The 104,702-nt window shown below is 45.4% G+C and overlaps 2 protein-coding genes across 3 annotated transcripts; one reads left to right on the top strand and one right to left on the bottom strand.

Moving 5' to 3' along the window:
- Positions 1–10,048: 10,048 nt before the first annotated feature.
- Positions 10,049–18,168, top strand: LOC147119996 (frizzled-5-like). The gene has a single exon (XM_085985475.1). It carries the CDS (start codon positions 10,991–10,993, stop codon positions 12,746–12,748), a length of 1,758 nt encoding a protein of 585 aa, XP_085841601.1. The 5' UTR covers positions 10,049–10,990; the 3' UTR covers positions 12,749–18,168.
- Positions 18,169–34,176: 16,008 nt separating this feature from the next.
- On the bottom strand, positions 34,177–94,426 carry ccnyl1 (cyclin Y-like 1). 2 transcript variants are annotated; one of them, XM_085985473.1, is made up of 10 exons: positions 94,341–94,426; positions 85,399–85,473; positions 82,606–82,640; positions 74,772–74,872; positions 73,241–73,276; positions 55,368–55,419; positions 54,224–54,343; positions 50,655–50,821; positions 47,750–47,912; positions 34,177–45,549 (listed from the first exon to the last, which is right to left on the bottom strand). In XM_085985473.1, the coding sequence occupies exons 1-10, from the start codon at positions 94,354–94,356 to the stop codon at positions 45,433–45,435; spliced, it is 882 nt and encodes a 293-aa protein (XP_085841599.1). In that variant the 5' UTR covers positions 94,357–94,426; the 3' UTR covers positions 34,177–45,432. The 2 variants fall into 2 exon arrangements, with proteins under 2 accessions (XP_085841599.1, XP_085841600.1); XM_085985474.1 differs by lacking the exon at positions 94,341–94,426 and adding an exon at positions 84,801–84,889 and having other exon boundaries at positions 85,399–85,475.
- Positions 94,427–104,702: the final 10,276 nt, after the last annotated feature.

Raw genomic sequence — 104,702 nt, 5'->3', positions numbered from 1 at the left:
TGAGGAGGTCAAAACAATAACCATCCAAGGATTTATGTACTTGTGGGCACTAAATGAAATTAGAGACTAAACGACTCAGTGTTGATGGTTATCAGGAGGGAGTCAATGCAGACAGGGGAGATCAAACAAATCCTATCTTCAAAACAAATGGTGACGAAACAAACCTGGGTAACTATAGGCCCTGGAACGCTGATTATGCTTGTCAAACATTGATGGTTGCCATAAAAGCTGTAGCAAATTTGGATTTTATATATTGTGGCATAGAGTACAAAGGTAAAGAGGTAATGATAAAGGTGTTAGCCGTGGCTAAGTGGGTAGCACTGTTGCTTCTGAGTCAGAAGGTTGTGGGTTCAAGTCCCACTCCAGAGACTTGAGCACAAAATCTAGGCTGACGCGCCTAACGCAGCACTGAGGGTGTGCTGCAATGTTGGAGATGCTGCTTTTCGGATGAGACATTAAACTGAGGCCCTGTCATGTGGACATAAAAGATACCATGGCACTATTTCGAAGAAGAGCAGAGGAGTTCCACCAATGTCCTGGTCAATATTTATCCCTCAACCAACATCACTAAAACAGATGATCTGGTCATTATCATGTTGCTGTTTGTGAGACCTTGCTGTGCACAAATTGGCTGCTGCATTTCCTGCATTACAACAGTGACCACACTTCAAATAGTACTTCATTAGCTGTGAAAAGCTTTGGGACATCCTGAGGTTGTGAAAGGTGCTGTATAAATGCAAGTCTTTCTTTCTGTGCTGTAAATTTCAATAGTTCTGTGAATAAAGGAGGAGAAATAGCACAATAAGCAGCTGTCAACTTCATTTCAGAGGAGGTGATCCTACCAGAGAAACCTCCTGACTTTCTGAGGAATTGACACCTGATTTTGACAATGGAAATCCCATGAGATGGAGGTGAATTTCCATGGGGCTCCTCCCACTTCGTCGCTGTACCTTTAACAAAAAGCTCCCATTTACACACGCAAACAGGCTTCCAGCGGAGGGTAAGACGCCCAGAGGAAATTCGTCCCCATGGTGTTACTAGACTTCCAAAAAGCTTTCGATAAAGTTCCACTTGAAAGGCTGCTACACAAAGTTATGGTGATGTGCGTAAGAAATGTGTTGGAAGAGCAGCAGCAGATAGTTAGGAGGGTGATGCCCACATGGGGCGCTGTATTATTGAGTGGATTGCTAAGGGATCAGAGCTGGGACACCCTCTGTTTCTAATCTACCGAAACAATCTGGATTCAGAAAGGCGATGCAAATTGGCTAGATTCGCAGATGATACTAAACTGGGGCCGAGTTAAGACTGACAAGGCAGCCAAGAAACTACAGGAGGATTTAGCTAACATTTGCAACAACCATGGCAGACGAAGTTCATTCAGTACAGACGAGAGGAAGAAAGAAAGGCAGGCACGGTTAATGGCTAGTGTGGAACCGGCTAGGGGAGAAGCTGAAAAGATCAGAGAGCGACAGTAGACTCGACACTTACCATGTCTAGTCATAGCAGTCAGCAAAGCAAACAAGATGCTGAGCTTGTATGGCCAGATCAGTGGAGTAGCAGTCTGAGGCAGCCATGCTGAATCCAGTGCTCAATGAGCATTCGTTGAGAAACAAGAGACATGTCCAATCTCTGGAGGGGCTGCAAAAAAGGCCACAAGGCTGATCCCTAGGGGGGGGATTTTAACCTAACTTGGCAAGCGGGAAGCCCAATGGGATCGGGTCGAGCACCAGTTTTATATTCCGCCTGATGTTACTGTCCATTAGAAAAAAGAAAGACTTGCCTTTCTATAGCACCTTTCACAACCTCAGGACGTTCCAAAGTGCTTTACAGCCAATGAAGTACTTTTGAAGTGTAATCACTGTTGTAATGTAGGAAACACGGCAGGCAGTTTACGCACACCACAAATAGCACCGAGATAATGACCAGATAATTTGTTTTAGTGATGTTTAGTGGGATAAATATTGGCCAAGATACCAGGGAGAACTCCCCTGCTCTTCTTCGATGGAGTTCAATGGAGAGTAAAATCTGGTGGGGGGTGAAACCGACGTTACACCCGAACTCGTCAGTTTCCCGACCGGCGGATTAGGTTAAAATTGGTCCCCAGTTTCAGAGACCTGACCTATGTTGATAGGCTAGGAAAAACTCTTAAGCCTTTAAAAGAGACAAATGAGAGAGGAATTTATAGAGGAGGACCAGATACTAAATGGAATACTAAAGGCTAATTCTAAGCACTACTTTTGAAGTTAAACCTCAATTGCAGGAAGAGGTACAAACTGGTAACAGCAACTTCAGGACCAAGGTCAGGAAGCTCTCCTTCACAGAGAGCGAGCACTATCTGGCGTGGTCTTCAGGGGCAGGGTGAGGGAATGGCAGGTCTCTGTGGAAGGATGGGCTGGAGGGGCCGAATCAACTGTACTCATCTGTGCGACTATTCCATGAAAGGGTTAACCCGGCCATCCGCGCTGTGCCGCGATTCCACAGTGTAGGGTGAAAGGGTTAAACGTGCTCTTACTTTAGCAGAGACAAACAGTGCGGGACTCTTGCGCTGTTTCTGCTGCCAGATTGTGCCGGTATCCACTTATTGTTTCATATCCGTTTCCCTCTGAAAGCGAATTATTTTAGGGGATGAATCATAGTTCCTGAAGCCATGGAAACGCTTTTGAGAAACACCCTGACCTCTTCAGGGCTGAGTAAACACAGATTTGTTATATTACCAAAGACATCTATTTACTGAACATTTCCTAAATGTACAGAGGCTTCAGTGCAGTAAAGACAAGCCTCTCTCGGTCTTTTATCGTGCTCCCTGCTTTTCTCTGTGTGTCTCTTTCTCTCTTTGTGTTACTGTCTCTCAGGGAAACTCAGGCATCTGCTTTGTCAGAACGGCGATGAAAATTGGCTTGATTCACAGATGTTACTAAACTGGGGGCGAGGCAAGAGTGCTCCCACTAATTCATGGCCCAACACTTACAGGACAGCTTTAGCACTAGTTGGTGTTTCTGGCACACTGGGCACTAAGTGCAACCTCCGGTTACGCCAGCGCGCGCATTCCCTGAGTGCTCAACATTTATTTTTTGAAAACAAAACCAGAGTTTAAATCACCCCTCCACCGTGAGAAACATCTCACTTTCTTTTACAAGAACTGGTAGCTGTTCTACAAGCTGTTGGAGCAATTGGAGTACGTTGGAAGCACTCCTACCTCCGATGTGAGATGGTTGTGGGTTCAAGTCTCACTCCAGCACAATACGTAGGCTAACACTCCCAGTGCAGTACTGAGGGTAGTGCTGCACTGTCGGAGGTGCCGTCTTTGAGATGAGGCGTTGAACCGAAGTCCCGACTGCCCTCTCAGGTAGGTGTAAAAGATACCCTGGCAATATTTTGAAAACGAGCAGGGGAGTTCTCCCCATGTTTTGGCCAATATTTAACCCTGAACCAACACCTAAAAGCAGATTATGTGGTCAGTAGCACATTGCTATTTATGGGACCTTGCTGTGCGCAAATTGGCTGTCGCATTTCCTACAGTGACTACACTTCAAAATGTACTTAATTGGCTGTAAAGCGCTTTGGGACGTCCTGAGGCAGAGAAAGGCGCTATATAAATGCAAGTCTTTCTCGGGGAGGGGAAAAAAATCAGCCATGGTACCCACTCCTGATCACTAACCCATGACTCCTCCCTCCCACCCCGCTTGATAACGTAGGTGTGTGGCATTGGGTGCAGATGGGATGGACTGTGATGCCCCATGTTGTCAAATAGCCTGCTAGTGCTCACTTTCGAGACCCATGCATGAAGAATGGTCACTTGGTCAGGGAATCGGAAGGCAGCCGGCACTCGTGTTACCGTTCCACAGCATAAAACGCCATCTTTGGGAAGTGAAGGACCAAAGGGGAGGAAATATGGGGGGGGGGGGGGGTGCGGCGGAATATAGCTTCAGAGAGCAGAACCACTGAAGGGGAATAGTTCGGCCTACAGACGTTTGTGGCAATCTACCAAATTTGATGAATACATAATCTGGCTAACTACCAATCCGAAAATGTACATTGTACCTTACTTACAAGTATGTGCCAGCATCAAATACATCAACAGGAGGGCAAGTCTCATGCATATATTATACATCTGTTAAAGTCACATTGCTGGGAACATGCCTGTTATAACCACAATTTTCATTTACATAGCACCTTTCACATAGAAGGGAAGAGCTTTGGATCATAACAACAACAACAACTTATATTTATACAGTGCCTTTAATGTAGTAAAACATCTCAAGGCGCTTCACAGGAGCATTATCAGACAAAATTTGACACTGAGCCACACAAGGAGATATTAGGACAGGCTTGGTCAAAGAGGTAGGTTTTAAGGAGCATCTTAAAGGAGGAAAGAGAGGTAGAGAGGCGGAGAGGTTTAGGGAGGGAATCCCAGAGTTTAGGGCCGAAGTAGCTGAAAGCACAGCCACCAATGGTGAGGTGAAGGAAATCAGGGATGCATAAAAGCCCAGAGTTGCAACAATGCAGAGATCTCGGAGGGTTGTGGGCAATATTCCTATTAGACACGTGGCCGCGCAGCGGTCTGGAGGTCCCGCGCAGGCCGCTTGCTGGCTTTACAATGGAAAAACTGCTCATGCGCGGAAATTTGAATGGGTCGCGCAGCCTGTTAAAGGGCCCACGCACCCAAAACAAAATTAGAGGGAACATTGGTTGCAGGGCTGGAGGAGGTTGCAGAAAAATGGGGGGGGGGCGGTGGTGTGGGTGGGAGGTGTGTGGCAAAGCCATGGACAGATTTGAACACAAGGATGAGAATTTTAAATTTGAGGTGTTACCGGACCGGGAGCCAATGTTCTTCTTCTTAGGCAGTCCCTCGGAACCGAGGATGACTTGCTTCCACATTAAAAATGAGTTCTCAGGTGACTGATGAGTCCAATGCGGGACCTACAGTCTCTGTCACAGGTGGGGCAGACGGTGGTTGAAGGGGCGGGTGGGTGGTGTGCTTGGGTTGATGTGCGCATCTTGCGTTGCCTGTGCTTGGCTTCCGCTTGCTCCCGGCGAAGAGACTCGAGGTGTTCGGCGCCTTCCCGGATGCTTCTCCTCCACTTTGTGTGGTCTTGGGCCAGGGATTCCCAGGTGTAGGTCAGTGAGCACAGGAGTGATGGGTGAATGGGACTTGGTGCGAGTTAGGATATGGGCAGCAATGTTTTGGATGTGCTCAAGTTTACGGAGGTCGGGAGGTCGGCCGGGAGAGCATTGGAATCATCAGGTTTAGAGGTAACAAAGGCATGGATGAGGGTTTCAGCAGCGGATGAGCTGAGGCAAGGGTGGAGACGGGCGATGTTACGAAGGTGGAAATCGGCTGTCTGGTCGAGAGTCTATGGAGTTGGAAGCTCAGCTCAGGGTCAAATAGGACACCAAGGCTGCAAACAGTCTGGTTCAACTTGAGACAGGGGCCAGGGAGAGGGATAGAATCGATGGCTAGAGAACGGAGTTTATAGCAGGGTCGAAGATGATGGCTTTGGTCTTCCCAATATTTAACTGGATGAAGTTGAGAATCCAAATGCCTTGAAGTATAAAATTAACCAGAAAGTTTGATTTTCCATGGGAGCATTCCCTCAAAACCCTCTAGAAATACTTCAGTGGACAAGGAGGCAGCTTTTCAAGGGATTGTTCTAAAGTTGTTGCCGGACTGATCCCCTGGTGAGGTTCGAATCTCCTGTTTACTATTAGGCATTAAGAAAAAACAGTAATCTGCTGTCCTTACGCAATCTGGCCTGTATGTGACTCCAGACCCACAGTAATGTAATTGACTCGAAACTGCCCTCTGAAATGGCCTAGCAAGCCACTCAGTTGTTAGGGATGGGCAATAAATGCTGGCCTTGCCCACATCCCATAAATAAATTTAAAAAATCAGAACTTCCAGGCCAGTAAGGGGCCTCAGACCCCCTCAAAAATATTTCTTGTGGCTTTAACATTTTGTACCCCGCTTTAGGCTTTCTTGTACTTAAAGCGAAGGACTGTCATGTTTAGTCACCAGCCATGTCCCACTGTCCTTTCAGTGTGACTACCTGCTTTCATATGTCATAACCCGGCACTAAGCTCATGGTCTACAGGGCAGCAGTGATACCTGCCCTGCTGTATGCCTCAGAGACATGGAACATGTACAGCAGGCACCTCAAAGCACTGGAGAGGTACCACCAACGCTGCCTCCGCAAGATCCTGCAAATCCATTGGCAGGATAGGCGCACCAACGTCAGTGTTCTCGCTCAGGTCAACGTCCCCAGCATCGAAGCTTTGACCACGCTCAATCAGCTCCGATGGATGGATCACATTGTCCGCATGCCCAATATGAGACTCCCAAAACAAGCGCTCTACTCGGAGCTCCGGCACGGCAAGAGAGCCCCAGGTGGACAGAGGAAACGCTTCAAGGACACCCTCAAAGCCTCCTTGAAAAAGTGCAACATCCCCACTGACACCTGGGAATCCCTGGCCCAAGACCGCACAAAGTGGAGGAGAAGCATCCGGGAAGGCGCCGAACACCTTGAGTCTCTTCGCCAGGAGCAAGCGGAAGCCAAGCACAAGCAGCGCAAGGAGCGCACGTCAACCCAAGCACCCCACCCACCCGCCCCTTCAACCACCGTCTGCGCCACTTGTGACAGAGACTGTAGGTCCCGCATTGGACTAATCAGCCATCTGCGAACTCATTTTTAATGTGGAAGCAAGTCATCCTCAGTTCCGAGGGACTGCCTAAGAAGAAGAAGAAGAAGATATGTCATAGGCTTTTATTTGCTTGTGCTGTTTGCTTTTTTTGTGGCTGTGCCTGCTTTTTCAAAGCTGTTGATCAGCTCCTGCTAGTTTTCTAGCTTGACGTGTCAGTTAATGAATTTTTATATATATATATATTCTGCAATGTAGTAAAACATCCCAAGGTGCTTCACAGGAGCGATATCAAACAAAATTTGACAACAAGCCACATAAGGAGATATTAGGGCAGATGACCACAGGCTTGGTCAAAGTGGTAGGTTTTAAGGAGCGTCTTAAAGGAGGAGCGAGAGGTAGAGAGGCAGAGAAGTTTAGGGAGGAAATTCCAGAACTTAGGGCCTAGGCAGCTGAAGGCACGGCCGCCAATGGTGGAGTAATTAAAATCAGGGTTGCTCAAGAGCCCAGATTTGGACGAGCGCAGAGATCTCAGTGGGTTATAGGGCTGGAGGAGATTACAGAGACAAGAAAAGAAAGATTTGCATTTTTGGTGCATTTCAGGATGTCCTAAAGCGCTTTACAGCCAATGTAGGAAATGCGGCAGCCAATTTGCGCACAGCAAGATCCCACAAACAGCAGTGTGCTTCGCTGGCAAGGCCAGCATTTATTGCCCATCCCTAGTTGCCCTTGAGAAGGTGGTGGTGAGCCACCTTCTTGAACCGCTGTAGTCCGTGTGGTGAAGGTACTCCCACAGTGCTGTTAGGAGGGAGTTCCAGGATTTTGACCCAGCGACGATGAAGGCTCTTGTAGATAGTACACACTGCAGCCACGGTACGCCGGTGGTGGAGGGAGTGAATGTTTAAGGTAGTGGATGAGATGCCAATCAAGCGGGCTGCTTTGATTTGGATGGTGTCGAGCTTCTTGAGTGTTGTTGCAGCTGCACTCATCCAGGCAAGTGGAGAATATTCCATCAGACTCCTGACTTGTGCCTTGTAGATGGTGGAAAGGCTTTGGGGAGTCAGGAGGTGAGACACTCGCCGCAGAATACCCAGCCTCTGACCTGCTCTTGTTGTCACAGTATTTATGTGGCTGGTCCCGTTAAGGTTCTGGTTAATGGGGACCCCAGGATGTTGATGGTGGGGGATTCGGTGATGGTAATGCCATTGAATGTCAAGGGGCAGTGGTTAGACACTCGCTTTTTGGAGATAGTCATTGCCTGGCACTTGTGTGGTGCGAATGTTACCTGCCACTTAGCAGCCCAAGCCTGAATGTAATTGTGCTCCAGAACTAGCTGCGCCTCTAGCCAAGCTGTTCCAGTACAGCTTGAGCAAGCCCTGGGTTGATATGGCCAGTTCATGAGGCATTTGAAGTCTTTTGCAGTTGGCTGCAAATGGAATGCAAGGACTCACAGAGACTGCTCAGAAGACCCACTGACAAAATGGAAGTCAGACACATTCGCATTGTGCAATGTTAAAGCAATTTAAGAATGCTGTGGGGCCGTTACATTGTGTCGAGCGGTTACATGGATAATCTATGTGCTTTGCTTAAATACAGAACCAGAGAGAACATGTCTAAAAATACAGAGTGAATATTGACACCACTGTGGCTACCAATGAGTTGGAGGCGGGGGCAGGACTTGTGGGTTTAATTTACAGAGTCTCCGAACTCATGACCAAAACTGCAGCAAAGTCTCCCGATAAAAGCAGGATTATTTCTCCAGCAAAATGCAGTGAGTGGAGGATAGTTACATAATACAAATTATTTGTGTAAAATCAACTCCAGTCAATTACAGCAGTGTGGTCTCCAGGCGTGATTGACGCGGGAATTACCCAATCATCTGCATTCTGGCTGGGAATAGTGGTCTATAGTCATTATCTGCAGGCTTAAAAATAACTAGTTGTACAGGGCAGTGTGTAAAAACATTTGACTTCTGCAACTTGCAGCCTCTAGTGTTAACGGGTCTCGATAATACACATATAGACATGATAGGTGGCGTCTTCTTGTTCTAGAGAGGAGATTTGTACACAAGTGTAATCAGGAAGGGCAGGAGTCTGAGAATCGGAGGGGTAAGGAGGGAGAGTGACATCAGTTCTCTAATAGCTTCCTTCCCCTTACCAATCTATGCAATCAGTCACTTAGCTCTTCCACCTACTCTGACATTATTCTTCGAATTCTGGTTTAAATAAGGTAGAATCTCCCTCTAAAACCAATACAATGGCTCATTAAAGAGATTCTATTAAAATAATTGTACAGTCCCTGAAAGAGGATCTAAACAGCAGTGCTACTTAAAATCCAGTTGTTTGGTCACATGTCCTGATGTCGCATTCTTTGGCTCGGTGTCAATTTTTGTTTGATAACGCTCCTGTGAAGCACCTTGGGACGTTTTACTACGCTAAAGGCGCTATATAAATGCAGGTTGTTGTTTGCATGAGTTAAAGGGCCTTTCTTCCTCCTTCTAATTCTTTCCTATCGTGCTCCTGCTACCCCACTAGGGGCCTTTTAATCTGAACAGGGTAAACCGATTGCAGGAGTAGTGGACCCCCGAGTTCACCTTTGGTCTGGGATTCCCAGACTTGCTAAATCTGAACCGACACAGGAAGCCAGGATAAGAGGTGGGATTTATGCTTTGATACTGAGGTTTGCTTTGCAGCTGATGAAAATTCATTGGGCCCCATAATAACTTTTAACAACCAGTTGCCTCGCAAGGTTAGTGAAGGGAAAAGACACAGACTTCTATTTAAAAACCAGACTACTGATGTCCGGTTTAGAGTTTCAAAGTTTCCAGACAACGGACTTAAAACCTGTACGAGTGCCAATCCGAACAGTGACAGATACGATGCTTCCCCCCACTGCATTCAGTACGCTTTGGAGTTATTTAGTATGCGGCAAATTAAAGTATAATGTTCCTTTAAAACGTGTTTAATAAGGACATCGTGCAATCGAGGAGGAACGGAGGCTGCTATTGGTGCTCTATAACTTTAAAACTAACTTCAGTTTCACTCAACATAAAATGTGAGTAATATCTCTTTAAAATAGTAAAACAAACTATTGATACTTTCACACAGTCACCGCCCTTTCACAGTGCCTTTTACTGATTGGTTAGTAAAATAATGAGCGGTTCTTTGGTTTGGACATTTGATTGAACCACAAGGAGATGGGCGGGAACAACGAGGCAGCACTGGGTGAGTGATTGGCCCGCACTAAATGGGCGGAGCTTATGAATCATTTCTTGAGGCACGAGTTGTGAATGGGCAGAACGTCCTCGCCGCGGCTCATGATTGGTGGAGAAAGACAATGGAAGGCGGGGTTATCGCAGGGCGCGCCCTATGATTGGGTTACACGGACGGGGAGATTGACAGGTGGGCGGAGCTCGACCTTCGCTACATTGTGTTTTAAAAAAAGTAACAATCTGATCGCGGAGCCGCAAGTGGAGCGGAGCGCAAGGTCCCAGGAGAGGAAGGAGTTGTATCCCGGGTAAAACGGCAACCAGAGACTAAAGAACAGTGGGCACAGATAGAGGAAGAGGAGCGGGAAGAGAGGAAAAAGAAAACACGAGAGAAAAGAGCAAAGGAGACAAACGCACGCCGCTGTTTGGAAAGGGGAGATGCAGAGCTTACCTGGGCTCCGATTTATATTTTGATAGCGTGCGACCGGCGTTTGTGTATGTTGGGAGAAAGACTCGGGGATCGGGACGGCAGTAAAGACCCTCGTGCTTATCTGGAGACAACATTAGAAGAAAAACTGGAAGATCTCAAAAAGTTTACACCTGAACGAGCTGCGAATGCCCCGATTTCTTCTGTTGTGTCGGCGATTCCACCTAAGTGACCAGAGAGAGCGAGAGAGAGACCCGGGGGCTGAAGGATCCGGGCCATCAAGGAACACTACAGCAACCAAACACTTAGAATATAAAACATTTTTTAATAGCTGAAATTAATTCGATCGTATCAGTTAAAAGGAAAAAAACAGATTAGCACTCGTAAGGTGGAGAAATTGACGAGAAACGAAAGAGGAGGAAGAGTGTCAGATACATTGAGACTAATTTTAAGTGTTTAATTGCTTGTTTTTAAACATTTGCCTCGTTTAATTTCGAGATCGGCCGCTTTGGATGCTGTCTCTGAAAGAGACTTGAAATCGACATTTCACCTGGGTTGTTCATTTCTTCCCAAATCCGGCCAGTTATGTTTGAGGCGGCGATCAGGTGCGGCTGTGTTTAACCTTGTCTGAAAAGAAATGTGGCTGTAAAAATCCAGGGCAAAAGTTCGAGGACAAGTATAAGGAGTCGGTTTGATCCTCTTTGCAATAATTGGAGGTCATGGCTCGCCTTCTCCAAGGGGTTTCAGTGCGTTGCTTACTCCTGCTCAAGATCTCTTTGAGCCTTGTGGGACTCGCAGGCGTTGCCCTTTGCGCCTCCAAGGCGATGGTTTGCCAGGAGATTACGGTCCCCATGTGCAAAGGGATCGGCTACAACCTCACCTACATGCCCAATCAGTTCAACCACGACAACCAGGATGAAGCGGGGCTGGAGGTCCACCAGTTCTGGCCCCTGGTGGAGATTCAGTGCTCCCCGGACCTCCGGTTCTATTTGTGCAGCGTCTACACACCCATCTGCCTGGTGGACTACAAGAAACCCCTGCCGCCTTGCAGATCCGTCTGCGAAAGAGCCAAGTCCGGCTGTTCCCCTCTGATGAGACAATATGGCTTTGCTTGGCCAGAGAGGATGAACTGCGACAAACTACCCGTGCTCGGAGATCCCGATAACCTGTGCATGGATTATAATCGGACCGAAGTGACGACCGTATCGCCTCCGTTCTTGAAGCCCACCATTGCACCCAAGGGCCCCAACAAGAACTTAAGACCTTCATGGCCGCATCCTGGAAACCAACCTGCTCAATCGATGGATTGCCATGGAACATGTAGATGTAAAGAGCCACTGATCCTGATCTCCAAAGAGAGTCATCCATTGTACAACAAGATCAAGACTGGCCAGGTGCCCAACTGTGCCATCCCATGCTACGAACCCTACTTTGACCAGGACGAGAGGACTTTTGCAACCTTCTGGATAGGCTTGTGGTCCATCCTGTGCTTCATCTCCACTTTTACAACCGTGTCCACCTTCTTGATCGACATGGAGAGGTTCAAGTACCCAGAGCGTCCGATCATCTTCCTGTCGGCCTGTTACCTCTTCGTGTCCATTGGCTACATTGTCAGGCTGATTGCTGGCCACGCCAACGTGGCTTGCAACAAGGACTACAACCACATCCACTACGAGACCACGGGCCCTGCCCTCTGCACGGTGGTCTTCCTGCTGATCTACTTCTTCGGAATGGCCAGCTCCATCTGGTGGGTCATCTTGTCTTTTACCTGGTTCCTTGCGGCGGGCATGAAGTGGGGCAACGAGGCCATAGCCGGCTATTCCCAATATTTCCACATGGCGGCCTGGCTGATCCCCAGCGTCAAGTCCATAGCTGTCTTGGCTCTGAGCTCCGTGGATGGGGACCCGGTGGCCGGGATCTGCTACGTAGGGAACCAGAACCTGGACAACCTCCGAGGATTCGTCCTGGCCCCTTTGGTGGTCTACCTGTTCACGGGGACGATGTTTCTCCTGGCTGGATTCGTGTCCCTGTTCAGGATACGAAGCGTCATCAAGCAAGGGGGGACCAAGACAGACAAACTGGAGAAGCTGATGATCAGAATTGGGATCTTCACGGTGCTCTACACCGTCCCCGCCACCATCGTGGTGGCCTGTTTCATCTATGAGCAGCACTCCAGGGACAGTTGGGAGAGAGCTCTCAGCTGCCCCTGCCCCGGGGGCCAAGACTACCCCAGGCCCGAATACGCCGTCTTCATGCTGAAGTACTTCATGTGCCTGGTGGTGGGGATCACCTCTGGAGTCTGGATCTGGTCCGGGAAGACCTTGGAATCCTGGAAACGGTTCACCAGTAGATGTTGCCAGGGGAGGAAGCTGACCAATGCATCCATGTACAGCGAGGCCAGCACCGCCCTGACGGCCAGGACAGGAGTTGGCAGCTCTGCTTCCTACCACAAACAAGTGCCACTGTCACACGTGTAAAACTCTCTGGTCAGAGGGTTCACACACACATATATATATATATATTGTAGATAGATAGATATATATATATAGGAAAAATACACTGAGGTCATGTTACCTCTTATCTCGAGTCTTTTACACTGTCAGCTTGTGGTTCTTAAGCATTTTACGATGTGTTGTTTGCGGTAAGTACATCTTAGCAGAATCAATCGTCGGTATTCCGCTCGTATTTTGACAAAGAGCTTTGTGGTCTTGTGGGGTGTTTTTTGTTGTTGTTTGTGACAACTACAGGAAGTTTGTGAATTGTCCGCTTAAAGGGGATGTCCCCAGCGGCCTTGATCTCAGTTGCTGGAAGATGATTACTACAAATTCCCGCTCCGGTTATATTTTTGCGATGCTGCTGGGTTCCACACTTGGGGCAATTGGGACAGTGGAGAGGCGGAATTCTCCATCAGTCACTCAGTCCGGGGCGGGAGGAGGAGATTTTAACCGAAGGAAAGTGACCGGATCGGGTGCAGTGCCCGCCCGATCCTGCTCGCCATTGAAGGGTAATATTGGGCCAGGTGTAAAACCGGCGCCCCGCCTGATTCTCGCCCGCCGAGCAAGGTTAAAATAAGGCACAAACACTTCCAGCAGCTGTTGGTTGATTCGCTATCGAGCTCACTTTAAAAGCATCGCTACACTGGTCCTGGGCACCACACTCCCTCTTAATGAGATTTGTAGCTGGTGACACCGATTTGCAGCCAATCCCCCATCACAAGTGCTTCAGTGCTGCTGAGAAGCGTTAGCTGGAGCTTTATTGATGTTCGAACTGAATGATAACCCCCCCCCCCCCGCCAGAATGACCCCTGTGTGCAGCACAGAGTCCCCGGGCTATTCCTGATCTTAGCTGAGCTAAGCGCAACTTGGCCTCATCGCTCCCGGGGTAAGGGGGCGGGGGAACAAATCAGCTGCTCCTGGTCCAGAGGGAGACCCTGCCAGAAAGTGCAAGATGTGTAAACGATGGGAATTGGCCCCGACCTGTGGTCCTCCCTCCCATGCAGTCAAGACACCCCACAGCAGCACTCGCTATCCGGCCTCACACGCAAGGAGGAATCCGCCAGCGATGGGGTGCCCTCAAAGCCCGTGAAGTTGCGGTGGGGCCCGAGCGAGGAGAGAGAAAAGTCAAACGGGGACAGCAGAAAGGAAAAGGAACAAGAGCGCGGGTACTGTTCGGGTGTGTCTGAGCGGCTCACCTTTAAGGCAGGTGAAAGTCTCAAATGCTGCTGATAACCAGTGCAAATTCCACGACCCGAGTCCAAGCACGGGCTGGGTTTTACTCAATGTGCTCACGACTTGTTAAAAAGGGGTCACCGAACTCTGGCTATCTGCGCGAAGAGCAAAAAAAAACCCCGCTCCATTTCAAACAAGTGGACTGAACATTCAGCACAACAACTAGAGAAAGGACACACACAGCAATGGGTATTTTTTTTGCTGCACCTCTCTCTATTGGGAAGGTTTTTTTTTGTGTGTGCAGGTGACCACATTTTCTAAAGCCCGGGGAGCTGTTATAAAACAACGCGAGAAAAGGCACAAAAATAATACTACAGAGCATCTCATAACCCTGCCGCTCTGAGTTACTGCCTCTCTCTCTCTGTACTTTGCGGTGTCCGGGATTGTCTAGCACCATATTCTCTTGTTAATTCAAATGTTAACTCAAAAGTGTTGTTCGATTACGCGCCGGTTAGCTGGAATCATTTGCTCCTATGTTCTGCTACGGTTGCCTGCCACTAGCAGTTGAACAAGGGCTTCTTTCTGGCTGCCCGCCCAGGGACGAGGCTACGTTCGCACCTTCCCCTGTACTGCAGCTCCCATTGTACCCAAAGTTCAACCCCTGATGCAGCCTGTTAAAATAAATTGGTAGCCACTTTTATTTTTGCCATTAATAAATCAAACTACTAAATAGTTCCTTGCAGTTGCAGAAAGCTCCCTACAGCCCTTAAATCATTGTTCAGACAGGAACCTTACTGGACTTTTCTACTTATTCTTTTAAAATAAATGTTGGTCCGGATTTAGGGAGAACAGTCAGGTGGGACTGTCACCCAGTCGGTATCAGGATTTAGTGTGAGTGATGAGTGAACCCAGGCTGTGCGCATCTGCAGAGTATTCGACTGTGAAGGCATCACATTTAGTCTGGGTGATCTGTGAACCCAGACCGTGGGAGTCTTCAGACTATTTGACTGTGAAGGCATCACAGTTGGTGTCAGGATTTAGCCTGGGTGATGTGTGAACCCAGGCAGTGGGTGTCTTCAGACTATTCGTCTGTGAAGGCACCACCGTTGAGCTTAATCCAGGCTTGATATATACTTGTGCCGTCTATCTGGGTAATAGTTGGACCCAGAGTGGGAGAACCTAGGGTCAGGTGATCCTAACCTGATGGAACGTTGGGTTGTTTACAGTAGGAACTGTAGCAGACAGAGAGAGAGAGGCTGTGGCTGCCATTGGCTGCACCCCTCTAGTGCCCTAAGGGAGCTTGTTTGTATTGGAAGCCGCATTGCTGGGTTTAATGAAATTTCTTGGCCCCATCCTGAATTGCTGGAAACGGACCAGGGAGCAGGGAAGAGCAGCCACCCTAACCCTCCTCCAGTGGGTGGTGTGGTACTGAGCCCTCCACACCACAAAGGGCCCAGGTTCTATCCTTTCTGTTAGTTGGCCTCAGAGTACCTGGGTGAGGGGAGGTGAAATATCAGCCAGGGTTCCCACTCCTCATTGATAGCTATTGACCCCCTGGTGGAAAGAGTTCAAGCATAGGTATATATCAGGCAAGAATCGGACTGGGCTCTCCAATGTGATTCCCCTCACAGTTGAATAGTTTGCAGATGCCCAGTGAGCATCTTTCACTACATTCTCACGGTTGTGGGGGAGGGGGGGGGAGGAAAGTGACGCCTGAAAGCAACTCCACAACAACCCATCGCCTCTGTGCTTGCTGACCTATATTGCCTCTCCATCCAGCAACGCCTCGAATTTAAAATTCTCATCCTCGTGTTCAAATGCCTCCCTCCACGGCCTCGCCCCTCCTTATCTCTGTAACCTCCTCCAGTCCTACAAGCCTCTGAGCATTCTGCGCGCCTCCAATTCTGGCCTCTTGTTTTTCTTTGATTTCCTTCGCTCCACCATTGGTGGCCGTGCCTGGGCCCTGAGCTCTGGAATTCCCTTCCCTAAACATTTCCGCCTCCCCTTTTTAAGACGCTCCTTAAAACTTACCTTTTTGACCACCTGTCCTAATATCTCTTTATGTGGCTTGGTTACCGATTTGTGTCTGATTACGCTCCTGTGAAGCTCCTTGGGATGTTAAAGGTGCTATATAAATGCAAGTTGTTGCATAATGTCTGAGTGCAGACCTTGGTCAGCCTAGGTCTCTCTTGCCCAGTTTTAAGGGTTAATGCAGCGATTTAGTTTATGCAGCGATTTAATTTAGTTTCCCTCTGTGCCATCACCCCCGTCCCCACCCGCCACAATAAAAAATGTGGCGTGGTTAGAGACACAAACACAGGGAGCCCTGAAATTAAACTGCGGCACACTGTTGTACGAAATGTACCTAATGTTATTTTAGCAGAGACAATAACCCTTTAAATTAGATTACGGTCTCCACCAAAACAGCAGGCAACAAATTTCAGTCAATCCATTAAATATTTGCACTCCAGTGTGTAATGTCAAGGTCCCTGTGTGTGTGTGTGTGTGTCTCTATCTCACTGCCCTGTAAATATTAGAATCTTACAGCACAGAAGGAGGCCAATCGGCCAAAAATGCCTGTGAAAGAGCTCTCCAACTAATCCCACACTTCCTGCTCTTTCCCCAGAGCTCTGCAAATTTTTCCCCTTCAAGTATACAGGTTGAGCTTCCCGAATCTGGCAACCTCAGGACTGAGGCTGTGCCGGTTTTCGTGTTTTTCCGGACTTCGGAACGTGTTTCTGATGTCCGAAGTCCGGAAATATCGCAACCTGGGCTCGGGCGTTTCCGGACCTTGGACATCAGAAACACGTACCGAGTCCATAAATGTCTGGGCCCAGGTTGCGGTTTGACAGGGTGTCCAGATTCTGGAACATTTTACGGATTCCGGACGACCCTGCCACCAATTGTCCTGGAGCCCGGATTCCGGAACTCCAGATTTTGGACACTCAACCTGTATATCCAATTCCAATATTTATCCCTCAACCAACATCACTAAAACAGATTATCTGCTCATTATCACATTGCTGTTTGTCGGAGCTTGCTGTGCACAAATTGGCTGCCGCTTTTCCTACATTACAACAGTGACCGCAGTTCAAATAAAGTACATTCATTGGCTGTAAAGCACTTTGGGATGTCTTGAGGTCGTGAAAGGTGCTATAGAAATGCAAGTCTTTCTTCTTTCTTTAGATGTTAAGAAGGGTTTTGATAGAGTGAATAGAGAATCTCTATCTATTTCCTTTTGAAAGTTATTATTGAATCTGCTTCCGCCACCCTTTCAGGCAGTGCATTCCAGATCTCGTTTTATTAGTTTGATCCCGTCAGTCTTCCTGGCCTCAGTGTCCATGATTGGCAGCTTGTTGAATGGTATTGGGTCCTGATTAGGTGCAGTGGGTCAATCAGATGACTGGGCCTCTCAGCGGACTTGCTGCACTTACCTTGCCTGAGCCTGGTAAAGGGACAACTCCAATTCACTTGCAATTTGTTCCTCTTTTTAAAACAACATGCATAGTTCTCATTGGCCACTGCGCCTTTCATTTATTTGGTTTTGAACTTTAACCTGATCTTTAGACAACGACGCTCCTGGGAAAATTGGGTTGTTTGTTTGGTGTTGAGGGACCTGCCAAGTTTACCGTCAGTTAGTCCCAGCATGTACTCGAGCCCTACAGGTTATTAATAATGCACAGAAGGGGGTGGGGCATGGTTGCAGACCGCCAATGATCGCGTCAGATGTGGTTTCACGACCTCAGTCCCACACGCACTGAGTTCCCAATCTCGGGCATCCTGTTGTTCAGCGGTCGCGCACTTTCCTATGGGATGCACTTGCAGCTGGTTTCACAGCTCCATTGGTAAAGGAACTATTAGGAAAGACGGAAAAGGCTGGGGCTCATTTCTACAGAGAAGAGAAGGCTGAGAGGTGACCTGATAAAGGTTTCAAAATTATGAGGGGGTTCGATAAGGTGGATGTAGAGAAGATGTCTCCACTAGTAGGGGCCATAAATATAAGATAGTCACTAATAAATCCAATAGGGAATTCAGGAGAAACTTCTGATGCACAACTTACATAGTCACTGTCTTAAGCTTTGTAAATAAATCATAAAGAAAGAAAGACTTGCATTTCTATAGTGGCTTTCACGAGTTCAGGACCTCCCACAGCGCTTTACAGCAAATGAAGTATTGTCACTGTTGTAATGTAGGAAATGCAGCAGCCAATTTGCGCACAGCAAGCTCCCACAAACAGCAATGTGGTAATGACCAGATAATGTGCTTGTGATGTTGGTTGAGGAATAAATATCGTCCAGCACACCGGGGGGAACTCCCCTGCTCTTCTTCAAAATAGCCACGGGATCTTTTACATCCACCTGCAGACGGGGCTTCAGTTTAACGTCTCATCATAAAGACGGCACCTCCGACAGTACAGCACTCCCTCAGTGCAGCGCTCCCTCAGTACTGCACTAGTGTGTCAGCCTAGATATTTGTGCTCAAGTCTCTAGAGTGGGTACTTGAACCCACAACCTTCTGACTCAGAGGCGGGAGTGCTGCCCACTGAGCCACAGCTGACACCTTTTATGTTATATTTGTTTTATGATTCACTTTGTAAATCAAAATAAAACAAGACAGCGAATTATATTTAAATTAAACATAAGGTAGGGGGTGCAGGGTTGATCTATGAAAAAGTAGAGGGTGAAAAAGATGTTAGTGAATATTGATTGGAGTTCCTTGTTTCAATAGATATTTGGTGGGTGGGGGGGCTTTCTCCTGATCATTCATTGTAACTTCTGGCAGAAGATTCATGGGAAGCCCGGAGTGTTTGCGTCATTTCTCCAAGCTTCTGCAGTTCCTTCATTGAGGTTGGAGCAGACGATCAGAAGAAACGGGTAGACGTAGAGAAGATGTTTCCATTTGCGGGTGAGACCAGAACTAGGGGCCATAAATATAAGATAGTCACTAAAAAATCCAATAGGGAATTCAGGAGAAACTTCTTTAGCCAGCGAGTGGTGAGAATGTGGAACTCGCTACCACATGGAGTGGTTGAGGCGAACAGCAGAGATAGATTTAAGGGGAAGCTAGATAAGTGCATGAGGGAGAAAGGACAGAAGGATATGCTGATAGGGTGAGATGAAGTAGGGTGGGAGGAGGCTCCTGTGGAGCATAAACACCAGCAGAGACCAGTTAGGATGAATGGCCTGTTTCTGTGCTGTAAATACTATGTAAAATCCTCTCCTGACAGAAATACAACCCCCTTGTCTCAGTACGAACAATGATGAACTGATTCAGCTGCTACTGTATACTGCATGTGCACTTTGATTTCTGAACCAGATGTGGGGCATTAATTGCATACAATAGTGTTGTGATTATGTTACTGGTCTAGTAATTCAGTGGCCTGGGCTAATAGCACAGTGATCGTCGGTTCACATCTCACTGTGGCAGTTTGAGAATTTGAATTCAGTTTAAAGCTGGTACCAGTAAAAGTGACCATGAAGTTGTTGTACTTTTTAAAAATTCATTTACAGGATCTGCGCATCTCTGGCAAGGCCAGAATCTATTGCCTATCCCTAATTACCCTTGAGAATGTGGTGGTGAGCCGCCTTACAACTGAGAGGCAGTTAAGAGTCAATCACATTGCGGTGGGTCTGGAGTCACATATAGGCCAGACCAGGTAAGGACGGCAGATTTTCTTCTCTAATGGACATTAGTGAACCAAATGGGTTTTTATGACAATCTGGTAGACTCATGGTCACTTTTACTGATACTAGCCAAATTTATTTAATTAACTGAATTTAAATTCTCCAGCTGCCATATCTCCAGATCATTAGTCCAGGCCTCTGGATTACTAGTCCAGTAACATAACCACCATGCTACCGTACCCCTGTTGTAAAAAATCTAACTGGTTCACTAATATTTGGTTATGGAAGGAAACCTACCATCCTTACCCTGTCTGGCCTATGTGACTCCAGTCGCACACCAATGTGGTTGATTTTTAACCGCCCTCTGAAACTGTTCAACAAAAATGCCCACCACCACCTATAATGCCAGCCTTGCCAGCGACGCTCACAACCCGAGAATGAGTTTTTAAAAATTGGTAATTTTACAATTCGTGGGCCAATTGATCAAGGAGTCCATGCAATATTGGATCCAAATTCCTGTGAATGGCCAAAAAGTCCCAGGAAATCCCATTCTGTACTAACGCTTATTTTCCAGTAAAGGTATCAAGTCTCCCAAGAGTCAAATTGCACAGAAACATCCAGTGCAGTGGTGAAGTTTTGCCCCTAGATGTCCCCAGTGTGTTTTGTAAATGTGGTAAGATTGAGTGTTTGCCGACTGTACTAGTGACACCTTGTGGCAGAACATCGATGTACACCCAGACTGTGTTACGTGTACTACTGTCCCAGCTACATACTACTGTCCCAGCTACATATGAAAAGGAGGGTGAGAAAAGACCATTAGACCCATCAAGCCATACCATTCAACGCTCCCCTGACCGCGCCATTCAAGGAAAATCAACACCACCCCTCCCCCCCCCCCTCCCCCAACACCCCCCAGAAAAACAGCTGCAGCCAATTTTCAGGAAAAACTCTGAGAAATTGCTCGCCGACTCCCTAGGACAATCAAGCGAACACTTCACTCCAGTGCAGTACTGAGGGAGTGCTGCACTGTCGGAGGTGCCGTCTTTCAGGTGAGATGTGAGGCCCCATCTGCCCTCTCGGGTGGACGTAAAAGATCCCACAGCACTATTTCAAAGAAAAGGGGCGTTCTCCCCAGTGTCCTGGGGCCAATATTTATCCCTCAATCAACATCACTAAAAAACAGATTATCTGATTTTCACATTGCTGTTTGTGGGAGCTTGCTGTGCGCAAATTGGCTGCTGCATTTCCTACATTAAACAGTGACTACACCTCAAAAGTACTTCATTGGTTGTGAAGCGCTTTGGGACATAACTGGAAATGCCCTCAGGAACTGGTCAGATTTTGCTCATAACTTGTTGTGGTGTTGGATCTTTACCAGGATAGTCAACGGGAATGGCTGCACATGACACAACACTGTCTGGAACCATTTTATCATGAGGCAAAGGCAGGCTAAACTATCGGCATTAGAATATAAATTTGTATGTTTTTTTTAAAGAAGCAGTGTCTTCATGTTTACCTGGGCGGAGACTAGATCAGTGGAGGAGCTTTGAACTTTATTTCCCAGTAACGTGACCGTGTTTTGCTGCAGTTCAGCTCCGCATACTCTGGGGGCCCTCCGATACTTTTCCTGTGTGCACCTCGGGCCCAAGCAAGGGCGGTCTATTTATTCAGAGATGGCCCCTCCCCGCAATCGGACTTTCCCTACGCCCTGCACAGGTGTTGACAGGGTAGATCGGGAGAAACTATTTCCTCTGGGTGGGGGAGTCCAGGACAAGGGGGCATAACCTTAAAATTAGAGCTAGGCCGCTCAGAGGTGATGTCAGGAAGCACTTCCTCACACAAAAGGTAGTGGAAATCTGAAACTTTCTCCCTCACAAAGCTGTTGAGGCTGAGGGGGAGGGGTCAATTGAAAATGTCAAAACTGAGATTGCTAGATTTTGTTTGGTAAGGATATTAAGGGTTATGAAACCAAGGTAGGTAAATTGAGTTAAGATACAGATCAGCCATGCTCTAATTGAATGGCGGAACAGGCTCGAGGGGCTGAATGGCCTCCTCCTTTTCCTATATTCTACTTATGGGCGCACTTTCCCAGCACAGGTCAGCGGACAGTGATCAGGAGTGGGAAATCTGGCTGATTTCCTCTACCTTCCCCTTAACTTGAGGCTAAAACCATTTGCAGCATTCACCAGCGCTCTAGTCGGGATCAGCATATCTGCACATCAACCTGGGACCTCCCGGCTCTGTGTGGTTTAGAGGCTCGGTAAGTGGTGCATTTACACGTTGAGCCCTCGGGGAGCTCAAATTCATTTTAACATTGCTCCTTTAAACATTTTTTTTGTTGAGGGTGGGAGGGGGGCAATTCTTTTCATTTGTGCCAGGGTTAAGAGGAATCGCTTGCAACTGTTAGTTTTTAAAAAAAAGTTTAAGGAAAAAATGTCCACATTTGATCAGTCACAGCGTAGAAACTGGGTGTTCATAACACACTGGGAGGGCAAGGGGTTAGCACTCAAATCAGCCACGATCTCACTGAATGGCGGCAGAGGCTCGAGGGGCTGAATGGCCCACTCCTGTTCCCATGTTCCTAAATCTCAGCAGTTTGGGACTTTAAAATGTAGAAACCGCTGTACTTGGGCAGTAGATCAAGCTACACACAATATGCCGAGAAACTCGGTATTCCTGCTTAACGTCATGCTATGCCAAGTCACTTGCCCAACACATCGGTTCTGTTTGGATTGATCGTCATGGGGATGGGAGGGCAGTTTGAACCTCCCTCTTTTCATCACTGGAGCATAATTCAGAGAAATATTTCTGAATATTAAATTCCAGGCACTAACTTAGGATACTAGATGTATTCTGACCGTCTTTAACAGTTGGGGTCACCAATTTCCATTTTTTAATGAGAACGGGTTAACCTCAAAACATCAGGCCTATCAGTAAGGAAGATGTAGAGGATCGCTGTAGAACAGGCAGAACTAGTCGCAGCTTGCACGGCGCATGCTCCATCTAATATTCCACACATTTTGCAGAAGGGTCCTAAAGCAGGCGCAGGCTCCTTCTGTCCATATTTAAAGTGATTCAACACTGATTTCAGGCAGCCGCCAGGGATGGCTAAAAGCATTGAGGACCAATATGGCAGTGGCCATGCAGATTAGGCGCAGGACTTTGCACTCAGAAATTGGTATACATCGTGCCTGTTTTACGCCCCCCAAAAAACAGGTGAAAATGCACACCAATTTCTACTCCAACGTGCCCAAATAACTTATGCTGAATGTGGCCCACGCCAAGTGCCAGGATGGCGGCTCAGGCCCATCGTGTAAATTGAGTTTGACACCCCCGAAGTACAGGTATCTGTAGCCCTCCATCGCTGTCCAGTATGAAGGAGGTTTATGTCTTTTACAGGGTCTGCCTGTAATATTGTTCTGTGTCTCTCGGACTGTTGTGTGTAGGTCTCTCGGACTGTTGTGTGTGTGTCTCTCTGACTGTTGTGTTCTATCTCTCTCTGTGCTTTTATGTTGTGCCGGTTTTCAAAGAGTAGCAAGCACCCTATTAGCCATCCACTGCCATTACATTCCAGTTGTGGCTCAGTTGGTCGCACTCCTGCCTGTGAGTCAGATGGTCGTGTGGTTCATAGTCTCACTCCCGAGACTTGAACACAAAAATCTAGGCTGACACTCCAAGTGCTGCACTGTCGGAGGTGCCATCTTTCGGATGAGACGTTAAACCGAGGCCCCAACTGCCCTCTCAGTTGGATGTAAAAAGATCCCACAGCACTATTTTGAAGAAGAGCAGGGGAGTTCTCCCCCACCCGCCGTGCCCTGAACAACATTTATCCCTCAACCAACCGCATTAAAACAATTTATCTGGCGATCCAACTAATTTCTGTTGGTGGGACTGTGCCTACAAAACAAATTAACACACTTTCAAAAGTAATTTGTTAGCAGTCAGCTTGTTTTTTGAGAGCTCAGTATAGTGGTACGTGATCAAAACTAACTCGACAGGTAGCGCTCACTCAGTTTTTTCCAACGCGACTGTGGCCGATCAGGGTTGAAGAAAGCACTGCAGTTTATTGCAGCAACCATTTTCCAAGGTATATGCATCCCGTGCAGTGGCTTTGAAATATTGTTTAAAAATAAAGCCTTAAACAGGCCTGCAAATAGACCGCAACCCAGACAAACTGCACTTAAACTGGTTGGATTATGGGGTGGGGGGAGGGGGCAGGGGAGATCGGCGACTTGTTTAAGGTGGATTCTTGTTTCCTGTTTAATTCAAACTCGTCCCTCTTGGAGTGTATTGCACGGAAAGTCTTAAGGAATATCAAATGTAAATAATTCTGAACAACAGATGTAAATAATTCTAAGGATTGCTAGCTAAATACGGGTTTGTTGCAAGTCTATTTATACCTGGGCAATTTCTAGGCTCAGAATTCAAACTAGCAATTTGTATGTAGCATCTGAACTTGTCACAGATCCTTAAGCGAGGATGTTCCCACCTCCCCCGTCCTGGTCGTTTTATATAGTTTAAAACTTTGTATGTATTATATTTTGGAAAGAAAGTCTTGAGATTTTATAAAAAGAAATGAAAAGTAGATATTTATGAAAAGGATTTCTGTTCTCTATTTTTTTGTTGTTGTCGTTTGCTGATTTTATTTTAGGGGAAAAAATAAAGTTGGAGTTCATGAAAGTTTGATCAATGTCTGGGTGTCTTCACTCCTCATTCTTCACTTCCTACTCTTCACGAGCTCTGCATGACACTTGAAATCGGTGAAAACAACAGCAATGAGAGTCTAGGTATTCCTGTTGGCGATATTACCCGATGAAGCTTAGAACTCCACTATTTGAACCAGCAACAGATACACTGGTGTGCGAGGGTTTATTCATTATCAGTGTCAGCTGTGGCTCAGTGGGTAGCACGCTCGTCTCTGAATCAGAAGGTTGTAGGGTTCAAGTCCCATGGGACTTAAGCACAAAATCTAGGCTGACACGCCAGTGCAGTACTTAAGAGCATAAGAAATAGGCTGATCTTCTGCCTCAACTCCATTCACCGGCCATATCCCTTGATGCCCTTACTAGTCAGAAATCTATCGACTTTTGTTTTGAATATACCCAATGACTGAGCCTCCACAGTCCTCTGGGGTAGAGAATTTCAAAGATTCACCACCCACTGTGTGAAGAAATTTCTTCTCATCTCAGTCCTGAATGGCCTACCCTTTATCCTGAGGCTGTGGCCCCTGGTTCTAGACTCCCCAGCCAGGGGAAACATCCTCCCTGCAGAGGTGCTGCACTGTTGAAGATGCCGTCTTTTAGATGAGACTTTAAACTGAGGTCCCGTCTGCTCTCTCAGGTGGTGGTGAAGAAGAGCAGGAGCATTCTCCCCGGTGTCCTGGCCAACATTTATCCCTCACTCACTAAAACAGGTGATCTGGTCATTATTACATTGCTGTTTGTGGGAGCTTGCTGTGCGTAGATTGGCTGCTGCATTACAACAGTGACTACACTTCAACTTCATTGGCTGTAAAGTGCTTTGGGATGTCCAGAGGTTGAAAAATGTGCTATATGAATGCAAGTCCTTTTTATTGATTGCCCTGTTGCAGCTTGCAGTATAAGTAAGAGCAGCTTAAAGTAAATCCTAGCCAGTGACAGCAGCATATTATAACAGAGCAGTTCCATGTATCTTTCGGGCAGGCTAGGGTTGTGAACCTCAGCATCAACCTTCTGCCAGTTTGGCAGTGAAATGTCAGAGGCTTCAAGAATGCTAGTGTTAAAATGCCACACTGGAGAAGTAGGGACTGCACTTCTGAGGTTAGCATTAACCTGCATTGAAGGGACAGGGTAGAGGGAACTGTATGCTACAGGCGGTTATTTTCAGAGCATGAACTGGTGGTGGAGGCATGTTGGAAGATGGCAGGTGCAATGCGTGTTTGCAGAAAATGACCCCTCTCTGAAGCGAGGGGGGCCTTTGACTCATGCTATGTGTGACCTGGAAATGCTTGAAACAGAAACTGGGTGCAGAAAGGGGGAAAGATTACATACATGCATAGACTCGACATCACAGAAAGAGGCCATTCGGCCCAACTGGTCTGTTCTGGTGTTCATACACGAGCTTCCTCCCACTCTAATTACCTCTTCCCACCCGGTCCCCATATCCCCCGATTCCCCTCTCCCTCCTGTATGCATCATGCCTCCAATCTGAAGGGGATTGACAGGGTAGATGCTGAGAGGTTGTTTCCCCTGGCTGGAGAGTCTAGAACTAGGGGGCATAGTCTCAGGATAAAGGGGTAGGCCATTTAAGACAGATGAGGAGGAATTTCTTCACTCAGAGGGTTGTGAATCTTTGGAATTCTCTGCCCCAAAGGGCTGTGGATGCTGAGTCTTTGAGTATATTCAAGGCTGAGATCGATAGATTTTTGGACTCTAGGGGAATCGAGGGATATGGAGATCGGGTGGGAAAGTGGAATTGAGGTCGATGATCAGCCATGATCTTATTGAATGGCCTACTCCTGCTCTTATTTCTTATGTTCTTATATAAATATATAAGGTAATCACTAATAAATCCAATAAAGAACTCAGGAGGAACTTTAGAGGGTGGTTAAAATGAGGAACTTGCTATCCCAGGGAGTGGTTGAGGTGAATAGCATAGATGCATTTAAGGGGAAGATAGATAAGCACATGAGGGAGAAAGGAATAGAAGGATATGTTAGAATCATAGAATCATATAGCACAGAAGGAGGCCATTCAGCCCACTATGTCTATGTCGGCTCTTTGAAAGAGCTCTCCAATTAATCCCACTCCCCTGCTCTTTCCCCATAGCCCTGTAAACTTTTCCCCTTCAAGTATTTATCCAATTCTCTTTTGAAAGTAACTATTGAATCTGCTTCCACCACCCTTTCAAGCATTCCAGATCACAACAACTCGCTGCAGAATTTTATTTTCCTCATGTTGCCTCTGGTTCTTTTGTCAATCACCTTAAATCTGTCCTCTGGTTACCGACCCTTCTGCCACTGGAAACAATTTCTCCTTATTTACCCTTCACAATTTTTAAGGAGAACAATCCCAGTTTCTCCAGTCTCTCCACATAACTGAAGTCCCTCATAGAAACATAGAAGATAGGAGCAGGAGTAGGCCATTCGGCCCTTCGAGCCTGCTCCGCCATTCAATGAGATCATGGCTGATCATCCAAACCCTAGCACCCGGTCCCTACACCGACAGCCATCCCACCCAACCCCGTAACCCCACCTAACACTAAGGGTCAATTTTTTAAAAATTTTTAAAAATTTTCCCTGGTATAATTCTAGTAAATCTCCTCTGCACCCTCTCTAAGGCCTTGACATCCTTCCTAAAGTGCGATGCCCAGAATTGAACACAATACTACAGCTGAGGCCAAACCAGTGCTTTATAAAAGTTTAGCATAACTTCCTTGCTGATGTACTCTATTCCTCTATTAACAAAGCCAAGGATCCTATATGTCTTTTTAACAGCCTTCAAGTGCAGGTCAGTTATATATATTGAAAGAGCAATGGTCCCAACACCGACTCCTGGGGTACACCACTGCACGCTTCCCTCCGGTCTGAAAAACAACCGTTTACCACTACTCTCTGCTTTTGGTCCCTTAGCCAATTTCTTATCCTCGCACCCACTGTCCCTTTAATCCCATGGGCTTCAATTTTACTAACCAATCTATTATGTGGTCCTTTATCAAACGCCTTTTGAAAGTCCATATACACAACATCAACTCTCTCTATTACTTCATCAAAGAACTCAATCAAGTTAGTCAAACGCAATTTGCCTTTGACAAATCTGTGCTGGCTTTCATTTATTAACACATATTTTTCCAAGTGCCGACTAATTATGTCCCAGATTAGTGTCCCTAAAAGTTTCCCCACCACTGACGTTAGGCTGACTGGCCTGTATTTGCCAGGTTTTTCCCCTCTCCCTTTTGAACAGGGATGTAACATTTGAAATCCTCCAGTCCTCTGGCACCACTTCCATATCTTTTTTTAAAATTTGTTTATGGGATGTGGGCATCGCTGGCAAGGCCAACATTTATTGCCCATCCCTAATTGCCCTAGAGAAGGTGGTGGTGAGCCACCTTCTTGAACCACTGCAGTCCGTGTGGTGAAGGTATCCAAGGAGGATTGAAAGATTGTGGCCAGAACCTCCATCATTTTCACCCTAGGATGCATCCCATCCAGATCGGGTGACTTTTCTACTTTGAGCACTGGCAACTTTATCTATTTTTATCCTATCCAATTTCTCTACTACCTCCTCCTTTACTGTGGCATTGGCAGCATCCTTTCCTTTAGTGAAGACAGATACAAAATATTCATTTAGCACCATGCCCTCTGCCTCCACAAGAAGGTCTCCTTGTTGATAGGGTGAGATGAAGAGAGCTGGGAGGAGGCTTGTGTGGAGCATAAACACCGACACAGACCAGTTGGGCACCACACTTTAGGAAGAATGTCATGGCCTTAGAGAGGGTAGAGAGGAGATTTATCAGAATGGTACCAATATTAATCCCTCAATCGACATAACAAAAAAACAGATTACTTGGTCATTATCACATTGCTGTTTGTGGGACCTTGCTGTGTGCAAATTGGCTGCAGCGGTTCCTACATTACAACAGTGACTACACTTCAAAAGTACTTCATTGGCTATAAAGCGCTTTGAGATGTCCGGTGGTCATGAAAGGCACTATATAAATGCTAGACTTTCTTTAGAGCAGGAAGTTTAAGGGGAGTATTAATAGAGGTATTCAAAATTATGAGGAGTTTTGATAGAGTAAATAGTGAGATACTGTTTCCATTGGCAGGAGGGTCAGTAACCAGAGGACACAGATTTAAGATAATTGGCAAAAAGCTAGGGAGAAGATGAGAATTTTTTTTTTCGCAGCGTGAAGCGGAATGCACTGCCTGAAAGGGTAGTGGAGGCAAACTCAATAACAACTTTCAAAAGGGAATTGAATATATACTTCAAAAGCAAAAATTTGCAGGGCTACGGGGAAAATGCAGCTGAGTGGGACGAATTTGAAAGCTCTTTCAAAGAGCTGGCACAGGCATGATGGGCCAAATGGTCCCCTTCAGTGCTGTATTATTCTATGATCAGCAATCAGACCTAGGACCTTCTGGACTGCAATAGATTAGTGCTTACACTGCATAGTGCGGGAACTCAAGTATCTCTCCTTCAGCAGAGGGTTGTTAACAGCTTCGCCATTCCGACAAGAGACACTCAGACGGCCAAGCTGCATTTTTTTCAGCGGCCTCGAATAGAAGCAGCTTTTACCCCTTGGCGTTTCTCAACGCTTGCCTTGCAATGCAAAGGCTCCCTAAGTCGACGCTGTCAGCATGGTGGGATACAAAGTAAGGGCCAAACGTGAGGGAATGGTGCCTTTTTTTGTTGCTTAAATAGCTCTCCTTTTGTGTGCGAGCAGTGAATGATGACTAAATATTTGCTTTGCAGTCCCCTCCCATCTGCTTTGTTCGAGTGTGTACCTAAAAAGGCAACTTTAAACTTTCAACTGGTTTCACCCTTGCACAAAAGTAAACCTACGGACTGTCAGATGGACACTACCACCCCCTGCCCCGCACTTTAAAACTGGAACATAGATTAAAGAAAGAAAGACTTTCACCACTTCACAAGGTCCCAAAACACTTTACCACCAATTAAGTACTTTTGCAGTGTAGTCACTGTTATAATGTAGGAAACGCAGCAGCCAATTTCCACACAGCAAGCTCCCACTAACAGCAATGAGATAATCTGCTTTAGTGATGTTGGTTGAGGGATAAATATTGGCCAGGACACCAGGGGAGAATTCCCCTGCTCTTCAAATAGTGCTGTAGGATTTTTTTATGTCCATCTGAGGGCAGACAGGGCCTCAGTTTAACGTCTCCAGCACCTCTGACAGTGCAGCACTCCCTCAGTACTGCACTGCAGTGCCAGCCTAGATTTTGTGCTCATGTCTCTGGAGTGGGACTTGAGCTCAAAACCTTCATCAGCTCAGAGGCGAGAGTGCTACCACTGAGCCAAGGCTGACACCCAATTGTTAACTCGAAGAGCTATTTCTTTGTAGTCACACAACATAAAACTTTCCTATTTGATAGTTTCAGCTCCAAATAAATTAGGACTAAAAGTTTAAAGACTGAAACTACTTTATTGAGATGGGGGGCGGGGGGGCAGGCAGGAACAGGAGATTGTGTTCTTTTCACACTGTCTTATACTATAGCAAGTTTCCTACATTACAACAGTGACTGCACTTCATCAGCTGTAAAGCAATTTGGGACGTCCTGAGGTCGTGAACGGTGCTATATAAATGCAAGTCTTTTCATTCTTTCAAGTTTGGAAATGTTTGATGCTCTTAATAGACGCAAAGCAAGAGAGTGTCCCAATTTCCATTCTCTGCCATCCATTATCATATAAAGTGATACCTGGAAGGATAAAATGGCCTATAAAAGGAACAAGTGAAATGGATAGACTAACATTAGTCTTCTACTTCAGTGTTCACAAGCAAATGTACATGGCTGCCTAGAAAAGTACACTCGACCCACTCTTGGAACCTTAAAAACTCTGGTGGGAGTTATCTATAGATCTCCTGACAGCAGTGATGTAGCAGCAGGATGCATAAATACAGAGATCAGAGAACATGTAGCAAAGGCAAAACAGTTCTAATGGGATATTTTAATTTTCACATAGACTGGGAAGTGCAACACAGCTCAAGTCGTAAAGGTAATGAATTTCGAGAGTGCATCCAGGACAGTTTTCTGAAACAATTTGTAGAACCAACAAGATAACTAGACTTAGTGATGAGTGACAACCCAGAATTAATCATAATCTGACAGTAATGGAGCATCTTGCAAACAGTGATCATAACATGTCGAGTTGGCAGTACACTCAAGGAGAAAGATCACACACAAACCAAAGTTTAAAACTTAAGTAAGGCTGACTTTGAAGGAATGGGACGCAAGATGGACATGTTAAACTGGGCTGAGCTGTTAACAAGTAAACAGGTAAAGAAGTATTTAGTACAATACAAAACCAATACATACCCCTAAAGAGCATCAGTTCCACTTGTGCAGTCAAGCAACCACGTGAGGCAAGACTAAAGCTAAAGGAGGCGGCTTACACAAATGCCAAGAAAAGTGGCAATCCAGCAGAAATATAGAAAACAACAAAGGGACACAAAGAAAATATTAAAAGCTTCAAAAAGGAATATGAAAACAAACTTGCAAGTAATATAAAGGCTAATAGTAAAAAAATGTATAAACAAATTAAGAGTAAGAGTGGCTGAGGGAGATGTGGATCCATTAAAGACAGACGAAGGTGATACGGTAATAGACAACAAGGTAATGGCAGAGCAAGAGGATAACTAAGGAAAGATTGGGCCTATTAGAGACCAAAGAGGTAACCGGTGTGTGGAGGCTGAAGACATGGGTATGGTTCTTAATGAATACTTTGCGTCTGTCTTCACAAAAGAGGGGGACAATGCAGACATTGTAGTTAAGGAGGAGGGGTGCGAAATATTGGATGGGATAAGCATAGAGAGAGAGGAAATATTAGGTGCTTTAGATAAATTGCCAGGCCCGGATGAAATGTATCCCAGACTGTTAGAAAAGCAAGGGAGGAAATAATGGAGACTCTGACCATCATTTTCCAATCCTCTCTGGCTACATTGTACCTCTACTTTGACACTGATACAAAGTGTTCATAGAAGCATAGAAAGTTACGGCACAGAACGAGGCCATTTGGCCCATTGTGTCTGTGCCAGCTGAAAAAGAGCTATCCAGCCTAATCCCACTTTCCAGCTCTTGGTCTGTAGCCTTGTAGGTTACAATACTTCAAGTGCATACCAACTACCTTTTAAATGCAGTGAGGGTTTCTGCCTCTACCACCCTTTCAGGCAGTGAGTTCCAGACCCCCACCACCCTCCTGGGTGAAAAAAAACCTCAACTCTCCTCTAATCCTTTTACTTGGGGACTGCTAACATTGTACTGTTGTTTAAAAAGGGAGTAAAGGATCGACTGAGTAATTACAGGCCAGTCAGCCTAACCTCGGTGGTGGGCATATTATTGGAAAACATTCTGAGGGACTGTATTAATCGTCATTTAGAAAGGGACAGTTAATCAAGGTCAGTCGGCATGGATTTGTTAAGGGAAGGTCGTGCCTGACTAACCCGATTTAATTTTTTGGGAAGGTAACAAAGGAAAGTCGATGAGGGTAGTGCGTTTGATGTAGTCTACATTGATTTTAGCAAGGCTTTTGACAAGGTCTACTTGGCAGACTGGTCAGAAAAGTAAAAGCCCATGGGATCAAGGGAAAATGGCCAGTTGGATCCAAAATTTGCTCAGGAAGCAAAGGGTAATGGTCAATGGATGTTTTTGTGACTGGAAGGCTGTTTCGAGTGGGGTTCCGCAGGGCTCAGTACTAGGTCCCGTGCTTTTTGTGGTATATATCAATGATTTAGACTTCAATAGGGGGGCATGATTAAGAAGTTTGCAGATGATATAAAAATTAGCTGTGTGGTTGATAGTGAGGAAGAAAGCTGTAGACTACAGGAAGATATCAATGGACTGGTCAGGTGGACAGAAAAGTGGCAAATGGAATTCAATCTGGAGAAGTGTGAGGTAATGCATTTGGGGAGGGCAAACAAGGCAAGGGAATACGCAATAAATGGTAGGACACCGAGTAGTGTAGAGGAACAGAGGGACCTTGGAGTGCATGTCCACAGATCCCTGAAGGTAGCAGGACAGCTTGAGAAGGCAGTTAATACTTTCCTTATTAGCAGAGGCACAGAATATAAGAGCAGGGAGGTTATGCTAGGACTGTATAAAACAGCAATTAGGCCACAGCTAGAGTACTGCATACAGTTCTGGTCACCATATTACAGGAAAGATGTGATTGCACTAGAGAGGGTACAGAGGAGATTTACGACAATGTTGCCAGGACTGAAGAATTTTAGCTATGAGGAAAGATTGGCTAGGCTGAGGTTGTTTTCTTTGGAACAGAGGAGGCTGAGGGGAGATTTAATTGAGGTGTATAAAATTATGAGAAGATAGAGTGGATGGGAATGACCTATTTCCCTCAGCAAAGAGGTCAATAATCAGGGGCACAGATTTAAAGTAATTGGTAAAAGGATTAGAGGAGAGTTGAGGATGCTTTTTTCACCCAGGAGGGTGGTGGGGATCTGGAGCTCACTGCCTGAAAGGGTGGTAGAGGCAGAAACCCTCACTGCATTTAAAAGGTAGTTGGTATGCACTTGAAAGTATTGTAACCTACAAGGCTACAGACCAAGAGCTGGAAAGTGGGATTAGGCTGGATAGCTCTTTTTCAGCTGGCACAGACACAATGGGCCAAATGGCCTCATTCTGTGCCGTAACTTTCTATGCTTCTATGAACACTTTGTATCAGTGTCAAAGTAGAGGAAGAGGATAAAATACCAGTGATAGAAGGGAAACAATTACATCAAGGGGAGCAAACTTTTTGGATTGGATTCAATAGAAGTAAAAAAAGATGGTAATGGAGAAAATAATGGGACTTTAAATAGATAAATCTCCAGTATCTGATGCTTTCCAGCCCAGGGTATTAAAAGTGGGGGAGGGAATTGCAGAATTGTTAGTTATAATCTTTCAAAGCTCTCTTGATTCAGGAATTATACCGTTAGATTGGAAATTTGCTAATGCCACTCCATCATTTAAGAAGGGAGAGAGAAACCAGGTAACTACAGGCCTTTCAGTTTAATGTTAGCTGCAGGGAAGCTACTAGACTCTGTCATTAGGGATTGCTTGACTGAGAACTTGAATTGATCAGAGACAGCCAGCATGGCTTTGTTAAGGGCAAGTCATGTCTGACTAACCTAGTCGAATGTTTTGAGGAGCACACGAATAAAGTAGATAAGGGAGTACCGTGTTCAGTTTTGGGCACCGCACTTCATGAAGGATGGATTGGCCTTGGAGGGGGTGCAGCACAGACTGACCACGGCTTAGAGGGTTAAGTTGCATAAACTTTATTTGTATTCCCTTGAGTAAAGAAGATTGAGAGGTGATCTGATCAAGGTGCTTCAAATGTTAAAAGGATTTTATAGAGTAGATAAGGGGGGAAAATTGTCTGCTATGGGAATCACGAACAAGGGGGCATAATCTTAAATCTAGAGCTTGGCCATTCAGGAGCAAAATCAGGAAGCATTCTTCCGCACAAAGGGTAGTAGAAATCTGGAATTCTCTCCTCAAAAAGGCAATGGATACTGGGGACAATTGGAGCTTTCAAGATCGAGATAGATGGAAAAATGGAGTTGCGGTGCAGATCAATCATGATCTAACTGAATGGCGGAGCATGCCCGAGGGGCTGAATAGGAACAGGAGGAGACCAATGTTCCAGAGATCAAGACAAACCAACGTTTTGCTTGTGCAGTGTAGTACAATTTGTACTGAAACTTTGTGAAGTATATCAGATTTGAACTCATTCAATATGCAGATAGGCAGTGAAAATGCAGTGCTATCTCTAGACAGCACCATCCCATTGGATTAGGGAAGGGGAGTCTCCCAACCCGTGAGCACAGTAACCTCACAAGGGGAAAAACAAACATTTTCTATCATAGGCGTCTTAAGAATTCAAACGACTGACTTCAAGACACTTGAATGAATCGGGTTTATTAGTTTTCAAAAAAAATAAATCTTCCAAACAAGTACGAACAGGATAAGAGCTGACAATGTGCGTTTTTCATCTCAAAACAATAAAAGTTCTTTCCCACCCTCTCCAATGGATAGTCTACCCACCGGCGGAATGAAGACTGAAAAATGCTGGCAATACGCAGCATTTGACAAGCAAGTAAATGTTCTGGGTAGTCTTTCAGATGTTGGCAAACCCCCTGTGTTTTGCTCGCATTCTCTCATTTTAAATTTCCAGCATTCAGTTTTTGCCCCTCGCCCTCACCACATAGACCGAAGGATGAAAATGTCCCTTTGGTGAGTTTCCAAACACATTCAGGTTGGAAACTCATCAGCAGCTCTTCCTTGAGAAGGTCCCTCGTGGAGCGATTTGCTCCATCACCACGTACAGCCTGTTCTAACCAGGATCTAGTTTGTTTTTCTTTGCTCGGTAATTAGGCAGTGGGAGCACCTTGCAATCAAGTTCTGAGATCAATGGCAGCAACAACAACAAAAACTAACATAATTCATATTGTAGCTGCACATTGCCACATTGTTCTGAACCTTGAACAAGGAAAACTTGGGAGATAAAACTATAATGCCCACTGGCAATTAACTTTCTGTTCTGAACGAGCTGGCTGAGGAACCCGAACGTTGAGCACAGTGAGGCTCGATCATTAAAAGAAATCTTGTACTATGGCCCACTTTTTAAGAATGGATGGAGTTTTTAAATAGGAAACTAACTAAATACCCTATTGAACACTTTATGCCACTCAAAAGGCAGCATGGCAGGACAACCAGTGCAGTTCTGCAACCTTCCTTGTGAATACTGCGCTACCACATTATAAAAGAGCAAAAGGTTTCATTTGCATCAGGCAAGCTCAAATACACACATACAAACAAATAAAATCTTTCTATGTAAACAGCGTTTCCAGAAATGCTCCAGGGCGGTGGGAAACACCTAGCAAAAGTATCGAGTAATAAAATGCACAGAGTTGGTACTTATTCATGTCACTACATTCAACCTCAAAAATAAGGACACATGTTCCTTAAAAGGGAGCTTTATTCTGCTGAATTGACACATGCCCCTAAATGTGAGGTACCTGCATTCGGCCCATACAGAACGTCACAATGTCACAGCATTGGGGAAAAATGACATAAACATAAGCTTCCAGGGTTGCCTCACAATAATACCCTTTCCCTTCAATGTTTTTCTTCTCCCCACTTGGAGGCATTAACTCCACTGTTGGGAGTAGTTTCACCAATAGCAGCCGCCCTCCAGTACCTTCTCCAAGTGGCCATTACTCAGGTACAAGCCACAACAGTGCCGGTAGACTATCAATCGCAGAAGACATTACAGATGAGCCAGATATATCCTAGTCTGACTCCCACACACAGCCCCCAGCCACCCACCCCACTCCCCACACACACATATAACCAGCAACAGTGGCTAGTTAGCAATAAGGAGAGGGAACCCTGGTCGATTTCCCCCTGCTCCAATCCAGGTCTCAATAGCCATTTTAAAGCATATAGCAACATGGGGCAATTACAAGTGTGCAAATACCTCCCTTTATAACATTCAGCATTATGGGGCAAATCAGGTGACTACAATTCTTCCTTAAATAAGCAAAGCAAAAATTTAAAACATATTCATTCACAATTTATCTTGGTAATACTGATTTAGTAAATAACTAATAATTTAGCTGTTCACAGCTTTATTTTTCTCTCTCTTCTCCATCAATAGATTATATTAGTAGCGCAGCCTTGGGTATTACAAAATATACCATTTCCACAACCACTCCATTCTCAGCTACAAAAAAGTTGAATTATAAATTTCTTGTTTAAAACTGTCTTTTATAAAAAATGTTCTCGCATTAGTTACAAACCATAATTTGCAGAGTATATATATATTATTCTACCATTACTTTTATATATATATAAAAAAAAACATATGTATATATTATTTTTTTTAAATCACACATAGGTACAGAAGTTCTACTTGAAATGTTGCAGGTATCAATCAAAATTTCACAAGCGTTGCTGAGATTGAGTTACATCTGAACAGTTTATTTGAAGATGCAGTGTTTTGCACCTCCTCTCGGTTGCCTGCACTTCCCCTCGCCACAGCTGACCCACCATCCGCAGAAATAGAAAATAATCCTGGCTCACATAGGGTTGCCAACCCTCCAGGAGTGCCCTGGAGTCTCCAGGAATTGAAGACTAATCTCCAGGACACTGCTGTGAGCAAAAACCCAGGAGAAAAGTCATAGGGGCATTAAAAAATGGTGTGCTTTTTAAAAAAATTTCTTTGAACACTTTTTAAATATTATTTATATAAATATTGGCGATGGGAAAAGAGACAGTTTGACAGGGCGAGGCAGGAGGGTCATGTGATGAAATCTATCTCCAGAAACACGTCCAGAGTTGGCAACCCTTAGCTGTACACCTTTCCTAAAATCAGGCTCCAAATATCAAGTGACTAAATAAAGAACAACTTTAGAACGGCTGGCAGTGACCATCTTGGTGCAGCAATGAAAGATATAAATTGGATTCATTCCGTTTTTACTGCTGGATGTGCCAGTTACACACACTTCTCAACACTTTATAAAACTCGGTCTCTGATACAGTTTCTCTAGCACCTTTCAGGATTGTGTTAAACGACTGTACAACTGCGCCGTCAATGGGCACTCCTGTAAATGCTATGTTGGGAACATTTATACCACTGGAAAATGTAATAAAAAATTCCAGGGAAATTTAAAATGAATATAAAAGTGTCTACAGAGAGGACATTTGGGCCATTTTAAAAGTTATCTTGATCGGTACTTAGGAGGGTTCATGTGTACTTTGGCTATCTCTGTACCACCTCCCTCCCTGCCACCCCGCCCCTTGAGGAGGCAAAGAGATCACCAATTTGCTTTACTAGCACCAAGGACAAAACCAGCATATTCATTTACTAGAAGAGAAGATGGACCGGATGACGAGGCGCTTGCCATAAGTGTTTCCAACCAAAATACCTGGGCTGAAAATGGAAAGGGAAAATTCATGTGGCAATCAGTTTGTGAGCTGGCACAGTGAGAACAAATATACACCATGAATAAAATAGGTCGCATGAATACATTGGACTCCTTCATTGTTTAAGAATGTGACGGCTGCAGAAAAGACTGAAAGGGTATTAACCCACAACATCCATAAAACAAAACTCTGCACAACTGACAGCGTGTTAATAAGATTCAGTCACTTTTTCAACTGATTCTTGATCAGTCACTACTGTTTGTGGGCTTGTGATCACTGGAACTGATCTTACATTTACGGTAACTGTCTCTTTACTGGTCTGGGACCAACAGAAATCAAAATCCAAGCGGTCAACTAGGTTGTTCTGCTGGTCTATGCCAGCCTCAGTAAACACCGGATATGCACAAGGATTCAATAAGGTCAGTGTTACACCACTTGCAGTGGTCCAACGGGTTATGCCATGGAGCGGCAGAAGGGTCACACACACAGAACTGACTTCAGCCATGCCATCAATGCAGGCACCTGGAAAGGGATCCAGCGATTTATCATAGGAACAAAGGAAATTAAAAAGTTACCCAAGGCCCACTCTGGCTTGACCAGCATGGGAGCAGTGTTTGAACACTCAAAAATCCTACATATTGTTTGAACACGTGTGCACATTAGTCGGTGGTTCTGAGTTACAGAATCAGATGGAGGCCATTCAGCCCATCGTGCCTGTGCTAATTCTTTGAAAAAGCAATCCAATTAGTCCCACTCCACTGCTCTTTCCCGAAAGCCCTGCAATTTTCTCCCCTTCAATTATTTATCCAATTCCCGTGAGAAAGTTACTATTGAATTTGCTTCCACTGCCCATTCCAGATCATAACAACTCACTTATGATCACAGTTCTTTTAAATTCTGTATTATAGTGGTCATTAGACATTGCAGGGTCCAAAGGTCATGACTGGATGTATCCAGCCTCATTATTATTTCGACAATGGACCCATGGACCCATCCACTTTGGTGTAAAGGAGAGATGTTGGTGTCTGAATGTTTACAGGTCTTGCGACACCAGACAAGGGTTACAGTAAACCAACATACTGGAGGTAGACTGGATGTGTAAACCAATACAAAATCTGATTTTTCTCTATTCACGTGCTTTTACTAGCATAAAATTAAGGAGCATATATAAAATGGGATGCAAAAAAAAGTTATTGCAGCAGCCTCCAGTGGTTTAAACCAACTAGATTCAAAGGCTAACTGGAAAGAATTTCCACCTCCAAGCGGTCAGCAAACACAATAAGGAACACTGATTTGAGAGAAACGTTTGGGTGAAGAAGAGTCCTATTGAAAAACAATATTAAAGCAGAGATGTCTTTAAAAACATATTTTTTGGTAAACGCTGCCTACTATATATAAATATCATAACCAACTCACAAGATACAGGTATCATTAACCTGGCAGAAGCACACTTCAATAAGCAATCCAGGGAGGTAAAAGGGTAAGCAAGTCAGCATTTTGCGAAGATTTACTGGCGCTTAAAATCCAGATTGCAGTTAGGTTTTGGGAGATCGGAAAGTTAATTCTGCTGTAAAACAGATTAGAGCGAGTTCAAATTTCTTTACTGAAGAAAAAAATATGGCAGCATCAAATGTTGAATGTTTTCAATCAGAAACAGAAATGTAAAGGGAAAAGGAACTTTGGGGGGGGGGGGTGGGGGGAAGGTGAGGTCAGAACAACGAAGGGACAGTAAAACAGCCATACGAGAAGATTCTACTGGCTCCCTGACAGATGGGCAAAGGCCATAAGGCACGCTGCAGATTCCCATCTCATTGTGGTAAAGCAAATTTATTCTAACCAAACCCAATAAGACAATGCATCATATGCTACATATACATCAACACACCATGGCCAATTCCAAGTGATAAAACGGGATACATTTTAAAATGTATTATAAGAAGATAACTTGTGGGCCATAAATATTTACCCCAAGATCACCTGCATCTTTTTGTGGCTAAAATTCTTGTGAATTGTATAGTCAGATCACAGTGAATGCTAATTGTGATAAATCATCACTGTCTACATGCAACCATTAAACTCCACACCTCTATTTGATACAGTTCAGAAATTTGGATTTTGCAATGCTTGCAAATTCTAGCATAAACAAGGTAAGAGGGGATAGAAAAAGATACCATCTGTCTTCAGGTATTACCCCCTCACCACCCTACTCCAATGGCCTAGTAGGTAAAGGCGTGCTCGGTGTTGTACTGAGCCAGAAACAGAACCCATTCTCAGTCTGTGCCCTTTTTCAATTAGGGTTGCCAACCTTCCGGGATTGCCCTGGAGTCTCCGGGAATTAAAGATTAATCTCCAGGACATTGCTCTGAGCAGCTCAGTAGAACAGTCATAAGGGCATTAAAAATTATTCTTTGATCACTTTTGTTTATTAGTTATAAAAATATTGGAGATGGGGGAAAAAAAAGCAGTTTGACTGACAATCAAGAACCATCCAATTGGGTAATGATGAGTCTTTTCGCATTCCAATTGGTGGGGGAAGGAGGTGCAGCCTGAGGATGGATGTGTCGGGTGACCAATGGTTTGGGCGGGGGGGGGGGCGCAGACACCTCCAGGAATACGCCCAATCAGAGTTGGCAACCCTATTTGCACTGGCGCACTGCAATTAGCCACAGCACCCTTTGGGTGAGCAAACAGGCTATCTGCCTCTAACTGTTAACCCCTGCTGGAAAGGGCACAGGTATGGACATTGGTTGACACCAGAATTGGGGCCTCAGCTGTGATATCCCCATGAGCAGCTACCCAGTGTCGAGACTCACACATGGAGAACAGGCAGCCAGGTGAGTCACTGGAGGGGCTGCCGCTGCCCATGAAACAAAAACACAGGCCTCGTGAGAAATTCCTCTTTCCAAAAAGTGTCTGTGCATAACTGACAACTCCCCATTTATTTTTTTTAAAATCTAGCTCATTTTTCCCTCAACAAAAGCCTAGTTTCACCACTCCAGCCAGCTGCTCACAAAGGGAAGAGCTACAAAAAGGGGGATTCTGAACCAAACTAAAAATTGATTTGCATCACTATTTGATAAGCCCGCAATGAGAGTGGGGAGTTCGATTTCTGCAGGACAGTATTCATTCTGGTAATTTTTATAGAAAATGAGGTAAATGTCAATCAGCAGTGACTGACAGCACATATCTCAAGCGACGTCAACCCTCAAGTGACAGGAACCACTGATTTATGCCAGTCACGAGGTTCCCACAAGTTTAAAAAAAAGACAACTATTTTACTTAATCACACATTCAACGTTATGCAAGAAGTTTCTTACAACATTTAAAAATGGTGGCGTTCTCAAGCCTTTCATAAAACCAGCAGCAAACACCCTACTGATAACAGGTTCAAACATAGTGCACCATACACATGGTAAAGTACAAGATATACTGTGGCTCCCATCAGTAAAATGGAATGTTGTGTGGAGATTTTATTTATTTGTTAATAAATCTGCTCGCTTGCTCTCATATATTATATAAAACTATTTTAAAAGTAATATGTTATTTTAAAAGGATCAGTGCAGACACCCAAGAATTAACTCTCCAGCAGGTTATGACCATTAGGGTCCTATGTTAAGACACAACTATCAACAACATTAATGGAGCCATGACATACTAGTCCTTACCAAACCAGCTTTAAATCTGCACCATGCAAGGAAGGAGGCTGTTAAATTTACACCTTAATAAGATGTTGGCTCAGCTTTCACTATTATAGGTTACTGGAAGGAATGAGAAGGTAAACGCGCTTAGCGTCAGCCATCACTCCAGTCTGGCTGTTATAATCACCAGCCAAATTACTTGTCTTTTTTGGGGTTGGTTTGGTTGGGAAGGGGGGGGGTGGAAAGATGCATCTCAAGATAGCAGGAATTTTATTGCAAGTTTCCTTCCCCTAACATTTTTTTTCTACTCAGTTACACAATCATGCAAAATTCACACAAAAATTATCCTCTTTCCATTGCTCAAGCACAGAGCACAGACACATCAAGCATTGCTAATGTATAGTCTCTCCAGTTTTTCTCAGCCTCTCTCCTCCTTTCAGACACTCCTTAAAGCCTACCTCTTTGGCCAAGCTTTTGGTCACCTGTTCTAATATCTCTTAATGTGGCTTGATGTCAAATTTTTGTCTGATAACGCTCCTGTGAAGTGCCTTTGGGATGTTTTACTATGTTAAAGGTGCTATATAAATGCAAGTTGTTGTTTTTGGCTGTTACCACAATCTTCTTGAAAACCTCATGAAAAGATGCTGATAAAGCAAGTGATGGTGAATAATACCATGAAGACTTCAGTTAAGCAGCATTAAACCCTAGATTTCAGGACCTGACAATGTGTGCTACAGCAGAGTCTACACCTCACCTATTTATTCAGAAAGTGTAGAATTGGCCCAGGAGGGCCAAATTGGCAGGCATTTCAGTTACTCAAGAGTAGATGGTGGGGAAATTCCCCATAAATATCAACATTTGCTTTTTGCCGGTGCAGCCCCATCTCCAATCTCAGCAGAAACATGCCAAGTACCACAACCACAGACACCACCTGTCCTAATGTCACATCTCGTTGGGAGGCGACCCTCCCATTCCTGTGAATGAAATGGGAGAACCCGCATGTCCTCCTATCCCCACAGCAAAGACCCCCCCCTTGAGCTAGAACAGTTGTCCAGTGTTACTTCAGCCTTGGTTTGCAGTGTTACAACCAAAACTATCAATACTTAATAGTCCACAGGCCACAACAGCTGGCCTATGGTGAAAGTGAGAGAAAGGACAACCATCAAGGTTGGTCTTCTACTTTGGTTAATATCCTACTCGGACGTATCGACCAGCTCCTAATGCAACAGTGCAATACTTAGCGATAGCAATCTGCACTTGTATTTGCCAATGAACACTGCATTCCTGCAGCAGCCATGCTTCACCACTCAGGTCCCAGGTACTCAGGGAACCTGATGTGCAGTCATTCATCAAGGCTGCAAAGTGCATCATCTTCAGCTCGCTTACACTATGCTACACCTTCCATCCAGGCTGTATATTACTCAGTGTTAATGGAGTAAATCAGTGAGTGCGCTCCACTTCCCTGTGCATAAACATTTCCTTTAATTGCTACCTTTGAAGATGTCGGCTTAATTAGTTGAAGGGCTTTTCTATAGACAAGTTTTATTCAGAGAGCAGGAGATGAAATCTTCACAAACCATTTGTCTGCAGCTACCATTAATTTTGCAGACTCGGACTTTTGTTTCTTTGAACACACCAATCAGTATCTTTCACCTCCCTGGTGTTTTCACAAGTGAAACGTCTAGTTGGATTTGTAGACCAAAATAATAGGGCACATGTGCTCTGGACAAACTCCGCCCAGCACAATGTTAGCAGCACAGGTCCACGTCACTCCATCTTGAATGAAATGGTTGTTTTCTGGACTTCACATTGAAAGTACCATTTTCCTCCTCGACAGTTGCTTTGCCCTTTTACGTTGGTCGATTCGTGCCTGAAAATCCTCACCGCTTCTTCCATTTTTCTTCAAGATTGAAATGCTTTTGCGGAAGTTTATGTATTTTTAATAAGGTTTAGTTTAAAAATGACAAAAGTACTTCAACTTCCTTTTAGTCTCATCGGGCCGGAGAGGGAAAGGGTTCAGGCTGATTATTTGTTTGGACTGTTGCAATATCTGCTGCTGCTGTTTTCCAGGCCTTAGTTATTAGAGAAGTGTTGTGTGCTTAAGAGCGGATATTTATTTATAAAAAGTTAAGCACCATAAACCCCAAGCACTGTATGAACTAACCTGTGCAAGCAGGGAATGGGGTGGGGGGGTGAGCTGGTGAAAGCCAGCACTTAAAACTCGAGCATTGCTTCAACAGTTTATCGCCAGGGCCTCGGTTTATTCAGAGATTATATTTTTAACCCACATTTTGGCGACTGTGTTCTACGATTCTGCCTGTGAATATCAGTGACCTTGTTCATCATCAAAATCCCCATGCTCCTCAAAAACTACTACTGCCTCATGTTCTATCTGGGAGGAAGCCCAGATGCTTCCAATTTTACTGGTTGAAAATAGTGTGAATTGCGCTCACACAGAAATGAGTGACAGGACAAAATGAAAATAAAACAAAATGCTTGTATTTTAGAGAGGAAAAAATGAATTGTATGCAGAGTTAAAAACTGGTTGCTCTCGGTGAAATGTAGACAGAAAAGTTAAGTGGACATAGAGGTTTATTCTTCCATGTGATGGGATTGCACCAATTACAGGGACTATACAGTCTGTCTGAAACAAGCCATGTTTCTTTAGTAAACCTTTATAAAGAGGTTTCTCAGGAGAAACAGAAATTGATAGAGGTCTTTAAGACTATGAAAGGGTTTGACGTAGAGAAGATGTTTCCACTTGCGGGGAATCCAAAACTAGGGGCCATAAATACAAGATAGTCACTAATAAATCCAATAGGGACTTCAGGAGAAACTTCTTTACCTAAAGAGTGGTTAGAATGTGGAACTCGCTACCACAGGGGGTGGTTGAGGTGATTTGGGTAGATGCATTTAAGGAAAAGCTAGATTAAGCACATGAGGGAGAAAGGAATGAAGGATAAGCTGATAAGGTGAGATAAAGGTGGGAGGAGGCTCGTGTGGAGCATAAACACCGGCATAGATCTGTTGGGCCGAATGGCCTGTTTCTGTGCTGTACATTCTATGGAATTTGGTTACAAACAATCACATCCTGTGTTTAGGGTCATATATCTGTTCAGAAGATGATGCAAAGTCACAAATCAGAGTACAATTGATGACTGGCAGACCCCTAAGCGGAATGAGGATACTGGACTGGTAAATGGGCACTTACAACAACTCAGTGAGCCAGATATGGGGCTGGCAACCCCGGCACTACGAACACCCCATCGGGCTAGTTTTCCCTTCAGGCTCACAGCCCTTCCCCCCCCCCCCCCCAAAACCACTTATTCAGATCAGTATGGGAAAAAAAATAATTCCAAGAATTAAAAATTCTGCAGTTTAAAACCCAGTAGCTTCTTTGGAAACTCTGCTCCGGCACTGTAGGGTGGTAGCAGTTTTATTTCAGGCTTATTACACAGTAAGAGCCCTATATCTGAGGTAATACTGTCATCTTCGAGATAGGAAGTCTGGACTGATGGACACATGAATGAAAACTCATCAACCTGAAACGTTAACTTAGTTTCTCTCTCCACAGATGCTGCCTAACCTGCTGAGTGTTTCCAGCATTTCCTGTTTTTATATCAGATTTCCAGCATCCGCATTATTTTGTTTTTAGACACACCAATGGTGTTGGGAGTGGAAGGTTGCAGCTAAGAGACGCAGGGGTAGGAATACGTCACATTCCAGCTGCCCAAGCTCTGGAATTCCCTCCTTAAAACTCTCCGTCTATCTCTCCTCCTTTAAGACGTTCCTTAAAATCTAACATTTGACCAAGTTGTCCTAATGTCTCCTTATGTGGCTCTGTGTCAAATTTTGTTTGAAAATGCTCCTGTGAAGGGCCTTGGGATGTTTTACTGCGTTAAGGCGCCATATAAATGCAAGTTGTTGTTGTAGTAAACCTGCCCAACCTGCTAGGAAATGATGTAGATAACGTCCGAACAACGAGGAGGAAAGAAATATTTACTAGGATGGGTGTTGGGGGGGGAAAAAGAGAAATCTATCCCAGCTTTAAAGCATGCATCACAGAATTGTCTGTGGATACATCCTGGTTAAGTCCATCCTATGTCTAAAAAAAAATCTTTATCCATGGAGAGTTTTGATGTTTGTTAAACTCGCACAGTGCATACGGTCAGTAATTCACCCCAATTCCGACGCCGTCTACTCTCACACGGGCTGCCATTGAACCAACCTACCTGTAGAGTCCACTCGACATGATTTCAATTTGTTTTGGATGTTATTTCTTAAAATTAGAACAAATTAAAATAAAAGCTTGAGGAACTTCTCAGTTACAGGCCTACACAGTAAGCATAAAAATCTCCACACTGCAGGTTGCACACTGCTGCGTCAGTGTAGTGTCAAAACATTTTTTTTCTTCCTTCTCCTAAAAGGGCCTTGTAGCGAGGCAGCCAACAAATAACATTAATCTCTTAAGTGTGCTTTTCAGGGCCAGGGGCTGCGACTTGGGTTTTAGCTGTAGAAGGATTCAGTCGCCCAACTGGAAGACGCTGTCTCTGCTGGTGCAATACATGCCGATGAGAAAAAATCTCCGGCCTAGGAGAGGATGGCATTAGAACGACTAATTCCTATCAAATTGTCGGCGCTGAGTGATCGCCTTATAGCAGCTTTGCTCATGTCTTTGTATTTGTCCTCACACAACCTGGAGATTGCCTGGAGGGGGAAACAAAAAGAGGAATTATTCTCCGGTCCTTATTTTTCACTAACCTCATTTATTTTTCTCTCTTCATCAATCCGCATTTCTAAGCTAATTTCTTCCTCCAAATCTCCCCTTGCCATGCAATATTTGTCACTCAAGAGGGCGGGCAGGTAACATGGCCACAACCCCTGCCAATGGAATGATTTGTTGGTAATTTTCTCCTTTTTGGGGCTCTGCCAACAGTGCATTTAATGTCTGCTTGGAGATACGGCCAAGTCTGGGAACACCCCGCCCCCCCCGCAAACCCACCGTTGGGAGAACGAGAAGGTCCAAATTGGGTCATGCCATTCAACACAACAGTTTAGAAAATGTTGCAAGACAACTTCACATTGCTCCCCTCCCCTCCATGCACACCTCACTTCCCGGAGGCGCAGTTTTCCAACCCAGATGCCTTTCCACAGCAGATAAGCTTTCAGAAAGTACATCAACATAAAATTAAATATTCTCCTTTTCCAAAAATTGATTATAATTTTAAAAAGAAAATGGGCTGATGGGGAGGTTAAAAGAAAGACTTGCATTTATATAGCGCCTTTCACAACCACCAAACATCTCAAAGCGCTTTACAGTCAATGAAGTACTTCTTTTGAAGCGTATGGTTAAAGAGTAAGAAACACTACAAAGGGTGTCACACTGTGGTACTGATGTGTGCCCCCCAGTGCCAAGTGAGGAACATAGAGCCATTCAGCGCCTCGAGCCGGTCCCGCCATTCAATTAGATCATGGCTGATATCTTACCACCATTTACTAACCTGGGTTCTCTATCCCTTAATACCCTTACTTAACAAAAGTCTATCAATCTCAGTTTTGACATTTTCAGTTGATCCCCAGCTTCAACAGCTTTTTGGAGGAGAGTATTCCAGATTTCCACTACCTTGTGTGAGGAAGTGCTGGACTCCCCCCGCCAGAGGAAATAGTTTCTCCCTATCAACTCCTTCAATCATCTTAAACACCTCAATTAGATCACCTTTTACGTTCAAACATTTTCAAATTGGGGTCCCCGAGATCATCTGTACTTTGTGTTGTTATTGACTTACTAATGTTATTTCTCGTTGTACACTATTAACAAAAACAAAGACAAGACCCCAAGTCCTACAGACCATATAATGCCCTTTATGTCTGCCAACCCAGCCAAGCCTCACGGACCATCAAATTATCCTTATCCCAAAGTGCCTGCCGTTTCGAGTGTGTGCACAATATACCGACCACCCCGCTGCACCGATATAAACCTCTGTAAAGAAGCAGGACAAACTGTACTGATTTCATAAAACATTTATGTATGCACTTTTTCTTTAAAAAAATAGGTATTCTGCAACGATAGCACTGTTTTTACTTGAGATTTTATCAATATTGCCAGACCGAGAGCCAATGTAGATCAGCGAGCACGGGTTGGCGGGTTAATGGGACACAGTGCGAGTTAGGATACGGAGGATGCAAGTTGAGAGACCGCCCAGGATAGCAAGGGGTCACCAGGGGTGTGTTGTTATTTGAGAAGGTGGGAAAAGGAAGCATTTGGCAAATTTTGAAAATCACTGAATTAGTAGAGACTGCCAGCCGACCGTCTGGTCCAGGAGATGAGGTATGAAACGAGGACGACTCAATTTAGGGACAGCCCCAGATTATCCGTATGTCCCCGTTATATACTCTAATAGGTCATAGACATAGTGGCAGCTTTCAATAAGAGAAGCCTGTTGGCACTAGAGAGCAACATTGGAACACTCTTCTGAGCCTCTGAGTCAGCAGGTCGTTGGTTTAAGCCCCACTCCAGGGACTTAAGCACATAATCTGGACTGACACTTCAGTGCAGTACAGTGGGGAACTGTCTTTCAGATGAGATGTTAAACCGAGGCCCTGTCTGCCCTCTCAGGTGGACGTAAAAGATCCCATGGCACTTTTCAAAGAGCTCTCCCAGAGTACTGGCCAACACTTATCCCTCAACCAAAATCACAAACAAAACAGATTATCCAATCATTGACCGCACTGCAGTTTGTGGGATCTTGGTGTGTGCAAATTGAGTGCCGTATTTCCCTACATTACAACAGTGTTATACTTCAAAAGTATTTGATTGCATGTACAGCACTTTGGGATGTCCTGAGGTCATGAAAGGCACTGTATAAATACAAGTTTGTGCGTTTTCTTTCTTTCTGACAGTCATTACCTCTAGTTTCTGTGCTCGCTCTTTACTGAGTGGCTCCAAGGGGAAGTTCATACTGTTGTCATCTGCCAGAGAGCGCAGATCAAAGTAATATTTGGCGTAAACACTAGCAGGAACATTAATGTTAAATTGTAGCAGCTCTAGGAACTGTCTCTCCATCTCATTCCTGTAGTGAAAGAAAGCACCATGAGAACCTTTCAAGGAAGAAAAATACCTGATTAATGGTGACAGCAGATAATTAACGACCAGCACAATTAAAAATGTAATTGACTTCAACAGTCCAGAAATCTTGGAATGTGCAGAAAAGTTAAGCCGAAGCCAATAGTCAGACCATTGCGCAGTATCTTTTGACCCATTCAAGCTTACAATGCTCAACATTGCTTGCAAATCTAATTATATATTTTCACGCTCCCAAAGCATCTAGTTCACGTTCCCACTGGTCGAATAGTCTGCTGATACTCACTCTCTAGGGCTCCTAGTTGAAATATAGCCACTTTGGTGAGGTACTAGAGCTGTTGCCTCTGGAACTGTATACCAGCACTGTCTTCAGGAGAGGGGGTGGGGGGGAATAAAGAAATTTGCTTTGCCTACCAGATGAGGTTACACAAGCAATAACATTTGTATTTCGACTAGTTGCCTCCCCTTCCCCCAACTTCAGATCATGTTACCAGCCGTAAACACACTGTTAGAACAACAACCATCTAACAAGGGGGCATAACCTTAAAATTAGAGCCAGGCCATTCAGGGGTGATGTCAGGAAGCACTTCGTCACACAAAGGGTAGTGGAAATCTGGAACTCGCTCCCCTAAAAAGCTGTTGAGGCTGGGGGTCAATTGAAAATGTCAAAACTGAGATTGATAGATTTTGTTAGGCAACAGTACTAAAGGTTATGGAACCAAGGCGGGTAAACAGAGTTAAGACACAGATCAGCCATGCTCTGACTGACAGGCTCGAGGGGCTGAATGGTCTACTCCTGTTCCTAATGAAAACACAAGCCATCAGATCCAGCTATGAAACTATAGGCATTTTCACACTGTAGGGGTGCAGCATGAGGCACTCACGCTTGGTCCTCTCTTCTCAGTTCCAACCCAAGTATAAATGAGGCATGTCTCAGGGAGCCAACTAGATCGGCGATCTGCAAAAACACAAGACTACGAATGTGCCTTTGACTTAACAGTGCGTCTTCAACCTGCGAAGTTAACCGATGTGTTTGCACTCCAGGCTTCCGAATTACAAAGCAGCGCTCAGTGCACATACGGAGACCGTAACCTGTTGCGAGAGGGCAGCAGAGGCCATTCATTGAAACAGAATGAAGCGCAAATGTAAATACACCTTACAAGCTGAAATGTAAGGCTATTCTGTGTTACCAGGCTTAGATAGGAGTAGGTTTGCAATTATAATTAGAGTATATACAAGGCGCAAAGCGAGATGACAATAACTGGGCATCCACTACATCAGCTTCATACAAGAATACTTTGCCCCATAAACTGAATTGTTAACAAAAAAACTCCGAAGAGAGAGAGAGATATTCAGTCCTCCTTCTTTCTGAACTCTAGCATCTCCACAACAGATGAAAAGGATTCATATGTTGTGCATTATCGGCAAATGACTCAGAGCCACTTTCACCAGGATGATAACAGGGAGAGATTTACTGGGGAGGGAAAAAATATACACACACACAAAGGCCTCGGCCAGTCGCCACGGCAACAAATGGACTCTCAGAATGCTGCTGTTATCATGTCAGAGGATGAGGGCTCTTGAACCTGCAGAGGCGCATTACAGAAAGGCTTTTAACAGGAGACTGCGCTTCGTTATGCAACAGGCTAATACATAGATAGCAGACACTAGGAGTGCTGCACTCTACTGCCCTTGACATTCTGTGGCCATGGAAGCTGTGCAATTCTCGATGAGCTTTATTTAATAATTATCTTAAAATGAACCTCAACGTCCACTTACTCTCATCTTTTATAAGCTTCCATTTTGAACGAAGCTGAACAAAGGCACCAATGCAAAAGACAGCCTCAACCTTCATTTTAATTCACTTGTCATTCACTCCAATAATCACAGCAAGGGTCCTAGGAGGGAGCATCTAAAAAGTGTAGCAAGTAAATAAAGCGGCAGCGCCTCACCAACATTTACAGCAAGCTTCCCTCAGCGCTGTTCGAGTGCGACCTGTGAATGTTCCTGAGAACAGCCGGGATCATTCATCCGCCTTGTTTCCCAAACACTGAAAAATCACTTTGTACCTCTAAATGGACGAGTGATCTTAGTAAATAAGTGACAAATGCATAGCCTACCAGCTTCTCACAAATTACACCTAAAAAAGGTGCCATTTAGTGCATTCTAGAGTTTTAAAACTTTTAAAGGAAGTGGAATAAGTAAGGAAAAAAAATCTAGTTAATAGCATAGAATTTTTTTTTTGTTTTTTTAAAGCAGCAAGTTATGATGATCTGGAATGCACTGCCTGAAAGGGTGGTGGAAGCAGATTCAATAGTAACTTTCAAAAGGGAATTGGATATGTACTTGAAAAGGAAAAATTAGCAAGGCTATGGCGAAAGAGCAGGGGAGTGGGACTAATTGGATAGCTCTTTCAAAGAGCTGGCATAGGCTCTTAGATGGGCTGACTGGCCTCCTGTGTTATATGATTCTATATATTGAGATATATAATAAATAAACTGCAACAAGAGTTTTACAACGCGGCTGTACAACTCCCTTTAGCACAACACCGAGCCTTTTTCCACTTTTATTTGGAAACACAAGGGAAATGATAAAGAAGGTGCAGGAGAGTTCTGGGTTTGAGCATGCCAAATAAGTCACAACAGATTAGTTAGTCCAGAAGCTGCAGTGACTCAGTAAAGTGAACTTCAAACTGTGGGCAGGTTTAGCAAAGGCCAACTGGAATACGTACATATCCTCAACGGTCATGTCTTTCAGGATCTGGCAGTAGTCCACGTTCCAGACAGCCTGATCATCCCAGACCTTGGAAGCAAGCAGGATGGCACCCAGCACGATCCGTTTCCAGTTACTAGGACAGATATCTATCTCGGCGTATGTCAACAACCTTTCTAGATATACCTGCAAGGAATGGTGTTCAATCCAGTTACTACTTTCTATATAAACAAGATTGAAAGCAAAAACTTATTGAATGTAACAAACATCCAAAATACTCAGAAAACCTCATGTCTGGGGTGGGGGTCAGACGATGTAGGGGACTCCCAAAGACACCAAAAGAAGCGCGATAAAGCAGCAGTCCAGCACAAAGTGGAGGGACATATGCCAACCCCACACAAGCACCGACTCTGTTGAGAGTGGAGGCCAAGCATTTCCTTCCAGCAAGGGTCACTCAGGCTATCCTTGTATAGAGAAGTGGCACTCTGGCACGCTACTGCGCCACACCTCGAAGCAGGAGAATCGAGGGCTGTGCCCACAGTTTCCCGCTCCAGTAGCCCTCGGTTTCAGCTGCGCAGACCAAAGCTGGTGGGAACTGGAAAATGAACAGTGGCCAAGACAAGGTCTACTCTTATAGGTTTCCTGGCAGAGGTCTCAATGGACAAGAATAGGAGTAGCCAAGGAGTGGTATGTCTGCTTGGCTGGGTAGTGGTGCATGGTGACCTAAAAGGGTGAAAGAATCAAAAAACATTAAAATGAAATGTCAGCTCACTGGAACTTCAACAATTTGTACCACTGAGTGATGTGGACTTGAGGCTGCGATTCACTACAAAGCAACTTCCTTTCAGTTATGCTACCCAATGGTAGCAAGAGAAGATTAAATGCTTCCCCCACAGGGTAGGAAAGGAGAAAGAGAGTAGACAGTTATATGCTCGCAACAGCGTCAAGCGACAGAGTAGGAAAGGCAGGCCAGGCTTCTCCTGCTGTGAAACGAGAGAGGCGGCAGAGGAGGTGCACGCGTGAGAGAGAGATGGCAGAGGGGGTGCTCGAGAAAGCGAGAGAGACGGCAGAGGGGGCGCATACCAGAGAAAGAGAGCGAGAGCCGGCAATGGGGGCGCGCGAGGGCGACAGCGGGTGGGAGCGACGGGGGCGGGCGAGAGCCACGGGCGGGGGCGGGCACGAGCCACCGGCGGCGACGGCGGGCGAGAGCCACCGGCGGGCGGGGGCGGGCGAGGGCGACCGAGGGCGGGCGAGGGCGGGGGTGCGGGCGAGGGCGACCGAGAGCAGGGGGCGGGCGAGGGCGACCGAGGGCGGGCGAGGGCGACCGAGGGGCGGGCGAGGGCGACCGAGGGCGGGCGAGGGCGACCGAGGGCGGGGGGGGCGGGCGAGGGCGACCGAGGGCGGGGGGGCGGGCGAGGGCGACCGAGGGCGGGCGAGAGCGGCCGACCGAGGGCGGGCGAGGGCGGGGGGCGGGCGGGGGAGGGCGATGGCGGGCGAGGGCGACCGAGGGCGGGCGAGAGCGACCGAGGGCGGGCGAGAGCGACCGAGGGCGGGCGAGAGCGACCGAGGGCGGGGGGCGCGCGAGAGCGACAGACGGCGGAGGGGGTGCGCAAGGGGGGGGGCACACGAGGCGGGGAGAGACAGAGTGCGCGCGCCCGGGGGAGACAGAGAGCGCGCGCCTGGAAGAGATAGATATACTGGGTGTAGTACAACAGGTGCTAATAATTTTGTGAAGATCAATGCACTACTCATGAATTGAATTCTACACACAGGCAGCCGTGAAAACGGCCTGCAGTGTAAATGGATTGTTTTCAGAGCTGTCAGATAGAAGGAGATCGGGTTTGCTTGTAAAGTATTCTGGAAAAACTTCTTTACCCAGAGAGTGGTTAGACTGTGGAACTTGCTACCAACTGGGGTAGTTGAGGCCAATAGCACAGATGCATTTAAGGGGAAGCTAGATAAGCACATGAGGGAGAAAGGAATAGAAGGATATGCTGATAGGGTGAGATGAAGTCGGGTGGAGGAGGCTCGTGTGGAGTATGAACACCAGCACAGACCAGTTGGGCTGAATGGCCTTTTTCTGTGCTGTACTTTCTATGTAAAAGAAAAAGTGGAAGTATTTAAAGTAAATAGTCCAGTTTCATAGTGCAAGTTGGCAGACATAAATGTAACTTTAACTGGAATATACTGCAGGGACGAGAAGCAACATTACCACCTAGTGGTGAGGGTTTAAAAAAAAAATATTAAAGCAAATATCTCCACCACATGCCTCACAACACTCAGTCCTCAAACAGCTAATGGATTCAGCACGAGTCAAACACTCATACTTCATACTCTCGCCCGCCCTCGGTCGCTCCCCCCCCACCCCACCCCGCTCTTCCCCGACCTCTGTCGCTCCCCCCCCCCCGCCCCAACCCCGCTCTTCCCCTATAGCCCTCCAAATGTTTCCTGGTCAAGTATATATCCAATTCCCTTTTGAAAGTTATTATTGAATCTGCACCTTTATTAAATCATCCCTTAACCTTCTCTGCTCCAAGGAGAACAATCCCAGATTCTCTCGTCTCTCCACATAACTGAAGTCCCTCATCCATGATTTATATTAAAAAATTATATAAAAAGCACAGAAACTTCAAGCACAACTTATGCGAGTTCTGAAACTTGATTGGTTGGCAGGGACCCTCATTTTTCAATAGGAAGGGACAGAAAAATGCAACTGAGAACAGCTTGATGAATTGATGCTGGATTCAACAACAGGTGATTGTGTGTATATGCAGGGGGTTATATAAACACCACACAGTATCTGGTTGAAAATACAAGGGAAGGAAACCCTTAACAAAAATGTAAGTCACTACAATGCTGTGAATAGATGATAACTATGTATATGCAGGGGTTTGGGTTCATTGAAGTGAAGTAAGTCTGACACTCTCATCCTTCAAATATCAGGCACGGCCACAATTTGGGAAGGCAGTACATGCCGACACCCATTCTTGTAAAAAGATCGTAATTTGTAAAGCCACTGACTGAATGTTAGTAGCTCTGTGTTTCAAAACTAACAGAGAAACAGTAGGATAGACCTGCGAGCGGGGAAGGGGCAAAAACTATTTTCAGATTTTTTTTTGGAGAAGGGAATGCCAACAATGCAAATTCTCAAATAAAAATCAGTCACAAAAAACAGGCCATCACTTCTTAGCTCATGTCTTTTGCTGAAGGATGATTTTTATTTCATAAACTTCACCTTCAGAAAAGATTTTCTTCCAAGAAGTTTCTCGAGAAGGAGTTGAATCGAATAGGAATGGTGCACAAGAATTTTGTTTAGATCGGGTACGTGTCTAATCATTGTTGCAATCAATGTTCCCTCTAATTTTTTTCTGGGTGTGCTTCCCCTTTAACGGGCTGCACAGCCCATTCAAATTTTCACTTATGCGATGCTTTTCCATTTAAAAGCCGGTGAGCCAGCTGCGTAGGACCGCCAGACCACTGCGCGGCCACACAGCTTAACGGGAACATTGTTTGCAATACCCTCAAATGGTGCACGGTATTAGCTGATATATGGTACCACAGATGTATGCACTGGTGCGAGTCTCTTACCAGTGTTACTATTGCACATTCTGCAGTCAATTGGGCAGCACTGAAGAGAGTCCGTACAAACCGGTATATATGTTTGTGTTCTGGGTCACGTTTATAATAATCTACGGGCACCTCTTCTCTCTGTAACAAGATACAAAATCTCAAAAAGGTCGATTGGTAAAACAGTACAAAGATAAGAACCACATTTTGACCCTCCTCCCTAATCAGTTCAATGATGGTTAACATTTCTTCTCGGGTACCTCACGGGCGAGCTTGCCCAGCGAGTGCCAACCGGGTAATCGACTGTGGGGAACATCACAGCCTAGCCAGGTCCAGCCCTCGCTCAACACACAACAGACTTTCCAATAGGAGTGACTGGATAACAAATCAGGAGTGGAACTCATGGTCTGGGTTTGCATCCGCATCACTATGTGGCACAGGGTGACTCGACACCACCTGTTTCCAATTTTGCTTTCAAATGAAACAATTCAGATTATTTCATAACTACACTGAAGAACACTGTTGAAACAAGGTGTCATTTGCAGCACCATGTAACAATCAGAGTTCTGCTCAGAGCAGAGGCTGTGACACTACAGCATGCCAGCACGTATAGGGGGAAAAGCTTTTTTTTAAAAAAAAGAGATTGAAATCTGAACTCCCCTGATAGGCTGGACGAACTGGCTGGCAAAGTACTAAATCAGAGTTCCCATTCCTGATCGCTATCCAGCGATTCAGACAGGAGAGTTTGGGCATTGAGCTATATCTGCCTTTATTTAGCCATCTGGACTGGGTGCACTGGTACTTTATCCAGCAGTCTAACAAAACTCGCAGAGGATGTAGAAATGCTATAGGAGGGTAAGGGAAAGAGAAAGTAAAGAATAAGTACATTATAAGAGCCATCTGGTAGTGCATATAATGGCAATAACAGGAGGACAAATTCAAGAGGGCTGAATATATGTGGTATTTTGTGAACTTTGGAACTGCCCAGACCTACCAGGTTAGTCTGCTCTAGTCCTGTACATTACTATGTACAATACAAGCATATGAATGATCACCAGTACATCTATCTTCATTATAACTACACACTGAGCTCAAGGAATTCAGTTGTTAATCCTTTTGCGATTGGTTAGTATAGTAAGATTTCAATAAAAAGAAAAGCACTTACAGTCAACGGGTGCATTTTCTCATCAAAAATATCTATTGATCTGTCTGAATCTCTGCAGAAAGAGCACACAAATCACATTTACTACTTTTAGCACCTTTTTGTTGCTTGAAATCCAAATTCTGCTGTTCCTTCAACTCACTTTGCTGCCACCCTCTGGAACTCCCTTGGCTCAGCATTGCCACCTCTGTCCATGCCTTCCAAAATCTCCTTATTTCAACCGAGCTTTTACCGCTCTGTAAAACCCAGTGCCCACTTGCTACCCACTGCCCTGCTAAGCTGTCCGAGATGTTTTTTCTGTATGCAAGGAAAGGTACATACATACAAATTACATAGAATTTACAGCACTGAAGCAGGCCATTCGGTTCAACTGGTCTGTGCTAGTGTTTATGTGCCACACAAACCACCTCCCACACTACTTCATCTGCCCTATCAACATATCTTCTACTCCTTTCTCCCTCGTGTACTTATTTAGCTTCCCCTTAAATGCATCTATGCTGTTCGCCTCAACTACTCCCTGTGGCAGCAAGTTCCACATTCTAACCACTCACTGAGTAAAGAAGTTTCTCCTGAATTCCTTATTGGATTTCTTAGTGACCATCTTATATTGTTCTTATGGATGTAAAAGCCAGACTTCTGTGTACGGTAAAACTTTAAATTGGAGGTGAAGATTGGACAATAGTACTTTTAAAGCAAACTAAAAGGGAGGAACTCTGCTCCACCTCTCCAGTGGAGATCGTTGTAGCAAAATACTTTAAAAATGAAACACACTTTACTTTTTGTGCTAATCTCCGTTTTAAGTCCCAACCTGCTCTAAGGACTCTGCCAGTGCCACTCTAAAACCAACATCTAGGAGGCTAATGAGTTTAGATTATTTGTTCTCGTATTTTCCACTGTTAGGTTAATTGAAAAATTCTAAATTGATAGGATTTCTGTTAGGTAAGGGGATTAAGGGATATAGAACCAAGACAGGTAAATGGAGTTAAGATACAGCTCAGCCATGATGTAATTTAATGGTGGAACAGGCTCGAGGGACTGAATGGCCTCCTCCTGTTCCTATGTTCCCAAGAGCCTGCCTCCCCTGCTTCATTTCCTTTAGTGGCATAATCAGGAAATCAATGTGGCAAAATCATTGCAGGCATCAACTCGTGAACTATTATTCTGTCGTAGCCTACTGGTGCAACAAGGCACAACAGGGCAATGTATTTAAAAGGGGTACACAGAAAATATAAATAATTTATTATTAACCTACAGGACCGTTGCTAAAGGCACTCTTATTCTACAAGTGAATGGATCGGATACCTGTCAAGTTACCCAGTTAATTAGAAGCAAGAGAGAGTGTTGAAATGAGAAGATGCTGTTCAGCTCATCTGAATATCCAGCCTGTGCCTCAGGACCCAGCTTGATTATTTCATCTTTCTTCACCTTAAATTCATATCCTGCAACTGCATGCTGAATTAGGAATCAATCCAACTGCCTTGTGGGAATCCTTTCTGCAAGTTACGTTTGGCTTGTGGCTTCTTCAGCTTAAAATCGGACGCTCTGGTTCTTCTCATGATTTTGCCCACAGTATATCTGCATCAACTTCATCAGTTTCCCCCATTTTTAAGAACTTGCCCCGCTCCCTTAATCTTTCTTAGCCATGACAACAGCTTTAGCCTCCTTTGCCACTTTTTATACTGAGTGACTGAAAAGGAAAAATCGTTTTAGTCCTACTACGTGTTTCCTTTAAAAAGGCGTGCATTTATATCACACCTTTCACGACCTCAGCACGTCCCAAAGCGCTTTACAGCCAATGAAGTATTTTTGAAGTGTAGTCACTGTTGTAACGTAGGGAACAGTGACTACACCTTAAAAATACTTCATTACTTTATAAGTGCAGTGATCACTCTTGGACACGACAGTCTCACTAATGCTTCATGAAGTATCGCTTCTTTTTCTGGTGTTCCGTGAACATACTGATTGTACTTAAATTTTTGCAATTGCTGTCACAAACTGTAACACTTTCAATGTTGGATCAACCAATAGATGTGGGGTGGCCACTTGGCATCTCACGAGCCTCATGTGGCTTTTCAGTTGCTGCAGCGGATCCTTATTACTTTCCAATCTGATTGGCTTTTTTATTGGTTGGTAAATTGAATGCAATTCAAATACGTTGGAAGTTTATTTCCATAAAACGCTGGATATATCTAACTAATTTTGGAGCCTGTCCTACTCTCCTAGATTTGCCATCACTATTCTCCTGCTGTATCAGGAGGGGAGCCCGAGCTTGCCAGAGGCACAGAATAATACTTCTATCCCTGAACCTAGCCCAACTTGGTCTCCTACTCAGACTCTGTCCTGTTGCATCCAATTTTTAAAAGCATTTACAGGGGCAACTTAAAGACAGAAATCTTCTATACCGGCATGAGCCTCCGTTCTCTTGCAGTCCTGATGCCGGCCATTTCAGAAAGAGAGATCCAGCCTTCTGCACATGCCTGGAGGACAGTGGTGGCAAATGACAAAACAGACACCAAGAAACTGATGCACAGATTTTGTTTTGGCATCAGTAAGGATGCAACCCAATATAAAAGATAAAAGAAGCATTATATCCTTACTGGTTCAGTTGTCTATAAGTATTGAAGTACTCTTTAGTTATTAAGTGATCACTCCATCACAATTTTTACTTTCTTTAGAGCATAGCTTACCCTCTAACTACCGGAAAGACATGCCATCATTTTCCATAGTGAACACAGTCCAATCGATTGTGTTACCCAGTCAATTGCTGGTTTCTATTTAAAATAGAGTGTTTTATAAACCTTCACAGTTCTTTCAGGCATTGGAAAATCCAGTAAAATAATAATTCACAACAGACAATTGTGATTGATGGGGATCTCTTCCTCATCCCCATTAATTTTTCAAGCACAAGAGTAATACTGTCAGTCAAACACAAATAACATTCCTGGAAAGGGAATGGGGAAAGGCACCGATCCCCTTAATCATGTGTACTGTAGCCCAACTGTTCTTTGCAAGATTACACTTTCCATGGAAAGTGTTTTCTTCTTCAATGCCCCCACACCCTATTTATAAAGAGATATACATTAAACTAGTCCAGGTAAACTAATGAAAGGTAGTGATTCACATCACTACATGGTTATAGTAGATAATGTAAACAACCTTTTGAAGTAAGACTCACCCGTCAAAATAGAAATTTTCTCTTCAAAGCCACCTCCATCCCTACTATCCCACACAAAGCATCACACCGAAAAAAGTAAGCTCGGAGCATCTGGGTGCTTTCGTGCATCAATCTCTAAAGGTTCATGACCCACAACCTTCTGACTCAGAGGTGAGACAGCTACCAACTGAGCCACGGCTGACACCTATAAGACCACAGTTAGAATATTGTGTCCACTTTTGGTCTCCTCACATGGTTGCTGATAGAGGATATGGAGGGAGTGCAGAGGAGGGCCACAAGATTAATTCCCAAGTTTAAAACATCCTAGTTACCCAGATAGTGCTCAAATAGATGCATCTCTATACTTTAGAGAAGCGTAGACTTGGGTATGATTTTATTGAGGTTTATAAGATCATGAATGGACTAGATTGTGTTTGTGTAGACCAATTGTTTCTTAGGGAGGACCAGTTATCACTCTTACAAGGTCTGTAAGGGCACAACTAGGTTAGAAGTTCTTCTTTACCCAGAAAATAGTGGACCTCCGGAACAGGCTGCCGGCTTGTGCGGTAGAAGCTGATTCACTTAATTTCTTCAAGCGAGAGCTGGACCGGTTTCTGGGTGGGGCAGAGATCACCTCCGACAATCTTGTAACGATGATCAGGCTGGGGTGATCGCCTGGACTCGTTTCAATCACCTATGGGGTTCTAAGAGGAAATGACCAGATTTCCCTCCCCCCCCTAATTGGCCTGGGTTTATAATCTGTTTTTATGCCTCTCCCAGGAATTTACACGGTTTCAGATGGGATGGGGAGTGTCTCTATTGTGATGCACAAGACATCACACTTGTGTGGAATAGGTTGGATGGACCAGTAGGTCTTTTCTTGTCCATCATTTTTTGTATGTTCGTTATTCAAAGTTTCTGGTTCCTCCAACTTAAAAATGATCATCCATGCCTTTGTCACCTCCAGACTCAACTACTCCAATGCTCTCCTGGCCAGCCTCCCAGCTTCGACCTTCTGTAAACCTGAGCTCATCTAAAACTGCTGCCCATGTCCTAATTCGCATGAAGTCCCGCTCACCCATCACCCCTGTGCTTGCTGACCTACATTGGCTCCCAGTCCAACAAAGCCTCAATTTAAAATTCTCATCCTCGTTTTCAAATCCTTCCATGGCCTCGCCCTATAACGCTCCGAGAACTCTGCGTTCCTCCAATTCTGACCTCTTGTGCATCCCCGATTGACACTGCTTCACCATTAGTAAAACACCATAATGTTTTACTACGTTAAAGGCACTATATAAATGCAAAGAAATACTCAGCAGGTCAGGCAGCATCCGTGGAGAGAGAAACAGAGTTAACGTTTCAGGTCTGGGACCCTTCATCAGAACTGGAAAAAGCTGGAGATGTAACAGATATTAAGCAGGTGCAGAGACAGGGGGTGGGGGGGGGGGGTGTTAGGAGGGGTGGAAGGAATTGAAAGAACATACTGTACTTTTGTAAGAGGCAGGAAAGATAAAATGTTGCAAATGGGAATGGCAAAAATCATGCTGCATGAGAAATGGGGGCAGGGATAATTATCTGAAATTGTTGAACTCAATGTTGAGTCCGGCAGACTGCAAAGTGCCTAATCGAAAGATGAGGTGCTGTTCCTCGAGCTTACGTTGAGCTTCATTGGAACAATGTAATAGGCCGAGGACAGAGAGATCAGAGTGGGAGTGAAGCTGTGAATTAAAGTGACAGGCGACCGGAAGCTCAGGGTCACCCTTACGGACTGAACGGAGGTGTTCCACAAAGCGGTCGCCCAATCTGCATTTGGTCTCCCCAATGTAGAGGAGACCGAATCGTGAGCAGCGAATACAGTATATTATAATTGCAAGAAGTACAAGTAAATCGCTGTTTCACCTGGAAGGGGTGTTTGGGGCCCTGGACAGTGGGAAGGGAGGTAAAAGGGCATGTGTTGCATCTCCTGTGCTTGCACGGGAATGTGTCAGGTGAAGGAGAAGGGCTGTTGGGGGTGATTGAGGAGTGGACCAGAGTGTCGCGGAGGGAGCGGTCCCTTCGGAATGCTGAAAGGGGAGGTGAGGGGAAGATGTGTTTGGTGGTGGGATCACGTTGGAGGTGGCGGAAATGGCGGAGGATGATCCGTTGAATGTGGAGGCTGGTGGGGTGAAAGGTGAGGACAAGGGGAACCCTACCATGGTTCTGGGAGGGAGGGGATGGGGTGAGAGCAGAAGTGCAGGAAATAGAACGGACACGATCAAGGGCCGTGTCAACCACAGTAGAGGGGAATCCTCGGTTGAGGAAAAAGGAAAACATGTCGAAAGCACTGGTGTGGAAGGTGGCATCGTCAGAACAGACGCGGCGGAGACGGAGAAACTGGGAGAATGGAATAGAGTCCTTACAGGAAGCGGGGTGGGAGGAAGTGTAGTCCAGGTAGCTGTGGGAGTCGGTGGGCTTGTAGTGGATGTTTGTCGAAAGCCGATCGCCAGAAATGGAGATGGAGAAGTCAAGGAAGGGAAGGGAAGAGTCAGAGATGGACCATGTGAAGGTGAGGGAAGGGTGGAAATTGGAAGTAAAGTGAATGAACTTATCTAGTTCAGGGCGAGAGCAGGAGACGGCACCAATACAGTCATCGATGTACCGGAAAAAAAGAGGTGAGGGAGGGGACCCGAGTAGGACTGGAACAAAGAATGTTCCACATATCCCATGAACAGGCAGGCACAGCTAGGGCCCATGCGGGTTCCCATAGCAACACCTTTAATTTGGAGGAAGTGAGTGGAGTCAAAGGAGAAGTTGTTCAATGTGAGAACAAGTTCAGCATGGCGGAGGAGGGTGGTGGTGGATGGGGACTGGTTGGGCCTCTGTTCAAGGAAGAAACGGAGCGCCCACAGGCCATCCTGGTGGGGGATGGAGGTGTAGAGGGATTGGACGTCCATAGTGAAAAGGAGACAGTTGGGGCCAGGAAACTGGAAACTGTTAAAGTGGCGGAGGGCGTCGGAAGAGTCGCAAATGTAGGTGGGAAGAGACTGGACAAGGGGAGAAAAAATAGAGTCGAGATATAAAGAGATAAGTTCCGTGGGGCAAGAACAGGCTGAAACGATGGGTCTACCAAGGCAGTCCCATTTGTGGATCTTGGGAAGGAGGTAGAAGCGGGCTGTGCGGGGTTGGGGGACTATGAGGTTGGCGGCCATGGAGGGAAGATCTCCAGAGGAGATGAGGTCAGTGACACACTTGGAAACAATGGCTTGATGTTTGCTAGTGGGGTCATGGTCCAGGCGGAGGTAGGAGGAGGTGTTGGAGAGTTGGCGTTCAGCCTCCGCACGGTAGAGGTCGGTTCGCCAAACAACAACAGCACCACCCTTATCAGCAGGTTTAATGATAATGTTAGGGTTGGATCGGAGAGAACGGAGTGCTGCAAGTTCAGAGGGAGGTAGGTTGGAGTGAGAGAGGGGAACAGAGAAATGGAGACGGCCGATGTAACGTCAGCAGTTAGCAATGAAAAGATCTAGAGAGGGTAAGAGGCCAGAGGGAGGGGTCCAAGTAGAATGAGAATTTAGAAAGCGGGAGAAAGGATCAGCCGTGCGGGGGGGGAAGACGCCTGGCCAGAGAAGTGGGCATGGCGATGGAAGAAGAGCTCAGCATCGTGCCGAGCTCGAAATTCATTCAGATGGTGGCGTAAGGGGATGAAGTTCAGGCCTTTGCTGAGGACTGATCGTTCGGGGTCAGAGAGGGGAAGGTCAGAGGGGATAGTGAAAACACAGCAGGGGGCGAGATTGGAAGAAGGGATGGGATCAGAGGAAAGTAACGGGGAAGGTGGTTCTGGAGGGGCGTTGGTATCCACGAGTTGATGAAGCTTGCGATCCTTGACATCAGAAAGGAAGAAAAAAAGTTTTTTGTTAAGACATCAGAAAGGAAGAAAAAAGTTTAGTTTTAGGGACCGCTCCCTCCGCGACACTCTGGTCCACTCCTCAATCACCCCAACAGCCCTTCTCCTTCACCTGGCATCTTCCCGTGCAAGCGCAGGAGATGCAACACATGCCCTTTTACCTCCTCCCTTCCCACTGTCCAGGGCCCCAAACACCCCTTCCAGGTGAAAGTGATTTACTTGTGTAGTGTATGTGCCTTTAAGGGGAGAACTACTTTTTACAGCTCCTGTATACTGTAGTACCGGCAGTGACCACACCTGTATATAACCCTGAGTAGGGATCTGTACTGTTTAGTTTTAGAGCAACCCTCATCCAGTAAACACCTGTTGATTGTTCCTCTGCAGTCTTTGTCGATTATTTGAAGGACACACTACCTAAAGATTCACGGATTCAACATTGGCGACGAGGTGATTCGAACCTACCCGCAACTCTGCAGATGAAGGCCGATTCCACCAGTGCGGGCGTCGACCATCCCGAGAGGACTTGAGCAGGCAGAGGAGGCTGTGGAGAGCTGGGCTTGGTTCTCCAGCCGCGACGATCCAGCGCAGCGGGCTGGCAGCAGTTATGGCGCAGACCCTTCCCGGACAGCGGCGGCGGGAGCCGACGGCACAGAAAAAGGCCGAGCAGCGTCGACGGGTAAGAGAGAGGGTAAAGCGCACAGGGCGCAGCCAGGGTTGAAGACCGAGCGGCGTCAACGAGAGAAGCGCGCAGGAAAACGCGCAGAGCGCGGCCGGTGTTCAAGGGCTGAGCAGTGTCCGCGGGTGAAGAAAAGAAAGCGCGGGAGACGCCATTTGGGCCGCAGTGGAGAAGTAAGGGAAGCGCGGGAGACGCCATTTTGAGCCAGCAGAGAAGAAGGGAGAGCGCAGGAGACGCCATTTTTAGCCAGTCTAACCACACCCAGGGATGCAGAAGAGTGGCAGGGTCACAGTGTTCAACAATGAAGTCGAAGATTGGGCGACATATGTAGAACGCATAGAGGTGTACTGCAAAGCGAATGAAGTGCCAGATGCCAGGAAAGCACTGGTATTGTTGAATTCCATGGGTGCAAAAACGTACGGCTTACTGCGAAACCTAGTCACCCCAGAGAAGCCAGTGGAAAAGGATTTTGAAAGCATAGTGGCAATCCTACAGGACCACTTAAACCCCACACCGCTGCTGATAGCAGAAAGATTTAAGTTTCACAAAAGGAACCAGCATAAAGACGAAAGTAATGCCGAGTATTTAACGGAACAGCGCAAGCTATCGAAACACTGCCAGTTTGGAACGGGACTAGCAGATACTTTATGGGACAAGTTTGTGTGTGGGCTTCAAAGTGAAGGAACCCAGAAATGGCTTCTATCAGAAAAGGATCTTACGCTGGACAAGGCTTTCAACATGGCAGTATCACACGAAGCAGCCGCACGGGGCGCTGCAGAGATACAACGGAGACCGCAAGAATATAGCACAAATGAAATGTCATATGGAGCAGTGAAGTGTTATCGCTGCGGCAGAACAACACACGACCATAAGGATTGTTGGTTCAAGGACCAAGTGTGCAGACAGTGTGGAAAAGTAGGACACATAATAAGAGTCTGCAGGTCGGGAAAGAAAACCAGCAGCAAGCAACCTCCACAGGAGAAGTACAAGAAGGTACATAAGGTGACGGAGAGTAGTTCAGACGAACAGAAAAGTGATACAGACTCCGGAAGCAAGGAGCTGGGTTGTCTAAAACTACATAATGTAACCAAAATGGAGGATCACCAAACTATCTGGGTCACGCTCAAGATAGACAGAGTCCAAGTGAAAATGGAATTGGACACAGGATCAGCCCTAACAGTCATAAACCAAAGGGACTACAAGCGGCTATTCTCACATATACCCTTGAGAGATACAGAGATTATCTTGAAGACGTACACGGGGCAAAAAGTCTACCCCAAAGGAAAAATAAGGGTGAAAGTGATATACAATGGCAAGGAAACACCAAAAATGGACCTATATGTATTGCCAGATGGAGGACCACCACTACTAGGATGTGAATGGATCCGGAAGATACAGTTAGATTGGCATGCCATACAAGCACTGACGGTAGATGCCAAAAAGGATGACGACGTCACACCTGGACGACTGTCAAAAATGCTAACTGACGCACAAGAAGTGTTCCAGGAGGGACTCGGAACACTAAAAGGCATAACAGCGATGATCAAAATAGAGGAAAATGCAAGCCCAAAGTTTTTTACCGCCAGACCGGTGCCTTATGCGATCCACCCAGCCGTCGAAGCAGAGCTGGAAGGTTTGGAACGTTCTGGAGTACTGTCCAAAGTGGACTGGAGCGAGTGGGCTACACCCATCGTTCCTGTAATGAAGAGGTCGTTGAGTAATACGCCTGGGGAACCAAAGAAGATTCGCATCTGTGGGGACTTTAAGGTGACAGTGAACCCAGTCCTTCACACGGTACAACATCCGCTTCCGAGGATTGAAGATATTTTCGCCTCGTTATCTGGAGGAAAACGCTTCACTAAGATTGATCTGGCCCAGACGTACCTGCAAATGGAGGTAGAAGAAGCCTCGAAACAGTACCTCACGATCAACACTCACAGAGGTCTCTACCAATACAACCGGTTGGTGTTCGGGGTAGCATCAGCTCCGGCTATTTGGCAAAGGGCAATGGATCAAGTCCTGCAAGGGATTCCAGGGACCCAGTGTTATTTGGACGACATCCTGGTCACGGGCGAAAATGACAGTGATCACCTCGCCAACCTGGAGCAGGTGCTCACTAGATTGAAGGAATATGGGCTCCGAGCTAATCACCACAAATGCGAGTTTTTCCAGAAGCAGATCTCGTATTGTGGCCACGTTATTGATGAAGAGGGGTTACATAAGTCCCCTGAAAAGATTGAGGCAGTAGTCAAGGCTCCAGCACCGGAAAATGTGTCACAACTGAGGTCGTTCCTCAGGCTGGTGAACTACTACCATAAGTTCTTGCCGAATTTGTCTACGTTGCTACACCCACTGAACACCCTACTGCAAACGGGGGTACCTTGGAAGTGGAATGACAAATGTAAGCGAGCTTTCCAGAAGTGCAAAGAATTGATCACATCAAAAGAGGTGTTGGCTCATTTCAACCCAGCACTACCAATTCGGTTGGCGTATGATGCATCACCCTATGGTATTGGAGCGGTGCTGTCGCACAAATTCCCGGACGGCTTGGAGAGGCCAGTAGCCTTTGCGTCTCGGTCACTAACCTCAGCCGAGCGTAACTACGCCCAGATTGACAGGGAGGCCCTCAGCCTAGTGTGGGGAGTGAAAAAGTTAAACCACTATCTGCACGGGCAGAAGTTCACCTTGCTGACTGACCACCAACCACTTGTCTCCATCTTGAATCCAAAGAAGGGCGTTCCGATGATGACTGCGCAACGGCTACAAAGATGGTCCCTTTTTCTAGGGGCGAACCAATATGAAATAGAGTATAAGGGCACGAAACAGCATGGAAATGCTGATGGGCTATCACGCCTGCCACTGCCTACTGCGGAGGAAGCACCAGCAGTGGACCCTGTCGAAATATTTTATTCGACTATAATTGAATGCTTGCCGGTAACTAACGCGGATATAGAGAAGGAGACCCGAAATGACCCGACACTGTCTCGGGTATATGATTTGACGGTGAAGGGATGGCCAACACATGGCGACTCACTGTTACCAGCATTCTCATCCAGAAGAGAACAGCTGTCAGTATGCCAGGGGACCTTGATGTGTGGATCCCGAGTGGTAATTCCACCCAAGTTAAGGGAGAGTGCGCTCAATGAGCTTCACGAAGGTCATCTGGGAGGGGTGAAAATGAAAAGCCTTGCTAGGGCTCATGTGTGGTGGCCGGGGATCGATCAGCAAATCGAGGACCTGACAAAGAGCTGCTCAGGATGCCAGAAGGTCCAAAATGCACCACCACATGCCCCTCTACACCCATGGGAGTGACCCTCCTCTCCATGGCAACGGGTGCATATTGATTTTGCTGGTCCATTCATGGACTCCATGTTCTTAATAGCCGTGGATGCGCACTCGAAATGGCCTGAGGTGATCAAAATGTCCTCCACCACCACGGAGAAAACGATTGCAGTCCTACGGACCATATTTGCCAGGAACGGCTTGCCAGAGCAGATTTGCTCTGATAACGGACCACAGTTTGTGTCCGAAGAGTTTCGGAAATTTATGAAAAGGAATGGGGTAAGGCATTACACATCCGCCCCGTATCATCCAGCCACAAATGGATTGGCTGAGAGGTTCGTACAAACCTTTAAAAAGGCCGTAAGGGCCATGTGCGATGACGACATTCCACTGCAGCATAAGGTGGACAATTTCCTGTTAGCCTACAGAAATGCGACACATGCAGTTACCAACCAGACCCCGGCCATGATGTTCTTTAACCGAAGGTTCAGATCTCGTCTGGATTTGCTCAGACCAAATGTACGAAGAAATGTTGAAAATAAGCAATTCCAGCACATCAATGAGAAGCCGACAAGGAGCTTCAATGTAGGACAACCAGTCTTGGCCCGCGACTACCGAACAGAGAAATGGCAACCAGGAACGATATGCACACGGCAGGGGCCACTAATGTACACAGTGAATGTTGGGGAGAACATTGTGAGACGCCATGTCGACCAGATCCTAGCATCACAGGAACGAGTCAACCCCATGTCTCGCGTACCTGGTAATGAACCCGACATACAGGTAGCATCTACCCCAGAAATAGTAGTATCGGAAGCTGATGAACCAACCGACGACAGGGGGCCAGAATCGCCTCCGCACCAAGAGCAAGACACTCAGGAAAGGCGCTATCCAGAAAGGATCAGGAAGCCGCCCCAAAGACTGAATTTATAAATGGACTATTTTCAGTTAATGTTGCATGTTAAAAGTGTTAATTGTTAAATTAATGTTATGGTACTGTTAATCTAAAAGGGGAGGAATTGTAGTGTATGTGCCTTTAAGGGGAGAACTACTTTTTACAGCTCCTGTATACTGTAGTACCGGCAGTGACCACACCTGTATATAACCCTGAGTAGGGATCTGTACTGTTTAGTTTCAGAGCAACCCTCATCCAGTAAACACCTGTTGATTGTTCCTCTGCAGTCTCTGTCGATTATTTGAAGGACACACTACCTAAAGATTCACGGATTCAACAACTTGTACTTCTTGCAATTTAATATACTGTATTCGCTGCTCACGATGCGATCTCCTCTACATTGGGGAGACCAAACGCAGATTGGGCGACCGCTTTGCGGAACACCTCCGTTCAGTCCGTAAGGGTGACCCTGAGCTTCCGGTCGCCTGTCACTTTAATTCACCGCTTCACTCCCACTCTGATCTCTCTGTCCTCGGCCTATTACATTGTTCCAATGAAGCTCAACGTAAGCTCGAGGAACAGCACCTCATCTTTCGATTAGGCACTTTACAACCTTCCGGACTCAACATTGAGTTCAACAATTTCAGATAATTATCCCTGCCCCCATTTCTCATGCAGCATGATTTTTGCCATTCCCATTTGCAACATTTTATCTTTTCTGCCTCTTACAAAAGTACAGGATGTTCTTTCAATTCCTTCCTCCCCTCCTAACCACCCCCCCACCCCACCCCTTGTCTCTGCACCTGCTTAATATCGGTTACATCTCCAGCTTTTTCCAGTTCTGATGAAGGGTCCCAGACTTGAAACGTTAACTCTGTTTCTCTCTCCACGGATGCTGCCTGGCCTGCTGAGTATTTCCAGCTTTTTCTGTTGTTGTTTCAGATTTCCAGCATTCGCAGTATTTTGCTATTATATAAATGCAAGTTGTTGTTGTTGAAAAGAAACTCCCTTTTCTATTATTTTTGCTCCATTTAAACTCATTACAGTCAGTGGCTCAGGGCAGTTATCAGTGTTCCTCAAGGCTACCAGTGGAAGAAACTACACAGGAGGCTAATGAACCCAAAGCAATGCACTAGACACGGATTAAATTCTGAAAATTAACCTCCTGAAAATTGACAGTGGATAATTGGCAGAGTCCTAGCATGCTGTGGCCCTGGCATTGTAGAAAAACCCTGCTTCTTGCAAAGTCGCACAAACTAGCTGCTACAAGATGGCACTGGATAATTGGTGGCGCTTGTCGTGTATTGATTGCGAGTTTGACACCAGTCAATATGGTAATGTAATGTGCGAGTTTAACACCAGTAAATACGGTAATGTAATGTGCATTGCATTATGGGAACTACCCGGGAAAGCTGCAGTCAGCCATTTTACCAATAAAGTAAAGATCACAGTTAGAAGCCTGTCTGCCTGACTCTGATTTAATTTGACGTATCTACATGCTTGATTGAACGCATTAAAGCATAGATACAACATTGGCGACGAGGATAACGAACAGGAATCATTTTAAATAGGTAGATGCCCAAGTTTTTGTTAGCTAGGATGGAGAAGACCGGCATTCAAAATTTTGCATGTTTCGCCGAGCCAGCCACATTGGGTCCAAGATGGACGAGGTGGTAACGTCTTTTGAGCTTTATGCCGACGGCAAAGGACTCATTATCGACGATACCTCTACAGCTGCCACAAAGCAGAGAAGAGCTCTACTTCTACACCTAGCAGGACCAGATGTCCAGGATATCTTTTCGACTCTACCGGACACAGGAGAGCCAGCAGACTACACGGTGGCGGTTAGTGCTTTGAATCACTACTTCGTGCCCCAGGTCAACGCAGCATTTGCTAGACAGACTTTTCATAAGTTGTCCCAGAAGACAGGTGAGACTGTGCAACAATTTGCTACTCGCTTGCGGCAGGCTGCTAAAGACTGTGCTTTTGGGGGAGATGCGGATAATCAAATAAGAGACGCTATCCTGAGTAGGTGCACGTCAGCCTATGTGCGGAGGAAATTGCTAGAGGAAGGGTATGATCTAACGCTCGCCCGCACGTTGCAAGTGGCCTCACAATGTGAAAACGTCGAGGAGCAGATGTCAGCCATGTCATGTACAGAGAAGGCGGAGACAGATACTGTTCGTCGTGTTACACAGAAAAGAGGGTATTATGCGAAAGGCTCGACAGAGAAACCAAAGGGAAATGGCGATAGGAACAAAAGGAAATGTTACAGATGTGGACACAGACCACATGGGCAGAGATTCGAAATGCCCAGCACGCGGACAAACGTGTCATAAGTGCAAGGGAAAGGATCATTTCTCCCAAGTATGCCGCACAAAGGGTACAAAGAAACACAGTGTGAACAATGTAGAGGAACAAAATAACTGTGCATTTGCTGTTACTGGAAATAACTTGACAGAGACTTACCTTTTGTGTGGGGGGAGTAAACCTGAGAATGTTAATTGATTCAGGTGCAACTAGTAATGTGATAAATGAGAATACATGGGAAGGATTAAAGTCAGAACACATTAAGTGTCAGTCACATGTCCCTAAGACAGAGAGAAAGTTATTCTCTTATGCTTCTAGCCGACCACTGTCAGTTAAAGGTATATTCACATGTGGGATTACAATAGGTAGGAGAACTGAGCAGGCGGAGTTCATTGTGGTTAAAGGCCATGGAGAGCCGTTGCTAGGAACGGAGACAGCCATGAAACTGGGAGTTTTAAAAATAGGCGCAGATGTCTCAGCTGTGGTAGATGTAAGACAGCTACTAGAACAGCGGTATCCAAAGGTGTTCCAGGGAGTAGGAAGGCTGAACACAAAACAGATCAGTTTGTATATCGACCCACAAGTGAAGCCTGTGGCCCAGCCACTCAGGCGTATACCATTCAACTTAAGGGGGGCAGTAGAGGCCAAAATAAAACAATTGAGGGTCATGGACATTATCGAACCTGTAACTGGTCCCACCCCATGGGTAAATCCTGTGGTTATTGTACCAAAAGCGGATAAGGATGTAAGGTTATGCCTAGACAGGAGACGAGCAAACCAGGCAATAGTGAGGGAACGATATCCAATCCCCACCGTTGATGAGATACTCCAAGGTATGAACGGCTCGACGGTGTTTAGTAAGCTAGACCTGAAATGGGGTTATCACCAGCTAGAACTGACCCGAGTCATGAGAAATCACAACGTTTGCAGTACATAACGGAGTATACAGGTACAAGAGGCTGATATTCGGTGTATCTTCAGCTGGTGAGCAATATCAGCACGAGATAGCTAATGCCTTAGCTGGAATAGAGTGTTGAAAACATCTCAGACGACATTATCGTGCATGCACACGACCAGGAAACGCACGACAGATGCCTGCACACTGTCACGACCAGACTAATGGAAAGTGGACTGACATTAAACTCAGAGAAGTGCCAATTCAACATGGACAGATTGATTTTCATGGGAATCCTGTTGTCTGAAAAGGGCATCGGACCAACAGCAGAGAGAGTGCGAGCGGTGGCAGAAGCTCGGGAACCAGAGAATGCTACAGAGGTGAGGAGTTTCTTGGGACTCATTGGGTACAGTAGCAGATTCATCCCGCAGTTTGCAACGCTATCAGAGCCACTGCGACGCCGGACGAGAAAAGCACACCATTTAAATTTGGATCACAACAGAGACAGTCATTCAGTGCACTCAAGGAAGAGTTGGCCAGAGCCGGCACTTTAACATATTTTGATAAGGACGCACCAACCAAGGTGATAGCAGATGCCAGTCCTGTAGGTTTAGGCGCAGTACTAGTTCAGAACCAACAGGGACAAGAGGTGCCAATATGCTATGTAAGTCGTAGTTTAACAGACTGTGAGAGGAAATACTCTCAAACGGAGAGAGAGGCCTTAGCTCTTGTATGGGCTTGTGAGAGGCTGCATCCATATGTGTATGGCCGAAAATTTAACTTGGTAACTGACCATAAGCCATTACAAGTGATATACGGCCCACACTCGAAACCCTGTGTCCGTATAGAGAGATGGGTACTTAGATTACAGCCGTATGATTTTAAGGTGATACACATTCCAGGCAAGCAAAACATTGCAGACCCACTGTCACGATTGCTGGGGGCGACAGCAAAACAGGAGAGACATTCTCATGGCTCAGATGAATATGTGAGATTTGTAGCTGTGAGTGTGACACCAAAAGCACTCACTACTAGAGAGGTGGAGGAAGCCTCTGCTACCGACCCAGAGCTGATTGAGGTACGGAAGGCAATCACAAACAGACATTTTGAGAACTGTAAAGCTTATGCAGCAATTGCAAACGAGCTGTGCGTAGTGGGGTACCTAGTTCTTCGGGGAACACGCATCATGCTACCCACAGTGTTACACGCACGAGCCCTGGTGTTAGCACATGAAGGACACTTGGGAATAGTTGGAACAAAGCAACATCTCAGAACCAAGGTTTGGTGGCCTGGCATGGACAAGGCAGCTGAAAAACACTGTAAAGCGTGCCACGGCTGTCAGATAGTAGCCAGACCCGACTCACCTGAACCGTTGAGACCAACACCATTACCAGAGGGCCCCTGGCAGGATGTAGCTATAGACTTACTGGGACCCTTGCCATCCAACCACTCCATTCTTGTGGTAGTTGATTATTATAGTCGCTACTATGAATACAACATCATGACCTCCACAACAACAGAGAAGGTTATTGATAGTTTAGAGTCAATCTTCAGCTGTCATGGTTTGCCAATCACCTGCAATTCTGATAATGGTCCCCAATTCAGATGTGAATTATTCAAAGAATACTGTGAAAACAACGGGATCAAACACCTGAAAACAACAGCAAAATGGGCTCAGGCTAACGGAGAAGTCGAGCGCCAAAATGCATCGCTGATGGAAGAGAATCAGAATTGCGCAGTCAGAAGGACTAGATTGGAAACGTGAACTTAGAAAATATGTGACTGTGTACAGGGGCATTGACCATGCCACGACAGGAAAGAGCCCGGCAGAGCTGCTCTTTAAACAGAAAATGAGAGGAAAGCTGCCAGACATCACAGAGTCGCGCGCAGACATGGAAGTACGTGACCGGGACGCAGAAAAAGGCAAGTCCAAACTATACGCAGATGAACAGCGGAGAACACAATACTCAGAGGTGGAAGTTGGCGACACGGTGCTGGTACGGCAGGACAAAGTGGACAAGTTCACCACTCCTTTTAATGCCACACCCCACAAAGTTTTGAGTAAAACAGGGAGTCAAGTAGTAGTGGAATCTCCAGAAGGAGCACGCTACTCGAGAAACACTACGTTTGTGAAGAAATACAGAACCAATGGACCAAAGGAGACACTCCATGAGCAGGAGGAAACACAAGGGACTGAGGACAGTATAGTAGACCCTGACCCACATACCAGTGACACAGGCAATACCCACTGACACCAACATGTCAGACATACCCAATACAGCCAGACCTCAAAGGGTTAAAAGAAAACCCCAAAGACTGTCTGATTATGTCACAACATAAACTGTGCGAGAACTACATGGGTGATGTTAAATGTTTAAACCTGGGAATTATTTAGTTGTGTGGTAAGACACAAGTTTGTAAAAAGTTTATAAACCAAATAAGTTATGCAGTGTTATTGTAAGCAACTGTTTGTAAACTGCAAGTTTGTTTCCAAGGAAAAGGGGGATGTCATGTATTGATTGCGAGTTTGACACCAGTCAATACAGTAATGTAATGTGCGAGTTTAACACCAGTAAATACGGTAATGTAATGTGCATTGCATTATGGGAATTACCCGGGAAAGCCGCAGTCAGCCATTTTACCAATAAAGTAAAGATCACAGTTAGAAGCCTGTCTGCCTGACTCTTGATTTAATTCGACGTATCTACATGCTTGATTGAACGCATTAAAGCATAGATACAACAGCGCTTAAAAGAAAAGTTTAAGAAACAGTAAGATTACCTGTTCTTTGTGTGATAATATATTGCAAGTGTAACGCTGTTAGGAAGGGGGAAACAAAAGTTATTAAAATTTAAACTGTTACATATATACAAATTTAAATACAAAATTACACTATCTGGTCTGACAGATACAATGTTCCATCATTTCTCACCATTAATACCCTCCCAAAGAAAACACCATTGCCAAAGGTCGATTGCATTCAGGTCATCCAACCATTCCCCCTCATTTACTCTCAAATTAGGCTTCTTCATAGAATTTTTACAGACCTATGCACATCTGTACTTAAAACAAAAAGAAAAATGAATCACAGTTTAAGATGCAATGCTACAAATAGCTTGCCAACAGACTCAAATGAGAAGAGTGGCATAGTGTCTATCACATTCTCCAGGCATCTCAAAGCACTTCATGGCCAACAAATTACTTTAAAAGTGCAGTCACTGTTGTTATGTAGGTAAATGCAACAGCCAATTTGCACATGCCAAAATCCCACAAACCGTAAATGAGATTAATGACAAATTAATCTGTTCTTGGCAGTGTTGGCTGAGAGATAAATGTTGGTCAGGAAACTGGGAAAACTCCTTTTCAAATAGTACCCAGAGATCTTTCACATCGGATCAGAACTGCCTCAGTTTAACATCTTAATCTGAAAGACGGCACCTCCGACCGTGCCAACCCAAATGATAAGATGATAAGAAATGGGAGCAGGAGTAGGCCATTTGGCCCTTCGAGCCTGCTCCGCCATTCAATGAGATCATGGTTGATCTTCTGCCTCAACTCCATTCACCGGCCCTATCGCCATATCCCTCGATGCCCTTACTAGTCAGAAATCGATCAACTTCTGTTTCAATGACTGAGCCTCCACAGCCCTCTGGGGTAGAGAATTCCAAAGATTCACCACCCTCTGTGTGAAGAAATGTCTTCTCATCTCAGTCCTGAATGGCCTACCCTTTATCCTGAGGCTATGGCCCCTGGTTCTAGACTCCCCAGCCAAGGGAAACATTCTCCCAGCATCCACCCTATCAAGCCCTGTAATAATTTTGTATGCTTCAATGAGACCCCCTCTCATTCTTCTGAATTCAAGAGAATACAGGCCTAGTTTACTCAATCTCTTCTCATATGACAGTCTCGCCATCCCAGGAATCAATCTCATGAACCTTCGTTGCACTCCCTCTATGGCAAGTATATCCTTCCTTAGGTAAGGAGACCAAAATTGTACACAGTACTCCAGGTGTGGTCTCACCAAGGCCCTATATAATTGGAGTAAGACTTCTTTACTTCTGTACTTTATGTCCTGGACTAGGGCTTGAATCCACAACCTTCTGACTCTGAGGTGAACGTTCTACCCACTGCGCCAAGGCTGACACTTTAATTAAGGCTCATTTATTCAGATAATAAATCACAACAGCTCATATTAAGAGGTTATAAGTTTAAACACTCGAGTCTTTAGTGCCCCACAATTAGACAAGCAAAGAACCAATTCCATCTACTTCAAATCTAGTCTGACAAAGGAAAACTGCACTTGATCACCTACCATTTAATTGTGCTTTTCAGGTTAGGTTGGCTTACAGTGCTGTCATCAATAAATATTGTTGAACATGAGCTGTATTTTTTACTGAGTTGACCAGGAGATACCTGTAAAAAATAAATGAAATCAAATCACAGTCTGACTAAAAGGTTTGTAGCATAGTAACACAAGATGTAGATTACTTGTAAGCACCGTGGGACATTTTACTACGTTAAAGGCGCTGTATAAATACAAGTTGTTGTTGTATTGCTGTAACTATTGAGTATCAACCCTGTATAATGCGCAAGCCCGAACCTTGAGGGTCTAAATTTCCATTGTAAATAACTGCAGTTATATAGCTCCGTATCACATTGATACTTCTTAAAACGCCTCATACAATGACTTATTGTGCAGGAAAATGCAACAGCTATTCTGTGCCAGCAACACCTCACAAGTAGTTATGACCAGTTAATCTGCCTTTTTTTTGGGCCGGATGGTTGTGGAAGGAATACTAGCTGCAGCATTGGAAGAACTCCCTGCTAAAACCTCTCTCTTTCACCAAGCTTTTGGTCACTTGTCCTAATAGCTCATGTGGTTCGGTATCAAATTTTGTTTGATAACCACTGCTGTGAAGCGTCTTGGGATGGATGTTTTACTATGTTAAAAGGCGCTTATATAAAAGCAAGTTGCTGCTGTTGCTGTTCTCTGAATAGTACCATGGGATCTTTATTATCCATTTGAACCACCGCAGCCGGCTTTTGTTTAATAAAAACTATACCTTTATTGTGTCCAATTCTGGGCACTGCACTTTAGGAAGGATGTGAAGGCCTTAGAGAGGGCACAGAAAAGATGTACGAGAATGATTCCAGGGATGAGGGACTTCAGTTACGTGGATAGACTGGAGAAGCTGGGGTTGTTCTCCTTAGAGCAGAGAAGATTGAGAGGAGATTTGATAGAGGTGCTCAAAATCATGAGGGGTCTGGTCAGAGTAGATAGAGAGAAACTGTTCCCATTAGCAGAAGGGTCAAGAACCAGAGGACACAGATTTAAGGTGATTGGCAAAAGAACTAAAGGCGACATGAGGAACAACTTTTTTATGCAGCGAGTGGTTAGGATCTGGAATGCACTGCCTGAAAGGGTGGTGAAGGCACTCAATTGTGGCTTTCAAAAGAGAGTTGGGTAAGTACCTGAAGGAAAAAGTTTTGCAGGGCTACGGGGAAAGGGCGAGAGAGTTGGATTGGTTGAAGTGCTCTTGCAGAGAGCCGGCACGGGCTCGATGGGACGAATGGCCTCCTTCTGTGCTGTAACCATTCTGATTCGATACCTTTGGTTGAGACACTTTTACTGTTTTACCTTTACCTTTTTTACCTTTACTTAGTCTTTAAATTTCCCCAAAAGATTTTGATAACCTCTCCCAAACAAATGGAAGCAGGGCTTACCCATACACCTTAGCAAGTGAAACCATTCCAAATGCGCTATAGTTTGTAAAGCAGTTTCACTCTTGCTAAGCAGCCTCCATTACTACGAATCTCTCTCTCGCACACCCAGAACTGCAGCAGTAGCAAGAGAGTGATTGATAATAATGGTATATACTTGAGAGATAGTAGAGTTGGAACTCTGTTATGGAGCACTGCCACCCACTTTAAATACTATTTATTTTGCAGTAAGCTATGGTTCCCTCTCACTTTTACTTACAGAAAACATCAAATTTAAAAAATGCCTCAGAAACCCACATTAAGGATCAAGGTTCATAGTCAGAGCCTCCCAAAGAGAACAGGCACACAGCACGTTCCCAAATTTCTACAAATGTTATTCTAGAACTATCAGGAGGTCAGCTGCAGGAGCTTGGAGTGAATGACTGTGAAGAATTTAGTAAGACCCACTATGATTGGTGCATTGATTGTCTAAACATTTGTGCATTATCCCCATGTCTAAATTAGGGTTGCCAACCGTCCTGGATTATCCTGGAGTCTCCAGGAATTAAAGATTAATCTCCTGGACAGTGCTGCGAGCAACCCGAGAGAAAAATCATAGGGGCATTAAAGGGAAAAAAAGACATGGTGTCTTTTTCTAATTTTCTTGAACACTTTCATTTATTAGTTATAAATAGATTGGTAATGGGGGAAAAGGCTGTATGACTGGGCGGGGTAATCGGAGGCAGGAGTTCATATGATGAAGCCTCCAGGAATACGTTTGACCCTAGTCTAAATTGCTGGCCCCTCAGCCCAACTTGCTTGGCTTGTGTGGTGCTCCTAATAACAAAGACACAGCATCCAAATCCAAAGCAAAAAGCTACAAACCGAGTTACTTACAAGCAGTATCAATATGCAATGAGAAAATGCTACAGCACGCACATTAAATATTTCAGCTACAAAAATGATATGAAATTCTGAGTACAGTGTCTTCCATTATTGTGAGATGGGAACATAATAAATAGGAGCATACGGCCCTCGAGCCTGCTCCGCCATTCAGTAAGATCATGGCTGATCTTCGACCTCAACTCCACTTTCCTGCCCTAGCCCTTGATTCCCTTATAGCTGCTTTTACATTGTCCTGAGACCCCCGACTGCATTGTTCCAATTTTTAGGCCTCCTCTCACCTGAAGGTGCCGAGTCTTGCTGGGGTACAGTTCCACTAGCACCAACCACCCTCTGTTATTTCACACAAGTGGGTGTCCTTCATGAATCAGCCCAGAATGCTACAACAACAAGAACTTGCATTTGTACAGCGCCTTTAACGTAGTAAAACTTCCCAAGGCGCTTCACAGGAGCGTTATCAGGCAAAGGTTTGACACCGAGCCACATGAGACATTAGGAGAGGTGACCAAAAGCTTGGTCAAGGAGGTAGGTTTTAAGAACAGTTTTAAAAGGAGATAGAGCGGCGGAGAGTTTTAGGGCAGGAATTCCAGAGCTTAGGGCCTAGACGGCTGAAGGCACGGTCGCGAATGGTGGGGCGAAGGAAATTAGGGACGCACAAGAGGCTAGAATTAGAGGAATGTAGAGTTTGCGTAGGGTTGTCGGGCTGGAGGAGGGGCGAGGTCATGAGTGATTTGAATATTCATCGTGGCTGATTTTTCTCCACTTGCCAACCAGGGATACTTAGTGGCAGTTGCAATGTTCCCAAAAAAATTCTCAAAAAGAAACAGCAGGGTAGAAATTAGAGTTTTGTCTGAAAGACTTGCATTTATACAGCACCTTTCAAACTTCAGAATGTCCCAACGTGTTTTACAGTCACTGTTGTAATGTAGGAAATGCAGTAGCCAATTTGCACATAGCAAAGTCCCACAAACAGCCATGTGATAGTGACCATTTTTTTGTGATGTTGGTTGGGGGCTAAATATTGACCAGGACACCGGGGATAACTCCCCTGCTCTTCTTCGAAATAGTACCGTGAGATATTTTACATCCACCCGAGGGAGCAGACGGGGCCTCGGTTTACCATCTCACCCAAAAGACAGCACCTCCGACAGTGCAGCACTCCCTCAGTGCTGCACAGGAGTGCAGTAACAGAACAGAGTTCTCTACATTTAGTTTTTGAATGTCCTGTAAACCAGTGGCACGAGGTTGAAAAGGCCATCCGACAACTGAAGAACAACAAGGCCTCAGGAGCAGATGGAATTTCCGCCGAGGCACTAAAGCATGGAGGAGAAGCATTACTGGCGCGAATTCATGAACCAATTTCTCTTACCTGGAAGGAGGAGAGCATGCCAGGGGATCTCAGAGACGCTGTAATTGTGACCATCTTCAAGAAAGGTGACAAGTCTGATTGCGGTAATTGCAGAGGAGTTTCCCTGCTATCTGCCACAGGGAAAGTCATCGCAAGAATCCTCCTCAATCGCCTTCTCCCAGGGGCCAAAGAGCTCCTCCCCGAGTCGCAATGCGGATTCCGCCCACTAAGGGGCACAATGGACATGATCTTCACCGCACGTCAATTACAAGAGAAATGCAGGGAACAGCGCCAACCACTGTACATGGCCTTCTTTGATCTCACAAAGGCCTTCGACACCGTCAACCGTGAGGGATTATGGAGTGTCCTCCTCAAATTCGGCTGCCCTCAAAAGTTTGTCACCATCCTCCGCCTGCTTCACGACGACATGCAAGCAGTGATCCTGACAAATGGTTCCAGCACAGACCCAATTCACGTACGAACCGGGGTCAAACAAGGCTGTGTCATTGCACCAACGCTCTTCTCGATCTTCCTTGCTGCAATGCTCTATCTCACCCTCAGTAAGCTCGCCACTGGAGTGTAGCTAATTTACAGAACAAACGGGAAACTGTTCAACCTCCATCGCCTCCAGTCCAGATCCAGGGTCGTCCCATCCTCTGTCATCGAATTACAGTATGCAGACGACGCTTGCGTCTGCGCTCACTCGGAGATCGAACTCCAAACCATCGTCAACACCTTCACCGAAGCGTACGAAAGCATGGGCCTTACATTAAACATCCGTAAGACAAAGGTCCTCTACCAACCTGCCCCCGCCACACAGTACTGCCCCCTGATTATCAAAATCCACGACAAGGCCTTGGACAACGTGAACCACTTTCCATACCTCGGGAGCCTACTGTCAACAAGGGCAGATGTCGATGATGAAGTCCAACACCGCCTTCAGTGTGCCAGTGCAGCCTTCGGTCACCCGAGGAAGAGAGTGTTTGAAGACCAGGACCTCAAACCCAGCACTAAGCTCATGGTCTACAGAGCAGCAGTGATACCCGCCCTGCTGTATGCCTCAGAGACATGGACCACCTACAGCAGGCACCTCAAAGCACTGGAGAGGTACCACCAACGCTGCCTCCGCAAGATCCTGCAAATCCATTGGCAGGAGAGGCGCACCAACATTAGTGTTCTTGCTCAGGCCAACATCCCCAGCATTGAAGCTTTGACCACGCTCAATCAGCTCCGATGGACGGGTCACATTGTCCGCATGCCTGATACGAGGCTCCTAAAACAAGCGCTCTACTCGGAGCCCCAGGTGGGCAGAGGAAATGCTTCAAGGACACCCTCAAAGCCGCTTTGAAAAAGTGTAACATCCCCATCGACACCTGGGAATCCCTGGCCCAAGACCGCAAAAAGTGGAGAAGCATCTGGGAAGGCACCGAACACCTTGAGTCTCTTCGCTGGGAGCAAGCGGAAGCCAAGCACAGGCAGCGCAAAGAGCGCACGTCAACCCAAGCACCCGACCCACCCGCCCCTTCAACCACCTGTAGGTTTGTAGGTCCTGCATTGGACTCATCAGTCACCTGCGAACTCATTTTTAATGTGGAAGCAAGTCATCCTCGGTTCCGAGGGACTGCCTAAGAAGAAGAAACCAGTGGCACACAGGGCCTAACCTTCTGAATGTGTGCAGTCTGGCTATGGCGTTTTAGTTGGAGCACATGTGCACGATGCTGCCACTGCGGCTGCACATTCACTCACCTCGGTGATAATCAGGTCTTCCTTGTTGCCTGTCTAAGGGACCAAAACCTGGCAGATTTACATTGCTGTTATCACTGGCTGTAAAAAGAAAAAACCCAGGCTACAAGAACTGGTGGCCAAAGAATATAAAAAGCAGCTATAGCCTTTTTAAATAATAGCTGTTTATATCCAGTTGATGTACTGAGGTGCAACATTCCACACCTCTGGTGTGGTAACATTGGCACCAAGGAGAACAGTGCAAGACAAGGTGTGACATTCCATAAAGGATGCAGACAGTGTTAATTGGCCCACTTAGAAATCAGTTTACTTGTACGATAGCAAAATACTGCAGATGTTGGAAATCCGAAATAACAACAGAAAATGCTGGAAAAACTCAGCAAGTCAGGCAACATCCGTGGAGAGAAATTTGAGTTGACGTTTCGGGTCGAAACCCTTCTTCAAAACTGGAAAGAAAAGAAACTAGATCGAAGGCAGGGCTGCGATCGGACAAAAGAATAAAAGAAACAAAAGAAGTAAAAGAGATTAGAAGCTAGACGAGATGGTAATAGGCTGAGATTAGGTGTAAAGTGTACTGGCAGGGCAAAAGATAGCTGCCAGGTGTGAGAGAAACACAAAAGGAAAGGGGGGGGGGGGGGAAAGGAGTGGAACAATTACAAGAGAAAATGAAATGGGGGCCGAGCTTATGATCTGAAATTGTTGAACTCAATCAGTTTACTTGTGTGGGAGCAGGATTTGCATACGGTCTGCATACAGCTGATGGGATTGATTCGACCATCTAATTGTCTGGTTATATTGCAGAACTTGACGAAGGGTTTCGACCTGAAACGTCGACTCTTTTTTCTCTTCACAGATGTTGCCTGGCCTGCTGAGTTTTTCCAGCATTTTCAGTTGTTATTTGGGATTTCCAGCATCCGCAGTATTTTGCTATCGTTTTTTATATTGCAGAACTGTTTCTCTCCAGTGCCAGCTCCCAGTCCTGCCGCTCTGTAAACCCACAGCTAGGCACATTCAACGCATCATTCTCTGCCATTTCCGCCACCTCCAGCTTGATGCCACTACAAAACACATCTTCTACTCCCCTCCCCTTACAGCATTCTGAAAGGCCCGTTCCCTCCGCGACACCCTGGTCCACTCCAACATCACACCCAGCACCCACTTCCCCTTCTCATGCAAGCACAGGAGATGCAACACCCGCCCTTTCACCTCCTCCCTTCCCACTATCCGGGGCCCCAAACACTCCTTCCCGGTGAAATAGCGGTTTACTTGTATTTTTACGCTAACGTGTTTCCTACATTGTAACAGTGACTACAATTCTAAAGTCCTTCATTGGCTGTGGGGTGTCCCCGAAGTCATGAAAGGCACTATATAAATGCAAGTCTTTCTTTAAAACAGAAGTAACTGGGTAGCCCAATAGGTTGGCAATTTGCACTTTCACATCTGGGATCAGGTCTTACATGTCTGATGGCAATCGTTTCTCTCTGCTTGCCTGTAAGGTTCCTACATGAAATAAGTTTGGACAGTCTCAAACTTGGCTCCTAGTGAGAGAACTGGTCTCAGTAGTATGCAAAGCCATTGTAGCACTCAGTTCTCCTACCGACTGTCTTTATTACAACCCTAGATTTTGATTCAATGCAGCAAAGCACACAGTCGTCAGGACTGTGGTCATGAAATTGCACCATGGGATGTTAGTGAGCGAGTGCTTGTGCTCCTCTGAAATTCCACTCTATTTTATTGGAAATGCTAACCGGTTTTTAAATAAATGAGTTAAGCCTCTATTAAAATAAGAGAGACATAAACTGTTTAAGCATTCATATGCTACAATGTGATTTCAGGGCCTGCATGATTTAATACTCCACAATATCAGCGAGTTAAGGACTTTCCGTTTTAAACGGCCCTTGCAGAAATCTACTGAGATCTGTTTCTTCCAAATCCCAATGCACATGTTGAACACAAGGTGGCACCAAAAATCCTCTCATACACCCGAGGGCTTTCAACGTGGCAGCCAGCCCATTATGCATTTCAAATACCCTCTTACTTATTCAGAATCTTTTTTGCAAGTGTCTCAGGATGACAAGACGCAGATGGATACAGTCTGCTGACATCAGAGGGTCATCACTGAATGTATACACCACCAGCTCCAATTAATCACAAATATATATATGATAATATGGGCTGGCAGACACAGAAAGTGCAGCAGTCTGTTACTGTAACAGAGAGCACACGCAAGATAGAAAGAAAAAATGTCAAATTCTAAAATAACGACAGGAAATACACAGCAGATCCACCAACAGCTGCAAGGAGACGGGCTAAATTTTGGGTGTTTTCACAAAGGGTTGGCAGAATTGAAATTGACAATTTTAAGAAAGAAATCCTGAAGTTCTATGAATAGTATTGATGACCCGCAATGAAGGAGCAGGTAGCCAGCTTGTTTAAAAAGAATTGTACTTACGTGGTTTATGTGGTTACTCTTCCTCTTCTCCCTCACTGTTTTTTAAAAAAAGTAAACAAATTTAAAACATGTCAGTAAACTAAAGCAAATGGTTGATTTTTGAGCCAATCTTTTGGATTCAGATTTGTACTTGGGACGGCAGATAGTGGAGAGCTAAAGTATTGCAAACACGTTAATACAGCAAGTTCTTTATATAGTGCCGCTCACACCCTCAGGATGTCCTGAAGCACTTCACAACCAATGAAGTACTTTTCAAGTGTAATCACTGTTGTAATGTAGGAAACGCAGCAATATCCCACAAATAGCAATGGGATGAATGACCAGTTAATTCTGTTCAGTGGTGCTGGTTGGGGGATAAATTGCGGCCAGGACACCGGGAGAATGTCCCTGCTTTTCTTCAAATAGTGCCATGGGATCTTATAGGTCCACCCGAGAGGGCAGATGGGGTCTCGGTTTAACATCTCATCCGAAAAAGTCACCTCCGACAGTGCAGCACTCCCTCAGTACTGCAGTGTCAGCCTAGATTATGTGCTCAGGTCCTGGAGTAGGGCTTGAGCCCAAGACCTTCTGAACCAGAGGAGAGAGTACTACCATAGAGCCAAACTGACACTTCCTGGAAGGTGAGCCAGCTTTCCTTTACGTATAGGAAATTAGCAGAGATACCCTTGGACTTACAACATTCAGTGGCACTTAGTGGGCTGCATCATACAAAGGCCCAAGTGCATCTCTTTAATGTGAAAACTTGTCAACTATAATGTGGGTGCGTGATTCCTGCACCGAGGTGGGTGGGCGGGGGAAGGGCAGGGGGACATAGGAATAAAGATATTGCTCTCTTGACCAATCTTGCACACTCCAACACCATCCAGAAACATGCACTTAGTGAACAAAGCAAGAGCAACTCAGCATGACCTTACTGCAGATCAAATGAAAGTATCATGCTTGTGAATGTTTGGCAGATGATCAGCGGGACGAGTGGCAGTAGCTATCGCTGAATTTACAGCCTCCTCTGATCAATACAGCAGAAAATAAGGGCATACGAGATTTTATTGAAAGAATGACATACGTCAAAGGACCACCGCCATGCCTCAGTAGAATGATTTACCATCCAAGTGTGCCTCACAATAACTGACACAGATACAGTAAACTCTTGTTTAAACGGCACTTAATCATCCGGAATTCTTTAATAACCAGCAAAATAGATAGTCGGTAATCTTGCCGAATCCATCCAGCACTCGTTTTTCCGAGTCCGAGTTTCCCGCGGTGGCCGAGTTAGGCAGTGGTTTTTTATATTTTGTGTTAAAAATTGCCTACTTCTGTTATCCAGAATTTTTCATCAACCGGCACCATCCTGGTCCCATAGGTGCCGGATACGAAAGAGTTTACTGTACTATGAACACATCATTATCTTTGAGGCTTTCTCCCCTTTCAAAAGTTACCTAATGTCTTCAGTCATTTTGTATTTAGCTGCTATATAGCTTTGGCAACTTAACGAAGCTGAACTCTTCACAAGGGCAACATGCTTTTCTATCTGAACTATGGTTTGCTTTTGAGCGCCGCACAACTGCCACGTTCAGATAGTGAAACTCGGACTTGGCGATGTACCGTACAGCGAGTCTCATTGGAGGAGATTCATTTTAACTCTCCCGAGTGCAGTACCGAGGGAGAGGTGCCGTCTTTTGGACGAGATGTTAAACCGAGCTCAGGTGGACGCAAAAGATCCCGCAGCACTATTTTGAAGAGAAGGGGAGTTCTCCCTGGTGTTCTGGCCAATATTTATCCCTTAATCAACATCATTAAAAATAGATTATCTGGTCATCATCACATTGCTGTTTGTGGAATCTTGCTGTGTGCATATTGACTGTCATTTTTGCTACATTACTGCAGTGACTACACTTCAAAAGTACTTCATTGGTTGTAAAGCGCATTGGGACATTTTGAGGTTGTGGAAGCACTATAGAAATGCAAGTCTTTCTTTCTAGTGATGTAATCAGCTAACTCAGCACAGATTGAGGACTGAACCTGGAACCTTCCTGGTTTTCAAACATGTAAATTAATTTTCCCAGTCAGAAATAAAACCCAATTCACCAGCAAACTGTGCCCTTAGACCAACCTGATTCAAAAAAGCTAAAGGGCTTTAAAAAAAAACCCTCAACTTGATTGAGTTACTGAAATATCAATGTGAAGAATTTCTTTACCTTCAGAGTTGTTGATCACCATGACCCCCAGGTTGCTGATATATTGGAACCTGCGGTCCTGGTCATATCCTTACGGGTGACAGACAGCTCTAAAGGTAGATAAGCAAAAACAATCTCCACTTATATCTCAGCAATTAACAGGGAACAAAGAGGATACCCCCTTCTGCTACCTTTGGCAAGTAATTTTGGGAAGTACAGTATTTAAAAGAAAAATGCTGCTTGGGAAAGGATGAAGGAAGATAGATCCAGCTTTCTACCACGGAGCTAAAGACAACATATTAATCAATGAATGTTAGCAACCTTAATGGAACTTAGCAATCTAAAAGGCAGTGTTTCTCATTGCTGGGTAGTTTAAAATTTGGTAAATATTACAGATAGTGTCATTTTTGTGGTTAGAAAATAATAGAAATCAAACAAAGCCATGTTGTGACATTGCATGTGGTTTTCTTGTGGAAGTAGGATTATTGCTCCACAGTGGAGTTTATATTTATCATGCTGTAGTGGTGACCATGAATTGTCCTGCATTTCTAAACAGGCAGATAATGGACAATAATGACACGCAGAAATCACAGTACTAATCTGGCCCATATCTACTCACCATCTGGCTGTGACTTGCTCAGGAAGATGGTGCTGGCCCGTGGGTGGTCGGATGGGTTCGATTCAAAGTTCATATCTAAAAATGGTTGAGGGAGAAAAGGAGACAGACAGAAAAAAAAATCAATCAAAAGTGCATCCAAGCTTACAACAACTGAAACCAGAAGGTTTCACAAAATACAAAAGCAAAATACTGCAGATGATGAAGGGTCATCGACCTGAAATGTTAGCTCTGTTTCTCTCTCCACAGATGCTGCCTGACCTGTTGAGTATTTCCAGCATTTTCAGGTTTCACAAAATGATAGGCATAGAGAAGATGTTTCCACTTGTTGGGGGGGGGGGGGGGGGGGGACCAAAACTAGGGGTCATAAATAGAAGATAGTCACTAATAAATCCAATAGGGAATTCAAGAGAAACTTCTTTACCCAGAGAGTGGTTAGAATGTGGAACTTGCTACCGCACAGAGTGGTTGAGGCGAATAGTATAGATACGTTTCAGGGAAAGCTAGATATGTACATGAGGGGGAAAGGAAGAGGTTAAGCTGATAGGGTGAGATAAGGAGGGGTGAGAGGAGGCTCGTGTGGAGCATAAACACCGTTATAGACCAGTTGGGCAGAAGGGCCTGTTTCTGTGCTGTACATTCTATGTAATTCTGTGTAAATGGAAAATGTCCCCTACAGTGCCGCACCCAAGTGACAACTCCTCGTGTGAATTTAGATCATTGGTGCTACCTGGCTACTTGCCGACAGAGAATATTACAGCCATGTCTGACCCTGTCTTTGCCCCATGTCCGGACATACATATGTTCCAGCAGGAGTTACCACTCAACAACCAGGAGCAGGGACCCTCTAATTGATTATTAGTTTTTTTCCCTTCTCTAATGCCAAGGCAAAATTTAACGCCCACAGCTAGTTGAGATCAACTAATGCAGCAATCACACCCAAGATCTTGTGGCTTAGAAAATACAGTGGATAGTGCCCTTACCCAATAGGCTATCGAGCGAGTTACTCCCTCATTAACTTGAACCACTGCTCAGGGCTGTGTGAACTGGAGCGGTAGGGTGAATAAGCGCTGCATATGCATAAATATGAAGTGTGCATAGTTTCCTTCTAACCAACCATTTTAAAGCATAACACACATGAACAAGGCAGGGTGACACAAGCAAATGCAGGATATCGGTCTTTGCAACAACCTGCATTTATGTAGCGCCTTTAATGTCGTAAAATGCCCCAAGGTGCTTCACAGGAGCGTTATCAAACAGAATTTGACACCAAGCCACGAGGAGATAGAAGGACAGCTTTGTCAAAGAGAAAGGTTTTAAGCAGCATCTTAAAGGAGGAGAGAGAGGTCAAGAGGCAGATAGGTTTAGGGAGGGAGTTCCAGAGCTTAGGGCCCAGGCAGCTGAAGGATCGGCCGCCAATGATGGAGCAATTAAAATCAGGGATGCACAAGAGGCCAGAATTGGAAGAGCACAGAGATTTCAGAGGGTTGGAGGAGGACAATAATCTGACTAATCATTCATCCACAGTGAATAGTAGAGCTCCAACAACGCTGCTGGACTGCGAAGCAACAGGACTGGTAGGCAAGAAATCCTCCAAGTTAATACAAACTTTAAATAAACTGGACTTTTGAGCACCACAAAATGAGTTTGACTCATCCATCAATGATTAAACAGGTTACTACTGCAAAAACAGCTTCATAAAGTGTCACATGTACAGGGCTTTTACATACCATCTGCTCTCACCGAAGTTGCCATAAACAGGCCACTGTCCCTTAAGATTCAGAAGCTATTCCTTTCCCTCTACTCTGTCTATCCAGGGGACCAAGCACCATCTCACTTGCAATCATCTGGATGCAATGTAGTTTCACGTTATACTTCTCAATTATCTTTGATGTTTACATATCAACACTATGATGAAACTTTATTTACAAACAGCTATACAATAAGTACACGAAAAGTAAGTGGAAAATGCTGAATTTACCTTGCAGTAATAAGAACTTTGTTTTCAAGCTGACAAAGCACTTGCACTAAATTAGAAGTTCTTACTAAAAACACTAAACCAAATTTGGATAAGAATTTCTAATTTAGTACAAGTGCTTTGTCAGCTTGAAAACAAAGTTCTTACTACAGGGGTGCTGCAAGGTAAATTCAACATTTTCCTGTACTTATTTCTCCCACTAGCAGAGTTTTATTGTAAGAACTCCAGATTGTTTAGATCATTGGTTCTCAAACTGGAGGCCGCAGATCCCTGGGGGGTCCCTAGAGACTTTCCAAGGAGTCCTCAAAAAAAAAAACAATCGGTGATGGAGACCGAGCCAGTGTGGAGCGGCCGGGCGCTACTGAACGGGGCGGCGAATGGTTACCGCGGCAGCAGCGGCTGTGCGCTGCAGGAAGAGGAGGAGGGAGAGAAAAAGACTGCGAGCCAACAGCGGCCGCAATGCCACCGCCAGGCAACAGGAGTCGGAGGCGGAAAAGGGCAGGGCCAGCTGTTCGGAGATGTCTGTAAACAAAAATCCCGTCCCAGCTGCAACAGCGCCCGGATACAGCCAAATAGAACAGGCCCCGTAAGTCGGGCACACATTACATTAGATCTGTCTGTCCAGTCAAGGGCTGGCCAAGGAGCAAATCTGACATAATCTGGGCAGCACTTGAAGACACTGAATAACCAAATGCATTTGAAATTTAAAAAAAAATCAATGCTTTAAAATCATCACTTTATACATACATACATACTTGAGGAAGTCCCATTTTGTAAATATCACCAAAGCTATATTGCAATTCATTGTCAGAAGATCCTGGTACAGTATCAATACAAGGGGGCAATAATAATTTAGAGGGGGGTTACTAATCCATTTGAAAAGGGATCCTTCAACCATCCTTCACGGTATGGTACGGCAGCTGTAGCTCCCATGACCGGAAAGCCCTGCAGCGGGTAGTCAAAACTGCCCAACGCATTACCGGCACCCGGCTACCGACCATAGAACATATATATCAGAAACGCTGCCTACGGAGGGCACGGTCCATCATCAAAGACCCTACCCACCCCAGCCACAGTCTGTTCGCCCTCCTACCATCTGGAAGACGCTACAGATGCATTCGCACCCGTACGACCAGATTTAGGAACAGCTTCTTTCCCAGGGCTGCCATCCTACTGAACTCCACAAATAAACACTAAAGCCTGCACATCTGCTGATGCACTTTATTATGGTCATATTTATGCTAATATATATGTACAAATGTATGTTGAAATGTTTAAGTGTCCAATCCAAATTGTACACTCTCGGGAGCCGCGAGCCTACATTTCGTTGTACTGCACTTGTGCACTAACAATGACAATAAAAGTTGATTTGATTTGATTTGATTTTGATTTGAAAACCACTGGTTTAGATAACAGGTTTTGGAAGGACTCCAAGTCTCTTTTCCGAATCCTGCCTTTAACTCAGTCAACGCTAACGCGTCGAAGGATTCTCAGATGTTCTCTTGATCAAATCAAGTATCTTATGCAACTTGCCAATTTAGATTGCTACAACAGATCAAAACAAAATTTAATGTTTAGATACAATTAAACACAGTAGACACATGTAGAACATCCCCACCACCTAGCAGTTTATCTAACAACATACAAAAGGGGAAATATACAATTCTGTCTGCTGAGATACAAAACACACTTCGTAATATAGGAACAGGAGTAGACCATTCAGCCCATCGAGCCTGTACCGCCATTCAAATGACTGATCTGTACATGAAAACAGAAAATGCTGGAAATACTAAGCAGGTCAGGCAGCATCTGTGGAGAGAGAAACAGAGCTAACGTTTCAGGTCAATGACCCTTCGTCAGAACTGGAAAAAGCTGGAGATCGAACAGCTTTTTAAGCAAGTGTAGAGGCAGGGAAAGGGGGGAGGGGAGGAAACTCACTATCTCAAAGCTGTCCTGGTCCGCAGTTCCATTTCATCCGGCACTTTAACAAAAAAAAATGTTTCTTCCTTTCAGGTGTCAAGGATCGCAAGCTTCAACAACTCTTGGACATCAACACCCCTCCGGAACCTTCTTCCCCTTCACTTTCCTCTGAACCCATCCCTTCTTCCAATCTCACCCCGTGCCATGTTTTCACTATCCCCTCTGACCCCAAACGATCAGTCCTTAGCAAAGGCCTGAGCTTCATCCCCTTACGCCCCTTTCTCAATGAATTGCGAGCTCGGCACAATGCTGAGCTCTTTTTCCGTCACCTTCATCTCTGTGTCCACCTCTTTGGCCAGGAGTCTTCCCCTCGCACGGCTGACCCTTTCTCCCGCTTTCAGAACTCTCGTTCTACCTGGACCCCTCCCTCTGGCCTCTTAATCTCTCTAGATCTTTTCATTGCAAACTGCCGGCATGACATCGGCCGTCTCCATTTCTCTGCTCCCCTCACTCACTCCAACCTACCTCCCTCTGAACTTGCAGCACTCCATTCTCTCCGATCCAACCCCAACATTGTCATTAAACCTGCTGACAAGGGTGGTGTTGTTGTTGTTTGGCGAACTGACCTCTAACTAGCGGAGGCTGAACGCCAATTCTCCGACACCTTCTCCTACCTCTGCCTGGACCATGACCCCACTACCGAACATCAAGCCACCGTTTCCAGGACCGTCACTGACCTCATCTCCTCTGGAGATCTTCCCTCCACGGCCGCCAACCTCATAATTCCCCAACCCCGCACAGCCCGCTTCTACCTCCTTCCCAAGATCCACAAACAGGACTGCCCCAGTAGACCCATCGTTTCAGCCTGTTCTTGCCCCATGGAACTTATCTCTTCCTATTTCAACTCTATCTTTTCTCCCCTTGTCCAGTCTCTTTGCACCTACATTCGCGACTCTTCCGACGCCCTCCGTCACTTTAACAGTTTCCAGTTTCCTGGCCCCAACCGTCTTCTTTGCACTATGGACGTCCAATCCCTCGATACCTCCACCCCCCACCAGGATGGCCTGAGGGTGCTCTGCTTCTTCCTTGAACAGAGGCCCAACCAGTCCCCATCCACCACCACCCTCCTCCGCCTGGCTGAACTTGTTCTCACATTGAACGACTTCTCCTTTCGACTCCACTCACTTCCTCCAAATTAAAAGGTGTTGCTATGGGAACCCGCATGGGTCCCAGCTATTCCTGCCTTTTCATGGGATATGTGGAACACTCCTTGTTCCAGTCCTACTCAGGTCCCCTCCCTCACCTCTTTTTCCGATACATTGATGACTGTATCGGTGCGGTTTCCTGCTCTTGCCCTGAACTAGAAAATTTCATTCACTTTGCTTCCAATTTCCACCCTTCCCTCACTTTCACATGGTCCATCTCCGACTCTTCCCTTCCCTGCCTCGACTTCTGTCTCCATCTCTGGGGATAGGCTAATGACAAACATTCACTACAAGCCCACTGACTCCCACAGCTACCTGGACTACACTTCCTCCCACCCCGCTTCCTATAAGGACGCTATTCCATTCTCCCAGTTTCTCCATCTCCGCCGCATCTGCTCCGACGATGCCACCTTCCATATCAGTGCTTCCAACATGTCTTCCTTTTTCTCAGCCGAGGATTCCCCTCTACTGTGGTTGACACGGCCCTTGACCGTGTCTGTTCTATTTCCCGCACTTCTGCTCTCACCCCTTCCCCTCCCTCCCGGAACCACGATAGGGTTCCCCTTGTCCTCATCTTTCACCCCACCAGCCTCCACATTCAAAGGATCATCCTCCGCCATTTCCGCCACCTCCAGCGTAATCCCACCACCAAATACTTCCCCTCACCTCCCCTTTCAGCATTCCGAAGGGACCGCTCCCTCCGCAGCACCCTGGTCCACTTCTCTATCACCCCCAACATCCCTTCCCCTTCGCCCGGCACCTTCCTGTGCAAGCGCAGGAGATGCAACACATGCCCTTTTACCTCCACCCTTCCCACTGTCCAGGGCCCCAATCACTCCTTCCAGGTGAAACAGCGATTTACTTGTACTTCTTGCAATTTAGTATACTGCATTCGCTGCTCACGATGTGGTCTCCTCTACACCAGGGAGACCAAACGCAGATTGGGTGACTGCTTTGCGGAACACCTCCGTTCAGTATGTAAGGGGGACCCCGAGCTTCCGGTCGCCTGTCACTTTAATTCTCCGCTCCACTCCCACTCAGACCGCACCGTCTTCGGCCTCTTACACTGTTCCAATGAAGCTCAACGTAAGCTCGAGGAACAGCACCTCATCTTTCGATTAGGCACTTTACAGCCTTCTGGGCTCAACATAGAGTTCAACAATTTCAGACCATAACCTCTGCCCCTATTCTTTTTTTTCCATTTATTTATTTTTTTCTCTCTCCCACATGGCAGCTGTCTTTCATTCTGCCAGTGCCATTTACACTTCTAGAGCCATCTTTTGTTTCTTAACTTGTCCCATTACCATCTCCTTCTGCCTTGCACCATCTCTTAATCTCTCTTAATCTCTCCTGCCTTCCATCCTATCACAAACCTTCCCTTTTGTTCTTTCCTCCCCTCCCCCCTTTCCCTGCCCCTGCACTTGTTTAAAAACCTGTTTGATTTCCAGCTTTTTCCAGTTCTGACGAAGGGTCATCGACCTGAAACGTTAACTCTGTTTCTCTCTGCACAGATGCTGCCTGACTTGCTGAGTATTTCCAGCATTTTCTGTTTTCCTTTCAGATTTCCAGCATCCGCAGTAGTTTGCTTTTGTACTGATGCACAAAAACACATAGGTTTTTGGAATGTACCAAACCAATCCTTTGAATCAAAGAACAATCTGCGAATTAAGTCAATTAAACAATCACATCCAAGATCAAATACACCATTTAAACATTACAGTCAAGGAGGCAAACAATTGAGACACCATCACATAAAAGTATAGCACATGCACATCACATCTGCAGTGGACACCATCATTAATTCCACCAGGCCCAAATCCTTGAAAATGCTATCTCTAAACGTGTTTGAACCTCCTCACAGCCTTTCTGATGACGAGCAGATGATCTGCCGCCTGGCTTCAGCCATTCCGATTTCAGTAAAGGGTAATAGCAGTGAAAAGTTTTTATCCTACATCCACTTGAAGTGTGCAAAACATCGAGCAGTACAGAGAGAGATTTTTTTTTTGCCCTTTCTGATCTTGAGTTGCTTTTCGAAAAATCATTTGAGCTACGCAGCACTGGGGTGAAATACCAATGATGGGAGTAATAGATGGCAAATTGAGACCATCACACAAGAAGCACACTGCACAGTATTAAAACATAATGGGGGTATGTGATTTTCCCCAAATCATAAGATGATTAGGCCCAATGACAAAACGGCAAGCCAGTTTTTAACCAGGCTGTTCGGAGGCCTACAACTACAACCCAAAGGTGACTCTCCCTCAAAGCTTTTGCTGTGTCCTGTGGAGACGAGGGATGGCCCATTCCTGACGATACAAACAAGATTAATATTTTGCTGTTTAGAGTACAACCACAGCCTCCCAACTCAATAGCACAACACTATAAATCAAGGCTGGGAATTTCCTTGGTGTGCCTCCACCGCCATAACTTCAAGGAGATTCCCAGCTCATGTCGCCACAACAATTTACAACACCAGCTTTAGATAGCATCTTTAACATACTCAAACAACCCAGAGCACTTCACAGGAGCGTTATTAAATAAAAATAAATAAGACTGAATGGTTTTTCCTACTTACGAGTCAGAGTATATTAATTTACTAAATGACACTAATCACCTGTCACAAAACAGACACGCTTCATCTTTTATTTACATATCCCAGTCATTCAACAAGTATTTATGGTGTAGTTATATTCAATCATGATATGTCCCAAGTCACTTAAAGGGTTCTTTATAACGCGTGAGATCATCGGTTTTAAATGCAATACCAATACAATCTCTCACTTGTGTTGCAACTTTCTGGCTGTTACATTGTGACTGTCATGATATCTCTTAGCCCCACACCCCCCTCCCCCTCCCCAATACAAATAAAGTTAATACCACAACCTGGAATGTTTTTGCCCTTCAGGTTCACAGGGAAGCTTTCCCTGAAGTGTGTCAATGTCAGTCTGTAAGCAGCTGGTATAGAATCATAGAAGCTTACAGCACAGAAGGAAGCCATTCAGCCCGTCGTGCTCAGTCCCACATCCCCGCTTTCTGTCCGTAACCCTGTAAGTTCCACATCCTCAAGAACACGTCCAACTCCCTTTTAAAATTATTGATGGAATCAGCTTCCACCACCTTTTCAGGTAGAGCGTTCCAGATCCCGACAACTCTGCGTGAAAAAAAATTCCCCTCTAAATCTTTCTCCAATGATTTTGAATCTATGACCTCTGGTTATTGACCCACTTGTCAGAGGGAATAGTTTCTCTCTCTCTACTCTATCAAAACCTCTCATCATCTTGAAAACCTCTATTAGGTCAACTCTTAACCTTCTCTGTTCCAAGGAGAACAGTCCTAACAATTCATTTAAATTAAACAATGGAAGTCGGATAAGGAGGCACAGGTTTAAAGTCGTAAAAGTTCTTCACACAGAGAGTGATCAACACATGGAGTGGACTCCCAGACAGAGTTAGTGAAGGCAAAAGCCCTGCAACCATTTAAGAACCAGTGGGATGCTCACTGGGTGAGGGAGAGACTGTCGTGTCTCTCTGGATGAAACAAAAGAAAGATTTGCATCTATATAACGCCATGTGCAAGCAGTAGCCTAAGATTACTCACCCCCTGATCTTCTACCCCACACAGTAGAAAAAGCAGCTGACCTTCCTTCATTCGTCAACCGCCCCCCCGCCTCCGTTAGTCCCTCCGTGGATAGAAGCACCCTACCATTCCATGCCGCAGCATGTTCGTACCCCAGCACCCATGTCCCTTCTCCCAAGCTTCTTTTTCTGTTGCTGCATCAAATTCGAGCACCAAAATAAAAAGGTTCTAGCATGCAGGGACTAAACTCTCTCCCTCATGCTTACTCAGGAGTCCGGGCATCTTATCCCCTCTCCTTTAAGAGGTCAGCCTCAGCTCAGTGCAGCATTCTCGCCTCTGAGTCAAAAGGTCATGGGTTCCAGTTCCTTTAATTGCATACCTGCGAATAATAAGATAGAATAAATATTTATTTGCTACACCCAATACAGGGTTGGAAAATTCCACGCCAGCTAGCCAGGGAGCAGTGAGCTTTCAGCTTCAACAAGTTGAAAAACAAAAGCAGCTTGCATATAACATTGCGCCTGTTTGTCCCTTCCCTTGCCGATCCTCCAATCTTAGATCAAAGTAATTACAGCACAAGACACCATTCGGCCCATTGCTCCGGTGGTGGTGTTAGCACGTACTGCAGCTGACTAAATCCTGTTTCCTTGCCCTTTCCCTATATGCTTTCCACTTCTCCCACTCCTGCTTCCCAGCCTTTATGACCTTACGAGATCCATTTTAACTCTGGCACCTCACAGTCTAACTGCTCTTCTGTATCAGAAAAGTGTATCTTAATTTTATTTATTTTTTTAAAAATTCACTGGTTACAGTTGAAGTCAAGGTCCCTGATAGTTGTTCAAAACTGAGCCACAGAGATTCAAGATTTCAGATTCAATCATATGGTCTGCATTGAGTTAGCTGATTCCATCCAGAGCAGCCGGTGAGGCACTACAATTGACCCCAGTACCCTGGGTTAGAGAGAGGGGAAAGTCATTCAGGGTTACTGCTTCATCTCTCGAAATGCACGTTTGTGGGTGAGCAGTTGGGATGGGGTCAGGCTCAGCGATGCCACCTTCAGGTAGCCTGCTGATACTCACCGTCAAAGGTCACACATGAAGAATCAGTCGTGGCTCAGTTGGTAGCACTCTTGCCTCTGAGTCAGAAGCTTGTGGGTTCAAGTCCCACTCCAGGGACTTCAGCACAAAATCTAGACCGAAGCTGCAGTGCAGTAGTGAGGGAATGCTGCACTGTCTAAGGTGCTGTCTTTCATGCGAGACGAGGCTCCGTCTGCTCTCTCGGGTGGACGTAAAAGATCCCACGGCACTATTTCGAAAAAGAGCAGGGGTGTTCTCCCCAGTGTCCTGGACAAATTTATCCCTCAATCAGTATCACTAAAACAAATTATTTGGTCATCCATTGCTGTGACAAATTGGCTGCTGCATTTTCTTTATTACAAGTGAAAGATGCTATATAAATGCAAGCTTTTCTTTCTTTGACCACTCATGTGAGGAACCCCAACAAGAAGCCAACATCAGGAGAGGAGGAAAACAGTTCGGTATGGGGAAAAAAAATTCAAGTAATGGCTTTTGGGAAATAAATTTTAAAAATATTAACTGCAGTGGAAAATGAGTACATTTCAAAAAGACTAGGGTATAATCTACCCGTTTAGTTTTTTGATGGTCAGGATGCAAAGAACTCAAACGTTCTGTTTTTTTTGTGGCTACAATGTGATTGGTTCAGTCACAAAATGAAATGAGACTATCGTGAACAAACTGCAAAAACGCTAAGCTAATCAAATAAATCAGACATGCGCTTGTACTGGACCAAATCAGAGTCTTCTAGCTGGCTTGGGACAGTCAAGCACAAAAAGTCTGACTGACAACAGCTTACATTTATATAGCGCCTTTAATGTATTAAAACATCCTAAAGCACTTCACAGGAGCGTAATCAGATCAAATTTGACACTGAGCCACATAAGGAAATAACAGGACAGGTGACCAAAAGCTTGGTCGAAAGGGTCGGCTTTAAGGAGGGTCTTAAAAAGGAGAGGCGGAGGTTTAGGGAGAGAATTCCAGGGCTTAGGGCCTAGGCAGCTGAAGGGGCGACTGTCCATGGTGGAGCGATGAAAATCGGGGATGCGCAAGAGGCCAGAATTGGAGAAACGCAGAGATTAGTGACCGCCAATTGTGTGCCTGACCAGGGTCTGTGGAGCTCAATGTCACCTTGCCATCTCAACTTTCACCCGTCTTCTACTGAAGGCACTGGCTGACGTTGGGCATGGTTTGACAGGTCTCTTCCTTTACCGTGGCTGTTGGTCACAAGTGGGGCACAGACTGAGCACTGGCAAGATTTTCAACTGCCAGGAAAATCATGGCTAAGCCTAATCTCGTCCACATGTTCACTGTACAGCACGGGTATCTGGATAGCAATCCCAGCTGATATTTTCCCCTACTTGGGTACTGAGGCCAACTGCAGCATCCCCACTGCCACTGCAGTCGAGACCATCTAATCCAATACAGACCAGTCAGTAAAACATGGACTCAGAACCATAGGCGTTTACAGCACATACGGAGGCCATTTGGCCCGCCATGTCTGTGCTAGCGCTTTGCTGGAGCAATCCAAAAATAATCCCACTGCACTGCTCTCTCGCCCCATAGTCTTGCCTCTTCTGCTGCTTAAAATATTTATCTGCTCTAAAAGATGCATCAACTAATCCCTGTGGCAAAGCATTCTGTGCTCTAACAACTCTCTGCAAAAGGGAATGTTTTGGATTAAGGAGAATTTTAAATTGATGACTCCTCATCATTGACTCCAAAACCAGGGGAAATAGTTTATCGCTATTCACTCTGTCAAAACCCTTCTTTCTTAGTCTTCTCTGCTCCAGTGGAAATAGTCCCAATATCTCAAGTCCCTCCTCATAACTGTAGTTCCCCATCCTGTTCTGGTGAATCTACACTGTATGCTCTCCACAATGGAGCAACAAAAACTGCACACAGTACTCTCACTGTGGTCGTTGCCAATAGGGAATTCAGGAGAAACTTCTTTACCCGGAGAGTGGTTAGAATGTGGAACGCGCTACCACAGGGAGAAGTTGAGGCGAATAGTATAGAAGCACTGAAGGAGAAGCTAGATAAGCACATGAGGGGGAAAGGAATAAAAGGATATGGTGAGAGGGTTAGGTGAAGTAAGGTGGGAGGATACAAGTTTATAAGTTCTTGCTCTTTTACTTTATGCCCCTACTTATAAAATCCAAAATGTTACTGACCTTTTCTACAGCTTTATCTACTTGCTCTTGCACTTCACCTGAAGAAGGAGCAGCGCTCCGAAAGCTTGTGATTTCAAATAAAGCTGTTGGACTATAACCTGGTGTTGTGTGATTTCTTACTTTAAAAGGAGTTATAGATTTCCTGATCAGTATAGCTAATTGCCCATTGAGCCATCAGGAAGCCCCATTACTCACTTGTTAAGTGAGTAATGATATTTTAGGCACTCCTGGTTACATTGGCGCAAATGCATCCCAATACGAGTGGAATCGTAACATTCGGCTATTCGAACAGCACAGCAGTGGGTGGATCATGCTGTCACTCATGCTAATTTGCTCTGGATTTCAAACATAAATCATCTCTACTGGAAGAATTATGCCATCCTCCAAATTCAGGGGAGAGTCAGACATGGGCAGATTCTGTAAATTCAGTCATCGGCAGCAGAAGTACTGTCCCAATATAGAGCAGCGGGAATACTGGCATCTTAATAATATGGAAACAATTTGTCTTTATTCAGTCAACTATTAAGTTCTAAAAATCTGCATTTATGAGCACCACCCAGGGTTGCTTCATGCAAACTAGATATTGGACAAGCAGTCTGACAGCACAGTGATTGGCAAAAGAACCAGAGGCGACATGAGGAACAACTTTTTTACGCGACGAGTGGTTAGGGTTTGGAATGCGCTGCCTGATAGGGTGGTGGGTACAGATTCAATAGGGGCCTTCAAAAGGGTATTGGATAAATACTTGAAGGAGAAAAATTGCAGAGATATGGAGAAAGGGTGGGGGGTGGATTGGACTTCAAAAGAGCCGGCGCAGACTCAATGGGCCGAATGGCCTCCTTCTGTGCTGTACTATTCTATGATTATATGACACAACTAAAGAAGCATTTACTGGTCATCCGAGACATTGTTATCAGGCCTAATATCCCAGGGAGTCAGACAAGTCTCAAAGGCTTGCAGAGCATTCAGCACTTACTGCTTGGAAGCAAGGGTGGAAAAGACATAGAATTACACCGTACAGAAACAGGCCATTTGGCCCAACTGGTCTGTGCCAGTGTATAAGCTCCAAATGAGCCTCCTCCTACCTTACTTCATCTCACTCTATCAGCATATCCTTCTATTCCTTTCTCCCTCATGTACTTATCTAGCCTCCCCTTAAATGCATCTATGCTATTTGCCTCAACTACTCCATGTGGTAGAGAGTTCCACATTCTAATCACTCTCTGGGTAAAGATGTTTGTCCTTAATTCCCTATTTGATTTATTAGTGACTATCTTATATTTATGACCTCTAGTTTTGGATTCCCCGTAAGTGGAATCACCTTCTCTGTGTCGACCCTATCAAACCCCTTGACCTTTATTAGGTCACCTCGGTTTCTTTTCTAGAGAAAAACAGCCCCAGCCTTTCCTGATAGTTGTACAATAAAAACATTTACAATTCAATAATTTCAGATCCAGTAACAGGAAATATTGCAGTCAGTCTTCCGATGGCTCAGTGGTAAAATCTATCACCGGGTGGCACAATGTAGCACTGAGCCACACATAGTGAGATCACCTCAGATTCAAGCCTTGGTTTGTACTGAAGTAGCTGATCTCAACCAGGGACGTACGGTGCTATAACTGGCCTCAACATCCTTCACCTGGTAGGAGGAGAAACTAATCAGCTGGAAAGTACACCTATCGACGATGTTCAAGGTCCAGGATTGGCTTTGTGATGTCCCCAATTGCCTGCTGACACTCGCCATCTGGACTCACAAATGAAAGAGTGATTTGGACAATGTACTGAAAAGCTTTGTGGACCTGTACAATATACTTACTACAGGCAGAGACAGTAACTCGGGGGGGTGGAAGAGGAGAATCGGAGAATCATCAGCTGTACAGCAACGAGGCGACTTGGGTAAAACTTTTTGGGCCCTGCTTATGCACCAATATAAATAACTCTCAAGTACAAAACTGCCCTGCGAGATTAGCCCACTAATAGAAATCCCCCCACGGCTCAGGTATCCACATGTACTGCCAGCAAACTGCATACATTAAGAACAGGAAGACAACCGGAATCTGAACTATGCCTTGAAGTGAAACTAATCACCACCACATACAGTGGATTTTACACCCTGGAGTCTTAGGATGACACAGGCAGAACCAGCTGCAAACTCTCTTTTGCCATGTGAATTATCTGTACGCAACTGTACCATTTTGAAATCCCCCCAGAGGTTATATCACCGACCGCAGTGACTGAAATACTACACAGCGGATAAAGTTACTTAGAAAGGAGTATCTGTCTCTGGAACAAGACTGGAATTAGAAAGCAGCCTGTCCTTGACTTTCAACACTCAAGGGGAGAGAAATGCTTGGAACCTTTTTCTCTTCCCTCCCCACCCATCTATCAGCAGCACAACCTCAGTGTCCAATAAACAAATAATCAGAAATACATTTCCTATAATCCTTAGACTCTATTTGCAATTGATTCTTAGAACTCCAGCATCAGGTGAATTCTATACTCCCTGGGCCAACCAAATGTTTGACCTCACACACTGACGCTCAAGTAGTATGCAATATTACAGTAATACTAAGAATTCAGTTGGTTTTCGTATGTATTAATTTATTGCAACATGCAATGCTGATAATATGCACTTCAAAAATCCTTCACCTAAGACCATTACTTGTTTTCCTGTATGTTTTCCATCCCCAGGCAAACAAAGCAACCAATTACTGTACAGTAAGGTCCCACATACATCAAATGAATGAATGAATGGTCAGTTAATCTGTTTTTGGTGGTGTTGGAGGAAGGTTGGTCAGGACACTGGAAAAACTACCCATCTCTTTTTCAAATAGTGCCATGGGGCCTTTTGCATCCATCTGAACAGGCAGACTTAGCTTAATGAAGCAGAACGCTCAGCTTAAATACCTCATCCAAAAGATGGCACGTCTGACAGGGTAGCGCTGGAGTTCCAACCTAGATTATGCACTCGGGTGCTTGAACCAACTTTCTTCTGACTGAGAGACAAGAGTGCCAACAACTGAGCTAAGTCGGCACCTGCATTTCATTTCACTCTACCAGTTTTCCTATGCCTCCTGCAGCTACCCTTTCTCGCAATGAGCATCACCTCAATGAGAACTAGATTTGATGCAGTGAAACAGTTTGAACCCCATTCTTTGTTAATCAGACAATGTTTTATTAAAACTTGACATTATTGCATAATTGGAGTGGTCTCTCACGCTTTAATATTTTCAAACTCCCGCAAGAAAGTAAAATTGCTCCTTTCAATTTTACCTGCTATCATTGCCACCGAGTTGACCCGTTTATACTGTAGGATAGATTCGGTAGCAATGCAAGAAATGCAAAAGTGAAACTGCATTGCTAGCCTAAGAGTTCAAAGTATCAGTTGTGGCTCACTGGTAGCACTCTCGCCTCTAAGGTAGAAGGTTGCGGGTTCAAGTCCCACTCCAGAGCCTTGAGCAAAAAATCTAGGCTGACACTCTCGTGCAGTACTGAGGGAGTGCTGCACTGTCGGAGGTGCTGTCTTTCAGGCGAGACGTTAAAGCCCATCAGTAAAACAGATTATCTGGTTATCACATTGTTGTTTGAGAGCCTTTGCCGTGTGCAAATTGACTACCACCTTTCCTACATTACAACAGTGACTATAATTCAAAAATACTTCATTTTTTGTAAAGCGCTTTGAGAAGAGCCTTGAGCACAAAATCTAGGCTGGCACTCCCGTGCAGTATTGCGGGAACGCTGCACTGTTGGAGGTGCTATCTTTCGGATGAGATGTTAAACCGAGGCACCGTCTGTCCTCTCAGATGGATGTAAAACATCCCCATGGCACTATTTCGAAGAAGAGCAGGAGAGTTATCTCGAAGAGGAGCAGGGGAGTTCTCCCCGGCATCCTGGCCAACATTTATCCCTCAACCAACCCCTAAAAACAAATTATCTGGTAGTGGTTAGCACTGTTGCCTCACAGCGCCAGGGACCCGGGTTCGAATCCGGCCTCGGGCGACTGTCTGTGTGGAGTTTGCACATTCTCCCCGTGTTCGCGTGGGTTTCCTCCGGGTGCTCCGGTTTCCTCCCACAGTCCAAAGATGTGCGGGTTAGGTTGATTGGCTATGATAAATTGACCCTTAGTGTTAGGGGGGTTAAATACGTGGGGTTACGGGGATAGGGTGGGATATGTGTTGGTGATGGGGATCGGGTGGGATATGTGTCGGTGCAGGCTCGATGGGCCGAAATGGCCTCTATCTGCACTGTGGGGTTTCTGTGATTTCTGTGATTTCTGTGATTATCACAATGCTGTTTGTGGGACCTTGCTGTATGCAAATTGGCTGTCACGTTTCCTACATTACAACAGTGACTACACTTCAAAAGTACTTCACTGACTGAAGTGCTTTGGGATGTCCTGATGTTGTAAAAGGTGCTATAGAAATGCAAGTCTTTCTTTCTTTTTGTTTTTCCCAGAGCCAGGATTACAGACCCAAAACAAGTGCTACCGGGAACACTTTGCCATCAGAGCACCCAGTGAAATCCCATCAAATGAGTATTTTGTTGACATCAACAGCACTGATGCGAGGCTGTTTATGCTATAGAACTGCCTCTGATGATTGGAATTCCTGCAAGACAATCATCCATTATTGAAATTCACTGGCATTCAAAGGAATAGCAAATTATACTACAGTAATCTCTCCAAAGAGACAGACACTCATGGATCCTGGAAGTTAAAGAGAATTAAAATGATGTGTTGTGTTTATTCACACCTGATCAGTCTGAATTAACACATTTCAGAATCCCAGATGTGCTCAATCTCAAGGGTGAAAATAGCTCGAGAAAGCAGCTGTCCTCAAAAACAGCTTTCCACAGGCCAGAATGCACTGTAATCACAGACACTGGGAATCTGTGCATGTCAGGGATCATTGTGGTGACTTCTCACCTACAGATGCAAGGTATTACCATTCACCAGGCTCTTATTTTAAAGGAATTTGCTGTCCAAATTTCTCCCCTCATTTCTTAAATTCATTAACTGAAGCTGGGGGTAGAGACCCATGGGCACCGGCCGCCGTCTGGCATCTTACCCCCACAAGTGGCCATTCTTCATATGTCACCCTTGTCTGTGATTATCTGCATATTATTTGAGGATTGGGGAGCGATGTCACAGCTGAGTCCAGTACTGACCTCATCTTGAAAAAAAGGAGTGGGAAACGCAAATGATTGTTTTCCCGTCCCGACCCTGAGGATTGGAGGCTAACTGACATGCCCGCTACTGCCACACTAACATAAGTGATCATGAAGCGAGACAGATTGTAAACCCATTTAAACAAATAACATGACATTTATCTTTGAAGATTGACACAGCTGCCTTTTAATAATTCAGAGGCATTTGTAGCACTAAAATTTTGAATAGGCCAATAATTTGAATTATAATTGTAAATAGCAGCAAAGTGGGAATGTAGTGTTGAAAAATATGTAATTCAGATCATTTGAATTAAGCAAACTGAATTAAGAGAACGACAACATCAAAATAAGCATTGATGCACTCCTGCAAGTGTCGTAAAACGTCCCAAAGTGCTTCACAGGAGTATTATAAGACAAAAAATTTGACACCGAGCCACATAAGGAGAAATTATGGCAGGTGAGCAAAAGCTTGGTCAAAGAGGTAGGTTTTAAGGAGCGTCTTAAAAGGAGGAAAGAGAGGTAGCGAGGCGGACAGGTTTAGGCAGGGAATTCCAGAGCTTAGGGCCCAGGCAACAGAAGGCACGGCCACCAATGGTTCAGCGATTATAATCAGGGATGCTCAAGGGGGCAGAATTAGAGGAGCGCAGATATCTCAGGGTGTTGTGGGGCAGAAGGAGATTAGAGATAGGGAGGGGCGAGGCCATGGAGGGATTTGAAAACAAGGATGAGAATTTTGAAATTGAGGTGTTGCTTAACCGGGAGCCAGTGTAGGTCAGCGAGCACAGGGGTGATGGCTGAACGGGACTTGGTGTGAGTTAGGACACGGGCAGCCGAGTTTTGGATGCCCTCAAGTTTACTTAGGGTAGAACGTGGGAGGCCAGCCAGGAGTGCGTTGGAATAGTGAAGTATAGAGGTAACAAAGGCATGGATGAGGGTTTCAGCAGCGGATGAGCTGAGGCAAGGGCAGAGACGGGCGACATTATGGAGGTGGAAATAGGCGGTCTTAGTTATGCTGCGGATATGTGGTCGGAAGCTCATTTCAGGGTCAAATATGACACCAAGGTTGCGAACAGAGTGTTTCAGCTTCAGACAGATGTTAGGGAGAGCGATGGAGTCAGTGGCTAGAGAACGGAGTTTGTGGCGGGGACCGTAAACAATGGCTTCGGTCTTCCCAATATTTAATTGGAGAAAATTTCTGCTCATCCAGAACTGGATGTCGGACAAGCAGTCTGACAATTTAGAGACCGTGGAGGGGTCGAGAGAAGTGATAGTGTGGTAGAGCTGGGTGTCATCAGCGTACATGTGGAAACTGACGCTGTGTTTTTGGATGATGTCGCCAAGGGGCAACATGTAGATGAGAAATAGGAGAGGGCCAAGGATAGATCCTTGGGGGACACCAAAGGTAACGATGCAGGAAGAGAAGCCGTTGCAGGTGATTCTCTGGCTACGATTACATAGATAAGAATGGAACCAGGCGAGTGCAGTCCCACCCAGACGGTGGAGAGGCGTTGGAGAAGGATGGAGTGGTCAGCACTGTCAAAGGCTGCAGACAAGTCAAGAAAGACGAGGAGGAATAGTTTACCTTTGTCACAGTAACAAAGGATGACATTTGTGACTTTGATGAGAGCTGTTTTGGTACCGTGGCAAGGGCGGAAACCTGATTGGAGGGAATCAAACATGGAACTGTGGGGAAGATGGGCACGGATTTGGAAGGCGACAACACGTTCAAAGTCCTTGGAGAGCAAAGGGAGGTTGGAAATGGGACAGTAGTTTGCAAGGACGGAGGGGACAAGGGTTGTTTTTTTGAGAGGGGTGATGATGCCAGATTTGAGGGAGAGTGTTAACAATGTTAGCTAACATGGGAGCCAGAAAAGGAAGTTGGGTGGTCAACAGTTTGGTGGGAATAGGGTCTCATGGACAAGATGATCGTGGAAAGGTCATGAGGGGAGATTGGAGATCAAAATATACAATGACTCGACAAAATAAACAAATATATAGCTGGAGTGCCCGGCGGTGCTGAGGGTTTTTTGAGGGCATGTTATGAAAAAAGTAGAAATAATTCTTATATATATAAATAAATGAGTTTGTCAGTCTGTGTGGGTGGGAAGGAGAGAGAGAGAGGGAAGGAGAGAGAGAGAAGGAGAGGGAAGGAGGGAGAGAGAGAGAGGGGGAAGGAGGGAGAGAGAGAGAGAGGGGGAAGGAGGGAGAGAGAGAG

This window comes from Somniosus microcephalus, chromosome 4, assembly GCF_052327205.1.
Source record: "Somniosus microcephalus isolate GS21.2 chromosome 4, FLI_Smic_1.0, whole genome shotgun sequence".
In the NCBI taxonomy this organism is placed as follows: Eukaryota; Metazoa; Chordata; class Chondrichthyes; order Squaliformes; family Somniosidae; genus Somniosus; species Somniosus microcephalus.
The sequence above is the reverse complement of the archived record's forward strand: the minus strand, read 5'-3'. Positions and strand labels throughout refer to the sequence as shown.

What these genes read in the sequence shown, in the direction of transcription:
- LOC147119996 (XM_085985475.1), top strand. Translation starts at nt 10,991, where the DNA reads ATGGCTCGCCTTCTCCAAGGGGTTTCAGTGCGTTGCTTACTCCTGCTC.
- ccnyl1 (XM_085985473.1), bottom strand. An exon ending in AATGTGCAATAGTAACACTG is followed by an intron (nt 50,822 to 54,223) that starts GTAAGAGACTCG and finishes CATTCCTTGCAG; the next exon opens with GTATATCTAGAAAGGTTGTT. An exon ending in GACATGACCGTTGAGGATAT is followed by an intron (nt 47,913 to 50,654) that starts GTACGTATTCCA and finishes CTTTCACTACAG; the next exon opens with GAATGAGATGGAGAGACAGT.